The following is a 134,579-nucleotide window of genomic DNA, read 5'->3' on the forward strand; positions in this document are numbered from 1 at the left end:
CGTCGTCAATAAAATATGGTTATTCAAAGGTTGGGATTTTCAGAAATGTTCCTGAACACAATGCTTTTATCTGTGGCGAGCATTTTAGATTTTACACATACATTTTATTATTATTCAAGCCAGCATTTAAATTGTAACTTCCTATCCTTAAATTACGTTTTAATCCTTGATGAAATTGAATGCTAGGTATACTATAATTTTTAAAAAAATATTCAAATTAGTTCCAGCTTAACCAACGTGATTAAAAATTTTGCTTGATTCAAAAGGCAATTGGAATTGCTCACTGAAAACCATTTGAGAAAAAGAGATCTGTCCATAAGAAAATTCAAATGTTTGATCCGTTTGATTGCGCTACTTACCGCTACGCTATCGTTTGGCGCTGTAGTGCGTTTAGGTGTAGCCAAGACACATGACCACAATATTCTGAATTCGCATTTTACTAAATTGAAAAATAATAAGGAATGGTCATTGTTTTACGTTCAACGTTTTATTAAAAATTATAGATTTTGCGATTAGCCTAATCTCAATTGGTTTTAACGACCCACCAATACATTCCAGCTATACGTTCCACGCAGATGATTGCATTTTCGTCGATTCGGATCTCAATAGTTGTAATAAATCGGTTGTTGTTTAATGACAAATGAGTTTCTTCTAATGAATTACTTTTGGAAAAGAGAGTAATTTATGGATTTTACTATAAAGAAATGATGGTACCTCAGAACCAAAGAACGTACGAATCAGGAAAAACTTGCCCCGGTCACTGGCCGGGTATCGATTACCAACAGAACGTAGAAACAACTATCTACAGAGTAATGCAAGTAGTAGTAGTAGTGCATTTTCAACAGCAAAAATAAATAAGTACCTTTTGAGTACCTTACGTAACATCCTAGACTAAGTGATGCAAAGATTTTCGTCGATTCCATTAGCTTCAGCTGTTCAGCTTACTGGCCTATCTTATCAATAGCTGCATTGGAAACAAAATGCACTCCTTCGTTACATTAATCGGTCTGTCTGGGGCGGCGTTATCTCCGGGAGGACTTTCATTTTCTTCCTTTTCCGTAGTGCACTAAGTGGCATTGAGTACAATGATGCCCTTACGGTTACACTTGAATCTATTAGCGAGAAAAGGAAATCATAATAGTAAACAAAACACTTGTAAGTTGCTTCTTCGAGCTCGTTCTAATGAAGCTGGTCAAACCGCTCAAAACGTCTTCCATAAGGCCTAGACAACAGGTCAAAGGCTGCAAAACAATGTTGTTGCAGACTGCGCGTCGACTGGCCATCACCATCACCATTTTTAAGGTCCGCACAAGGACCAATTCGAGGAAAAGTCCGTCATGAACTGTACCTTCCGAGATTGCTGATAAGCTCTTGTCAGCCTCTGTGCCACGCGGTGATTCGAATCGTCTAGAATTCGGAACGGCTCAAGGAGAGCTAGTGCCAAAAAATAATCAGTCTCGTTCCAAACTCGGAACACCGATAGGCGGAGCGTTTTTCGTGGTCAACGCGGTGGCCTTGTCGTGCCGATAGAATGCGATCGCTCCTAGTACCATTGCTGCTGACCGTTTGCTGTTTGCTGGCGCACTGGGATTTTCTAATGGCGTAAACAACTAACCAGGACCAGAACGTGAACGTGAACGTCATCTTCAACTGTCGCAGAGGTAAGTCTTGGCCACAGCTTAGTGTGCAGCTTGTTTGCTAACGTGTGTACCTCTATTAGCGTTTCTATGTGACCTTCAAAATCCTGATTCCGCGGCCACCAATCCAACGAAAGATCTCGCCGCAGATGCAAGCCTCGCGTTCTACAAGTTTCCCAGTTCTACAATGCAAAAATGTCCTTCAAACAAAACTAAATTAAATTTGTTGATTATGTGCGCAGTTGAATAAAACCGCAACGTTCTACAAATTTGTGTCGCGAAATCCGTTGCCACCGAAATGCGTAACGCCATTCGCGGGAACTATCATCATTCCACGTAACGTTTACTGACGATTGGCTGCGAATCTTCCCAGCATATGCGCCGGTCCAGCCGGTCCGAAAAGCCCGTCGGCTCTACGAAGGGCTCAAAGGGCTCAAGGATACTTTTTTGCTCTCGTTTACTAACGCTGTCCGTCTTGCTCACTCATTCTCGTTATTGGCAAACGCACCAGGTATCCGCAGCGGCAGCAGGTCCTCCGGCTTTAAGCTGGGTAAGTGAATAAAACAAAAAATCCTTATCCCCGGGCGACGTCCAGACGTCGCCCGGCGATATGTGTGTTTATTCGCGCGGCCCCAGCGCGAAGCTCTACTTCGTAAGGGTTATTACTTCACGAGTGGCCACTTAGCTATTTAATTTTGTTTCCATTTATTCAATTCGCATTCTGTAACCCCACGCCGGGCTGGGCGGCCCTTCGACGTGCCTCCCGCCGAGCCCAAGTGCGCGGCCCGGCGAACGCAAGGATTATCGGGCAGGGCTCGTTTTAAGGGCCACCCTGTGGAGATTTCTTTCGCTGACGCGGCCGCGGCCATCGTTATTATGTTTATTATTGTGATGACGATCGGTGAACTTTTCGCCACTTCGGAAACTATGGCGAAACCCAAGACGCATCCCGGAGCCACTTCTGGCAGATTATTGCGGCCCGCGGGCCGTTCGACGACAGATGTTTTGGCCGTGGAGTGGTTTGTGGAACCAGAAATCATAATGCAGCTGGCTGCAGCACGGCTCTGATAGACGCCTTGAATGGTCTATTACCAAGACATTAACTAAAGACCTTAACAAAAATGGACTTCTAGAAATCTCAAAGAACAGTTTATGATTTAGTTCTGAAAAGTCCAGACAAAATTAACCGAAACATACGGCGCCTTCTGAAACGATGGTTTCAATGTCGTTTCGAGCACGGGAAAATCTTCAATAATTAGCTCCAAAGTTTGGTTCCCACCCCAGAACCCGGCGAACCCGGCCGTTCCACAAATAAACTCATTTAACCCTTCGCCAAGGCACGTCATCACCTTGACAAACTTTGTTTACGTTCGATATTGAAGCGACGCCAAAAGAGTGGTGCGCGCTTCACAAATCCCATCTAATTACAGACCGCCCGAGATCCCGGGCGACCCACATTCTGGTGTCCCAATTCAGCTCGGAAGAGTCGAACTTAAAACGGTAATTATGTTTTCCCACTCCGGGCCGGCTTGGTCCTGGAAAAACGGGCCACACGTACCATCCTTCCACACGGTGTCCTCCAAGGCCCTGTGGCCCTGCGGCTATGTTTGGTTTCTAATGCAATGTTTACCCACACATTGCTCCTGCCACAACGCGCCGGGCCGACCTCACGAAGGATCACTCCGGAGCGCTGAAGCGCTTTCGCTCAGATCCTTACAATGCCGATGCCGAAACGGTGAAGAAGTAGACCCCCTGCCGGCATAGAACTCATAGATGGCAGCCAGCGGTCTTCAAGCCCCCTGAGCCATCACCACCCGAGACCGACCTCCCGCCGGCAACTGGAACCCGGCCCGGTTTCCCTCGGCCACACCCGGCCCGTTCCTTGCACACTAAACCTAAATTAATTGTAGCAACATCGACGGCTACAACGGCAGGATGTGAAGTGTTTCTGATCCGATCGGCGAAACATTAAAAATCCCACTTCGGTGTGTATGTGTGTCTGTGTGTGATAAACAATATTCATAATGTCCGTTACTTTATTGTGCCATTCTTGTTGCTGGAACGTGGTCCAAGTAAAACTTAAGAGCGTTTGGCAACCTTTTTTTGCAGTTATTTGTCCTTATTTTATTCCATGTCATATGTTGCGCTATCGCTTAAAAGTTCCTCTTACTCCAACAAATTTTAACGTTATTTTAAAACCGTTAAAAAACGTTTAAAACCACCTTTTTTAATCTTAATTTAATTAATCCAAATTTAATCAATTTACCAAATTTGGTTAATCAAAGTGAAACGTATGTCTATTTACTAATTCGTACTTTTTCTTTATATCGTTTGAGCTATTAGTTGTGAGTGAAAACATTTTTAAGGACCTATGAGCCTTGTGATAAACGTGTCCAATAGATCTGCACAGGAAGCCGTAGAGGCAACGGTCGCAAAATAATCCATCCCGGCAAAGACGGAAATGAATCAAATGTCTTCGTTAGCCGTGGACCGGGTGTCTGCGGAGGTCAAACATTGTCAACCACGATGCCGAAAGGAGCTTGCTTGTCCACGGGGGGCACACCCAGGATTCATCCTGTTCGGCGGCGGAAGGATCCTTTCAGCTTCGGATTCGGTACGGGGGCACCGATTACGGATGATTAATTTCAATCCCAAAGCATCGGGATTAATAAACCGGTGGTTATGATTTCCGCCCTTAAAGTGACGTGATACTTAATGTTGGTTTTCGCTACATGCCGCATCCAGCTGCGATCAGTCCCCTGGTATTACCGCCAGGACGTTGGTCGATTCGCTCGAGTGGAATGCTCGAGTCCCGGAAGATTCACGGAAGCCCCCGGAGTTCTTGTTCGCCAAAAACTCGCAGCTTCGGAAAGAATGTTAGCTACGCCACCTCCCAATAACCTGAAGGTCCCGAAAGTGATAGATTGGCAATTCAATGTTCACTTTTTCCCGGTGGGGTCTTAGGCAAATTCCAAGGCACCGCCTGTCGCCACGACCCTCAACAGTATCGATTTCGCATCGGACAATTGTCGGCGGCGGCGGAAAGGAAGCGTGGCCTATCCCGAATTATTGCCAGGATGCAGTTTCGGAGGCGGCGTCCCGGTGCCTGGGGAAGTAGATTGAATCGCCCAACCGATAATTGGCTGAGGTTGCAAGCCGATACTTTACGCCCAATCGGCGAAGGGCGATCGCAAATACAAAACTGGAACAAAGTTCAAGTGTCACACGATCGTGGAAAACGGGAACAGATCTCGCCAGCTGCTGCTGTCGCTGTGGCCCACTGTGGAAACCGAACTCGGTCGATCGAAATCCGATGCTAATTCAAACAAATCGTAAATCATGCCGACAACGCGCGTTGCCCTCGATGAACCACAAATCACATCAACATAACCGACCAGCGCCCAGGAAGCTGACTAATGAAATTAATATTCCTCTAGCAATATTTGATAAGGCTCCGGGCGCACCGATAGCCGAATGAACCGAGCCGAACGGTGTGGTCCAGGTGTGACAGTTCGCAGGATAAATTACAATAAATATCCATATTAATAAAAACCAAATTAAACCGACCACCATGAGGGCGATTCTCGGGCGATGATAGAGTGCCTTATCATGGGCGACAGCTCACGATAAAGATCTCTTTGTCGGAACACGGTGGTTCTGAGCCCCGTCGTTTATGAGCGGTGCTTGCGGCCAATTGATAATGAATTATTGAATGTTGTCATTCGGAAAGGCACTGCGATCGGGATTTAATTAAAACAGTGCACGATTTATGACGACAGTAGTTTTTGATTCACCCGTTGACGATTGTTCTTCGATCGACGTCACAACGGGGGTAATAATTTTGCGCAGATATCGCAATAGCACTTTGTTAACATCGAACAAGAGGTAGAAGTTTAAATAAAATACAAAATCAAGTGCGAACTACTCGCAAAACTTATTTTTTTAAACAATTGTATTTCAAACATTCTTGATAAAACTTTTAAAATAAACTACTGATCTTTGAATGTTCGCAAAACTGCCGCTTAAATCGATATCCAATAACGTTCGCGTCGAGAAGTATTAACAGCCTCCATTCTATATCACTTGGTCCACGTTTCGACGTAACTCGCAAAGAATTATCTTTAGTGTGAAACCTTGATCAATAAGACTACCTACCTTCCTACCTTCCCGAACGACTTATTTTTCGAGCCAACACAACCCTGAAAGGTCACTGCCAGTAGATGAAAATTGCAACAGATGAAAGTTGAGTCTATAAGGCTGAAGTTCATTCTTATTAATCGCTCATCAGTTCAGAGCATCTATTACGCAAAATGAAACAGGTTCCATAACGTGCGGATGGTTAAATGCGAATCACTTTTCCATATTAGCCTCAGACCGGGGCCGAAATTTTTGGCAGCATGGCTAGATTTGCCTGTATCATGTTGCCTAAGACGAATGACACGCACAGAAGGGGTCAATTGCCCTTCTATTCCCTTCTTTTAGCTGAGGTTTTTGAAGCATAGACCAACATTTGTTGTTGAGATGTTTATTACACGTTTTTTAAATTGTTTTGGTGTTTATTTCTTATGCCCAGCTAACTGCATTCTTTACCTTCATATATTTTGATAATTTTCTGAATTGCTGTTGCAATTCTTTCCTTGTTTAATATAATATATTGTAAATTATTCATCTGGAGCTTTCACGCTAAATTACTCTGCACGTTGAATATTGAACTTATGAACAACCGAGTTATTTATATTCATAAAGAACTCCTAACATTGATAAGTCCAAGAAATCTTAAAATAAACTTTGTTTCGTGGCGCTCAAACTCAAATTCGCATTCACAATGCAACGTTCTATCAAAATGTATCAAAATGTAGTTCTTAGCACCTAAGCAACACATTGAACATAATCAGATGATACTGGGGTGCCACACGGAACGTAAACACTCGATCTGACATTTAAGATAAATGCCAAATTGTTTGCGCTTCTGTCAAAACAATTATGCCTCAGCGGACATGCAAAATCCGCTAGCAAACGCTTTGTTTACAAACAGAGTATAATTTCACTATTCAACAAAATCTGAAAAAACAGAAAAATATTTTCAGAAATCAACTTACCTCTTCGATTTCTGTTTTCTCGGACCAAAAACACGAATACGTTTCCCATTTCGGTCTTATATTTTAAACCTGCCACACGAAGCGTAAACGATTTGACGGTTTTACGCTCTGATTTACGCTCCGTGTGGCATCCCATGGCAGCGGCCCACTGTAAATCTTTTCTTGGTCCTTACGTCGCCTACTAGAAAGACGAGTAATCGATCAAAGTGAGGTCAACATTATTTAGTATCAACGGAACCTTGATGAACAGTCAGCGATTTGACAACAGTCTGACACTTCCAAACCAAAAAGAAGACCCGCATATGAAGTGTGGCAAACAATGGATTTTTTGAAACAAAGTCTTTGAGCTGAAACAAAGATACATTAAAAGTATTACAAAATCCATTTGTAATAATGTGAATAAACAAAAAGACAGTAATTCCGGCCCTCAACACCCAATAGATGCGCTACGTGCTTGAACGCCTCAGGGTTAAGGGCAGTCGCCACACAAGAGCTCCCAGAAATCTCTCTACATCTCGCCCGCCGCCACCACCCTAGGCACTCGAGCCCATTAGCGGCTAATTATCCGGTGAAAGGCGGCAAATGTGCTCTTCATCTCTCATCTCAAACGCGGCGCGACTAAGCCCCAGACGAGCTTCCAGCTCCGCAGCGTGGCGTGGGTTCCCTTTGAGGTGTCCGGTCCGGTACTTCAAGTCCGGCACACGGTAATAATAACAACGTTAATGCCACAGAGACCACCGAAGGCCGGATGATGGGACAGCCGAAAAAAAGGGAACCCTGGCTAATTCCTGTTTTGTTTTTGCGCGACCAAACACACACAGGAGGACCCCAAGGACCCTCTTCAGGCGCGCGAGAGAAACAAACGAAAAATCGCACGCTCCCCGACAACGGCCTGCTGGGCTTTGCGACACTGTCTTGGGCTGTCGGGGACTTCTCAGGATTTCCGCAAGTGTAACCTTTTTAGGGTTTCCCTTTTTTTTTGCACACCACAAAGAAGGTGCCGAAGATCACACTTCCCGCGCACACTTGAGAGGCACCGTGCGATGATCCTTCCCCCGGGGGATGAACACAGGTAGGTCGCTGAAGGATTGCGCCCGATCACACATATCCATAGCCGCATTGTCCACCGCACAGAACACGGCTCCGGGGTCGAGTGGTTTTTGTGGGTGAGCTCTGAAAGCGTGCCCACCGGACCGTGAAATGATCCTCCGAACAACTCCGTACAAAAAAACCAGACCGGGGCGATGTTTTCGCACCTTTGCGTGCTAATTGGCCGGAGCCCACCAACGGCCGGATTAGGACCCCCGGTTAGGGTGTATTCTCGCATTTTTTGTGGGAAAATTGACACATTATTGCAATGGAAATCGACAAACGATGACAGTGCGCGGCGGATGGATGACGATATTGACAGCCGATTGATGATGATGAGCGTGAGAAGGTGGGTTGTGGTTGGCCTCTGATTACTTCCACCTAGATTTATTGTCAATTAATATACGGTACCGGCTGGGTATATGCATCGTCCTTTACAGACCATAATGGCAAATGCTGACTCACGGTCGACCCCTTCACATATGGTCCATAAATGGGACGGCTTCGAGGCCGCTCTTTAAATGAACATTCACCAGCACCGCGATGTGTAGATTTTTATTAATTCGTTCAAACGGTCCAAACAATGCCACAGCGAAGTGCGGCCGCCGTCCTTCGAGTGGGCCCACTTTGACAGCTGTTCCCAGTTTTTGCCGAACGTCAGAAAAAGGGGTGCACCAAGCGCAACGTTCTGGCACTTCAATTAGAATGCGCCTTTCTTAGAGAGCGTGTGGCGCCCCCCTATCGGCGATCGTCCGCGGTGCCCGCCGCCGATGTAGCCACTTGACGCCACATTCAGCCCGGGCCCCTCCGGGTTGTCAGGGCTTTAAAATCCACCCCGATTCCGGTGCTAATCCGATCGCTGTTCTACTCCATTACGTACGTCAAGTGGCTGGGTGGGGCGGCGCGGAAGGTACTTGACCGCGTGCCCACGGGACACTATATAGGCTGACCGGTGGCCATCAGTCAGTCAGTCCAAGTGAACCAAGCGAGCCAGACAAACTCGTGAGCAACATGAAACACTTCCTCGCTGTGTGCTGGGCGGCCCTGATGGTCAGCCTCGGTGATGCCAGTCCGCTGGACACCCGTGTCGTGGACGGGGAGACAGCCGGGAGGGCACAGTTCCCGTACCAGGTGACACTAACCCTCAAGCGTCACCCGCTCTGTGGTGGTGTCCTGGTCCACGAGCGCTTCTTCCTGACGGCTGCCCACTGCTTCTTCAAGGGCGACACCCCGTACGACCCTGTGACGTCACCGGTACTAATACCACGATTCTAATACCTATCCCCCCTTAACAGTGTTCCCGTGGACGACCTGAACGTGTTCTACGGCTCCGAGAAGCTGTTCTCGAAAGGGAAGTACAATCGCGTCAAGACCGTCCACGTCCATGACCAGTACGACCAGCAGAGCTTCCGGTACGACCTGGCTCTGGTCGAGACGCGCCGTAGCTTCGAGTTCTCGTTCACCGCCCAACCGGTAGCGCTGGCCACGGAACCGCTGGCCGAACCGAGCTCCGTGACGGTGTCCGGTTTCGGACGTACGGCCGAAGCTGGCAACACGGCCTTCAAGCTAAAGTACGCCCAGCTGACGACGCTCCCGGCCGACCAGTGCCAGGATGCGACCGGTGAAGGGTTCTACGAGGGAGCTCTCTGCCTGGACACCACCAACGGTGGTGGGTTCTGTGCGGTAAGTGGCCCGCTAGTGATCGAGATCCGGCCGGAGTCTGACACAGTTTCTTTCGATCCGACAGGGTGACTACGGTGGACCGGCCGTCTTCAACGAGACACTGGTCGGTGTTGGCAGCTACACCGTTGGAGGGCGCTGTGAAGCCGGCACACCGGACGTGTTCGTCGAGGTGGCCCACTTCAGCGATTGGGTCCAGGCAACGCTGGACGGAGACAGCGAGACAGATTCGCGTCACTTGTAATCAACCATTTATTTTGTTCGGGATTTCGAGTTCGGGAGCTGGATATTCGGGGTCTCTAACATGTGGGGCCACTCGTCGGCCACTTAAAAGTATTCTATATATACAGTCTTGCTCCGGGTGGGGTAACTGAACTTTAAAATAAAGCAAACACGCGAATCCTCTTTAACTAAAATCACGAAGACCTTCCTCAAGGCGCGGGCGCAGGTCCTATTTACAGTGGCTCCCTGCTTTTTGGCTTATGACGTGGGCCTGACGTGGGGTTCTACTTCTCCACCGTCGGGCACTCGTTGCTGGTGTTGGTGCTGCCCCCCACGCTGATGCTGGAGGTGTTACTGGCCGTGCTCGAGTTGCTCGTGTTCTGGGTCGGGCTCTCCTTCGGGCTGTGCTGGGGGCTGATGCGCGTGTTGACGCTCAGGTTCTGCGGGTAGCCCCCGGTAGCCCCGAACAGACTGTTGAGGCCCATGTACTGCGACAGGATGGCGTGGAAGTTCGGGATCTTGTAGTTGGGCAGCACGCTCGGGTGCAGCAGCGTGTGGGTGGCGGCGGTGGGCATCAGCGACGGGTGGAGCCCAAAGTTCGGTGGCCAAAACTCGGCCGGCAGCGCCGGGTGGTGGGGCAGGTTGTGAGCCAACGGCAGGGCCAGTGGAAACTCCGGCATACCTGGGAAGGACCGACAGACCGGAGCGGTAGACGATTAGGATCCGGGAATCGGGGACGTCTCCATCGTAATCGCGTTATAATTGCGGTGACCTCTAATGGGCCGGACACCTCCCGCACGGGCCGCGCCCGGATTATAATTACCTTGTTCGTGATGCAGGAAGGCAGATGTGTCCCGGCCCATGGCTTTCTCCCGTTTGCGCCACTTTGCGCGACGATTCTGGAACCAGACCTGCCCGGGAAGGACCAAAGAAAGAGAGACAATGAGACACAACGCAACGACGCAGAGGTGTCAACACGGTTCCACGGCCACCGCAACGGGGTTTTATCACTTCTCCGGGATCTCCGGTCGACCGGCGGACCGGCGTTTAATTGGTTTCGCGCGTCGACACGCCACCACTGACAGTGATCCAATTGTTAACGGCTCTCCGGAGCGGAACCGGACCCAGACCCAGAGGAGCGGTGCCTAATTGACAACAATATCAGCAATTATTGTTGGATCAATTATCATCACTCGCTGGGCCGCTGGGCTGGGCCGGAAACCGGATACTGGAGGGCCACGGGCCACCCCGGAAATGATGTCGGGACCCGTGCCCGACTCATCATTACGCTAATGTGTGCGCGTCCGGAGAAAGCCCACTGGGCCTCTTGAGTGGCCAAACAAACCCCTGGATCCGAGAAAGGACCTCTTCGGAGTGAGCGAATAGCTACTTCGGGGAAGCGCACCGGAAGCCGTGCAAATTGGAGCAATTTTAAGCATTCTACTCTCGCTCCCTCTCTCTCTCTCTATTAGCCCGGAAGATAGAATCAATCAAATTCGTCCAGCCGGCTGACAGGCGTTGCCAATTGATTGGGATCTTCCGTCGGCCGTCGGTCGGCCGCTCCGAAAAGGCTTTACTGGCCGGCGACACACACGCAAGAATCGGAGAGGGTTGCAGAAGCATTTCCCTACAAGACGTGGCCCCCGGCCAGACCGCCAGAGCTAACAAGTTGTCGTCGCCGTCGTTCGGGCGTCCCAAGAGCTTCCGATTGGCCGGCATTGTGTCCTGTCCTGTGAAATCCTGCCACAATTGCCATCAATTGTGGGCGCTTGACGTGTGCCTCGGAAGCTGCTCGGCTCTCGAAGTGAGGTTAGGGATCGGTTAGGGCTCGGAGGCACGTGCTCTCCGAATTGCGTTAATTGGAACCACAATGGACCGATTAATGAGCGGCACTCGGTGAAATATGAAATTATACATTTCAATCGCCCACGGACCACGAACGGACCGGGGTGTCGATTATGTAATCGAATTATTTGCTGCCGAAACGGTCTTCGGTCTGAATGCGGAATGCGGAGAGTGCGGGTGACCTTCCACTCTGACGGCCACGGACATGCAAATGACTTCCATTAAACGTCTCCAGACACACCGATTCCTATCGCTACCGATCCGACGCCCGAGTAATACGATTAGCCATTTGCGCGCGGTCCCTAATGCCCGAGTGGCCCACGCTGAAACCGGTGGCTCACTTGGCCGGCGGCCAAAAGTGCACTTAATGGCGGCGTCAGTCCCCATATCTCCCGATCCGATCCCCCGGAGCCTCGGCCGAGTGTGGTAAATAGTGTGGTAAGAAAATTAATTAAAACGAACTTTGCGCATAATTCCTGGCCGGTCGGGTCGGGTCGGCTCGTTTGTTGTCGGGTCGAAGATGTGGGGCTGGGCCGTGGCGGCCGAAACCTGCTCCTGGCGGCGGCCAACTCGGAGATGGTTCGGAAGCAAAAATTAACCACCGCCACCGACGTAACAAAAGGAAGAGTCCTTTCCGGCGTTCCGCTGATTGGATATCGATTAAGGGCTGTTTGGTTGGGATGATAGGAAAACAAACAGAACCCGGGGCCCGGTTTTAATATCGGAGCTCAACGGGGCCGGGTCCTGGCAACCCCCGTGACACGTGATGTGTGTGCCAAATGGATATGATTATATTAAAAGCAGATTATTGCACTGTTTTTTGGGGGTAATACCCTACCCTGGGGGTCACTTCCCCGGGGCTCGATGACGAAACTTTTGTTGGGCCCCCTTCAGGTCACGGGGCGGTCCTTGAGCACCCGCCTCGGATCCGTGAAAAGGTGCGGCATAAAAAATCGTCTACACTTCAAACGCCCTCTCGGGCAGTCTCGCAAACAACAATGAACTCACAATGGAATGAAAGTGCCTCTCGGTGCCTCGTGAATCAAACCCTACCGACAAACGACTAAATTCTGTCTTAATTCACCTGAAAATAGGATTGAGGATTAAATCAATTTCATTAATTGAGCGGCTCACCCTTTCGGCGTAGAGGGCGCCCGGGTCCCGATTTTCCGGATGGCGTTACCATGGTGAGCCCCTTATCGTGCCACTCTAATCGCTCGCCGATCAGCGATCAGCTGCAGGGAGTCCTTTGGCCAGGGCCGTTCACACGCCTTGACACGCCCGTCAGTAGGTTATCATCGATCATGCTCCGTCGGGATTCTTCATCCTGCCACATGTAACAGTCGCCGGCCCGATGTAAAACATAAGCATAGCGCACCCCTCGCATAGAGCCTCTCCGCAGTCACCCCTAACCGGACGCCGTCGCAGTTTAAAGCTCATTAAATCCGATGTAATTGACATCGTTTGATTTTTCTGAGCTTCACCGCACCCCGGCAGCCGGGCAGTGCCGAGAGAGAGTGGCCGACTCCGGTCGCCCTGTAACTGTGTGTTGTGTTACATTTCAATTAAATGTATTTTACCACTCTCTCGGCGCCCGGCACGTGCTTCCATCGGACAGACGGACCGATTATCTATTGTTACGCCCGTCCGCGCAACGATATCGGTGCGCAGCAGGACTCGCAGGACTCGCAGGACTCGAGTGGGCTAATGCATTCTCTTCAGCGCTTCAGTGGCCGCCGCCGACGGCTCGTGGAGAGCATAAGCGGCGGATATCCGAACAGGAGGCAAATTAGCTCCAATCGTGTAATGCAGCGACGACGACAATGACAGACTGGCCGATTGGTGTGGTGGCCACCAGACAAAGAGAGAGAGAGAGCGAGCGAGAGAAATCTAAACTTTAATGGTTCATAATTGCAATTAATGTTCCACTGGGCCGATGGGACCTGATTCAATTAGCGCCGCCATTACGCGCGCCGGCGCCATTTGGGACGGAAAAAGGATCCAGAAGCGCCAGCCTTTCTCCGACCGGCTGGCGGTCGATTTGGCGTGGATGATTTAATTGAATGCAATTTTCGCCGCAATTAGGCTCCGGCAGGCAGGGAGAGAGAGAGAACGTGGCCGATAGAGAGTCGACCCATTGTCAACATCAACTGTAAGTTGAAAATTGTTGCCAATTACACCACCAGGCCTCTGAGGGCGCCCATCAGCAAGGCGTGGCGCTTTGTGTTTCGTTCTACAACAGCAACCAGGGCTGCTGGGCATTCGTTCGATTGGCAGAGAACTCCGGCGGCCAACTGGGCCAACGCGGCCAATCTTGTTTCCTTGTGGCCTTTTTTTTCTTAGTTTCACATAAAATCTTAATTTGATGTAGCGGACCACCATCAGAATCAGCCCCCTAAGCAGCGTGACCGCAACGCGTGACACGGCACAGTGCGACGAATAAGTTCCCTGACTGGAACCTCACCAGAAAGCTACGTCGGCTATCGCTACACACGAAGCGACATTTATTCTCACTACTCGTGATACTATTTTGTGTGGCAAAGTCGTCAACTACCATTTCCAGGTGGATCACACGGCAATCCTATATTTTTGACCCTAGTTGTGAGATTGACTAAAGTCGTAACGCTCTGGAAGAGTTATTTTGGAAGAGTTCAATTGTCCTCATGTCGAACGAAGCTCGCTTTTCATTAAATGGAGGCATGAATAAACAAAATTGTCGAGAGACCGAAAACTCTCAATGAAGAACAGCAGCAGCCTCTTTACGACAAAACAAATTTCATGTTTGTGAAAATGATCGTGAAAATGGCAGAGATGATTACTGGTTTCAACAGAAGGGCGCCACAGATCGCCACACCGAGAACAACAGATCCTTTTAATGGTGGAGTTATTTGAAATCAAAGACATAAGCTAACAAACCAAAGACTCGAGCTTTTCTTAAGAACAGTATTTGCCAAAAAATTGCAGGCGAAACATTGGCCTCAGTGATGGCAAACGTACGAAAAAGGGTACATTTGGTAACTCATCGGGCCATGAGGTCATTTTGAAAAAGAGATTACAACAAACCTTATTGGATCAAAATAAAATATTTTTCAAATTATTTACATGTTTTAAAGAAACAAATGCTTCCCCTTTAAATGACCCACCAAAATGACACTCCGCATCTTACGGCAATGAAATAATATCATGTTCCGTATTTCTATCAACTTCTTTTTGCTGCTTAACCCAACAGAATGGAAGCCGGAATTAAATGCTCGCACCGTCGGCTCCCAGCTCATATGTTTCCAGCACACACAATCCATCTTCAAGAAGGCATACATAATGGAATTTGTGTGCGGTCGAGTAGCGACAACAATGACAACTTTGTTCCGCTACCGCTACACCCCAGATCGCCGGGAAAGGGTGAAAGAGACACCTGGCCCCGGGGCCAAAAAAAGAGTTTTCCGACTAATTAGTGAACAAAATTTATGCTAATCGCAGTCAGCGTACGGCGCGAAACCAATCGCCCAGCACGCACCCCGTCGCCCGGCCCGCCCGGCTCTCCCCTCACCGAGGAACTGAGGGCCAGAAGGGACGTTCGACAAACGTCAAACACGCACACAAACGCACACGGTGCGCGAGGATGTGTGATTGTGAAAAATGTTTATTATAAGTTTATTAAAAGCGATTAATGCCATCGTGACAATGGTGCGCGGCCCCGGCTTCCTCATTACGCGCGATGATCTCGGGCCCCTCGCGAAATCCCTATCGACGTCGGGGCTATGGCCGTGCCAGGAGGGTTGACAAGCTGTGCCCTCGTCGGTTTCAATTACACAACAAAACCATCCAGAAACGACGCACTCTACACGATGATGATTATTGTGCCACGGCAGCCGGATTATTCTGCGCCGAGGGGAACCGGAAAGCGACACTGGGAACACCGCCGTCCCGGTGTCCTTTCGGTGCACGCGTTCTCAGGACCCGCATGCCCCGAACGACAGTAGCGGATTTGTGCGCAATCCCCTCGCTGCGCGTCACGCTAGGCCCGGCGCCTGGCTTGGTCCTTGCTGCTGGACCCTCGGTGGTGGAAAAAAATCGAAACGGACACAAAACGCTGTTTCGAGTTGTCGAATTCACCGCACCAAATTGCAGCAAAAATGAGCACCCGATTTGTTTGCCAACTGGTTCGTGCTAGCTCAGGACACCGGTTCGGAAGGACATCGACCGATCGTGCTGTCTGTAATTGAGGTTACATGGGCAATTATCGTATTACAACCGGCTTAGGGGACTGTGCGCGTTCCGATTTCGCAGAGTGGATCTGTTCATCATCAAGCCAACGGCAAGGATCCGGTGGCCATCATCGTCAATTGACCAGTTTGTTTGGTCATCAACAACGCTAATGATACGCAAAGTATTGGCATAAAATTAATGAAAACTTGCAAACGCTGGCAAACCTAATTAAAACGTATTGGGCTTGGGTCGTGTACTCATTTACGATTTCTAATTGGAACATTAAGTCATTGCTTCGCCAGTCACATAATCGTCACAACCTTAGCCTTCATTCAGCCCCCTTTTAAAGAGCGGCCACAGTTCGGGTTCGGGATGAAGCTCATTTAGGGTGAGCCACGCTAGGGTCCAGACTTATTTGCCAATGAAAATAGCAAATAGCAATGCTCTCTCTCTCGCTCTCTCTCTTTCGCTGAGACGTGGCCCACCACGGGACCTTACACAACGAGCGTTGTCAATTGTCTTGCAATCAATTAGTGGCCGATAATGGGACACGCACTTTTCGCCAATGGCCAAATGCACGCACACACTCATCCGACGGTCGGTTTCGTGTGGCCGATTGAAACTGACCTCCCGCGACTGATGGCAGGCTGCGAGCGTTAGGTTGGGAATTCCCAACAGGGGCCCAGAGTCACTCCCAAATCCACTCCCTGAACCCACATAACGCCCGAGCCCGAATTCGAATCCGGTTGTGGCCGGCAAGGCAAGGGACCGCAACCGTTACGGAATGGAGGGACTCCCCGCCGCGGACCTACCTGCACTCTCGCCTCGCTCAGGTCCAACCGCATGGCCAACTCCTCGCGGGTGAACACGTCCGGATATTGCGTTTTCTCGAAGGCCCGCTCGAGCTGGTGCAACTGGTAGGTGGTGAAGGTGGTCCGAGATCTGCCAAAAACCCAATCAAAATGAAAAAAAAACATGATTTATTTTCCGCCCTTCTCGACGAAGAACTAGTTTTCCCGCGAAGGATGCGTACCTGCGAATTTTTCTCGGCCGTCCCAGATCGTTCGGATCGTTGTCCAGCGGATCGATATCACCGATGATCGGTAGCTCATCGTCGTCCACACCATGCTCGAGCACGTCCACCGGGGAGCCTTCGCGTTTCAGCGGGTTATCCTGGTCTGTGAAAATGGAGAGAGAAACGTTTAGAAATAACGGCGAATTATTGCGCCACATTCGCGATTCCGCCGATCTGTCTGTCCGAAATATGCCCCATTTAGTGGCCCAATCGAACCACCACCCTCCATTTGGTTCCGATTCGCGGGGCGAACGACGGCGACAGGCAAGAATAATAAAATATAATCCCCAAAAAAGTGGGATTCGTTTTGTTCAGACCACTCGGCTAGGTACGGGACCGGGACTTTTCGCAATCGGAAAATTCGGGAAAAATCTGATACACGAGCGCCAGTGTGTCCGATGATGAATGCACCAATTAAATAATCATCATCTTTCGCTAGCGCACACGATGCGGACGTTCGTCGGAAAAGCCGTTCCAATGTCGTCCTTTCATCCCTTAATCCTTTTGATGCTATTTTGCCCGCTGCCCCAAGAGCAGCACGGCCAGCAGAATTGGGTTTGCTCGGAATGCTCGGGATGGCCATTTGGAGCTTGCCACGCTCCCCTCGGATGTTGGAAAACGGACGGACCTAGCTGTCGGACGGTTTCCGGCGTTCTTTGTCGTTTTAATTTCCTTTTTTTGGGGCCAATTGACCAATCAAGCAGACACACTCTGGCGCGGGGCGGTTCAGGCGATTTATTATTTTCTTCACTTTTTGGCGAAGTTCGCTCTGGTCGCGTCTGGTGCGTCGAATTTGAATTCCTGTGCGAGTTGTGACGCTATTTTCCTGTCGACTTTGCGGTTGCTAAGCAACGGTGACATATGGGTTTGCTGCGTTGCCTTCTGGATATGGCGTGGAAAGACACCAACACTTTGCATTCGACATTTTAAAAATCGATTGTTCAGTTCCCGGCACACAGATTTGATTCCAATTTTCACCCATATTAGGTGACAGGAATCGAGCACTCAATAGATGAAACTGCCACTCCAGCTCAATGAAAGAAACGTCTAACGCGCATCATAATTAAGTCAATTTGTGTGAAAATTCAGCTTTGATGTCGGGGCCTCAAACACTCAGCAGTCCTTGGGGCAGCATTCACCGAGATACGGAACCGTCCCGAATGTAGCACACGGATACTTCACAGCCATCGCCACCTACAAAAGCCAGCGCCATCATTTGCGTTCGATTGCATTGTACCGCCAAGCCACCAAGGGACGTCTCCCTTCGGCACAGTAAACATCCCAATCCCACTCGAAGCCCCCAAAAAGGACGAGGCAGGACGCGAGGGCGCACAAGTACGGCAAATAATGCACAAATAATGCGCACATGCGGAGGGGCCAGTTTTTATTAACAATAAACCGCTTAACAACTCGTGCAAACATTGTCGATGGCTGATACACCGTACTCTTGAGCTCGCGGTGAGCTGTGTCACAACCCCCGCGGCAAAAGCACACCATAAAAAAGGTACCACACGACAGCCCTTCGACAGCTTCATCATCATCATCATCATCGTCATCATCATCGGCCGTCGTCGACAGGGACATAATTTGCTGGCCGGTTCCGGGCGAACGGAGCCGCATTGTCACCCGCTGTGTTGTGTGGCCTTAATTGTGAGTATATTAAAATCCACACACGCCTCATCCTGAGGCTGAGAAAATGGCCGCCAACCACGCGGCGGTCGGTTTGACACCAACGCATCCGCGTTTAAAGTCCACATCTTTCGTTCACGTCAAACTGCCCGCGGGAGTCAGGACTTCAGAACGGGGTCTTTGTCAGAACAGTGAAATCATCTCGGGACACACCTTGTCCTTTCGGCGCGCGGTTCGATTGTGGTTAGCTACGGACACTACCCTGTGTTCGTCCTGTGCGATGTGTCCTGAAATTGAATTTTACCGAGAGATCAAACGAAACGGGCTCTCCATTCAGCGGAGTGGCGAATAATGTTTTTTTTCCCCCAAGCAGCTATTTCTGGATTCATTCGCCCGCCCCCCCGGGGGGGGGGGGGGGCCACTGGCACTTGTCGGTGCCGTGTGCGTCAATCGAAAATAAAAATCCTTAAACCGGGAATCAATTAAAAAGGCAACATTTTTACCGGCGACCATGGCGACCCCAATTACGTGGCACGGAAAGCACCCCAATCGGCTTAGGATTCGGAACCCCGGCACACAACACCTCGCCGTGACGTCAGAGCATCGGGACGAGGAACAGGAGCATTCACGCGCCATGAGAAACATGGAAATGAGCATTCGCAAAGCTTGAAACTTTATGATTTGTTTGGGTAGCTAGCGACGAGATTACAAGTCCAGTGCGGAGCGCTCCGGAGATACCACAATATCGTAATTAATCCCACACTCTAACCCATTGACCTGCGGCTCACACCCAAAAAAGCTAGACAGCGGATTGGTAGGATCTGTCCCGGGAACACTTGGCAGGTACTCGGCCGGAAAGCGTCCCTTTCGGTGTGCTCCTGAATTCTACACGCGAGATCTACGTCTGTGGCTTGGATCCCGAAAGTGATCCTTTCTTGGTGGACAAAACCGAAGCAAAGGATTATGCGTGCCGCCTGGACTGAAGGTGTTCTTCAGGTACCAGGATTGGTGCTCAATTGCCGTTTTATTGCCCTCTTGTTCTGGACGGCTGAATGAACTCTCGGAGGCGCGGGTAATGTTGCCCGGTTTTTTTTTTGGGGTGCTAATTAGGAATGTAAAACTTTAGAGCACCCAACACCGGCGTCACACACGACAGGAAGCGTTCATAAAGTTGGGCTCGGAAGGCACGTAACACGAGACTGGAGAGCTCGGGAAATGGCCACAAGTGTAAACAGGAAGCACCACCGCTGACGCCGGATCTGGCATTCTAGAAAATCCCAACAACCAATCTTCGATCCCGTGGTCCCCAAAGGACGATAACGAGTGACGTTTACCGCGTACCGTATACCAACGCGTTTCCGGACTTCCTGTTGTCCTTAAATGATTACGCACCCATTTGATTCAATCGACTAGCGCCGAACGCATTCGAACCAGTAATAGGCTTCCACCACCACCTTTTTTTGATTGGCCATCCTAATTTGTTGACAAGGATTGATTCGGCCACTGTTTCCAGCGTGGTCCTCCGCTCATTTGAAGGTACAGCACACACGGTCTCGGAAAGGGCCCAACAGAAAAACATCTGTGTTTGGGCCGCCGTAGTTGCTGGCTATTTATCATCGAAACCCACCCGGGGTCCCCGGCAAGGGGTGCAGTGGCTCGTCCTTAATGGGCCTGAAGGTGCACACACAGGTGTGTGTACGGCATCGAATCAACCACCCACAAAGCGGCCCGAGCGGAAACCCTGCATGTAAATGTCTCATTTACCTTCGCTCGGCGGAGCGACCCTCGCGGCATTTCCGCCCAAAATCGTCGTGAATTGCGCCCCTCTGTCTAGGGGTTAGGGGGCCCCTTCTAAAGGGGACGAGCGCGCGCGGCTCTATTAATATTCGCCCGGGCGCGATTCTTCGGCTGGCATTAATTGATTTATTAGATTATCGATACTCAATTACTATGGGACACCTGGTCCAGTTCCCAGCACTCCGCGCGACCCCGCTGCGACCATCCGTGCCCGCAGGACCACACAACGCTGGACCCACCAAACGTACCTGCGTTGTTGTTATTGTTAACGCTGATGCTATTGTTGTTGTTGTTGTTATTGGTAGTGGTCGCGGTGCTAGTACTCCTTCGCGTGTGATGATGATTGCCCAGGATCTGATCTATGCTGTAGACAGCCCTCGGTTTCGATATCGTGCTGTTCTGAGGCGGTGGGCGAATAACGCGTTCGGCATGCACGGCTCCTGACATCATCTTCAACATTGGGTCCAGTGGGAAGTGTCGGGTTGCCGTTGCACTAAACACTTTACACTACCTTAACGGGCCTAGCCAGCTATCAATTCGGTTCGTCAATCACCAATTTTCACTGCACCGGGAAGCACCGTACGATCACGAGTTCGTCCTTCGGTTCGCGCACCCGAAATCAACACCAAAAACCTTTGCCCCTAAACGGTTTCAATATACCGAACGCTGTGAGGAAACTTATCGCCGCATCGAAACGGGTCACAGGGAACACACTCGCTTGCCTGCGTATTTCGAACGACTCCCAAAGACTGAACCTCGCAGGACCGTGGGTCGTCAAATAAATATTAAAAACATTGAAAACATACCCTGTTCCTTCCTGTGCCAGTAACCAGCACACATACACGCGTACAGCGAGACGGAGAAAAGTCCTATGCGCACGCAGAGGAAAATCAAACGGAAAAACGAGATGTAGTTTCCAACTTCATTCCTGCGAGCCTACTGTGATCCTGCTCTGGCCCACCGTTGACGGCCATCTTCGAACGAGCGTCTCATTCTTTCGTTTAGCAGCTTACCTTCCACGCCAGAGCGAGACACAAGACCCGAGGGGCTTCGATGCGAGCGAGCGAGATGGCGATTGGCTGCCGTGACTGGTGACACCACTACTTCCACACCGACGAATAGAATGAACAGACAGAGAGAACCAGTTGAAGCGTTTGATTGGAAGGAATGTGCGGCACACCAACACCACCAACCACCCCCCGTCCACCCAAGGCGTGTGTGCATGTGTGCGCTGGGTGGACACAACAAGTGTGTTAGATCGGGCCCGAAAACTAGCGCTGAATTGATTTGCATCGGTTTCAAATTGTTGCAAATGAGCAACAACAAATAAATAAACATCCTTGACGTGCCAGGACGAGCCAGGACGTGCCAGGAGCTCGTGATCGGTTCCATTCGCAGCGTTTCTCGCACATTCGTGGCGACCTTTTGGCCATCGTGTCGCATGATGGCTGTTTGTTCTCCCATTTCCCATTTATGTCCTTAATTGTGCTGCTCAAATCTGTTCGAACGGCAGCAAATGTCAATTTCTGTTAACATTATTTCCTACAAATTAGGACGCGTGTGATGCTCATTCCGTCCACCAAACGGAAAGACACTAACATCTCGTATCAATTGGTCAGAGGTCCATCAACTAAGAAAACCCAATATTTGCCAACGGTGGCAACATCAACAAGTAATACGAGTTTTAATCTGCTTTGTAGATTTGTTATATTTATTATTATTATTGTTTCTCACAAACGAATAATGTGAGAAACATGCTTCACTTCACTTCTTTCGTTATAGTCACTTCATGCTCGTCGCTGAAACCTCTCAAATCATCCATTCTCATTATACGTTTCATAATTTTTTATGGCTCAACTAGTTTGGCACTTTTCATGATAAATTACGCATACTTTTATTAAACAAACCGATTGTAACTACTTACAAATAAGCGTTTCATTCATGCATGTAGCAGAAATTTCGAAATGAACGATAATTACAAAAGCCGTAATGTAACCCAATCTTCGGATCGGCCAAAGTACGTTTGTTGAAACGGTCAATTAAGGGTTGATAATTATTTGACAAAAATTAGAGTCATAGTTATTTGGCCTTCGGTTAAATTTTTACTCAGAACAAGAGCAAAAACACGAGCCGTGTTGTTCGATCATGGCCACGTTCCGAAACCATATTACCGTGTGAGCCAAACATTACCCTGTGTGTACCCGAACTGCACTAAAACTTCATTCATTAAAAAATTAATATAGATTCCCGTACCCCTGGATCAAAACTGAAATCCTTAGAAAACCCCACTCAATTCTGGACCCGGACACCCGGACAGGTCATACTGGCGAGAGTCTACCTTCCCATTCAAAAGGATAATAATTACTCGATCGGTACCCAGCCGCGGTCAGCCGTAATGAGCGGAAATGCTGGGTACAGACACTCGCATAAGCGGGCCCAGCCAGAGTCCTGCCAAAAACTGGCGTGTAGGTGAAAGTAGAGGGTTGAACATATCAAAACAGGCGAGATTGCAACTATCTAGACCAGAGGCCAGCGGCAGCGTAATCCAAATAAAGTTGCTGGTCCACCGGCAGCAGCAGCAGCAGACAATGGGCATGGCCCGTACTTTAGACTCTAATAAGGAGGCTCCAAACTTTTATGACCCTTCTTATCCTCGCTGGTTCTGTTATTCTTAGCACCGATCCTCGAGGTGGCCGCGACGGATACTTCTTACCCGCCGTCGTGGAAGGATTCTGCGGCGTCGTTCATTCACAAAGTATTCGGAGTTTCGAACGCTGCTCGGGAATGGTGTCGTCGGCGATCGCTGGCCACTGCGGAGGTCCCTTGCCCGACTCGGATGGTTTCCCTTCCGTAATCCTTTGTTTTCATTGGCATGAAAACGATTTACGATCTACCCGACCGCGCACACCTAGAGCAGGGCGATCGCAGCTAAGCGAGCGCCCACTTCCTGCTTAACGTCATCTCGGCATCGGCATTGTCCATTGAACGGCGAACGGCAAGCTGGCCACGGTCCCAGCGGACTAATGATAAGACTAATAATGATCTGCTCCGACAGCGAGCCTGCAATCGGATTAATTTGCATTGTTTTGCCAAAGCAGCGTCGACTTGCGGTTAGAGCAGCCAAACAGCTAGCCATCCTGCCGAGGGTGTCGCGCCCCTTTGCCCTAGAGAGAAAAGTGATTAACTTTAACTTTTCCTCAACACTCCCCCCAGCGAGGGGGTGGGTGGGTGAGCCAGGAATTTGTTGGGCGACATGCGCACTCCGCTGCTGCCTTTTGATTGGATGGCCGCGTCGGAGAAGCTTCGCCTTCGCAGCCAGCTTGGGGTAATTGCGGTTCCACCACACCCAACAGGAAATCGGCTGATCAGCTGGTGTTAATTTAATAGATGACTTTGTGGCACGGCTCCGACTCCGCAGTTAACATAGGGCACTTTCTCTGGCGTTTCAGTCGCGCTACATTCGTTTTTATCAGCCTTCGAACGGGTCATTTCGGAAGGATTTCTTGAGTTGGCCCTGATTTGTCAAAACGGTCAAAACAATTAATTCAACGTTCAACTTCGTCTTCGTTGTTGGTAGATGAGTTTTACTATAAAAAGTATGCACTTTTTGTAGTCGATGTCGTCCTTTCTGAATCGCTTCTTAGCATCCGTATCTCCTCAGTTCGTTTGTGCAACGAAAACAATTTTAATCAAAACTCGTTTCACCAACTTCTGTCTCGATTTAGTAGACTTTCATTATCACCTACTCAACATCGGCCATGTTTCTGCCCTTCTGTGGCACAGACTGGCACCACCACTAATGCATGCAGCGCCTGAGTGCCCCCCGTAAAACCTCTGTTGCCGCGAACAATCTTAAAAGGCAATCAACTTTTCAATCACAATCATCGCGAAAATCGCTAACAAATCTTCAATTTCCTTTGCCACGGCCGCTGCGGAGCTTGTTGTTTTTCACCTCTCGGCGTAAGCCTTCTCTTCGCTGTTGGCCATTGTTAAAATCGATCCACCAGAGTGGGCGTGTGGCGTCTATTGCTTTTTCGCTTCCATGGCTAAGCTGCTAAAGAATAATCGGTAAAAGCGGGTATAAAGAGACAGAGGGAGACAATATGTGTGAGGAAAGCAGTGCAAAAACCGACTAAACGACCCCGTTTGGCAGTACCTCATCGGTGCCAAAGGACCTCTCGCAAACTGGCCTCGTATCGGCATGAAACATTTCTTTTTCCCCGTTTTGCACACTGCATCGAGTACAGTTTGGTCGAATTGCAGTAAGGACACATCAGGACGGCCCCGCCACCCCACTCCGGAGGTCTTCGAGGACGATTACGCGACCGGAAGAGTGCCGTCAATCGATGGTAATGTCTCGGGATTTTTGTCTCTCTGTCGCTTTCAGCCTCGCTCCGGCTGCCGGTTTTTCCATTCATCGCACTCATCCGGGGGCCGAAAAGCAGGAGATGAGCAATAATCGGTCCACTTATGTTGGCAAATGCCGGATAAATCGGAAACGGTGTGCGTTGAGCGATTGAGAGACACCAGGATTGCCTCCGATGGCCACCCGGAGCCCGGGAATGGCCCGCCGAGCAACAGTGAGGCCGGGGCACAATGCAATAAAGAATAATCTCTTAAACCCCAATTCAGCGTAATGTCTACAATCGAATCAAAATAAATGTCCAAATGGAAAGTATTATAAACGATGCGATCTTATAGCCGTGCGCTATGATTTGGCCCACGCCCGCGGGTCTTATGTTGGAAATAATGAAAAAAATTTGACATTTTTAACCGGAATTTATCGACTAACAGCATACGCGAACAGCTTGCAATTATGATGGGCAGTTGGTGGGATTTTGCCTATATTTGGGTTTTTTTCGCTTAGTTTCAATTTAATTTTTAGAAACGCTTGCATGTAGTTCTACACCTTGAACGATTTCAAAAGATTTCCTTTCATGAGTAAATTATTATTTCTGTAAAGAAGAAGAAAGAATTTTCTTGTGGATCAATAGAAGAACTTCGGATGTACATTTGTCTATTCACTTTAACAAATGATTAACCCACGAAGCAGCTCATAAAATCGTCGGTTTTCATAGAATCTAAAAATAATTATAAAAACAAGACAATTAAATAAATACACAGACCGCGACAAATTTGTTGCCAGGCTGGCGCAGGCTCTAATCATTGTACAAATGTTAGAGTTTGTAAAGGATAAGGATTCGCTTTTTTCACGAACTTCTTTGAACGAAGGTGCGATGTAAATGTCGTGTTCAGAAAATTTTAAATAGGTTTACCTTCTTCAATAAGTTGAAGAAATTAACCGTTCTTACTAAAAAAAAAGGGAATAAGCCACACAGCGATTAAGTTTATTTCACAAACTATTAGATGCGCGAATCCAAAAATTAACATATGAATGATACAATAAAAAACAATGTTAAGTAATCATCTTTTGTTCACTAAATGTGTTGCAAACAGTGTGCGTTATCCTTATATCGTTTCATTACTCACTATTTTATTTAACTATTTTATTACGACCATATATTTAGCTCCTCACAATCACTAAGCGATGTAGCTTCAGTCTATACACGATGTGACGACACATTTGAAAAAAAATGCTTGCGAAATTCTTCGACACAGACGAGAAACAAGTGTAAATAAAATCAAATTTGAACACACCGAAACCAATAATTCCCGAGAGGTATCCAAGGATCCCCACCACAAGATCGCAGCTATAGACCGGCATTTCGTCCCTCCAGCGGCGGCCTTCCGGAACGATAAACTTCCAATCGTATACCGCAGAGAGAAAATTCCCAGTCTTGTTTGGTCCTTTATTGCCGTCCATCCCCGTTCCAAGCCAACCCAGCCCAAGCCCGGGGGATAAAGGAAAAGTTTTCTGACCAACGTCTCTAGCGGACCTCTCTCATCGGCAAAGTAGCGGCCACCGACCGTCATTGGGTCGGCGACCAAATTCCTATGAAAGCGGAGAGCAAATGGAAACTACCAACAGCCAACCTAATGGCAAACATATACAGAAAATAATTTTCTAATAAACTTTATTACGAACGTCGTTCGGAAAAGCGCAACTATCGTTGGACTCCGGTTTGTGGTCAGTGGTGGAATGACTCGGAGCGTTCATCGCCCTGAAATTGGCTGAGCGATTCCCTGGAAAGTCCTTTTCGCGTCTCTTTCAGTTTACTGATCAAACGATGGAACGCAAGCAGTTGACCTCTCCAGTCGGGCTAACCAAGTGAAGATGCACAACTCATTTTTGAATCATCTACTTTATAGTATTATTCGAATAGTTTTGGAACCACTTCTGGAAATATGTTTCATTAAACTATAGAACTTATCAAACGTTGAGGCGCGTATGATAAACCGAAGTGAGTAACTAAAATACGATTACAAGACTTATTTGACTTTTATCGATTTGGCTTTTTTTGAATGTTATCGATAAAAAACGGGCCGCATCGTCAGCAGCTGCAGAAGCACTTGGCCACCTAATTTCGGCTGCTCGCTCGCTTCATAAGCGATCGTCAGCTCTTGTGTCAGGCCAACTTTTCCCAGCCAATAGCAAAACGGTTATTATGCCCCCGGGCTAGGATATCGATAAAGTTTTATTTATTCTACGCTGTTAATATCATTTATGTGTGTTCCACGGCCGACCACGGCACCGGCTGCAGTTGGAACGGAACGAAACCCGATTCCGGGACGCGTTCGGCACGAACCCCTTTCGGAAGGATCGAGCGCGCGTCCTGAAGGACGACATAACTCAATCTGGAACTGGAGCTGGTTTTCGGTTTCGGTGATTTGTTTACCATTTAGATTTCTACCGTTCCCCGGCAAAAGGACAATCTCAATTCAGTCGGAACTGTGGTGGCGTGCGTGGCACGCGCTTGCCGCCGGAGTATTGCTCTATTTTTCTTACGACGAGACCCAATTACGAATGGCATGCCGGGGGCGATCGGGGCCACGATGACCGCTGCACACCGTTCGGCCGGCCGGGCAGTCGTGAGTAAATTAAATTCAATAAACTTTCCTTTGGTGGTCCGATTTTCCCAGCAGCCCCCGTAAGAAGGCGGCAGAACTCTCTTGCCGTGCCCCGGAGCACGGGCACGGAACCGGAATGTCCTTTCCAACAGTGCGTTAATCGGAGCGCGTGTGCTCGTGTGTGCGTTGGTGTTGCAGGCCGCGCACCGGAGCGTATGTCTCGTGCCGGTCCGTCGGTTGGGTAAACAAACAAAAATCAACAACGTAGCGAATGTCTATTGACATTTTTCCCCTCTTTTTTTTGTTAGTTGTCGCCCCGATCCGTCGAGGGAAAGTGCAATTTGCGAAGATCGCTTGCAGCGGATATGTCAAGCGCTACGAAGTGGAGTCGGCGTGGCCGTGCCGGGCGGCGGGTGACTGCCGGATTGCCCTAGGTTGTGGGTGAAAATAAAATAAATCAGTTTCGTATTAAATTGATTTTTGTAAAGTTATTTGTGGCTTTTCGGTCACACGCATCCGCCGCTGGGGGAGCGCTGTTTGGACAGTCAATATTATCCTTGCGATTTCGGAAGCTAATCTCGAAAGAGCCGTCACCGTTCACTGTGCGGAGGCTCGACTTGGACCCGGCGTTCAGTTCGATGATCGAAAGGACGGATGTGCAGCAGGGTGCACTCTCTGCACTACGAACGGGGCATTGCATTGTTATTTAACAAGATTTGATGATTTTATATTGTTTTTCGAAAGGGTAGCGAAAACATAATAAAATCCACCGTCAACTGTAGCCGGTGACTAACTGTCCAAAAAAATGCCTATCGCAAACCATTTTCAACGGACATCCCTGTTTTTATTATAAAACTGTGAGTGCGGCGAGCTTCGATGTGCCAAAAAGGATATTTAAAAACGAAGCGCCTAGGCCGTTAGTATATAGATCGTTTGATTGAAATGGGTCGGATTATAACATTTTCGGCCCATAAAATCAGTCTCAACCTAATGCTCCGAAACAAGTTAGATTTTGTTCATTTCACGTCACTTTCACCCAACCAGCACCCGCTAGGCGAATTCGTAGCCCAGCCACGCAGCACAAAACGGCGCACAACTACGCCAAACGTAATAAATAACTGCCAAATGGCTGCATTGGATTGCGCCGCGATAGCAACCAGTTTCATAATAAATGCTTAAAATGTGCTTCAGAAAACATATCCCACAGTCGAGATTATCCGGTCGCCGGCGCGCACCGGGCCATCATGCACGGCTCAAGGCTCGCGGCAGCGAGATGCATGTGAGCATGTGCTGGGTGATATTAAAAGTCATATCCTCGCACTGCAGAGATCCCGGCTAATAACATTTCCATCCTCTATGCACATTCTTCTATATAATTACTTTTTTATTTCAATTCTTGGGCTTCGGTGGGCTGCGCGGTGGCGAACGGAGGAACGTGAAAGTTGGGAACGCGCCGAGCGCCCCGTAAGTCAGTAGCTCACTTCAATAAAGCGTGTATTACGGTTCCGAGGAAGAGCACTCCAAAATTCAATTACGAGGATTTAATTAAAGCTCCGCGCACGAGATATGGTTCACATTTCCAGCCTGCTCCATGCTGCGGTGCCGTGTGCTGTAATTTGCACAAACAATATCCAGCAGAGAAAAAAACCTGTGTGACGCCATTGATCACTGTTGTTGCATAGCCTCGTTCATACGCGGGTCCGTAAAACTATTTGTAAATATGCTAATGTTGCTCGAAAAAAAATGCTGAGGACATCGCTTCTCATACACAGAAATGATGATGATATGTTGAATGGCATAGCATTTAAAGTGGCCCGGGATTCGAGAAGTTTCGATCAATCGTTGGGTTGAACTCCGAATACGCGTGACATGAAATCACGTTAGACCAATAAATTCCGAACACATGCATGATGGGCTTCCATTGAATTCTGATTCTTACTGCAGGGGACCCAACATATTTGCAAAGATAGGAATTTGTCTTCTCAATAGCCAGAATATCTCGGTCAGTCTCAGGCATGGAATAGGATAATGATGACCGGTGTTGGAAGTTGTTCTCACTGTTAGTGAAAACCGCGAGAAAGATGTGTCGACTGCTATCGAGAATTGTAAACCTGTAAACTATCCTTCATTGTCCTTCAATACATCAATAAGAAGCGACTTTATAAATGATTCCTCGGTTATTATCTGTTGGGCGACTTTCAAAAGTCTCCTTAATCCACCACTTGGTTTTTAACACAACCTGTGAGCTAATACCTAATACCTAATACCTGTGAGCTATTCGATTAAAATTTGCTGGCTTAACTTAAGCTGCATTAATTACGAAGCATAATGAAGCGCAAATAAAGTATGCCGAATTCACACAGAATAATCATCATTTTCTCATAACGGTATTGACCGTTAAATTGGCCGTTGATTCGGTGCCAATAAACCATCCCCTTTGGTTCGCTCAGCAACAACGATTGGCCACTTCGTTCGCCTGGCCTGGGATTCCTGGCCTACAAAAAGGGGTTGGCAGAAGATTCGTAGTGTCCCCCGACCGTTTTCCCACAGCAAAAGGGATGCCACGCCACGAACTGCTTTCTTCCTGTGCCAGCTCTTCGTGCACTCTGCCACGCGGGATTAAAGCCAATTTGTCACCCCCCGGATTCCGAGTAAACACACCAGTGCGCAGTGTCCTAATTGTGTTAAGGCAGCGGCCACGGCAAACAATCAATAACTCCGGTAGCTGTCCACTCTGCTGCCCATCGAAAGAGAGCTAATCTGCGAAAGGTGCGACAATGCACAATGGCTTCGGGACGCGAGGATGCACCGACGAGATGCATCTGCGGCCACCAGACTGCGGCTCAAATGCACTGAGCTGATCATTGTTTGAGGTGTGGCCATATGTGGCCACTGGTCAAGTTTATCGCAACATCGCCCGCGTGTTGTCTGTGAATGTCCACAACAGGGCCGATTCAATTCAGGCGGCATTCTGTAAGAATTTCCTAGGAACCGAAACGTTTCTTTGCTGGTTCGCATAAAAGACGCACAGGCTGAAGTGGTTGCTTTCGGTTTCTTGTACATCACGCCTCACGCCGTGATCGGCATCACATTACAAAAGGTTTCAAGTACTACAACGGCGTGTAGAGAGCGTTGTAAAGTAAATTGAGCGGAGAATGGTCACGGCAAGGCAAGCGGTCATGTGTGATCCTCGGCCAACGCCGACCTGCAAATCCACGGCGACTTAGCGTGCATATGGCCAGTCCGCAAATCACACAAAAAACCCTACATTCGATGCGTATCTATTACGAGAACGGTGCCAAAATCATGTGGAAGACGCTTTTCTGTTGTTGCCATCTTTCGGTGAACCCAAGCACATGCACCCGCCACCGGAGGCAAACAACAGGCAGGCAGGGGTACGCTGCTCGATCGAGTCCTTGCCCTTGGCACAAAGCATAAGAAAAATAGATCATAATCTAGAGCGGTTTCTCGGGACGGATTAAGCAAATCCTTTAACATAACAATATAAACATTACGTTGCGGTCAACGACGAAGGGAAGAGGGAGAAGTCCGGCATTGGGGCGGGAGAAATGGACCAACGAGTGTCGTTTCATGGAGCCCTTTCGGTGGGTTGTGAGATTGAACTGCTTGCGCCACAAGCCAGTAAAATTTGCTCCACTCTTTAGTCATCGATCTATCGAGCTGGAAGCTCCTTTGGAAGCTCCTTGGAACGTGCTGCGAAACGGTGCGTCGAGCTACGGCCAGCAACCGAGTGAGAAAAGCCTCAGTCGGATCAGCAGAAAATGAGTATTCAAAACAAAGTGCCCACCACCACCAATCGAGCTAATCCAAGGCGAGGTGGCCGGAGAGCTTAAGCGTGGGCGACAATGCTCTTATTTGCAAACATAATGCTTTGTTTTCATTGTGCAGACGGTCTGCCGGCCAGGAGTCCCTCCGACGAAACCGGAGACCCGTATGAGCATACATGTACAGCGTACCGGGCCCACAAGGTGCCGTCTTTTTCTTTGCAGTAAAAGGATATGTTTTCTTAGGACTCTGGTCAAACTGATCGATGTGAATCTGGCCGACAAGTCTTCTGTGGTCTGTTGGTTTTTTTGTGTTTGTGGCGAGCGCAAGCCTGGCAAATGTAGCTCAAGGACACCGGCGTCCAACTCGCCAGCCGTTTGACCTCGAATGCGTCAATCTAGGTGAATCTTTAAAAATAGTTTATAAAATCAATGTTATATAATTCACACCGATTGATTGGTAGTTTACTAACTATTTGCTAATCACTTATTGGCAAAATAACTGTTTGATAGATGCTAAATAGATAAACGATAAGTTATTAAATATTTTAACATTCACAGCACAACTGTAGACGATAAAATAAAAAAACTTCTGCCCTTCACTTAGCTAACATCAACCCTAACCCGTACCCTTTAATGCGCCCCACCATAAAGGGTGTCGGGCCAAATTGCGCCCATAACGATGGAATTGCACGACGCGACGGGCCGAAGGGCAAATAATCGGTCCGCTTTTTTCCAAATCACCGAACAATAGAGTCCCTTTATAGCATCAAACAGTTGCGATTGGCGAGCTTGCGCCCTGCCTTGAAGCAAGGCACTTGAAACGAGAATCAGATTTTCATTCCAATGAATTGCAGCCGGAACGGAACCGGGCTGCCCCGCGACACCGGGCCACCGGGTGTTGGGAAAAGCGTTCGATGAATGGAAAATTAACAGACAAAATTTTCAATTGTCTCCCAGCAGCTTTCCAGCAGCACCGGTCTGCTTCAGGTGACTTCAGGCTCTTGTGCGATTTTCTATTGCTTTTAAATTCCGTTTCCCACCTTTTACTCTCCCCCCTTCGCTCCCTCTCTCTCTCTCTCTCGCTCTCTCTGTCCGCGGGTATGTAATGCGAAGTTCCAAAACATTCCAGCCAACCAAATCCTGCCACTCCATCAAACTCTTCGCGGGCCTCGAAGGATGCCTCTGATCTCTGCCGGGCCACCGCCACCGACACGGTCACCTTCGCTGGCGGCCAGAGTGGGGTGACAATCAAATGGCGTCAAGGATATCAGCCGGCTCAGAGCAGCGGCTCTCACTGCGCCTTCGTTGCACAGTCAAGGACCTGGCGCCAGGGCCACGACAAAGTAACGAAATAAAGAGCCTGTAAATGGTAAATCCACTTGAACTTTTCTACCTTTTCACTCGATTTTCCCTCGCCTCGTCGCCCCCGGGACCCCCTCGCTCCAGTGCCACTCCGCCGGGGAAACTTTTTGCGAAGAATTGTGCATCGTACTGGGGGACGCGGATCGAAATGTGTGCCGGAGACGCTGGAAAATGGTCGGAAGCGGATGTAGGGCGGTTCCGATTCTCTGATGAACTGCACAAGAAAAACAACTCTCCATCGCCCGGGCACGGCGGGCGATAATGCGCCTGACTAGTGATGCCAATATAAAGCGTGAAATTTCAAGGACCCAGGACTGTGCCGTGAAATGAGCAAAGTGCCGTGAATTAAAACTGGCATTCAAACCGATCTCGGTCCTCCGCGGCACACACACTACATTATTGACCGTCGGCAGTGCCATTACCACCCCGCGTTCCAGAGCCCCGTGCGCCGGTTTTGATACCATTTTATTTTATGCCATTTCTGTGTGCCATTTCATGCTCAAGGTGAGAAGTGAAGTCGGAAGCTTATCGTGTTTTGCCGGTGCCGGTTTATGGCCAGCTGGTCAAGTGGATTTTCGAACACAAATGAATCCTAATGGGCCCTAGCGCTTCCAGCGCCTAACGCCGACAAACTGTTGACCTCAAACCGGGCCACGGTTCCAGTTTGTAGCGCCATATGCAGATGAAAATATGAAAAAAATTATGTGTCTGAGGATTTTTAGAGTTTTGCATAAATCGAAATGAGAAGAATAAGACTGGGCAATATTCGTGCCTCTATAGTAATGAAATATCGCACTTTTTAGTTTATCTTAGAATTTTAAATTGGTTCAATTCTGTAATATGGTCTAGGACTCTAAGAGTATACTAACTTATACCGATTTATGCCTCTAGGAGTCTACTGGCTTTATCAGTAAAATTTAAATGGGCAGAACAGAGCGAAACGCCTACCAAATAATCTCCTACATCAATGAGAGAAATAAACAAATTGTCTGTGAATTTATAAAAGCATTCATAAGCATAAGATTACGAGAGGTTATTTGATAAAAAGATTAATTAACTTGTGAAGATAGTCGTAAGAATTTGGATGTGTTTTATCTTCAAACCCACATTCAACTTTGAGTGCAAGGTTTGGTTACAAACTGCTGAAAATGTTTAAAAAGATTTGATAGTCAAAAGGATTGATTTGCGGACAACTAAAAGTCTGACGAGCAACTGTAATCACTGGATCACTGGCTAAGGCATGCCGCGGTTATCAAGAACCTCAAGAGACCGTTTGTGACTGGCGGTGGTAAATTATTTAAATATTATGTTAAATCATTCGTGAATTATGCAAATCTATTTTTAAAGTACTTTCCAATTCCGTCTGCTAGTCACGCTCAAAATGATATGATTAAAGATGCCAGCTAATGCAGTATCGGCTGCTGACCGTTATTATCAGCACCACTAAGAGTAGAGCTTCGACAACTTCATTCGAATCTACTGAATTTAAGTTAATTCAATTTTGGTTTAGTGGTAATAGTTTTTGTAACGTTGGTGAACAAATCGAGTCCATACATACATTTTAGACACAGTTTTACCCGTCCTTCACGCTGTTGTCCTTCGAGAACCTAGAAAGGCAAAATGTCAATGTTTCCATAACGAAACAAAAAGCGCATCCATTGCAGCGTTTCTTTGTGATTATTTTGCTGCTCCCTGTGGTTATGCACTACGAATGAGAAGACTTTCAACGATCATCGATAGTGTGTACACCGATAAGAAACGTACAGCTTAGTGCTGGAACTGTCCACTCGGGTTTAAACATCACGTCCCGGTGGTATGTGTACGGCAAGATTGAAATCAATTCACTCAACACGGTTGTACATTATTGGAAATTTAATAATGTTTTTCTACACAAGAGAAAAATCTAATATACTGAAGGGAATTGAGTTTTCTTTTCAGTGGCATCCTCTGCCAACACCGTCATATGCCAGCCCGAACAGCGGACAACGATGGTTGGTACAGTGCCGGACAAGTTGCGTAAAATTCGGAAAATCAACCGGATTTCACTGTAGTTCAAACAGTTTAAAATAATTCACCCAATTCGTGATGTGATGGCTCGAACTCAAAGAAGATTCCATTTCCTCCATGTCATTATCGGCACGGTCGTATCGAACGTCACAGCGTTTATATTACAGAACTCCGTATTGCCGCATTCTAGCACACACTGTAACATCCGGAGAGAGATCAATCTGCCCTGAAGGATTGTGCTGCATACTTTCCGTTGCCGGTGCACAGAACTCGCTCCATTCAGCCATCGATAGGCGAAATGGCAATCGAAAGGAAACATATTGGGTAAAGTCAAATAAAAATTCAAAATTGAGTGAAATGAACCAAAAGCGCTTTGGCTCACCTCAAGGTGGAGATGCAGGTTTGACAGTAAGCCCTTTCGACTTTTCTTCCCTTTTTCGCCATCATTCGCGTAGCGCCAGGAAAATCCCAGAATCCCACCGAAGTGACGATTATTGACGCAACGGGTGAATAAACGAACCCGCCGAGAAGAAGTTTCCAAGAAGCTGTCTGTAAAGGTGGAAATATTTAATAAAATAAAGATTTCCTCTGCCCGCTGCAGATAATCACGGTAAGATGGAGCTCCGGGGCCAGCAATAAAATCGGCATTTCAAGCTTCCGATTCGTCCAACTGCGTGCCGAATCGGTGACACTGCTTCCGTGCGATCTGAGGGCAGGTTCTTTCGAATTCGATTATTTTCCCTTAATCTCCATCGCAAAGCCGCAAGTGACTGTTTATGCCCCGGATCATATCAATTTTGTCGTCGTGTCGTCGGATTTTAGGAGGGGACATTTATTCAAAAGATTTCATTTGCTACTTTTCGCACAAATGAGTCGAAAATGACATTCCGCTTTTCGGTTTCGGTGCCCTTGTGATTCGTCTAAAAACGGGGCCCTTGAACTGCGCTGCTTGCCAGGGATTGAACAGGGACGGAGAAAGGACTATTTACCGACAGGATCAGAAAACCATTCGCATGATACACACTAATTTATTACTAATTCGAAATATTGCAGATATGCTTCAGCTAAATATTTTACAATCAATGTCTATGAAATAGGTTTCATAAGTGTTTAGTTGTTTTCATTACTTTTTAGTTGTTCAATTACTTTTTAACTTCAACACAAGTATTGACCAGAGTAACTGGCTTCTAGTTAGTATGTCGTACAACTTTTATGATGAAACCTACTGAACTAAACTTAGTTGAAACAGTTCCGTAATTTAGTCAGTGTCCCGGATGCTCAGACTAATTGGTTTTTTCTTTTCCCTTCCAAAATGAAATCGAATCTATTTCTCTTACAATTTAAGCATCCAGACGCTTTATCTCATTTTCTCCACAACATAAAACCCACATACAATGGGACCCCCCTTTCTCAAGACGGCCGGCAGGAGGACATAATGAACATGTTTTTGACATTTGCCTCTCGTCGGGAAAAACGATTCACTTTAACCACCCGCAACTATCTGCCGCCTCTTCGTCGGGTCGGGACTTACGAAACGGAAAATACCGCTCCGGCGGTGCTTCGATATCCTGCTGATTTTTCCATTACTCATTATTATCATCATCAGTTGTTAATTGGAAAACTTTGGTTTTCAAATGTTTTTGAGCCTCAACGGTGCAGAGGCTCAACGCTGGGTGTCTGAGTGGTACTGTCCCAATGCTGCTGCAGCGCCACGAAACCAAGAGTTAGTTTTACAAAACGGTTTTACGGTGTAATTATCCATTGCCCGGTAGGTATCCACTGCTGGGTTCAGTGCAAATTGTTCTTTGACTGTCGGGTCGCTTCATGGCGAACTCCCCACCGTCCAACATTTGGCTGGTATCTAAATTAAGCCACATCATCAACATGATCGTTATTATTCACGATCCCGGCACAAGATTGCTGCTAAATGTCAACCGTTTCCCGTTCAGCCAGCCTTTCCTTTTCAAGCCAAGGGGCAGGTCCTCTTGCCCCTCCCGGCTGCTCGGAGGGCATCGATTACAGCATTAATCCTCGCCTTCGTGACCATCTTTGTCGTCGTTGTCATCCTTCGCGTCATTCGCATAATAACTTAAGCAATTTAATTTCTTTTGTTCTCTCTTCCAGCATCCTCCAGCATGATGCTGAATTCATGCTGTCCCCGGCAGTCCCCACTACCGGCTGCCTGGCCGGATTGGGCTGGGGTCGTGGAGAATGAATGGTCAATACTAACCACCCACATCCCGTCGCATGGAAAGTGTATGATAAAAAAAAAACACGCAGCAAGGGACCGGTGCTGCTGTCGAGAGACAATTTTTCACATTTTCTTTTCATGTTGCCACATCCGCCCAAGAGGGGCGGGCTGGCTCCCGGAGACGTCTTCTGCTCTGTCACGGGATCGGGATCTGACTGTTCCTGGAGGTCTTTGTTTTTCGCACCGGGCACACCGGCGGGGCCAACAAGGCCAATTGAGAGTGCAGCCGAGCGCGAACAAGTCGACCGTCGGAACGGAACCACTTGCGATGCCACGATGCGATGGGGTCCGCGGGGTTTGGGAAATGTCTCATTTTCATTTATTGGCCCTCAAACACACCGAGTTTTCGGGGTGGCACGCACGCGGTTCGCGGCCGGGACGAGCGGCGGAAGGAATTACGCTAACCGGTCGGTTCGGTCGACTTTACCCGATAACGTTATTTATGAGTTTCGCCGTGCTTCGGTTCATTCTTCGGTGCGCTGCGTTACAGAGCGTTACCCCTAAGCGAGCTTCTGAAATGTGCCCTTATTTTACACTCAATTTTCCTTCAAAAGTTATTAATTTCTACTCCACCTTCTACCCCTGTTGGTCGCGGGGTGAAGGTGAGGGTGACACGCCCGTTCAAGGGGTCCATTCGTCGCCGGAACGGAAACGCTTTGTTGCTTGAGATTGCCATTTGCGGAACACTTACATACCTGATGGGATGCTGTTGCTTCCTGGGCTTCAGAATGTTTCAAATTTAACCGCTCAGATACGGAAATGTTCCACATGAACTGCGGACACATGAACGCATAGTTTCTCCAGATTTGGTGAAAAGTCTTTTGTGCTGGATTTCAATTAGCCTGCTTACAAGAACATGAAATGAATGGCTTTATAGTCAATCGAAGGATAGCAGCAACTCCACCGTATTGATATACGTAAACAGTTTTCATTTAAACTACCTTCCACGTAAACGGTCTCAGTGAATGTTATCACCACCTACGTTTGGCTTTAGGCTACTAATATTTAACGAATATTTTAAATTTTAATAGTGATTTAAAATTGTAAAACTTTAAGAAACAAAAATGCGTTAACGGAGGTATACTTCGGCAAACGCCTTTGGGTATGCAATATTATTACACCAAACATCTATTCGTACAAGAAATTTCATCGAAACATTTCAAGATTCAATTTTTGCTAACGACGTGACATGATTAAAAATGATTTTGAAATTTTGAAATTTTTTAAGTTAAGTTGAAAGTAGATAAATAGTAGTAATTTAGTTGAAATTTTCTATGATCAGCACCAAACGAAATGTGAAAAAACACCTAAGCGAGTTTTACGATTTAATAACACCAAAGGTCAAAGGATATCAAACTGCCGCCATCCCCTCTGGGTTTAAGTCTTGTGGAACACTTTTACCGACTGCCTGTTCTTCAGCATCCCGTTCCGTTATATTCTCTCCTTATTGTACCTCGGTCTCGGTTTAACGGGACAAGCAAACAGAAAATGCAATTAATTATTCTATAAAATAAAACTGTTCGAAATGTTTTTACAACCAAGACCAGCGCTTTGATCATTGGCCTCTGTCTATCGTTTGCCTATCCCCCAGCGGGTCCCATCCCAATTCCGCCTGCGCTGCACGGAAGGATAATGGCGCATTTGTTTAGTCTCATGATGAATTTTGGGAATTATCGTTTCAACGGTTACGGTCCAGCGTCCCTCGCTTCCGCTAAACCAACTTCCGCACGCAACCGACATCGGATCCTTCACACCTTCCTCCCGAGAGTCACGTGTCGACGTTTCGCGCGCCTTTGATGGGCGGGCTGGGCGAACCCGAACGCCAACAGGAAAACCGCTGCCCTACCCTACACCTCACCACGATTGGAGAAAATTAACTTCCAGTTTCGGTAATTTTTTAAACTTTCGCTCATCAGCGTCATTCTGCGGTCTTTTCACGAGGCTGACTACGAGTTCATCATCCGCTCCGTGTTCTACGGAAAAACGTCAGAAGATGGTAAGCTGGGATTTAATTAAAAATTGTTAAAGCTCTCTGCCGATGGTCGGTGTTCTCTTTTCGGGGCTGCAGTGGGAACTTCCCAAATTCCTTCGTTGAAGCACGATCAATGGCAATTCGTTGAATTCGACCAATAAAACTAAGAATAGTTTTTCTTCTTCCAACACTACCAGTTTTTCTAATGGCTCAAGCAGTTTATTCGTTCCCGAGACTTGGATCAAATACTTGCACTGAAACTGGTGAATGTCGCTCCACGGGCCAGAAACTGCACTCGTCGTGCGACCGCAGAATAATGTTAATGAGCAACAGTAAAAAGCAATTTACCTTGAACAATCCAATGAAGAAAATACTAAATCCTAAATCCAAGTGTTTCGCTTCTATGTGTATATTCAACAAACGAATGCAACATCGAACACATTATCATTTATTTTAAAATTAATCCTAGTTTTAGATCAATTTATCTTTTTGGCACTGCCTTTAATTCACCACACAGTCTTACATTTTAAACAGTTCTACCGTACGGAGCCTTACAAACAACATACGACTACTTAACCTATAGTGACGACCTCCAAACAGGGGCCCAACAATGGTTTTTTTTCCTATGGTTGCAGATAGTTAAGACCTTGTAAATGTCCATCATCACGCTGGCGCTGGTATGCCGATCGCTCATGGTGCTTGCCATCGATTCCAAGACCCAATCGTTCGATTATCTTCTCCCCTCGGTAGCCATGTAACTGAAATGAGTTGAAACACAGCATGTATTCCTTACGATTACGAGGGAAACGAAAGTAAAAGGCACGCCTAGGCAGCAGCGCACTGCACTTTGAAACAATACCAAATACTCCGACAACTACCGACGCTAGTGTTTGTTTCAATTTAAAATAACAAAATACTCCATTCAGCAATTAAAACCGATAATAAACAATACTTTTAATTGTTTACAATACCACAAAAACACAAAATCTAATGACGCCTTACAGATACCAACATTACGAAAGCTCAACCGGTTGAAATCGCAATGCTGCCCATCTATCTTAGCCATCTTAATGCCTTAGCCATATCTCTCGAACAATATATAGTATTGCTGTTAGCATAGACAGAATTAACCGGTCCTGCAACGCATTAGAACCAGTTAGAAACTTAATACCATCCATGTTACAAAGACTCACATAGACAACATTTTAAGTTTTTCCGGCTAAGCCTCGCCAGTGCCACTCTGAAACAATACGAACCTCGTAGTAAAGCTCCCGCCGCTTCTTGCTAATCTCTGGATCGAAGTCATATTCTTCCGTTTTATGAATCAACGGGATTCCGGCAACATTGTTTTGGATAAAATCTGTCAACAACCTCACAACGGTGGCTTCAACACGCCGCTCAACGCCCGACATCAGCACAACCGCACATATCTAAAATCGAGAATGTACCAGACAATGCACTTAAACGGTTTCTTCTGCAATCACGCCAGTAACACGCAACACGCAATCTCACTTACAATAACCGCCAGCTTTGCCATGACTCCACCAAAGCCACCACGAAAAGCACGAACACGGTGCGGACCGTTCGCAAAGAACTTACAGCGCAGACTGCACCATCAAATTTTCTGGTATGTTTCGCGGTGGCTGCCAGTGATCCCCAACCAACGATTACGCCATACACTAGTCAGTGGTCGACGAAGGAAAACCAACCAGTAAAAAAAACAAACACCAATTCGAGGCACTGTGCCTAGCCATTCTCAAGTGCCTGCCCCTCAAGCGCTGTGCCCAAGTGGCGAGTCAGGGTGTCGTTTAGTAACCATCTGATCGACTTGCAAACCGGTCGGTGCACCGGCAACTTGTTGATGTGCAGGAAAATCATTCACGAATAGTGCGTGGAAGGGAAGCCATTTCTGGGGCTACTAGCTTAAGACAGCACACGAAACAAAGAAATAGGAAAGAAGGTGAAAATACCCAAATTCACTTCCCGGCGAGGCGCCAAGCGGAACGCACAACGCGGAACCGTAATGGGCGCGCAAGCTGAACGGGTAGCACCACGCTACCGTCGGAGTTTCGGTGGGGGGAGACGAGAGGCGATTAAATCATCTTCGGAAAAAAAAGATGATCGAGTCCATGTATTGTGGCAGTGTGTGCAGAAAAAACGGAGCCAAATTATCGCAGAAGTCTGAGACGGACCGCTGGCCCACAGCCAACAGCGATCGCCCTGAACCGTTTGACCCAATTTCACCTGTCGGGTCGTTATTATGAAGGCAGCCTCAACCAAATTGGGAGAGCGATGAGTTTTTTGCTGCGCCACTCTGCAAACGTAAGCTGGAATCTAAAATCTAAGTATTCCTCAAGCCCGAGGTGTGCATGATTCCAATTTAAAAAGCAACCAAACCCACAAAGTGCTAAGGGCGTCATTCGAATGTTTTTAGTCCATTCTCGTTTCGAATTTCGTAATCACGACCACCACCAGCCTCTGTCCTCGACCCTGGCTTCCAGCAAAAAGAACACTTAAAATTCGTTGAAAGCAAGCCGAAGGAGCTCGGCAGGGACCTCAGGGTCGTTTACACCTTCAGTGCTCTCTGCATGCGGAACCAAATATTTGAATATGGACCATATGCAATGGAACCCCAAACGTTTATTGTATCATCTTCATTTACCTATCAACCTAGAAAACCTGTTAACCTTTGTACAGCTAAAGGTTTCCGTGACGAAGGAACCGGCTATGAGGGAACAAAGTTCCGCCGTCCTACCTTCCGAATCTTTTCGTTGAGGCAATGAGGATGCGATTCATCATTCATCAAAGTAGTCCGCGAAACCAAAGTTCGTCGCGTCATCGCGCGTTCAGCTCTCTGCAGGAATGGCTCCGCCATAGAGAAGATCGCGGAGCCTACTACCACTAACACCAAAGTGGTTTTGTGTTACTGCCCCACATGTCGCGCTCAATCTCTTTGTCATTGTGGGTCGTAGCCTAACACTCTCCCGAGCGCCCGCTGTAAAATTGCAGCTGCAACTCTCGACAGTGATCGATAAAAGATACCGCCTTTAAAAGGAAATGCTCTCGAACCTGCGTCACACCCGGGGTTGCCAGGGCATACTGAAACCCACACAGGTGTAATTTAGTCCAAAGTTCCATAAATTCCTACTTTCACTTTTCTCCTCCGAAACGCTTCCCTGTCCGATCACGATCACGCTGTCACGGAGACGGATTGTCTTAAAAGTCGTCCGAAGGGAAGTTTATTTGATGAAAACAATTTCTGTACAAACATCGTAAAGTAATGCCAATAAGTTTCAATTTCGATTCGATTTCTTTATTGTCGATTATGAGAAAATTGCATTCCAATTGACGGGTTGCATTCTTCACAAACAAAACTCTGTCGATCTCTTGGTGGATTGTTTTCTCCGCTTTTCCCCCACACACGCAATACGAAGCGATCGGAGGTAAAAACCGAAAGTTTACACTGGACGAGGCCACCAACCGAACCAAAGGGGGGGATCTTCGGCCGCCCAAATACCGAAGATCGGCTCAGATCGTGGTGGGAAGTCTTGCGAGCTGGAGGTACGGAGCCGCACGTAGTTTTCGAAAGCGCCCAAACGGTGACCTTTCTGTTGGTGAACACTGTTCGTGATTGTGTGTAGACTAGAGCTAGTGTTCATGTGAAGGTTGTTGCTACTTGTGTTGTACTACCAGATCCGTCCCGTGCGCAGCGCTTCACGCAATCTGGTGACCTAATATGAGACTGAATCTTTGGTTTATAGAAAACTTCAATCCAGCAGCTAACCGCCGACTAACAGTTTTCGTGCACACGCTTTGAGTGCGTTAGAAATACACAATAGGAAACAACAAATACACAACAGGAAAATGCACCGTTGTATAGCGTGGTGCTTTACGGTATGTAGCGGAAAGATTGGTGAAAATTAACGAACCGTACGAAGCACGTTCTGCGGGCTGGCCTGGCCGGGATTTGAGTGGAGCCCGGGAAAGTGTTACACTCGCCGGGAATCGCACCCATGTTTTGGGTGTAGAAAGTGTTCGAATCGGATCGAGGACAGTCGTGAAACACAAATCGTCCTCGAAAGAAACTTGGAAACGGTTCCGAAGGCAAGGGGCCGAAGACGAGGCGGGGGGAACGCCGTGCTCTGCACGTAAGCAGCTTTCCTTGAACACGATGGCTCACCACAGTTGCATAATCATGTGCGCCAATTCGCTCGCGCATTGAACGGTGGCGTTCAATGTTAGTTAATCGTGATTGTGATACGCATTTTGCTACAAAAAGGTGGGCTGTGTAGTTTCGTTCGAAGGCCTCACAATTCAAAAACTTATCTGGCGATAGTGATTGTAAATGGAAATGGTACTTGCCTACTAGCATTTGATTTTTTGACTGCTTTCTGCTTTCTGTAACAATGCTGCGTATGCTTCAAACAATAAGCATCGTTTGTGAACATAAAACAGACAAACCAATCATCGATTAGGCAAACGTCTTGTGCTACTAAAGCGTTTCATTAATTAAGTTTTACTTTTTGTCATTCCAACTTGCAGATTGTTGCCATGCTGGCCATTGCTCTGATACCAGCTGCAGAATCGACGCTACAACCGAAAGCACCAAATTTCCAATATTTTGAAAGGTATGTGAATCGATGTTACAAAAAAACTGGATGCAAATTAGTTATTGTACCTTCCTACAGACCAAAGTACCGGTATCCTTATTACGATGAGAACGGCAAAGGAAAGCTCTTGTACGGTTACGGAGGGCCGGAGTTGTACCAATACAAAAGCTTCTCACCGCTGGATGGAATACACTAGAAAATAGGAGCCTACTGAAGGAACCGTTGATCCAAAAATCCACCTCGTGTTATCCAGTTTACTAAATCCTATTGCCTGTTTCCCAATGTCGTTTAGTTCACGCTATTTGTAAGAGTCCTGAATAGGTCATTCGGCGGTTCAAACTAGGATACATGGCCGGATAGCAGCAATTTTCAAAGACTTCATAGTAACTATTAGTGTGCAAGGAAAAGCTACAGTGCCCCTCTTTTATTCCTGCATCTTTAGCGAAAAACTGTTGCCTGTTACCAAATAAATAAAGCCATTTTTAAGAAAATGCGTGTTTTATTTAATTACTTTTTTCATTACACTCTTCTCTTTTGCGTGGAAATGTACAGGACGTTGTTGCCTCTAATGAAAGCGTCACCGTATTTGTTTTTCAACTGCCCATTTACGTATTCCTCCGTTTGGTCCAGAGCTATGTTCATGTAACCATCCAAGCAAGCAAGAACACCTATTGGAGGAAAAATATGATGAAAAGGTTATGCAAAAGGCAAACACGAAACTCCAATCCTTACCTCTATAATCGACCCCGCTGTTAAGTTTCACCACGACAGGACGCCCGTGGATTTGATTAATGAATTGAGATAAAGCTTCCTTGCGAGACATATTTCTCCTGTGGACAAAACGAATGCTTGAAATAAAAAAGGAGCCAATAATCTGTGGCAGCACTGTAGCGTTAACAAGAACAAATCCGCCGCTAAACGATTCCGTTGCAAACAGAGCATTCATATCGAATCTCTACTAAATCGCATGACTTTACCATTAAACAGTGCTGCTATTAAACAGGGGATTATTTAATATATTCACCTATTTCAATATTCTCCGGAACAAAATATCAGCTTCTTCGAGCGTCGCGAAAAACGAAAACAATATTATGTTGCTAAATGTCAAACACAAATGTCATTTGGTGCCGCTGTAAACAAAGCCATGTTCAACTATGGAACTGTAACTTCAACTGAAAAACACATTTGGAGGTTTTTTGATAAATTAATTTATTTTGATATGACACGAAAATTGAAACATTCTAGTGTTTTCCGAAATCTTTTCCAATCGCCCCGTAGTATCGCAAAGCCTGTAGTGAGTATCCTTTGCCTATAAGTGCAATGAGATTTTCACCTCTATAACCAAACTGGCGCTGAAACTGGTCACGCATTGCAATTCCGCCGTACGGCTCAAACGGAATGTAGTACGCATTGTCCTGCACCGGATGTCCTGCCAGCAGATTGTGGAAGTACGCCACCACTAGTAGTGCTTTCTGCGCCATGCTTACATCGTTCGTCGGTCGTCGTTTGGCTGGGTATTTGAAAAATTCAAACTTTTGCAAATTTAAATTGTAGTCATGGGGGTTGTAAAAACTTTCCACTTTGAAAAATACTGTAAACAGTACGATACAAACATAAAACTGCAAAGTGCAAAATAAACTGGTAAAAAAATTGGCCACCGAAGTATCCCAAAAAACGGCTTACACGTCCTACCGCAAGCTCCATTTCGGAAACACAACTCTTAACGCGAGCGAACCAAAGGTTTGAATGATCCGCAGTTATCCAAACCGGAGGTAATACTGACTGGCGACATATTTCCAATGCATCGATTGCCAACGGTAGTAGGAGGATGTGCATTATAAAACTAACCTAATTTGTATGCTCTGCGGGTTCAAGTGAGTAGTGTCCACCCTTCCATTTTATGCGCTGCCGTTACGTCACACCAATTGAAGCAATAGTACGATTCAAACTTACCGGCACGCTGAATTTGTGTTTGGGCGGCTATAATCCGTGTTTCCGAATTCCAAGGTTAAAGAAAGTTGAACGTGACATGATTTCACAATCCGCCTTGGACTTATTCCTGTAGGGTCTTTTACCAGAACACCACAACTTGTGGATTCGTTCACTAAGTTTAGTTAGTTAAATGTTATAATCTAGTGTTTTTTGTTCTTAAAGGAACGGACTTGGATGTTTTCATAACAATTCAAGATGTTGTATTGAATTTTTATTGAGAACGCTCCACTGTCAATCGATCCTACGTCTTTCGCCGGCACCCACTACGTGTCCTTTCAATCAACACACTGGAGTAATCTATGTTGCACTGTTTAAGCGATGTAATAAAAGTAAATTATCAACATAAGTTTTCAACCACACACTACGGAACGGCCAAGGTGAGGACGATAGCTGGGCTATTAGGGATATCGTACGGTATTTAGCAACGAACAGTGCGAATCATGTACCAAGCCCGTCACATTTAGTTAGCCCAGGACATTAGCTCCTTCATGTCCGGATCATCTTCCTCAGCAACGGCTAAGGGTAAGAAAAACAATACGCGGTTAACCAACTGAACACTTTCATGTGTATGCCTCAATAATTACCCTTCTTTTTCTCCTTTTCCTTTGCCTTAGTGGGCAAGTTAGTGGAAGGAACTTCGGGCAGTTCGTCGGTCTCTGGTTGCACTCCCAACAGCTCTTTGTCAAGCTCTTCTTGCTCCAGCTCTTCGAGCTCTTTTTCTAGCTCGTCGTCGTCTATGTCCTGTCCGAATCCAACCGCGGTCGACACAGCGTTAGAGATTTCATTCGCAATATCGTTTTGCTCGGCGATATCATCCATCAGGTCGTGTACATCATCGATATTCCTATGGTAGACAGGAAGGAGAGCGTTAAAGTTTACGAATGACCGAACGGAAGTGAACGGAATGTCGGCACTTACATATCCTTATGAGTAACCTTAAGCGCATCGGAAGCCTTCTTCATAGTCTTGAGCACTTCCGCATTTGTGTTTGCATTCTCCAGGGCCTCTCGTTGCATTTCGATCGTCGATAGTGTGCCATCTATTTGTTGTAGCTGCTTTTCGTATCGCTTCTTTCGTTTCAGCGCCTGTAGAGCCGCTGCAAATGGAACCAAACTCAATGACTCATCGATGCAAAACGCCACCCCGCGGTCCACTTACCCCGTTTGTTTTTGCTACCATTTTTCCTTGCCGTATCGAGCTCCACATCAATTTTTTTCTCCAAAAACTCCTGCTTTTTCGTGAGCATATTTTCGATGTCGCGTAGCTTCTGAATGGCTTCACTGGGCGTTGGGGCTGGTTCGCCCTTTTTGCCAGAAAACAACTTTCCAAAGAAACTCATCTTTGTAGCCCGACGCTACAGCCTAGCAAGACAAGAAGAACGAACGGATCATAAACAAACGCTCACGACACAACCACAACCGTGCTTTAGAAGAGCAGCTTTACAATTCGCACGAATCCCACATATTCTCAATTGCTTCCCACTTACTTGCTCAGCTGGCTAAAATGTTTTAGGGACACAACGTCGCGCAGGAGCTTGTATAAATAAGAAAATATTTCTAAAACTCGGGAGATTATTGTGTTTTCCTTTTATTCCTGAACAAATGAGCAGATGCGTCATTCATCGAGCTACGACTCTTGGTCGATTCACGAGCACTCGATGTTTGGTTTCACAGCTTGACAACTTGACAGTTGGCTACGTCGATTTCGATCTACAATGGCCGCCGCAAAAATGCTTGAAAGCGTCTGTTAAAATCTTCGGTTTCTGACTCCCTTGTAAAATTGAATATGAACTTGTTACAAGAAAATTTTGATATATAACAATCTCTAAAATGATATGCAAAAAAACTAAACACAAATTAATTTAATACGATTTCAAAATTGATTATGATTTAAAATTTTCGTACCTTTTATAATGTTCTTTTATGCTTTCCAACCCTCATTCTCCTAAATGCCAGTGTTTTCCGAAAATAATCCGAGACAAACCAAAGGAAAGGCATGGCAAAAATCTATAATCATCTTCGAGATTCCTTCCTGGGCCGAAACAGAAAACCAAAAAGGTTGCAGCGGCCCAGTGAAGAGTGATTTGCGTACGGTTCCCGTACGTGATGGCAACAGGAGGAAACATACATTGGCCGGCACTTGGCCGTTAATGAAAATGATGGGATCTCTTCCGTTCAAGTACTTCACATACGATGAGCTCAATAAATGTCTTCTTATCAATCAGCAGATCGGACACTTGAAGCTGGCAATTTCTGGTGCAAAATGAGAAAGAATGTTACTACGGTAAATTGTTGGCCAATTAGTATCAATACATACTTCTCCAGATCTAACAGTATAGTTTATTCCTTCACTTTTCAATAATATCAACTACGAAACTACTGTTATTTTCTATAATTTTTCCCTGTGCATGGAAGCATGTCGTACAAATCTTCCTATTTTGTAACGATTAAAATCTCGTGAATGACCTAATGAATCGACGTGTAGGTTGTTGACTGGTGCATACTCTGGAAAATTCTTACGAATCTGCGGAGAAAGAAAATTAATTTAATGCTACCGAAGCAACGATCTAATAGGTGTTACTTACATCATTATGCAAAAACAACTGAAGTAGAAGACAGCCGAGATCAGATTAAATGCTCCAGGGTACCAGGATAAGGTACTCTTATAGACATAGTTGTACAACGGTGCCGATGCGAGCGGTGTAAGAGATTCGATCGAAGTTGTTAATGAAAAGATCTTGCCAATATCATGCGGCGGTGCCGTATTCGATATAACAGTCCGACTCATGGGACCAGCGATTCCTTTCATGAAGGATAGCCCTATGGCTAGGTAAAGTTGCCATGATACCGTAGCGATGCCATGAATTGCACTGCTGATCGCATAAGAACAGAAACCGATCGCCGCGAGTACAGTTTCTGACGGGCGGAATACCCTCCGTATGATGTACAGTCCTGCTGTGTTACCAAAAATGATACAAGCGATGCTGGTGGCATCGTAGAAGGAGTACTCCTTAACCGTCCACCCAAATTGTTCACGTAGAAACAGAAGATAAACGGTTTGCGTGCCATCTGAAAGAACGTTTATTGTTTAAATAAACAACAAAACATATGCAGTGTACCGACTTACCCATCGCAAGAATATTGATTGCTAGCGCAGATATCACGAACCAAATGATGAGACGGTCATAGTTTGGCCGTCGTTTTAAGCAAGTTTGCGCGAGTTCCGACACCAAATCCCATCGAAACAGTTCACGCAGCTTATTATCCGCTGTACCCAGCTCGTCCGGTTTGATGCTTTCCTCGACGTAAAATATTACATAAACTAATCCCAAAAATACTGCGGTGGCTGCTATCGTAAATACAGTACAGGCATTCGTCCAGCTCAGTATGTAGCTACTGCTCAATGTTCCCCCCAGCAGACCAGTGAATACTGCAGCCTCCAAGAACGACATTCTAAAACACAGTCGTAAAATATGGTAACCACCGACAGAAGCGTTAAGTGAATATAATAAGATTCTTACTTCATTGCACGATTACTTTCGGTGGTGATGTCAGTCATGTAGCAGTACGAAATTGTTATAAGAGCACAAGTGCCACCGGACAGAGCGGTCGTGATCGAGGCTAAAACGTAGTACCACGGGTTGACGGAAAATCGCATAGAAAGAAAACTGATTAACGCAACAGAGCCATACGACAAGGATATTCCAGTGAAACACGAAACGAGCACCGGTTTGCGACCATATCGATCAGACCACGGACCAATCAGCATACTACACAGTGCTGGTATAATCGATTCGACTAGAGATTTTGCCATTAGAATGTTGGACGAGTACGGTTGGACCTCCTTTTCCAGTTGTTGGATTGCTTCCGTTTCATTTTCCGTGCCGAGCATCGCGCATAAAGATTCGTTCTTCCCAAAGGCGACGGTGCACGTCTGATATACGATCTGATTAGCGAACACGGCGGCTAAAATTTAAATAAACAGATGCATTAGCTTGATAAATCTTTTATCGTACAGTTGCAAACCGTACCTGAAACATTCCAGGCGAAAAATATTAAAAGAATAGCTGGTTCTATGGTTAAGGCTCGTTTCGGAATAAACGACTCGCTGCTCGTCTCCGCACCTTCTAGCCGGGAACCTTCCTCACGGGAGTCTATCTCGTTTTCGTCCATTTTAACACTTGGAACTCGGAACAACACAAAACTCGGAACAACAAAAATATCAAGAACGCAAACCAACCAGCTTATTCTACTCGTATTTCCGCATTTCTTCAAGGTTTCGCTTCCAGGCACTATCGCATTTCCGCGCACAATTCAACTCGTTCGACCCTCGGCGATGACTAAAACACTGCGTAAACAAAGAGCCTAGATCTGCGACATTGTCGTCTCTTTTGCTCAGCTTCCGCTACGGTTCTTGCTAACAAGCGAAAAAGATCCACGATCGTTGCTATCGCGGACTCTCGTCCAGCTCGCACAACAATCGCCACTGACGACGGTAACTAGGTTTGAGCATTTCGCGCATGCTCTTCAAAACAGTGACTAGGGAAATTCGCGTATTAAAGATACATTGACATCGGCTCTTATCACTGATAATTTGCAACACACGAAACAACGAGCGGAACAGGGCGCTGCACAATCAAAACAAACGTGGTCGTGTGACATTTAACAGCTGATCTTTGTCTCTTTCGAACGGTTTCGTTTTCTACGATGAATTACTTGTGTGAGTGATGTGTATGTACACAATAGAACTGGTGTTGGCCGCTATTGTCTATTCGTTAGGTCGGACGCTTTTAGCTGAGGTGCTTAAACAATATAACTGCTACGTACGTGCTAATGCATTTGCTAAATTATTGCTTTTATGCGTCATCTTTGGTGCCAAGCAAATAGCCGATTGTTTTCTGCAGGAAACTCGTTTTGACGGCATTCAGCTTTTGCAAACTGAAAAATTGATACTGTGATACATGACAATAGAAGATCAATTACTTTACACAGTGTTATTGAATTGGAACTTTATTGAATCTATTCCACATCGTCGTCTTCAAAACAAAACGGTTTTCGCTTCACCGCAACAACTCAGGCTGGGAAAATCGGCGCACAAGAAAAGTGATGCCCCTGAAATAAGAGAAATGAACGAATGATATCGCGAAAAACACGAAATTGGAGTGGTCAAAGATGCTCACATCATCAGCACTAGTGCCGCAACGAAAAAGCCTCCAGCCACGAAATTAAACACCTGCGGTGCAGTTTGCAGTGTACTTTCATAGACGAACGTGAATACGGGAGCAGACACTAACGGAACAAGAGCGGTGAGGGATAATGCTAGTGTGAAAAACTTTGCCATATCGCCGGAAGGAAGAATCGAGGAGCAAATCGTCAGCAGCGCAGCACCGTCCGTGCCTTTCAGGACCGTTAAGGAGGTTGCCAGGTATAAAATCCAACCTTTGGTCGCGAAGCCCACCATTAAAGAGTTTGCTGCGTAGCTGGTTATTGAAACGAGAGCCACCGTTGTGTCGGAATAGTGTAGTACCTGCACGAATAGTAATTCTTATCACGTTAGTCTGAGAGAATTCATCCTCTAACTCGAAAAGTCTTGCCTACCTTCTTTAAAATTGGTATTCCAACCACGTTTCCCACAATTATGATAAGAATGTCGGTAAATTGAAAATAGGAGTATTGTTTCAAATCCCACCCGAACATTCGTCTTGTGTACATATAGAAAATGCCTCCAGTTCCGCCTGCAAATTCTATAAGAGAAGTTAGAACCACGATGGCCCACAGCATTTCACGCACGTGTCGTGAGCGCTGCGAAAAGAGTGTGCTAAATATTTCGCGCACACGATCGCAAGAAAACATATCGCACAGTTTTTCAACCGTGCTCCGGCTGCTGCTCAGTATTATGCTGTCCTCTGTGAAGAAGATGATGTATGCCAGCGCCAATCCGATCGCACCGGTAGCAATACCGAAGGTGACGGCAACGTTAAACCACTCCAGGATATAGCTACTCGAGATAAATCCAAGCAGTGCACCGACCATCATTGCCGCCTCCATGAGTCCCATGCGCACCGTGCGGTTCTGTTCGTTCGCCACAACATCGGACAGGTAGCTAAAGGCGGCCCCGGTTATCACGGTCATGCCGCCCAAGATAGCCAGCGGAAGATAAGCGGCGGTGTAATACCACGGGCTAACAGTGACCCGCATTGATAGGAAGGCGAGCAGAGTCAAAAGAACGTACGAGACAAGCAATCCTAGAACGACAATACATTCAAACATTCAAATCAGGATGCCAGTGGGTTGGCCAGTCAGTTTACAACGCTACACACCCGCACTACCGATCAGCATCGCCGGTTTTCTTCCGTATCGATCCGACCAAGCACCGATCAGAACCGCACTCAGCACGGGAACGACAGATTTTATGATAACGATAGTCAGAGTTACGTTGGCCGCGAGCGGTTGCACTTTCGTCTCGATCATTGCTCGCTCGGTTGCGTTTGTATCGTTGCTGAGATGCTGGCAGACTTCCTTGCCAAGCCCTTCGCCGATGCATGCCTCTAGGATGATGTGATTCGCAAGGACGACCTCTGCAAAATTCAGATTATCACAGATCTTCCTTATGATGGCCCGTTTTGATCTCCTATTTTCTGTTTTACACAACCTGACAAGCTCACAGCGAAGCACAATAGCAGAAGGGCCGGCTCGAAACTAACGTATTGACTTTGCTCTCGCCAACGGGCGGCATTTCGCAGGCGCAACAGGCTCTGCTTGGCGAAAGTGTCTTCCTCGCCGCTAGAGTACACACTATCGGAGCGACCTTCTTCCATGTTGACCACCGAAACACTGATTGTTGCATCTGTTGCATTTCTGCGGAATGCAGCCTCTTGGTTTAAGCATAGGTTATCAAAATAATGCCAAATATGAATGATGAATGCATTTATTTGTCTTTTTCTGCCCATTTCTGGCTGCAATGTAAATAACTGTGAATTCGTTTTGAATTACTTACATATAACGTTTTGTGAATTACTTACAGCGTTCAATACTGGTCGGATAACGTGGCCGTAAATGCACTTCATCTACTTGAGCGCGGGACAAAGCATCTTTCGGTGTGGGTGTGTTATTCGGGCCACTTAAGGACGTTCCGATGGACAGCGGTGGCAACGAAGACGCGAAAATAGTCAAAACCATTCTGCACGCCGGAACGCGGATTGTACCGTTTCGCGATGGTACCAAGGTAAGGTTCCATTGTCAGACCAGAAAATGTGACCCAGCCGGTACTCTGATCGACGACAGCCGCGTCCGCCAGAAGCCAATGGAGCTGGTGCTGGGGAAGAAGTTCAAGCTCGAGGTGTGGGAATCGATAGTGCAGCAGATGGCACTGAACGAGGTGTCCAAATTTCGCTGCCATCGGTCCCTGGTGCTGCAGTATCCGTTCGTGGCGAAGATCATGCGCGATGCGGAGAAGACACGCGAAGAGCGGAAACACTGTTGCGGTATGACGATGCAGAACGAGGGCCTCGGCTACAGAGACCTAGATGAGCTGTTTACGAACCCGCAGGATCTCGAGTTCACCATCCAGATACTGTCGATTGAAAACCCGGGCGAGTACGACCAGGAATCGTGGCAGCTGAGCGACGACGAGAAGCTGCAGCTGGTTAAGAAGCTCCGCGAACAAGGCAACCAAGCCTACGGCCAGAAGCGATACGCGGCCGCCCTCGACGCATACTCCCGCGGAACCGGCATCATCGAGCAGTTGATGTTGAAGGAAAAGCCCGACGATCCGGAATGGTGCGAGCTAGCACAGCTGAAGGTTCCATTGCTGTTAAACTACTCACAGTGCAAGCTGTTGGAGAAGGACTACTACGCAGTCATCGAGCACTGTACCGAGGTGCTGAAGTACGACAAGGAGTGCGTGAAAGCGCTGTTCCGGCGCGCCAGGGCCTACGCCGGGACTTGGCATCTTGACCGAGCACGAGCCGATTTTGAGCGATGCGCTCAACTCGACGCCGGCTTGCGGAACGCAATCAACAGCGAACTTTCCAAATTGCAGAACCAGGCTCGTTTACGGGACGCCGAAGAAAAGCTGAACTACCAAAAACTTTTTAATCGCTAACATTTTACAAGTTTCTTCCCTGCGCTTCTTGAGCATTGGGCCAAGTTCTTCTTTCTCTTACACTTAACCAAACACGTGAAATCCCCGAAAGTACTGACGGGCCCCGTGTAACATCTCCCGATGCATGTGCGAAAACAAAGAAGGATTTACCAGAACGTGCGAGTGTGTGGCCCAAACATCAGACCGGACTGGAGGAGTTCCTGGTACCAACCAGATGTAGTTGAGAACAGGGTGGAGTTGCGCCAACAATGGTCACTGATCCTAGTGCGCCAAGGATGTAAAACAAATTGAACAAATAAACAAACATTACAACCCGAGCGAACGGTACGTGTTGATATTGTTTGAGGTTGTTTTATTAGTTTCTTACCTGACTTATTGACTTCCCTGAACCGTTATTTATTAATTGATCATGATTATCTTTTTAGAGAACGTTTGTTTTATAGCCGTTTAATGCTGTACTTTAATTGCTTGAACGCGGCGACTACCCAACTTGCGTGAGTCCCAACGCAACCGATTAAGGTTTGGACACTGAATGCGCGTCGATGATAAGAAGCCCACCTTCATCATTAGCTGCAACATCGAACAACAATGAAGTCCCAGATGACGCTGGCCAGAACCAACACTTAAAGGCACAATCATTGGCGTTCCCAGGGGCACTCGATGGCCGTTAGCGCATAAACAAAGAGCGCTGGAGCGACTGGCGGATGGAAGCTGAACGTTTCAATCTCGCCGCTATCGAAAGGCCCATCGGAACAACCAGTCACCCATGGTGTTGCTAATTTGCTCAAATTGGTCTCCCCACTTTCCGCCCAGGCTGCCAATGCTCGCCGGACCAATGAGTCATGGAGTTCGTTCGTTTTCGAAATGCGATAGTCCCACGACAGGTGTCAGGCCACAACCGTTAATATTGATGGCAACGGCGACTTTACGTTTTATTTGCCAGTGCGACTCGCGGCCGTTACATTCAACAGTTGCGCACAGTGCTGACTGGTCATTGCGCAGGCCATAGGAACGATCGCACGCTTCACTCTTCCGGCAACATTGAGAGACACATTGTGCAAGTTTAGTAAACAAGTAATCGAAGATTAATTTCCGATATCGATAGTGCACCGATAGACGCACTCACAGCGCTCGCAGTTGGTGTAGGAATTACAGTGCGCACTGTAGTACTGACGAGCGGGATCATTTTCCCGCCCTTAGAACCACGTTGTACCAGACAGCAATTCGGGTAAGAAAACGCAGAAATGCAGGTTTGTCAGTTTTGGAGTTGGTCAAAACTCCCAAAAGCCGCCGTATTGTAAGCGTGATTCATGGAATTATAATCTAACCGCCAATCAATTGAAAATACGCCTCAAATAATGCCTGTGATTCATGTGCCGTCCATCAGGTGCGACGAGTAATGTGGAGCGCTGTCGCGGGCAGATAACGCACAGCTGATAGCTACAGATAAAGCTGCGTTCAGCCATCGCGACACCGATCCCTGGCCAAGTCCGGCAAGCACACACAATAGTTGGTAACGGTGTGAGATCTTAGTCCGTGTTGAAATTAAGCCAGCACGATGAGTGGCGCCACGCGAAGAATCCGCACAAACAACGACGCATGTGACAGTGATGAAGATACGCCACTATTGGCCACAACACCTATCTTCTCGATGCCGCCGCCAACGACAACTGCGCCTTCCGCAGCTTCAACGATGGGAGGCCAACCCAAGAGTGCAGAACGTGTTTGTACCTTTGAACCGATTCTCGTTCTATTGTGTTTCGGTCTCAGTGTATCAGGTAAGTCGCATAAAACCACGGCGGCCATCATTTATCGGGTGGCCTCATGGTACTTTCTCGCTGTGTAACAAATCGTACATGACTTGCAAATTTTTGCTCATAACGTTTTACGTTCTGTTTCGAAAGGTGTCGTACTGGCCGATCAAATAATCTACCAATCGTGTGTCGTGACGCTGGGCTATGATCCGAAACTGTGTGGCCAGCTAGGCACTAAAAGCAACTCGTCCGAAGTGGCGCAGCTAGAAACAATCGTTCAGCCCTACGCTGCCCGGATCGGAATGGTGAACACTATCCTAACCTCGGTTCTGCCAGCGCTTTGTGCCTTGCTCATGGGGCCCTGGTCAGATAAGTATGGCCGAAAGCCGGCAATGATAGTACCGGCCGTCGGGTTCATTACCACCTACGTCATGATCGGCATCCTTTCGCTACTGTCGAAGCACTACCTGGTCGATCCGTGGTGCTACGTCGTAGCACACATACCGGCCGCCGTCCTGGGCGGAACTACCGTTCTGATGGCTGCCATCTTTAGCTACCTCACGGATATTACGACGGAGAAGAATCGCACTGTGCGGATCGGCATTTTGCAGGCCTGCACAATGCTCGGAGCCTTCATTGGGTTGCTGTCCAGTAGCTTCATCCTGCGCTTGACCAACGTGCCGACCATATTCTTCCTGGCTGCCGGTTCCGTGGCTGCCAGCTGTTCTTTTCTACACTTCTACCTCGAAGACAGCATCCATCCGGACCCGGACATGGTCCATCGGCAGGTGCGCGAAATCTTCCGCCTCAACCACTTGAGCGAACTGCTGAAAACGTTCTTCAAGAAACGATCCACTTTCGATCGGGGCATCGTGTGGCTAACGATCGCCATCGGGGTAGTGACCGTGCTGGGTTCCGGTGGCAGTACCGTGTTTTTCCTGTACACCCGCCGTGTCTTTGGGTGGACCATACAGGATTTTACCATCTGGCAAGCGATCGAGCTGCTTTCGATAATCGCTGGCAACGTGATCGGTATATCGGTGCTGAAGACGATGCTTAAACTACCGGACGTTTGGCTCGCGTTGCTATCGGTGGTGAACTATTCCGTCGACGCGCTCATCAAAGGATTGGCGCAGCAGGGATGGCAACTGTTCCTGGCCACCGGTGTCACCCCACTTAAAGCAACGGAAGGACCCGCCCTGATGGCCATCTGCTCGGCCATCATTCCCTCCGGTGAGATCGCCAAGTTCTACTCGATCGCAATGGCTCTGACCAATACGGTTTCGTTGGCGTCGGCACCGCTCTTTACGTACATCTACAACGCAACCGTGGCGACAGCGCCGGAAGTGTTCAACTTTGTCGCTTCGGGGATATTTAGCATCAACGTGATTTTCGTGGGGTAAGCATTTGTGGCGTTCTTTTGCCCATAACCCAACGCACCAACTCTGTGATTTATGTGTTTTTTTAGAATCATTGCCGTGCTACTAAGCAAGCGAAAACCTACTCCGGCCGAGTCGCTTCTACGACAAGATAGTGAAATTCTAACGTGAGCGCGGTGGATTAAGAAGTCCTCTTCCGGCTGGAAACAACAATGGTACTACTAGTCATATTTTTATGAAATTTGTAGATTCGTAGTAGTTTTTAAGTAGAGTTTGAACTCTAGAATTTAGTTGTAAGTAGTGGTAATTATGTATGAAAACAGACGTGCTATCAGTCCGACGCAAGTCGCACATACTGGCAAAACGTAGGTTCGTTTCTAATAAAAGAATTTAAGTAGATGCATAAACGTTTTCGCAAAATGTTTTATGTTATACGATTGCGACCTCTCCCATGACCAAAACGTTATTTCTCTGCGTAAACCGTAAATTGTTTCTGAATGTTCAACAACCGCACGGCAGTGTAACTTTCCCGCCAAACGAAATATCAAAATCAGCTGTTTCGGTTTCGGTGTTAACTCGCAGTTTTGCCTATGAAAGAAAGATGGTGAAGATTCAGTTTAAAATTGAATATACTCACAATGCCTTCTTTAAAAAGCACGTTAAAAACATGTAGGTGCTGTAGTAACCACCTTTATTATCTTCAAAATCTTCCCAAAATCGTCGACACAATATTTCTTATGAAGAAAACAACCGGCCGTGCCAAAAAATATTCCAAACATAATTTACGTACCCAATAGTTTATTCCGATGTGAAGAATTTAAGGTCTCACGGAGGACTGTGGTAGCGAACTGTAATAAACTACCCCGAAATTCCCAGGAAGCATCAATCAACAGCATATTTTTCTTTCATGTAACTTTAAAATGATTTCTTTCAGTCCTAAAATATAAATCTTATCAACGAATAGGACCGCCACCAGACACAAAAACGGACAACAGACAACAGAACCTTTGCGAAGCAGCAAGCAAACGACAATTACACCATGAACAATTAAGCAACACAATAACGACACAATATAGCGACAAAAAGTGGTTGCCCGGTACATATATTTCTATAACTGTAGCTTCGCATCGTCAACATCGACAAAATTCAACAACTTTACGCACCGTTACGCACCACATGGACACACTGGGTGTGTGCGAGCGGGTGCTAAGGATCTTCTTCTCCGGTTGCGGGAAGTGTGTGGTTGTTCTACATTTCTGAAGCTTCACTTTAGCTTCTTTAATCCATTTTCTTTATCAATAAATATTCAAACGTTTGGGTAGATAGTGCAACTGCAACACCATACTGATGAAAGCAAACACGCAATTTAAAGTAAATCTTCGTACGCGAAAGAAGCTTGAGAATCGTGACCATCCTTACTAAACATTCGTGCAACAGTGCAAAATCGATGGCCCTTTTTAATTCATGCTCTTAAGTGCTACTTGAATAGTGTGGAAAAACGATTAAATTTAGCCGATGCGCTTACTTTCTCTCGTTTTGTGTTTGTCCCTATCGGCACACAGGAATATTCGAAGATCGGAACGAATCGAACCGGGTGTGGCCCCGACGGACGAAACCGCGGCTCGGGGGGATAAGCTTCTTACACCGATGCGAATGAAAATAGAACTGAACTGGCGAGAATGCAAACAGGGGAACGACAATATGACACAGTGATCATTTTCTGCTCATCATGCGAGAACTGGACTGGTCTTCTGTCGGATCGCGCAGAGGATGTTGCCGCTGGACTGCTACTTCCTTTGTCCGTGTCTTCTCTACAGATGCACTTTCTGTAGCTTCCGCTTCCTGCAACAAATCCAACGACACCGTTCTGCCTGCCTTCCGCTGTTGTTCTGGAGTTCCCGATGGCGGACCGCCACTGCTGTTGCTGGATGAGCAGCTCCTTTCGAGTGTTTGTGTGTGAATTTTCGTCTTCAGCATGTCTAGTATCTGGTTCTGCTGAATGTGTCTCCCCTAAGAATCTGCGGGTCGCGCGTCCCGAATTTGATGGATGGATTTGAGTGTAATGTGCACAAGAGTGTGGTACGGTACACAAACGATACGCTTTTTGCCATGTGTCCCCCGGTGCCCTAGCGGCCCTCCTCCTATGCCCCGCACTCGCTTAACATATATTGTACGATTATAAAGCACGATTATAATGTTTCATAGACGCTCCGAAACACACCGTGGCACACACCACACCTCTAGCGGGACATACAAGCGCGATCGTGGCTCCACACCACAGGCTTAACTGTATCTGTTGGGAGACACGGAAAGGGGACAGAGGACAAACGGATAGACAGAAAAAGACACATTGTTTCATTAGAATTAATAAGATCGATTGTACGCGGTCACCGCGCGTTTCCTCCTTTCGTGGGCGCCACACATCTGTGTGGTGAGAAGATCACGTCCGGATCATTGGCGGGTTTAATTCGGTGAGAGACATGAGAGTTAGTTTGTATTTGTTATCAACGATCAATACGGGGTTGGTGTGGTGCGCACCATGAAAGGATTGTTGAAATGTGGAATGAGGCAACTGTGCGACTGTTCGTCCGACAAGATCGGCGATCGGCCGCGGAATTGGGAAGCTTCCTTTTCGGGCTTTGGTTTGACCGTTCTCTGCGTGTGCGGCGCGCGTTCGTCGCGTTGTGTTAGTTGTGTTATCGTTGCACAACCGAGAACTGGCGTCGGGATGATGGGGGTGGTGTGTGGTTGTTATTGGGAGAGTGGATATGAATGAAATGCACCACCTTTTCCCCGCTCCCTTCACTCTGTTTTTTGTCAGCCTTAGTATCCCGACCTTCTCTGTCCGTTGCGGATGGCGTTGGCCAGGCAGCAGGCCGAGATGAGTCCCAGCAGCTCGACGGCTGCAACTCCCAGCGAAACCCAGGCCACAACGTTTCCGGCACTGTCGAGGAATTCGCCCAGACGGCTAACGCAGCCGCTCGTGAACGGAACGCACAGAGGAGCGGTACCGCCGCTGCTGCAGCACGACTGCGGGAAGTTGAGGCCCCAGTCGGCAAAGCTCCGCATGCCGCAGCATTCCAGCTAGAATCAGCAATACGATCATCAGTAAACAGACATCAGTGAATGCGCGCGACCGACACTTACATTGGCCTGGATCGTATTGACCAGATCGGCGTTGATTGCGTTTTGTTCGCGGGCGTTGAAGACACGCTCGAAGCCCTTCTGGATGGCTTCGGTTACGTCACCGATGAAGACAAACACCAGCACGGCAATCACGATTTGGGCAATCACGAGCAGAATCAAGCAGAAGCTGTACTGTTGGGAGCGATGGAACGGCAACGGAAATTAAAACACTGTTTGGTGAGGAACACCATCGAGGACGGTACTTACGGTCGATGTCATACAGTACGACTCGCGGATAGCACCGCAGCAGCCGAAGAACGCGATGAAGAACACGATGGAACCGAACACGATCAGCAGGACGGACGGGGCAATGATGTTGTACTCATCGCTGATGTCACGGATGTCGTCCAATTTCACCAACGAAATGGCACCAATCACGATCAGTGCAATGCCGCAGAGCTGCAATCGGAAGAGATGAGAGTGTCAATTAGCAAACCCCACAGACCAGAGTGGGTTCCTCAGTTTAAGGTACACAGATCGGCTGTTGATTTTAATTGTTTTTGCAACCTCGATCCCGGTCGTTCACGCCACGACACGCGTCTCGCTAACGTTCGAAAACCACACCCAAACCAACCATAAAACCTCCGTCGTGTCGCTTCTTTTATGGTTTCATTTTTCTGTGACTGAACAGCACACGCCCCAAGTGTAGCCCCTTTCACCAAGATGGTGGGTTTTGTGGCCAACCCTACAACGTATACAAAGGGCGAACATTCGTAAGATCGTCGTAAAAAAGTGCTGCGTAAATTTTAAATATTCAAACACACGTTCCCGCGTGAAACATTGCGAAACGGCGAGACGAGAGACCACCCGCAACGAGATGCGTGTCATTGAAGACGTCGGAGGTTTAGTGCCAAAAACCGTTTCCCGGAATCGGGAGCGTCTTTCTTGGAAACTCGAACCCGCTCGAGAACATCCGGGAGTTGCGTACCCCAACAATCGGTGGTGATAGTTTGTGTCGTTTAAAATATAGATACATCCATCATCATCGCCATCAGGCATCTTATCACCAACGCCACACCACCGCGTAGTCAGCAAACTGTGGAAATCACTGATTCGAACCTTTCATCGATCGATCAACGGATATGGGCGGCATAGCGGAACGCGCCCGAGAGAGAGAGTGTTGCCCCGGGCGAATAATAAAATGTTTCGCCGATTAGATCACGGGTTCGTTCCGCGCGTCCGTCGTAGCTGCGGACGGAAGCGACAACAACCGGTTGTTGGTGTGCCCAACACCATCATTGGATTCCTGTGCGCGTTCCCAACTAGCCCCATGTTTCAACACTGTCGTCCGTCGGCAAGACACTTCCTCTAGGGGACATCGATGGACACATACACGCATCGGGTTAAGATATCCGGAGAAACGCAGCAGGGTTTCCCCTTGGGGCAACACTTAAAAGCGGGATATTGCAATGCTCAGTTCACCGCCGCTTATGGTCTCTTCTGCTCCCCCGGACCCGGCTACGGTCGTAGCGTGCTGGTGCCACCATTCTTGAATGGAAAGAGGAGCATGGCACCAGCATGGCGGGCGAAGTAAGTAAATAATTGCGCGGCGGTGAAGCCTAACTTTTACCGCCCCAAACAAATCCGTTGCGAGCCGTTGGCAAAAAAGGGACCACGACGCCACAGGACGGCAACAAAACATACCGCCTTCGGTCGCTCTCTCTCTCCTCGTCGGGGACGGAAGCCGTCTCGTAAAAAGGAACGGAAGAGACACACAACCCCCAGTGTTTGCCGAAAGACGACCACGAACCAAAATCATAACAACAGAAATGCAGTGAGTCTGCGCGCGGCTCATCTTTGGCAGAAGGACACAGGTCCGTTTCGGGAGCTTCCGTGTTTTCTTGCCTTCGGAAAAAGCTTGCCCACAGGACGCTCTCTGCTCGTCGCCCTCCTTTGGCACCACAGTTAAGACGCCATTCGCTGCCGATAGTTTGTTGTCGTAGGAATTTCGGCCAACAAAATACCGACTCACGGTAATAAATATAGCCTCTGCTGCTACGCGTAAGGTGTCCCGCGGGCTCCATTATCGTCTGTGGACAGTACCGCGCGCGCTGGTGACAAATGATTGTTCATCTATTTTGCATAGCACCATTCCCACCCACCCATCATCATACACCATCATTAACGTGCGCTCCCCGAGATGATGTCACCATCGGTGGCCGTGGCGAGCAACAATCGCCCATTAATACATGGCGCGAACGGGGAACTTTTGGTCGCCTACATACGCCACCGTTTTGTGCACCATATGGGAAGTGGTGGCCGCGCGAGCACGCGAACGGCCTTAGCGGAGTCGCCGCCATCATCGGCCCCGAGGCTGACCTTGGCCGTGGCGGGCGAGCGAGTGATGATTATGATTTTAACAACTTACAATTTGAAGCACGCCCGCCAAGGGATACTGGAATGTGGAACTGTGTGCAAGGATGCTCGCGCGCGCACGCACGACATGCACTGACTTTGGCCGCCCTTCTGTGGCCGTGGTGTGACGTCACGTGTTGAATCGTCATGCTCATTGTTTCCCTGTGCCAAATTGAGTCGAAGGTCCCCGACGAATCCATTTCCTTTAGCAAGCAGCAACCGCGAACGAAATATCAATCAACGGACGCCTGGGATGGGCGGCCGAAGAGCAGCTGCCCTAGCCCCAAAACCAACCACCACCACCTGCTGCTGCGCCGATAAGGGGACAGAGCGGTACGCAAATCGAAAAGAATTAGGTTGTCGTCGGAAGGGGAAATCGAGCCCAACCGGCAGCGTGTGACCTGTTTGCGATGACCACGGCGGCCACAACCCCCGAATCCAATAGGTTCAACAGATTTCACCTTTCTCGGGTGTCCCAAAAAATGTAGGTCACAGAGTGTTATCCGCGGCGCGGGAATGAAACTTAGCGCCATGTCATGATCACCATCGTCCTTCGGTTCGGTGGTGTCTATGTTGTGAGCGCCGTCTCTGCCGAAAGAACGTTACCGAGAAAAGGCGCTCGATCATCCCCTTTCGGGGTAAACAGAGCCATTAATAAAATGGTACAGCTTTGACTCATCGATAAAGCTGCTATTCTGATAGAGAGCTGCGGCGAAAGAATTCAACCTTCACGCGCACCTCTGCCGGTTTGTGCTTGGCAAATCGAAAAATTAGTCGGACTAGTTTACGGTGTCACGGAACGCAGCACCAGCGAACCAGTCTCCCCGAAGTCCAATTTACTCAGGTGGTATTCCCCGGCACGGTGACGAAAAACATGGCGCGAGTTTTTGTGTGGTTCTGACGACGACGACGATGGGGCCGCGTTGTTTGGAGGGTTTGCGAACCCCGTCGTGTAGGCGGTTTGGGGCCCAAACTGGCGGGTGGACCTCTTGTTTATTGATTTGTGTAGAGCGTATCAGCGATAAAACCCTGGAATTGAGCTTATTTTCGCCGTAGAGAATTTGCTTTCAATCCACGAGACGCTCAACTAAAACGAAATTAAAATGGAATCATCAGTAGGTTAAAACGGGTTTAAGAAGGTAAGGTGGATTGCACATGTTGCACACGGTTTGCGCAACCCCTCGATCGGTACGCAGGCAGCGACCGCATTACAGCACGTGTCCACCGTGTGCGCGCGCATTTTCTAGCGGCCTATGAGAACGTATTTGCCCACGTTCTAGAAAAGTACACGAGAGAGTTCCACCATTTGCGTGATTCTAGTGGTTACCCCGCTGTGTGGTGGGTAATTGCCCCTCGTGCGATAAGCTGCCCCACCAACCTGTACCCGCCGTCGCAGCGACCAGAGCGAGTGTGAGTGAAACTTCACACACCATTGCCTGTCTCTTGGAAAAGTGAAACACTAATAAACGCAAGACTAACCCCAAGCTAAGCCAAGCCGCCGGCGTAGTTTCTGTTGCCCGAGAAGTTGACCTTGGGCAGCAGTCGGCGTTGTTCTGTAGAGGCTTTGCATATTGCGGTCTCGCGCAGTTTTTGCACTATCGAGCCCGCGCACACACATAACGCATCCCCCTCTCAATCTGCTCTCCGAGCTTCGCTGACTTTCCATAACCTCTCCACTAACCCAAGCCAACCCAAGCCAACCCGGCGCTTACAGTGTTCGTGATCTGTGCGCGATCGACGGACCACGGTCGCCATTTGCAATTCACGTAGCACGCGCGCAGCGCAAGAGGATCGACTAGTAGGGGATGGTGGCGAGGGCGACGGCTCGCGGGTGACGCGATGGCAGGCAGCACAGGGCCGCCCGGACTGCTGTGAATCAACCACAAACAGCAAGCGCTCCGCCGTTCTGTGTCATGTGAGCCACATTTTTGCGTCCCACCGAAGCGCTTCCGGTTACTAGTTGCTTGATGAGATCAACCGACGGCGTTGATCGTCGTTTTCGATTTTTCAGAATTGTTAGTGCGCGCGTACCGCTGAATCACCACAAAAAAGGTTCGGTTTTCTAAACGGCTTCACGATCGTACACGAGAGCTACCAACCAACAGGGCGCCTCATTTGGTGTGGAATTGAAGCAACAAAATGGAAACCACGAGCTAAACAGCCTTGCGTGGGGATGGACAAGGATTTAGAGCCTTGCCCATGTTCAACAGCATGTTCGCGCACCATGCGTGCTCGCGGTAGCCGTCCCGATATGTCACCGCTCAAGGACACCGACGGATCGCCGTTGCAAAAAGCAGGTACGATCAAACTCTGCCAGTGATCGTTGCACGCGTTGTGTTCCGTGCGCGATTGCGCTTGAAATAGCGATACAGCTTAGAGGCAATAAAACATTCGAGCATCTCACTGACCCGCCGCGAAGGTGGCAGAGCGTGCACCCATGGCGCACATAATTCATCTTCGGGTTTTGATGGTTTCCCAAGAAATACGCAAAGCAGATAACCATCTTAAAGGTCATCGTTTCAATAACCACCAGACGTCGTCCGGGTGTCGAGTGTGTTTTCCCAATCAGTCGCGCCCGGGTTAGACTGAGTGTTCCACAATAATCTTATCAACCGCGGAACAACCGAGATTCGCGACCGAGGCTTGCAATACGTCTGGAACACGTCACGGCACCCGTAGGACCTTATGCATCAAAACGTAAGTATTATTATTCAACCGTCTGCTGTTTGAAAAACGTGAATCGATTCACGACCCTGACCAAATTACTTTTCCACGAATAGCATAACAAACGGAGTGCGTGGACCAATCCAGATAATTATTGACACTGGTTGGTGACACAGCGTCCGGTCGACAATGGACGATACGTTACTTAATTTCAATATTTCATAGAACGACGGGGTAAGAAAACTCGCCCAGTAGCACACGCCCATATCCCCCGAACCGACAAGCATGGTAGTAGCTAGGCCAGAGCGTATCTAATCGTAATGTTTCGTCGAGGTATTTCGCCGATAAGATAGCCCCGATCGCATTGACAGCAACACATCATGATGGAACGGCTGCCACACGAGACCAGTCGGTTGTAATCTTAAACGTTGCCCCACCGGGCTCGGGCTAAGACGCTCCTCCAAAAGACAGTTTTTCCATGACTGGAGCCTGGCTGAAACGCTACCGAGTTGAGTTATTACTGTTGCAAATCGATGTCTGCGAACTAAACCCGATCGAGTGCGCCCTGTTTGGCTGCTTCCTACATTCCACCGCCAATCGTTTGCATGAATGTTTCAAATAAACAAACTATCGCGCGCAAACGCTACGTAACCTTAAGCACCCATTTTTTGTTTTGTTCAGAAACTCCTCCATCGGCGAAGCACTGAAGCTGGGAATACGGGGCACGTTTGATGGGCAAAAGAACACGGAGCGTTTGTTTATTTGCTTCTTCGCGCTCCGTTGCTTAGTGTGTTTATAAATCGGGTCGTATGAGGCGCAGATGAAAACGGCACTTATGGACGGCACTTTTTCGAAAACCAATCCGTGAGATCGATCGTGGCGCGCGCATGATTTAGTAAACAAAGCCTTAAAAGCCATAATCATAATTGTTAAAAACTCCACAAACCAATTATGTTGCAACGCTGGGCATGAGCTGGGCTGCAGAGAACGTTATCGAGAAACACCCGCGATGGCTGATAATGAGGCCGAGGACGGAGCGCTTTTTGGATGATGGCGGCTGAAAGAGGTGGGTGATTCATGTTGCACTTGGCGTGCTGCAGAGACGCGTTATCTTTATCGAGCGATAGAAACGTACCCCAGCGCTTATAAACGCGAGCGGGACACACCAGAATTTAGCCGGTAAAATGAGGCGGAAACCCACATTGTTATCAACCTTTCAAACGCTGCCGATTGCAGGGAAGTGGGAATTGTTTCGCAACCCGGCTACAACCGCGTACAACCTGGAGGACACCACTAAGTGTGTGTGCGTGCTTCCGGTATGCAAAATTTATCTTTACGATAAGGCTGCTGCTGGGTCGTTTACCGTCCACCGCCAAATGCGAATAGCGTTCACAGTCGATAGTCGAACCATGTGTTCCGGTTAAAATCTATCGATTTTCTCTCGACCCGCCGCGCTAAATGCTTGGATAAAAACAACCTGTTGCGCCCGGTGGTGCCACTGCTTCGCTCGCTGCGAATAGCAATGGACATAAAAAGAAATATGAAAATGGAATTGCCGATGAGATCATTCCACTTCAGCGTGTGCCACAGCCGCTTTGAAACGCTTTCCTGTGCGTTTGATCAGTTTAATTGAAAAGGACGAAAGGTTGAATTGCGACTAACACACTGTGGTTTCTTTTTATTACGCGAAGAACGGTCTGTACCTAAAGATGTGAAACGATCGACGGAAGAGCGTTCAGATCGTGGCTCCAGACGTTTGCATTTAAGGTACGTATATTTACGTAAGTCCCCTCTTTTTAACACGTTGCTCCCACCTACTAACCACACACAAAATTCCATTGCTTCATGCGAGCCCACGCACGCACACGTTCGCCAGACCGCCTGCGGGCGTGGCACACACACCCTTAATTGCCCCCGGGGTCCGGGTGACGATCGACAGGAGGATCGATGGATGACACATTCGTCGCGGTGCGTATGTGTGCGTGTTCCAACGGGGCGGTATGAATAAACATGAAAACTTCACCAAGCAAACATTGGCCTACCGTTACTAAGGAGAAACCACAGAGAAGAGGCGCAGGGGCGCAAAAATGGGATGCCGGAAACACCGTTTCCAAACACATCGGTCTCGAAGTGGTTCATAAATACCCGCTTAACAAGGCCCAAGACGGACGACAAAGTCCGCGGGCTCCACCAAATTAATGGCTCGGTGAGGAAAGTCGCACCTTCGTGTGTGGCTCGTTATGGCAACAGGTAAGCACTCACACACTCGAACGCATGGTACGCCGGCCGCCGTTGTCATAGGGACCTACCGCCGACAGGAAGCCTTTTGTTTCGTTTTGCGAATCCTGTGTGGTGTGCAAAACTTCGCCGACTCACATGGTGTGTATGTGTTGGTATCGCTGGGTCGAACGAAGTTACGCTTCCGACCGGAAATCTGATTCCCACCGAGCACCGCGCCAGAGAAACCAGATTCACGTAAAGATTGTGGCGCACATGTGTGTGTGCGTGTGCTTAAGCTGTGGATTCGCGAGAATCGTCCCGAGAGAAAGAGGGGCCAATGTTGCCATTGGCAGGGCAGCATATTTTGATTTTATTTACGCAGCAGGATTTTACGGTCATCGGCGCCGTCTTCGTCGAGAACAACGATCTGCTCCCCGGCACAGCGGAGGAGCGCCACAAAAAACACAGTGCCGATGATTCATCTTCGAAACTGTTGGAAACTGTACCGTCCTTGGAAAGGTCGGAAGCGAATGGAGTGCGAACGAAGTGCGCCCGATTCTCGGCAGCGAGGACGTGCTGTAACCTGAGCGTTACGTGGTTCTAAATATACCCTTGGAAAAGCAACAAGAAATGGTTTAAACATTCAACCAGACGGTGGGGACTCATGGATACAACGACCCCGACGCCGCCGTCGCATGCAACGTCTCGAAATCCGACGGCCAGGCAGATTGTTTTGTTCCGTGCCCCTGTGCCTCTCACGCGGCACTTCTCAGTTTATAATTCCGAAGGGACCGCCCGTTGCCTGCTACAACAATACGATGCGATCATCGCAGACAAGGCTTACTACGCATCGGTACTTTCCCTTTTGTTGTCTGTTTTGTCTCTTGTTTCGACCGCAGCCGGGATTGTCGAAAATGTTATCTTCTATAGCCCGAAAATAATTGCACATACCGAGCACAGGAGATTGAAGATGAAGAGCAGATACTTTATCGTAGAATGACCACAGTTGAGAGCCATTTTGTAGCGATGATCGTTAACGTTTCCGGCGGATGGTGCTGTCGATGAGAGGGGAAGAAAAGGCACACACTCTAAAATTTCGTCACTGCTTGTAACGCGCGAACAATGGGAACACTTTGTTTCGCTGGCGAACCGCACTCGCATCGGCCGGTAGCTACCGCGGAAACCACAATTTTATTCGTTCACAAAATAACCGACCGAACAATTCGACCGGTCCAACTTCTTGAGTCTGAATCTGCCTTTCGTCTTACCTGTCTAAATTTCTGCCTCTGAACCGACTTTTCGAACTGACTCTGATTCTTTTAAAACTCGAGCGACTTGTTTGAAAAAACGCTTTCCCGCGAAACGGCTCCGGTTGGTTGGTTGGTTTGAGACGGGAGATTTCTTTTTACGTTTCTACCAGTTTTGCTAACAGAGACTGGGAACGCAGCGAGAGAGAGAAAAGTTTCTCCCTCTCTCTCGTTTCGTGTTCGGGATTTTCGTAGTTTGAATCGGGTTCGCTCTCAAAACCACTCTCTTGCTCGCTCCCGCTCTCCCGCCACGGAAAAACACGATTACGATGGACGCGGTTTGATGGTGTTCGTGAGATTTGCTCTCACTCCCAAAATGTTTGTTTCGGAAGATAAATTAATCGTTCAAAAAGTACTGGTCAAAACTGTGAGAACAATTTATTCGTTTATACATCCTTTTTGTCCAGTGCCTACTTGGCCGTATTTCGGTTTAATTCAAAATAATTCGCAGCCGTTGCATGTAATAAGTAGATGCACAAATGGGTTATTTGCTACCATTATTTAGTCGAGTGTAAAAGTACTTGATAATGCTAGTTTCCTTAACAAATGCAGATCTCCTAGTTTTGATTTTTCAAACGCTCCCACAAGGATAAATAGTTTCTTCCAGAATTCAGAGTAGTGGCGGGAATAGTTCATCCTCTCCTATGGCCCTAAGCGTGCTTCATTCCAATTCGGACACCAAAGGATGTTATCTCGTACCGCACAACAGCAGTTGCCTTATGATTCATAGGTTACTCACGTTGTAAACCTTTGCAGATAGCATTGTTTGAAAATCGTTTCGCAGCTATTCTCACTGGCGAAGCGTGTACATGGTGTTTGTGCGACATGGACGTGTAGCGTAGGTGCCAGAGACTCAAACGGTTCTGCAATACAACCTACCGGGGCTTAGCAAATTATTTGCCTAGCGCCAGTGCTGATTGTAGCGTTGTTTTTCGGATCTGCGGCGTGTCACCCTGCTAGCTTGTCTTACTCATTCGTTCTTTTTAACGTCTATTTTACAAATATTTATTTCATTCGCTCGTCGGTTCAGGGACTTCCAACTAAAGCCACACCGACTGTGGTAGAATGGGGAAGAACCGGAAACTTAAGTACAAGAGTTACCGCGGAATTATCAACTAAAGCCTATGGACGAAAAAATGCCGGCTGATACTTGCGTACGTTTATAAAACTCTAACCGCTAAAAGATCGTACGGTTTAAGAAGGCTTGAGTAAAACTTAAATTATGGGCACATCGTCCCGCTACGATCGCATCGCTGGCAGGTTGGATGAGGGTTTGAACTCAGTGCGGCTTGATGACCGGTGGGTCCACTCGTGTCAGCACCGGCTTCGGTGCAATCGCCGGCTTTGGCTTTGTACTACTGCTGCTACTGCTCTGGGACGCCGGATTGGAGTGGTGGTGTGTAGGCAATTGCAGTGGCGCCTGCTCGTATGACGGCTTGACACGCGTCGAGTGGTTATCACCGTTGGGCAGCATCAAGATGGGCCGGCGCAGCAGCATCGTCAGCTGGATGACGCAAAATATGCCCAGACTCTGTAAATAAAAGCGAGAAACGCGTGTATCGTCAATAAGAAAATTCACACATTTGCATTCCAAGCGAACCCGATGAAATGTTTCACCCGGACGCAATGTTTCATCTTTCCGCCGCGTTGTACGGCATGCAAGCACGCATAAAAGTCGCATGCAAGCCAATCAGTTGAGTGGTATGTGGTGTGCTAAATCCCGAGAAGTGTGATATTTATTGTTTTTCCTTTTCAATTCTCAACGCATTTTCCATGTTATCGTTGCGATAAAAAGTGAACAAACGTAATGCTGTACCTAGTTGAAACTTTATGCCGAGTTGCGTAAACTTTTCTACTGGACCAAACAAAGTAATTCTGAAAATTTTCTATCCATTTTAAGAAGCTCAATTCATCTTAAATAATTGTTTGCCACAGAACAAAAGAGGTAAGAAGTCAACAGCTGAGGAAACAAATTTAAATTAAATGGCGCATTACTTTTAACCAAAGCATAACTTCATATGAAGTCCATCATCATTCGCTCGAAAAATACCATCGTACTGAAGTCATCGAATTACCGATCGTGATTCAATACACAATCGCAGAAGTTAATCTTCTCTTAACAGTGAATTTATCTTTTTGGTGAAGGCCACGGTATTGAAAAAACATCATCAAAGATAGTGGTCAAGGCAGCACAGCACAGACAAAATGTAGAGCCCCGCGAATAGCCGCGAACCAACACAACGGATTTGTTTATTATTGTTTTCGCTCACCCCCAACAAACCGATCAACGCAAAAATTGTTTGCTCCATGCCACGGCGGTGTTTATAAATTGGTCGCAAACATCGCGGGAAAGCATAGATACTGCAAACGACCGCCGAGTGTGAGGGCGCGCGCGAGATGTTCTGCAGTGTTTATGCTGCTGCCGCTTGCCGGGAAATAAACGATTGTGCATTTTTGTGCCGACCGCACACATGGAACAAAGAATGGAAAAGCAACTTCTTCTACCGTAGGAGCAGTAAAAAGCCGCCGAGAAGCGGCCTTTCTCTGCCCTGTTTGGTTTCGTCTCGGGAAACACTTCCGCCATTATAAACTTCCACAACAAAAGGGCTGAGCGCGCAGGTGGAACGTTCGGTGAGGTCTTGTTTTCAACGAAACGTACCGACGTTACGAGGAGAAATAGCAACAAATTGCATATTAATTAGTTGACCCGAAATGCATGGTGCAGCTGCGTTTGTACGGCTAATATGGCAAGCTGAGTACCGTGTAACACCAAATGACGTCAGCACCGTGGTGAGCGTACGTCTGCGAGAGTTGAAAAATTGAGAAATTTGTTACCCATTGGTTTGTGTGCGGTGGCTGGCAAGGTTCCATTAAACACCGACCAAGTCAAGGACCCTGAGCTATATCTTCACGACGAGGTGGTGATCCTCCTTTGCCCCACACCACGACCAACGGTATCAGAACAGAAATGAGACAGACGATAGAAAAAATGACCCCATCTTGCAAGTAGACAGAGGCACAACAATGGTCGTATTGTGAGCGGCCGCGAAAAACGCACGTGCGTGCATGTGGGGGATGGCGGTCACATCCTTACGACTCTGTTCCGTCGACCCGTCTTCATATCAGTCAGAGTCGTGTGGCCACTAAATCAGTGGGCATCTGCGTAGGAATGAAAACTATTTACACCACACATTTTCTTGCCACATTCTGGGATGACCGTCGCGGTAGTCGTGGTAGTGCAGCACCCTCACGCATCTGCGATGATGGACAACGGAACGTGACGTCGTCGTTGTCGCGCGGGAGGGGATGCCATTTTATTTTAGACCACGGCCACAACGTTCACACCAGATGCTGCAACCGCCGTTCGCAGCAGCAGCACACCGTTTGGTTGAGAATATAAATAATCTATTCATTATTTTGAAATCTGCCCTCCGAGTGAATGAAGGGCCAGAAATGCTGTCTGTGCGTTTGTATGCGCTCGCGAGAGTTCCGAATCTTATGCTCGGCTTGCTGCCTGGTTTTCCCGCTCTGGACGGGTTGAGTGACTAATTTTCTTAATTAGTTCCTCCATTTATCACGGGAAGATTTATCGATTCCTCCGGGGTCGGGTGGGGGTTGCGTGCTTCGTGCTCGATAAATGGATAAGATTTAAGAGGACAGCATTCTTACGCCCAGCAGTGCACCTACCTGTATTAGCGCCGAACAAACAGCCACGACGGCGACACGGACCATGTTCATCTCTATGCTGCGTACGAACACGTGCATACAGTCGGCGCTGTATACTTTCGCGTTAATCGGATCGTAGCAGGACCAGGGAACTCCCACTTTTTTATAGTCATGGATGCCATTGAAACCGCAGCAGTGAAACTAAAATGGACCCGAGAGACGGTGATAACGAACGCTTGTTTTGATAATTCTGCCATTTCTTTCCTCGCCTTCACTTACGTCTCGCTGCAAGCGGTTCCACAGGTGCGTCTGGTCTGTGGAGAGACTTTTGGACAGAAACTCCGTAAAACTGGCCTCGATGGCCAGCTCGGCCGGCACGATCAAGTTTGCCTTGGTAGCGACGGCCCAGCCACTAACTATGAATAAGATCACAATGAAGAGCACTAGAACTGCGCAGAACTGTAAAGGAGGAGGAGCAAAAGAGTTTAGCGCGTAAGATGGACGATGGTCAATTAACCCTGCACCAAAAAACGTTTGCTCACCGTTCCTAGATAACAACGATGCTTCCGGCTCGTCGATATCCACCCGAGATAGCAAAGCAATTGCGAGATCAGCCCTAGTACGATCAGCGCGGCAAACTGTTCCCAGAACTGATTCTTCACGATCGGTGAGTACTGCCGGTGGGTCCACAGTAGGAATGCTCCGATCACCAGTTGCGCGCTGCCACATACCTAGATGTTGGGGAGAACATAAAATTTGGAAATAAAATTACAATCTGCACAATGCGATCCGTGATTCCGCCAAACGCTTAAGGGATGTTCCACTGCAGCATGATCGCCGCGGAATCCTTTGCACAGTGTTGTTACTTTCCCAAGACAGACCATCAGTGAAACCCGACGCGCGATGAAGAGAATAGATAATTAGTGAGAGTTCATAAATTCGTCGTGCGATAGACTGCGCTAGCATAAACAACGCATCAACGGACACGTTTTCACCAGGCGTTGTGGGACTTAGTTGGAAAAGCAGTATAAACAATCCATCAGTGGGGGCTAGCATAGTGTGTATGGTGTGATCTTCGTCCCTTCGGGTGGCACGAAAATCTCCCGATCCATAAGGAGTGGCCGGTGGTGCTGCTGATGGTCCAAAGACTGTGCTGTGTTTCACAAGCCAAGCGGTGACGGATGCACGCGAGTGTATTTGCGAAACGGAAACCCTCGGCCTGTGATTGACGTTCTAATGCTGGTGCTGACTGGCCCTCCTCCGTTGGTCGCAAAGATCCGACCAACCCGGTGAGTGATCGCTGGTGGTAGGGTTGTGCAAAGTTGGTGAAAACTCATGTGCGTGAAGCTCTTCGATCGACAACGACACGGCATCAGCAGTAAAACCAGAAATGTTATCTTCTTTAATTGGTGTGCATTGCCGGTGATCCGTTCTTTCTATTGCCCTTCGCCTATTGCAGTCTTAAAATTAGTCTTCTAGATTTCATAAGCTAGCTATCTCATAAGTTTGTAATTAAAATCTTCTACATTTGAAAGAAACTCAAAATTTCATCAACTGGCCAATAAAAAAGTCATCCTGCCACCTGTACTTTCCAACTTTCCCACTTGCCACCGGCTGGCTTATCAAACACAAATATGGGTGATTAAGTGTCAGAATTACAACCATGGACCGGTGTAAGTTTCCATGAAGCGATACTTTCAAACAATCATACCCCAATTAGCTCAAAAGATGTATTAATGTACCACCACCGTTTAGCCCATCTCCACTCTGGGTTGTTTCGGTGGAAAACGGAAACGACGGGGTCATCCATTGGGTAACCAAATACACACCAACAACCCGAGCTCGGATATGCACAATTTTCAGTCACATCACGTTCAGCTCGCGCCCAACGGCGAAAAAGTTGACACTTTTTCGCTCCGCCAGCACACCACTCTCATGCAAACAACGTAGAAGCAGAAATTTGTAACATAATCCGGAGATGCTGTCTAACATTGTGAGAGGACGGAATAATAAAGCAAAACCGCAGACCGCCGTGCCGGATACCGCGCCAGCATGCACCGCCCCGGCCCGTCCGCCGTGCATGTCCGTGCCACAAGCGTCGTGTGGCATTTGTTTGCTTTTGGTGCTGAACGAAGCCAATCCGGCGCGAAAATTGAACGATCTCCCTTCCCGAAAGCCAGCCACAGTTGGAGTAACGTCAAACTTTACAACGTACTTTGCGCGGTGTAGCAACAACACACTTTTTAGCACACTCTTTCATGTGCTCGCCGCGGATGATGGCGCGGTCCTACTATTGTGAATCGCGCGACCTATCGCATGATACGGCACTGGGCGGGCGAGGCAGGCAGCGCAATGTTGTGCAAATTTAGTACTGAACTCTATAAACACTGCCACCATTTTAGCCCGCATTTCATCTACTAATGGGCGTCGTCGTGGCCGGTCTTTGGCGGAATGTGGGTGTTTTAAAATTCCACACATAATCCTAAACATTTGCCTCGATCGATACCCACCACCGTTGCTCCTCGATCGATGCGGGATATAATTTCGCCGGCAAAGGCCCGTTGGATACAAATTAAGATTTTATGCACATTAAGAGGTATGTGTTTTTGGAAAGAGTCATTCACCGCAGCTCTCGTTCCAAGCGCATAACTCTGAGCGCATATTTTTCCTTTACTGTAGGCAAGACTCTCCCGGAGCAACATAAGCAAAATGGCGGCTGACCGACCGTCCGCTCAAGTGGTAGATCATTTCATTGGCACAAACCGTGTTTTTATTCTCTTCACGTGCAAATCATTAACCAAAAAGATGAAAAACGAAGCTATTGAGGGAAGCCCCACCGGGGAGTGTGAAGAAAACCATCCCCGACGAGGCACCCACCGGGATCGGTCTCGGTTAGTTTGGCGGATCAGAACGCGATCGCGCAGCGAGGAGTTTTGTTTGAAAATTTATTAAAGCAACACACAAACGCACATCCCCAGCGCGGCTCGAGACATCTCTTCTAATCTTAGAAGAAGAAAACCGTCTCTCGTCGCGAGAGTGATCAAATTAAAATACAAAGAAAAAATGGAAACGGAATCCACTGAAATCCGTCCTAAACATCGTCCCAGCTGACCCAGTGGTGTACGGCGCGCAGATGTGTGCCACGGCGGATGAGAAGAAAACCCATTTTTCACGGACCGTGAGCTCATCAACCGCCGGCCGGGGAGCTAATTTTCAGCAAATGAAGTGTGGTGGGTAATAAATCATATTTTTTCGCTCCAACAGAATCCGGTACACAACATAAACCCGGTAGCGGGAGACGCGAACGAAGCGATGTGGAATTCGTTCGTCTCCACGAGATTTTGTAGTAATTAAATTGAGGCTTTATCCGTGATACACAAATCGGTGGAACACATTTACTACACACAGGCTACAAGCGATTATGTTGCATTATGGCAATGGCAATAAAAAATTCGAACCCTTTTTTGTGTCCACACAAAAGCGTTGTGTTATGCGCGTATTAATGCTGAACCCGTGAAATGTTTATGTGATAAACACAGGGTCGCGAAGGGTTTCTGGTCCGGAGACCAGAAATGGGTTTGGCAACAGTTCTTTGGCCACGATCACACTTGATCGCTTGTGTCGACTTCCGGGATGTGCCCTGAGAAACATAGGAGCACTACAAACACAATTTCTCAGAAAGTAATAAAAATCCCGTTATATCCACGTTGCATAAACACTGGTCGTCCTATTCAACCATAGCTGTGCAATAAAATCGACCGGAAAGCTCTATTGAGCCCCTAAGAGCGGGCCCGATCGGCTGTTGTTTGACACGAATTATGAGTTTTCAACTGAGGGGACGCTTAAGGCATGCCGAAACCCCTGATTCATACAGCAAAGATCAAGCGTTTTATCTCTTGATAGTAAAAGAAAATGATTTCCAAGTGAACCGATCAAAACTCCTCGGGCCGATGATCGCGTTCTTATGGATGATCGTTGTTGGGCCCCGCGGTGCCAGTCTAGTACCGGGCCGCTTCATCCATTAGCTATTAGTGTTCGCCTTCGACTGGTATCGACTCTCGAGGGCAGCTGATCTGTTTTCTGCCAACTTGTCTCCGGTGGTCCGTTACTTCCTTCTTCCCCGGGTTAGGCGGGCTTTAAAAACGTTTCAGCTTGAAACGGGTAAATGCCCTTCCATATATACGCTGCTCTCTCGAGACGCGTCACTGTTTTTCGGGCTAAACATAGACCCCCCGGCCGAACGTCAAGCGCTGAGAGGAGTACCGTTTCCACTCCGTATCTTACGCCGAACGCCGATTTTTCGGAGTACTCGGTGTAAAAAGTGACTGCACGGCGATCCAATCGGCAGGAGTTTTTGCGGCTCAATTCACTGAACCGGAGAATAAGTCTCGGCGGCTGGCAAGCCACGCTAGAACGAGCACCACTGGGCCCTGAGAAGACGTTGTTGGCGGCGGGCGCTGCTGCTGCCTGCCCGGTCTTCTGGCTTGAGGTGGAACCGACCGAGACTGTTTATTTATACTGGCACTAGTCGAAGATGTGTATTTGCTAGGAAAAGTCATCAACTATCGGAGACGGGCACGATCTTCTGCCGGTGGTGACGATTGCAAACGAGCAACCATCACACATCCGTAACAAACTGTTTCCAAGAGACAAACAAAAATTCACGATACAAACAAAAGCTACATGTTTTTTAGAATAGAAAAAAGGACACTATGTATTTCCTATCATCGCTATCCTTTCCTATCCTATCGCTTCTAATCCGGCCAGAAACTGCTGTGTGCAGCAGCAACAGAAACCCGTAAAAATCGTCCATTTTTCACCACGAAACACGCAAACCTCGGCAGAAGCGCGCGAGGCGAACATAAATCTCGCAAATACCGGAAGCAGCGGTACCATCGTTTGAACTTCAGATCCAAACGAAAGATGCTGACACTCGGCGACGACGACGGCGGGGAAGGACAAAATATCAATAATGGCCCATTCATAATCTGATCATCGCCGGCGGGGGGCCGTGGCCGCAAAGGAGGCTCACCGTTTTCGGGATCGTTAAAAAAGCTGTTAGCATCAATTCTCGCGTTCGTGGTACAAAAGGAATCATCACGATAAAGATGATACCAAAAGTAGGGCGCGTCTTCGCGTTCCTTGTTCAAAAGCCCGTTGTGTTTATTTTTGTAATTTAGCTGACAAATTGTGTGCCAAATAAATTATGGAAACTCTAAGCGATGTTAAGACCTTCAATAAACTTCACCCTACAGACAACTGCATACTCTTCACCACAAGGGCTAATCTTCCGAGACTGACAATACAGTTTCGATAAAAAAGTTTTATTCGCTTGCACTTTCAATGCATCTTCATCCTGTTCTTAGTGTAGCGGCCGGCACTCTGTGGGAGTTCCATTTCGTAATTGAGAAAAGTATCATTTGAATCAGAGGAAACTTTCGGCCCGGGAGTAACCGATAATTCGCTCGTAGCTACCGATGCAGTCAAGTGGCTGCAATGCTACCACCCAACTTCCCCCAGGTTCCTCATTGTTATCCTTTTCATTTACTACGCATCAACGCCAAAGCCACGCCACTGAGGCACGTTCCGGGCCAGCTGAAGTAGGGGAGACAACTCCAGAAGAGAGCAGCATAAAACGGACCACCGTGGAACTGGGGCTGGAAAGCAGACGGCCCACACCCCGAATCGAAGGGAAGTGCGAGATTTATTAAATGCTGCGCAAATGGCTGCACTCGCGTGTGGTCCACGTTATTGCGTATTTTACAGCCGGAAACCTAGGGCACGCGGCGTCGCAGGTTTTGATTTGGCGCCCCTCAACGATGTTTTCTCCTCTGTGTACGCTGGTTGATGAAAAAGGGGGAAACTCAAAATCGGTAATTCGGTTCGGTCCACTCGCGGGAAGTGCGTGGCAAAAGTTAATCGCAATAAATTTAGATTGCAGCATCCTCCGGGCGCGAACTGTAAGAAGAACTGAAGAACCTACGGATCCATTATGCAAAATGAAACCATCTGTACTGCACGCGCTAAAAACCGTGGCCGATTTCACTTACTGTGGTGGTACATGTGGCCAGGCTAGAGAACAGCAAAAGAACGGCGATGGCAGTCAATTCGTTGCATATGTTAAACAACTGAGCCAGTGATCAGTATAATGGGTGGCGTCGTGCCTTCGTTTGTCGTTTGCAAAATCGTCAACTTTTGACCCGAGGGCACAAAGAAGCTTTACATATGCTCGCAGCAGAAGCGGTCAAGGAGCGTCGTGTTGTGGTGCAAAAGAAAAGTAAAATCCTCCGATGCGAGAAATCCTGCGGAGCGAGAGCACATGCCGTGCCGGGCAAAGGACAACCGCGTTTTGTCCTTCCCTCGGGTGCTTTGGGCTGTAAACTGACCAACCAACTGACTGGAACTATCTCCATTCGGTTAAGAAATGTGCGGAAGACGGGCGCGCGCTGTGCTGTGGAATATAGAAAAGATCATAATTTGGACCGCGGCCAAAAGGCAAAAGAAGTCCGCAAGACAGCACACTAGGGCCATGTTTTACGAGAATAATGTTTTGAGTAATCCCCGCCAACCAGTAGCAGTGCCCCCCGCTTGGCCATCGTAGCGGCTACCCCAACGAAGGGCGCGAAGATTCGCAGAGGACGATGATGTTGTGGAATTATTTTTTATCTCTAATACATGCTAAGAATTATGACGGTGTCGCCGGTCCGAGTCCGGGTCCCGGGCATGCTTAACTGAATTAAATGAGGCCACATTGAAGCTTATTACTCCTGTGGAGCCATAGCCAACCAACCACGGACGAGAGAGGCCATTAGATGGAGGATATCAGCTCGCACTTGGCAAATGACCTATCTTATCCTTCCCGAAAACAAACCAAGGATTAACTCTTGGGCACGTTAATCCTTGGACGTGTGTCCTCGCGTTCGGTCAGCGTCCGCATAATCAACACTATCGGGGCGAACATTCGCTTTGTGTAAGCTCAATTGTTGTTGGCAAAACGGCCAAACGCTCGTAGAATGTTAACTGAAGCTTCAAAAACTACAGTTTCCTGTTGTCATTCTCCAAACGCATGGCATGGCAAGAAGGTGAATCAGATAATTAGAAGGGGAAAACGCAATTCCGCAGAGAATTGGTCTGGCCAACAAGTCAGATAATGATGTGTTTTCTTCCGCCGTTGTTCCGCCGTTTTTGCGCCACCACCACACGGGACAGACAGTCGCACGATAAGAGAACCGTCTTCGGTGGCGTCAAATGTACATTTTGTGGAATATTTTTGGTGGTTCTGTCTGTGGCGCACCGGTGTACAATTATGGGACCGCTGAACGTAGATAAAACGGGCGTCTGTGTACTTTTCCTCTAAAATGAGGCCCGTCGTAGCCATTCTTAGCCCGCTCATGTGTTGCCCGTCCTCTTGGGTAGGGTCCTTTGTTTGCCGCAAACCTACCCCAAAAGTTTGCTCGGTGGGCACACAAATGCTTCTTTCAGGCGACAAACGTTGAAGTTGTGTCGGGTAATGTCGGCGAAGGTAACCTGGGCTACAGAACCTTCTCCAAGCACAGCCGTGTTCGCGACTATCCACAGTCCATATTTTAAACATTTTCGAAGCTATTCGAACAGCATAAAATTTTAACTATTTCCCTAAATGGCGCATTCGGTGGGCCTCTACGTCCTCCACATTACTCATGCGCTCCACTGTTTTATTTGCTGTTGGGCCTGAAAAGTTTACCAAACGAATCGGAACCTCATTAACGGAAACGTAACTATTTCGGCGCTCCCCAACGGGGAACGGTGACGACCGCGAATGTGTTGATTCACGCAGAGTACGAACCGTGATAAGTTTTGTTTACATTGTGTGTGGGGCGTTTTCAAAGGTAATTCAAATTTGGTTCTCATCTCTCTTTTGGATGCTTTGGCTCGAAGCATTGGCCCCAAACGGCACCGGTTTGGGTTTCAATAAAACGCTGAAGATTCATAATAATGTGTGGGCAAGCAGACCCAGTCAAGTTAGTACGTTCGTTTCAAACTGCTCCATGGACAATGGTAGTTCAGCAAACAAGAATATCCGTTGGCTAAATAAAGCAACTTAATCCTGGGCAGTGGGCATTCCAGATCCCAAGAGGATGATGGAAATGTGTTAAAATTAGACCCCAGCTCAGTCATGTGGTTCAACATACCTCGCCCAACAGAATGGCGGGAATCGATTTGAATGGCGGGAAAGATATCCCGGTTTCCAGCGAAAAACACGCAACGTGTATGACAAGTGTTTTTCTATTTTCAGCATGTTTTCCCGCCGCGGCCACAGTTTAGTTACACGCCATTTAACAACAACGTTCATGAAAAAACGGTCATTTACATAGCGGGTCAACGGAAAAGTCGAAAAATCCGGTTTTAAAACAATCAACCTAACGGGAGGCGCTGATCGTGCAGTTCCCGCTAAGTGCGCTCACTGAAGCATAACCACAGTGACGGGCCACACAACGCCATTGTTGAAACATTGTTCAACGCTGGGCCCCGTTCTGGGTTGGTTCCAGGAGATCATGCTTATGTTTCGTTTATTTGTTTTACAGTTGACAGCAGTATTCGTGCGGTCTCGGGAATTTGGAACAACAATGAGAGGAATGCATAAGTACTTCTAGAAATTACCGGACCTTTGGACACAAACACACAGCTGCGATCGCCTTTACCAACACGCGAGGGTTAACGGTAGGGCCTGGGAAGGGTTTTCTTGCGTTCCCCTTCTCACGCTTCGATCTCACCTGGCGGTGCGGCGTTCGCTTTTTTTACCTGGCCGATGGAAAGGTCTTAACTCGTCAATTAACTAGCACCACTACACAGAAAACACGTGCGCACCTTTGCACACGTGTGTGGGTACCATGGCGCGTGCAGACGAAGGCGCTGACGACGCAAATTGCTGCATTTTTGCTGTTGATCGCTTGCAACCGAGATTTCGAACCCAGGTGGACCGGCCGCCGGTGACACTGCCAAATCCGAGGAACCACTTTTTCTTGCTCCACCAGCTCCCTTCCACTGGACAAGGTGCAACTATAAGAAGGCATCGAGGTCGAAGGTACGCCCTTCTTGGTACAACCCGTTTGCCCCGACGATGATTTGCGCGATCACTTGCGTGAGAATTCCACCTATTACGAATCACACGGCGCGGCGAGGCACTTCAGATTTTCAAACCTTTTTAGCTCACTAACAACCCAAACACCTGAACTCACCGATATTAGGATCATATACGCGTAAACCAAGTACTTGAAGCACTTGATGCGAGCAGATAGACGCATGTTGCTTAGATGGCTTTTTCACTCTTCAAACATTTAACCCGCTCGAACTCAACAGCAGCAGCAGCAATTCACCATTTTTGAAAACCACTGCGACACGTTTGCGAATACTTGTTATCAGGATTCAAATTCCCGAGAAACTCCGTTATTCCGAAACTGGGAACGCGTCAAACCGCGGCAACATTCGCACCCAACAAAAAGTCCCGAATAAAAAAACCACTTTTCTCTCTCTCTGCGTTCCTAGTCTCTGTTGGCAAAACTGGTGGCGCCATCTCCTTTTCAAACCAACAAACCATCAAACCAACCCTGCCCTCTACTGTACTTTTTGACAGCTCGGAATGTAAACAAAGCAGCGTGAGCACAACAAAACCTAGCCGGCGTAAAATCGGTCCCCAGAAATTGGAAATGTTGCGTACGTTGTCGCTAGCTGCGAGACTGCTTACAAAGGCCCCCGTCGCGGGCATCATCAGGATTCCAACGTCTCGTTCTGGGCAGCCTGTCGGAGTGCTGTGGAAAGGTTACGCAAATCTTCCATCCAGCAAAGCGGAACCTGCAAACGATGCTACCACCGTCGACGGACCACCACAGCCCCCCAAACCGATCGATGAGGTGAAACGAAGGAAAGTGATAGAACTGGAGCTCGAGGTGATGCGCCAAGAGGGCAGAAAGGTGCCGTCACTGTCCACTATCAAGCCGCAGCAGTGGGATCATCTTCTGACCCTTTCGTCAAGGTAGTGTTCTCGACGATCGAAGGCAATCGATTGGAACCGTGTTAACCAGTTGACCGTGACGAGGTTTTCCCCTTCAGAAATCAACGACGCCAGTACTATCTGTATCTCTGGAACATCGAGATCGTACGATTGAATGCCAAGGTGAAAAAGGAACGCAAGCAGCTCGAAATTGCGAAGCGTCGCGAGGAGCTACAGAAGGCGACCGCGGAGAACGATCACATCGTTTACGGTCTGTTTCACAATACCATGTTCCTGCGGATATATGACTCCAAAGTGGACCACTTTCACAACAACCGGTGCGTAGCCGATGGTAATGTAATATGCCGCCAAAAATAACTCGTGATCTTTTGCTTCTCGCTTCCAGGCTCGTTCAAGCGATGCAGTTCGGTATCAATCTGGTGATCGACTGTTCGTACGATGATTACATGAACGACAAGGAAATGCGCAATACGGCCAAACAGCTGATGCTGTCCTTCGCCGTGAACCGTGCCCATCCAGAACCGTTCAACGTGCACCATTGCAATGCAAACTTTAGGAAAACGACGATGCACGCACTCGAGAAGCACCTGGGGCAGATGCATCAACCGGAGTTTCCGTTCAACGTAACCGAGCAGAGCTACATGGAGATGTTTCCCAAAGAGCGGCTAGTGTATTTGACGCCACACTGCAAAACCGATCTCGAAGAGTTCAACCCGGACGATATCTATATCGTTGGGGCGATGGTGGACAAAACGTCACAGGAAGCAGTTTCGTTGGGGAAAGCCAAAAAGCTCGGCCTTCGGATGGCACGTCTTCCGCTTGACCGGTACTTTCAGTTCAAGAGCGGCAAATCGCTTACGATCGATCAGATGATGCAGATCATGCTCGAGCTAAAGATGAGCAATAATTTTGAGCGTGCATTGCGACACGTCCCACGGCGGAAGGTGATTGAACTGGACGAGGAGAAGGCTCTGCAAGAGCAGAAACAGAAACAAAGACATCAGGCCAGCAAGTTCAAGTTCAACATGAAACGTCCCACAAATGAGCACTGGAACAGTGGCAAACGGAAGATTAGATAAACCTTTTGTATGTGTGTTCTAGCACACTACGGCAGTCGGATTGTATTTGTAGTTCTTTTGTTTTGCCCGTAAGATAGTGTACAATCTCTGGAAAAGGAATAGCTCTTTCGATTGTTGAAAGAGTTTAGTTGCGTCTTCTTCGCGTTCGACTGATACGCCAAGCGTGCGGTTCTTCATACTTGTTGTACAGCGGCTCCAGCCGTTGGTTCTTCTTGAACTTGCTTAGTTTCGTGGGATCGGAGAACCGGAAGAAGGCCGGTGCAAACTCGACCAGCCACTTCGGATCAATTGTCGTTACCTCGCGCATATATTCCTTTGTCGTTTGGACGAGTTCATGGTAAACCACCCTACGGAAGAAGAGGAGAAAATAACAAAATCAAAAGACGTTCAAGTTTATCGTTCGAGTATTTGATAGAATTAGAACACTTACCATTCCGGCTGTCGATTGAATAACGCACTCGATGGGTGAATGTAAACGACCTGCGAATCGACCAACGTACGGTAGCCCTCCTGTGGATCCTTTTTCGCTGCATTGCGGAAGAATCCGGAACAGACTGCCTTCTGTACGCGCACCGTGTTCTTTCCAGCCGATACCACATCCAGCTTGTGTCGATCCATGATGCCAAGCAACTGTTTACGTACATCTTGGGCCCGTTTCAGTGTGCGGATTTGCACAAAGTTTTCGTAGCACCAAGCATTAGAAAACTTGTTATTCTTCCAGCTATTGTAAACCGCTAGCAGCGTCAGATGGTCACCCTCGATCTGATTAAACTTGGCCTTCTTTTGATCGGCCAGCGCTTGTTTGTCTTTCGGTCGATAGAACACGTTCTGAACCGAAAGCATCGACACGATCGTTAGCACTTCGTCCGAGCATTGCAGAGCCACGGACATGATGAGTAACTTTGAGAGGTTAGGTTCGAGCGGAAATTCAGCCATCCGCCGGCCAAGGCGCGTGAGCAATCCTTCATTATCCAGCGCCGACAGTGAGTGGAGCTGTTCCAGTGCCATCACAAGAGACTCAACGGGCGGAGCGTCCATGAAATCAAAGTGAAGCAAATCGTTAATGCCCATCGTCTTCAACTGCAGCACGGTTGTGGCCAGATTGGTACGCTGTATCTCGGGCACGGGTGTTGGTAACATTTCGTCACGGTATGCACGCTCCGTGTACAAGCGGTAGGCTTTTCCTGGTCCAGTACGCCCAGCACGTCCCGCTCGTTGTTTGGCGGCGGCTTGTGAAATCGGTGTCACGACGAGCGAATCCATGCCAGTCTTTGAGTTGTACACCTTTTGCTTCACAAAACCGGGATCGACGACGTAGTAAATACCATCGATCGTGAGTGATGTTTCGGCGATGTTGGTTGCGATCACAACCTTCCGACTGCCGGGTGGAGCCGGGTCAAAGATTCGCGTTTGCATCTCGGAGGGAAGCGCCGAATAGACGGGCAAAATGATCAATTCCGGAACGTCAGGTCCGAGTGATTTCATACGCTCGTAAAGTATCTCACACGCCGTATCGATCTCCTCTTGGCCAGTGAGAAAGAGCAGCACGTCGCCAGGTGGTTCGCGCAAGTGAATCTGCATTACGGTGATGAGCGAAGCGTCCAGATAGTCGGTTTCCGGTTCCTTCGTGTACAGTATCTCCACCGGGAACGTTCGACCCGGAATAGTGAAGATTGGCGCTTCGAAGAAGTACTGCGAAAATTTGACCGCGTCCAGTGTGGCTGATGTTACGATTAGCTTCAACTCAGGGCGCTTCTGCACGGCTTGCTTGAGCAACCCAAATAACACATCGGTGTGGATGGTCCGTTCATGCGCTTCGTCTAACATGATCACGGAGTACGATTTGAGATCAAAGTCGACCAAACACTCGCGCAACAGCATACCGTCCGTCATGTACTTGATCACCGTTTCTTGGCTGGTGCAATCCTCGAATCGGATAGTGTAGCCTACCTCTTGTCCCAAGCGACAACCGTACTCTTCCGCCACACGTTTAGCAACAGACATGGCCGCCACACGTCTCGGTTGCGTACAGCCAATTTTTCCACGTGCAATGAATCCGCTTTCGGCCAGATATTGGGTAATTTGTGTCGTTTTCCCGGAACCCGTTTCACCGATCACGATCAGCATTTGATTGTCCGTTACGGCCTTGATGAGATCGTCGCGAAGTTTATAGATGGGTAGCGACTGGCGTTGTTCCACGAGGCTCATGTCCGTTTTGCGTCCGAATGAACTTTTCTTACCCCCGATAATGGCCTTTTTCCATTCCGGTACGTCCTGTGTGGACATACCGACACCACGCGTGTTTGAAGCCATTGTACGCTCATCGTCCTCATCCGGCAGCGGATCGATCCAGTTTTTATTCATCGTTGTAGGCACCGCGTCCATCTCTTGTTCACGCTGTAGCATTTTTTGCTCTCGCCGTTCCTTAGCCAGTGCCGTTTGCATCATGGCAGCTTGGGCCAGTGAACCATCCGGATTCTTAACAATGCGCACCGGGGACAGATCATGCAAAGCCCGACCGTGCCCCTGCAGGAACGGTGGTTCATCTTCGACGATTTCGATCTCAATGTCCGCCTCACTGTCCTCGTCTTTCGGCAACAGTCCCGTTTCTTCATCAAAGTCGGGCATTTCGGAGCGATCGATCACACCGGACGAGATCATCTGCTTAATTTCCCACCGTTCGGGGCTACTGATGCGTGTTACCTTCTTGCGTGATGTGTCCTCCAGCGGCTCGAGTGCTCCCTCCTGCAGGCTAAGCATAGACGGCACGGACATTGGCCGATCCGGATTACGACTCTGCAAGTCGGCCGCCTCTTGAAGGTGAGCATGCGAAAGCGGATTCAAATCGCGGCCCGTAGCCTGGTCTACCTCCTTCATACTGAGGGAGATCTTATTGCCTGCCAGCGACATTACCTTCACCTTTACGTCGTCTCCGCGATTGACGACATCGGTTACAAGATTGACGCGCCCCTCCGTAGACAGCTGGGAGATATGCACGAGACCTTCCTTTTTGCGACGAAAACCAACGAGCTGCACAAAGCACCCGAACGCCACGATATTTACGACGCGCCCTTCATAGATTTTGCCAGCTTCGGGTTCCTCTGGCATTGGTGGCGTACGTTTACGGCGTTCGACCATCGCCGGTGGTGGTTCCCGGGAAGCACTCCTGTTTCGAGCGTGACCACGATCCTTTGAACGACTTCCCGAACGACTGCGGCGTGAGCGGCGATCGTAATCGCGATCCCGACGTTCACGATTACCGCGATCGCGACCCCTGTCCCGGCTCTTCGAACGACTTCGTCGTTTGTGGTCCCTCGATCGTGATCTTCGTCTTCGTCGGTCACGCGATCGACTTCGATCTCGACGCCGCTCCCGTGACCGGCTTCGCTCCTTCCTGTGCCGCTCCTTGGAAGAACTGCGTCGTTCGGTACGCCGCTTGCTTTCCTTCGTACCACTGTCCGTTTCCTTGGAAGGAGCTAAACTTTCGAGCTCAGCCAACATATTATTCACTTCCTGTTGCTCCCGGGACACCTTACTGTTACCGGCTTTCGAGGGCGCCATTTGCTCTAGCTCTGCCAACATATCATCAACTGCATCATCAGGACGCAGTTTTTTGTCCTCCTTTTTCTCTTCCTCCTCATCCGAAGAGTACGCTTTCCGGTTGTTCGGTATCGCGAGACCAGGGAATTTGTTCGCCAGAGCTTTCCCATGGTCGCCATCGTCGTCGAAACCGGTTTCTGTGGCCTTGCCGCTGGCCGAGCGCATGAGTTGGATGATGCGCAGCAAGTTGGCCGTAAAAGATTCGGAAAATTCGGCACCATTTTCCAGTAGTACCCGTTTGAAAGCGTCGAGGGTTGGGTTTTTCCGGGCCAAATCAATGATGAATTCAGCTGTAGAGAACATGAGAAGAAAAAAATGCAATGGAACTACCTAGCCAAGTTGTGTCCACAAAAGTTTAGCCGGTCGTCTATCGTTTACCTACCTAAATCCTTATCATTCAACCCGAGATGATTCTCCAACTCCGTGCAGATTTTGGACACCAGAGACAGATGTTCCAACTGTTCTAACTCTTCCATTTTGGAAGGTTTTTATTAGAGAGACGCGTTCACAATTTCACTTTGCTGCGTTTGTTGTTTTGGAACGAAATTTTCCACCTGAAACAGCATTTGTGTATTGACAACAGAATGACATTAGGTAACGGTTAACCCTTAAAGTGAAAATGTCAGTTTGAATGGGGTATTATTCGTTCAACTAAACACTTGTTCCAATGCTGCTAATGCTTGTTCACAGGTGCTAATGCTGATTTCCACGTGTTTGAAAGCCTTTTACAAACTATTGGAAGTCATTGAACAATCAGTGAATGCTTTTGATATTGACCATGGTGGTTCCAATATTAAATGGCACTATTATTACTGAATGGAACACAATACGAAAATTTTGTGCAGAACTGTGCTACTCTGACAGCTACTGAAATCTTCATAATAAACAAAAACATTCGCTTTAGTTCGAAAGCGAGTTGTAGATTGTGACAAAAATTTTCCAAAATTTCCAGCCTTGAGTAGTGATAAGTCCTGTTTAACTGTGTTCACAGAGCAAAATGCTTCAACCAAAAGTGCTCACATCGGTGCTAAGCCAAGCGAATACGGGTGGAGTGGAAAACACAATGTAAATACATGCATTAGTCTTTTTATTGAAGTATCGTCTCAAGCGAAAATTGTGTCTTTTGCAGACTTTTAACGCACGAGGGAGCACTGTTGGCGTTTTCTGGCTTTGGAGATCGTGATGCTACCGTAACGACGGCGATCGCCAGCAACATCTGGTCGGTGTATGAGAAGAATGGCCGTAATGCGTTTCGTGAAGACCGGCTGCAGTATGTGTTCCTTCAGTGCGAAAATGGCAACGTAGTGATCACCCAGGTCGCTAATCTGCTATTGTGCCTCTACGCACGGGATAATGTTGGCCTGGGAATACTGAAGCAAAAAGCCGAAGCTCTTGCGAACTACCTCGAAGGCCCGCTGAAAGAGATTGCCACATCGTAGAAGAGGTCCGAGAGCCATTCCTATTTTCTGTTTCTAATGTTTATTAGCTTTAAATACAACCCACTGTCCCTATCCGAGGTGCTTGTACATTAGCACGGAGTAATTTTTGTTGATCGAAAAGTTTGTTACCGGCTGGAGAGAGTTTCGTTTTGCCCACACCTTTATCGCCTCATTATGAGTGTTGATTTCTTCCTTACTGAATGTGGTCAATTGACGAGTTTCGCAGCACACCAAACACCTATCCTTCCACGAGCGTGCGAAATCATCCTTCAGAAGCGAAAAGTAGTTCGATGCCACAAAAACAGCATCGAATCGATTCGAAAATTTATCGCCCTCTTGCACCCGTAGAACGTCTTCGACGGAAAGAAAGTGCACCTTTAGATTGTTGCATTCCAGCAATGGGCTCGCTTCGTAGCTGACGGCCTGTAACGGATCTGTGCGTGATTCATATTTGTTGAGGCTCTTTCCCATGTCTAGCTGATGTGCTCCGAACTGATGAATGTCGCGCGGATCGAACCGATACGGTTGCTTCTCCTGTATTTCGTACACTATCTGCAGCACGTTCCGCTCGGTGATGTCTGTCGAACGGAAATCATTTACACCGTGTTTTGAATGTATCAGCCGCTCTTCGGGAGCGTGTTGGCCAAATGATATGTACGGGCCTGTTGCATTATCGCCCACCGATCCACGGTGGTGGTAAGCCATTCCGTTGCGCACTAACCCAACGGCAAACGTTTTGTTCGGGTCAGTCTGTTCGTACTCGGGAAACGTAAACGCTATACCCGTTTCACGCCAGTGCTTATACTCTTGTGGACAAATTTGTTTGGCACCGTTCTCACGCAACCGCATCTGAAGGTCCCAATCGAATGCCCCATTCCGGTTATCGTACCTTTCGCCCATCTGCACTCGTACACGATCGTCCCAGTATCGCGCAATATTGAACACATGCTGCGGGCCGTTTGTCCAGAATCGAAACACATTTTCCAGCTGATCGCGCTCCTTGTATTTAAGTGCGTCCAGGACGAATATCGGAGCATACCGTTGAGCGTATTCGTGATCGGTGACGATGTTGGTTAAAACGGATGCTTTGCCATTCAAGTACGCAGTGCTAAACGGACGAATGAGCGTATTGCCGAACAGGTCCATGAAAAGGTGCGTTTTTCCCTTCACGGACAGTAGCGCCGGATTCTCGAAAGCGATCGATACCAGGAGCATTTGACGGGCGATCAGTTCTATACATCCTTCGACGCAGTAAAAGTTCACAGTTAGTTTAGGGGTTTCGAAGAGTTTGGCTGCCGCCGCCAACACATGCCGAGGATCTCCGCCTCCAAAAAGTAAAATATTCAACGATTCTGGAGGTGCTGCGTCCTCAGGAAGCAGTTTATTGTACTCGTGCACGAAATCTAGAGCTTCTGAAAACCCCCAGAACATTTTGGAGCGTGTATTCAATCGGAACCACTTGCACTTAATCGATGAAATTCGTCACTGTGACTGTTCTCCGATAAACGGTTACAAACGTTGCTATGGTAACTTTGAATTAACGAATCGAGCATAAATATCAAAGAAACGAACAGCGACGGGAATAAATGAGAGAACGCTAATGCGATACCATTCCAATTTTAAATATTTTATCTTAGCTTTTCTATATTTTCTGTTTTGAAACAATTTAAATTAAAACAAGTCTTTCCAAACGGTAAACACAACTAATTTCTCAGTTTTAACTGACAGTATAAACATAAATGATCTCTAGCCTAGCCATGTGCCTTAAATGTTGCCGTAAATCATAATCTCTAAATTCTCTAGCACCGTCTACGATTGCCCGCGATAGCGATCAATTGTGAATAATTTCAATTGTTTGGCAGTTACAGTAGCACACGATGAAGCCTAGATTTCTCCCTCGATGTCTTTGTGCGACTAATATATTAGATTGCCATTTTTTGCGGACGGCTACCGATACCGCCAGCACGGTCGAATACAAGGTTAGCCACCTCATGGGCCAATTGCACGGCATTTGCCCGTGTGTCTGCCTCTGCGTACACCCGCACGATATCTTCGGTTCCCGAGGGTCGCACAAAAGATCGGCCCTTCGGAAACTTGTTCACAATCTCGTCGATCGCTTCCTGCAGTCCAGCAGGGGTTACAACGATCCGATCGGCGTCGGTAACTGTGATCACGTTCCTATCGGTTAGGTACACCTTCTCCAGAACGTTCGGCAGGTCGGTGTAGCTTCCGAGCCAATTTTCAAGACTCCATCCCTTGGTGTGAAGCACCGTTTCCACCAGCAGCATATCCGAAATGGCATCACCAACCGTTTCGTTGGTCAGATCCATAAATTGTAACAATCGATCGGCAGTTTGACGCTGCTCTTCAGTCAGCTGCTGGTCGTTGCTCGCTGCACGAATCAAGTCCTTGGCCCGTTCACTGTAGATGATCGTTCCGTGTCCGTTCGCCTCGAAGTATACACCAATATCGTACTCGAGCGCCTTATGGTGCAAGTGCTTCACACCCGTCCTTGTACAGCTCACAGGTATTTTCATCCGGTTAACGATGTAATCCGTCGATGCACCATTGGCGTAGGCTGTCTGCACCAAACCCATCTTCATCTGAACGCCGCACTGTTCGATCTGCTCTTTCAGGTATCCAGCCAACAGTGTCGCTATCCGATCACCGTCGAGTAGGTGGAACGTTCCCTCACTGTCTGTGAAGTAATAAACAATCCGATCGGCGTCGCCATCCACCGACACGCAACGTCCGCCCGGAACGGCGGCTTCTGGTAATCCGTCCGGAACGCAATGGTTTGTTTTGACGAAATCGGCCCCACATCGGAAATTGATATTCCCCTCGCTGTTGAACACCTTCACCTGCAGAGTGTCCTGGAGTTTTTTGCTGAATCCGAGCATTTTCAGGGATCCCACACCGTTCGCTCCGTCGTAGAACAGCTGACTGCGGTAGTTTCCGTGCTGGCCAGCCGCATCTCCACGCAGCGCCCGGAAGGCACCCATCAGCTTGCCCATATAGCCCTCCTCCGTTGGCAATCCGTAGGCGTGCTGTGTGTTCGCGCACGTCACAAAGTAGTGCAGCATCGGTGTCGTAACGATACCAAATTCTTGGACCATTCCCTTTACCGCCATTACTCCGTTCATTACCGAACGCGATAACTGCGGGCTGTGGTAGCGCGTGTCCATGCCCACGAAAACGCGGGCGGCCGCATTATTGTCGATCGCTTCTTGTTCGCAGATTTTGGCCACCTGGGCCACTAGGTCGCTATCGCTTACGTTCACCAGGTCGGTAGCTAACCGCTCCCAGCTTTGCTCGAGCATTTCCCCGTGTGGATCGATTAGTTTTACCCCGTTATCGGGGGCCGGGTTATGCGAGGCCGTTATCATCACGCCAATCGCTTGGCTTGCCTTTGCACGCGACCGCAATGCCGCCAGCACTCCCATGCGGAACATAACGTAGTCCAGATTATCGGCGCTAATGGAGAAAGCAAATGAGCCGAAAAGAGCCAATGTGGGAAGCACAAAGAGATAAGAACGGTTTGGTTAGTTAGTGGAGTGAAATTTGATGCCTTGTTCAAGTTTTCTGCCGTAGCAGGCGATCGCCCGAGTACAGGAAGTAAATGTAAATGGCACCATTCACTTTCAGATCGAGCGCATTCCTTTCACCATGTTTTGTGTACGAATATACTCACTGCGATCTGAAGCCAGCCGTTCCGTACTGAATGTCCTTTTGGTTCTCCTTTTTCGGATGATACTCCCTAGCAAACGCGTAAACTGACCGCAGATTAACCGACATTTTCGACTGAAATCCCGTTTGCTAAATTGGAAAATTGGAAATCTCGCTACTACCGCGGGTTAACACGAACACTGGCCACGAAGCGAAGTTGAACCGAAGCGCCCGAATGGTGGGTGGCAAGGTCACTCTAATATACAGGTTGCACCAAGAGCCGGAGGTTCGAAATTCCAGGAACTGTTTTCGTCCTCTCCAAAATAACTGTGTGGTGCGTCGGACACGCGCTGTCATTTTTGCATGCGTTTGCTAGTGACGATGGAACCAATTGTTTACATCTCAATGCAAGTAACTAACAATTGCTTTTTTAATGAAGCTGGCTCAAGCCAGCTGACTTTTCGTACAACCTGTATTGTAGAGTGATCTTAAGGTAAAATTGTTCGACCTACCCAATTCAATTCAACGTCAGCATATATGAAAGAAAGTACCCGAATGGGAAAATCGTTTGAAAGTTTCAACGAAAAAACTTATACCGGCTAACACTACTATGAGAACTATGCTGTAATCTCACTTTTGGTATTAGGAGTATGCGTAGAAATTTATCGTTTTTTTACCAAATTGAATCGTTTATTGTTCAAAACTCTTAACAAACTAGTCAATCGAAGAAGTGTCAGTCGCTAGCCACTACTTTTTGCTACTTTTTTTCCCCAACGCTTTCAAACGTCTGGAAATTGTTCCTGGGTCCACTCCACATGCATCTGCAAGCTGTTTTTGTGTTTGGCACGGGTCATCTTCCAGCAATGCTTCCAACTCTCCATCTGCGAACGTCTTCGCTGGTCCCGGGTGCTCCTTGTCCTCAGTGCAAAAATCACCACTTTTGAAGCGCCGAAACCAATTACGACAAGTGGCTTCGCATATAACAGCATCGCCATAAGCCTCCTGAAGCAACCGGCATGCTTCGGCTGCAGTTTTCTTCAGATGGAAGTGATACAACAACACTTCCCGCAAATGACGCTTTGTTGGCTCGAATTCGCACATGGTTTCGTGTTAATAACAATCTCACAATGGAAAAATTGACAAATGTGATGATCCAGATTTGTTGACAGATGCCTAAGCTTGACATTTGACAGTTATTTAATGACATTTGTGCCTTCTATCCAACAGTAGCGCCCCCTATATGTAAACGATAAATTTCAACGTATACACCTAATAGTTTCTAGAACCTCTAGAATCGATTTCGGAATACCACCAGTTTTTGAGGCCTATGTGGGGCCGATCAATGGGTTGAATTGTCTAGTCTAGTGTCCAACAAATTTCTTGCACGGGTAGTTCCCGCAGCGCGAAAGTATTCGATTTAGAAATAAAGAGGGGAATCAAGACAGAAAACAGAGATAACTACGAAGAAACGATAGTGAGCGCATAGTTGGAACATTAAGTAATTTTTTTGGGAAGTTAGATTTTGAGCTGTTTTCACGAATCTAGTGATGTGATTCGTTTATGGTTTGTGCTCAGTGTGCTCAAAAATTGAGCACAATCACGAGCTGTCAAATGCCAGAGTGACAGATGCGACTGGGACTCGAAGAGCGAAAGGCTCGAAGCGTCTGCAAATTTCGGCAAAAATTTGTTCCAACCGAAAAGTTTTGTGTTGCGTTTGGTGAGACGAAAAGAAGCGCTTTTATTGGTCATCATGTCGCTAGTTTGCAGCAGTATGTATCGCGCACAACTGCACCTATTTCTTTGTGTAGTCGTTTGTATTCAACTAACGCGAAGAGTGAGGTTATACCGCTTATAAACATTTTCCCTTTCTGTGCAGTATCGAATGAGGTACCGGAACACCCGTGCATATCACCGAAATCCGGTGCCATCTTCGAGCGACGACTCATCGAGAAGTACATTGTGGAGAATGAATGTGACCCTATTAACGGGCAGCCAATGACGGCCGACGAATTGATTGATGTCAAAAGTAAGTAAAAATATCATTGAATTACCACTTCTTACCGGTAATCTTTCGTTTCTCGTATTTTGTTATTCTACCACCAAAGCGCCACCAATCGTTCGGCCGAAGCCACCGAGTGCTACTAGCATTCCGGCGACACTGAAAACGATGCAGGATGAATGGGATGCACTGATGCTGCATGCGTTCACCCAGCGGCAGCAGCTGCAAACTGCCAGACAGGAACTGTCCCACGCACTCTATCAGCACGATGCCGCTTGTCGCGTAATTGCTAGGCTCAACAAGGAAGTGGCTGCGGCTCGGGAAGCATTGGCCACACTGAAACCTCAAACTGGCATTTCAGCCATTCAGGCCGCTCCGCAACCATCCATTGCGGCGGAAGCGGGCGGCGTTGCAACACAGCCGGTCGAGCAGGCTGGCATGAGTGTGGAAGTTATTCAGAAGCTGCAGGATAAGGCCACAGTGTTGACGCAGGAGCGTAAAAAGAAGGGACGAACCGTACCAGAGGAACTGGTGAGCCAGGAAAAGATCCGAGGTTTCTTAATGCTCGCATCACATCCGGGTCTGCATTCGGCCAGTGTTCCTGGTATTTTGGCCCTCGATATCAATCATTCCGATCAGAGCAAAATTCTCACCGGTGGCAATGACAAAAATGCGACGGTATTCAACAAGGACACCGAACAGATCGTTGCTATACTGAAGGGTCACACGAAAAAGGTGACCAAGGTTATTTTCCACCCGGAGGAAGATACCGTAATCACGACGTCGCCGGATGCAAGCATCCGTGTGTGGCATGTACCCACCTCACAGACGCAGCTGCTGCTTCGCTGCCATGAAGGTCCGGTCACGGGACTTTCATTACACCCGACCGGAGATTACGTGCTGTCTACGTCTTCTGATAAGCATTGGGCTTTCTCGGATATCCGCTCGGGGCGCTTGCTCACGAAGGTGGCGGACACGGCCGATCATGGACTGACCACTGCGCAGTTCCATCCGGACGGTCTGATCTTCGGTACTGGAACGGAAGATTCTCAAGTAAAGATCTGGGATCTGAAGGAGCAAAGCAATGTGGCAAACTTTGCCGGTCATACCGGTCCCATAACGGCGATTTCGTTTTCGGAAAACGGTTACTATCTTGCTACTGCCGCCGATGATGCGTGCGTGAAGTTGTGGGATTTGCGAAAGTTGAAAAACTTCAAAACCATTCAGCTTGACGATGGATACGAGGTGAAGGATTTGTGCTTCGACCAAAGCGGAACCTATCTTTCCATAGCGGGTACCGACATCCGGTAAGTGTCTCATGAATTTGGTACGTATGTCAGAGATACTCACAATAATGATTTCTTCGTTTTCAGCGTTTACCTCTGCAAGCAATGGCAAGAGTTGAAGGTATTTAACGATCACACGGCACTTGCGACGGGCGTTCGGTTCGGAAAACACGCACAGTATATCGCATCGACCAGTATGGACCGCACACTGAAGCTGTACGGAATTGAGTAGATTAACGAGGGGAGTTTGTGTGTTGTGTGTAGTTTATAATTTTGACCCTTCATTACGTGGCTTACGAGAATAAATTCCCACTACATGAAACTCAAATATAGGTTGTAGTAAAAATAAATCCATTTTTTGTCTATTGAATAGACGGTTTGACCATACTTTAAGCATCACGAATGAGAGTGAAAATCCACTGTTTTGTTCCATGAATACCTGCCATGGGCAGGTGATAATCGATTGATGCCGACTGCAGACTATTAATTCATATTTTTCCTTCATGGAAAAATTGTGAATTGTGAAATTTTTTGTGTCCAAACGCTCGCCAACTGAAACTGCCCAAACGAGTGTTCCTAACGGCGTTACTCCGTTACAGGCGTTACCTCCTGACAAAGCAAACACAGCGAAGGAACAGAACTGTCAGGCGCATTCGTGCTTCTTCTCTGTCATTTCGAGACTCATGAAAAGCTGATGCAATATCGCCAGATTTATTTCTCCCAAAAGGCTGTTTAATCGCAATTTTTTCAGTTAGCAAATTACATCCGTGTGTTACCGAGTGCCAGAGCTAGCCATGGCGGAAGAAGATGCGGTAAGTTCATGTTCAGAAGCTGAGAAATGGAAATAGGCGAGGAATATGTGTGCCTCGTTGGTCAGAAACCAGCCACATCGCTGGCGCAGAGTAACAGCACAGCCTGCTATGCTACGGTCTGCGATTTAGGTTATGGTTTCGTACATTTCATGATTAAATTGTGTTGATAGTATACCGGTTAATGTATACAATTTGGACACTTTCTAATCTTTTGTCTTTGCTCACGCAGATCTTTGACCCTTCTTTGATGAAGAAAAAGAAAAAGAAGAAGACCCCGTTCGACCTGGATGCCGCGATGGCAGCGACAGAAGGTGCGGCCGAAACCGAGCCCGTGGCCACTGAAGCCAAACCTGCCGGCGATGAAGAAGATGATCTCGACCTGGAGAACTTCAACAAAAAGAAAAAGAAGAAGAAGAAGCCGTTCAATCTGGACGATTTGGAAGGTTCGCTACCAACGGGATCGGCTGATGGCGATGCTGAGGGAAAGGAGAACCGTGAAGATGGTGAAGGCGCCGGCGCCGACGATGGATTAGATGAAGATTTTAAGATGGACTTTAGCATGAAGAAAAAGAAAAAGAAGAAGAAGGATCTTACGGAACTCATGGAGGCAGAATTGGCGGACGGTCAGGAAGGACAGGACGATGATAAGGATAATGGTAAGTTCTTTTGTGTGAAAGCCACTTTGGGAATATTCACCCAGGCCAGTGATTGAAATCGCCCACGGGTTGAGGAATGTTTCAAATCTGACGATATTTTGCCATTGCGTTGATTTTACATGCCTTACCGACAATGATGGAGCCGTCATCGAACATGGTATTCTAATCGATTGTGTTTGGTTTTAGTTTAAGTTTTAAGTTTAGTTTTATCCGACTTGCATACTTTTATTAACTCACCTATTTTTCATTCCGTTTTTTGCAATGAAATCTGATCAACAGTGGATGAAAATGCTTCTACATGGGCCGGTTCCGATCGCGATTACACCTATGACGAACTGCTGAACCGTGTGTTTGAGATCATTCTCGACAAGAACCCGGAAATGGCCGGTGGTCGCAAACCGAAGTTTGTGATGCGACCACCGCAAGTTCTGCGGGTTGGCACCAAGAAAACATCGTTTGCCAACTTTACGGAAATCTGCAAAACGCTGCATCGACTCCAGAAGCATTTGTTGGACTTTCTGCTTGCTGAACTGGGAACCAGCGGGTCTGTCGACGGAAACAATCAGCTAATCATCAAGGGTCGCTTCCAGCCGAAACAGATTGAAAACGTGCTTCGAAGATACATCAAGGAGTACGTCACCTGCCACACCTGCCGCTCGCCCGACACCATTCTGCAGAAGGATACGCGACTGTTCTTCCTACAGTGCGAATCGTGCGGTTCGCGTTGCTCGGTCGCTAGTATTAAATCCGGTTTCCAGGCCGTCACCAGCAAACGTGCCGCTATGCGTGCCAAGACCGCCTAACGTGGCACTCCAGAAAACGGCAGACGCACTGGATGAGCGGTGGTGTTCATGTGTTGCAAATGACTGTGTGGTGGCTGTTTCATTCTGTTTGTTTTTAGCTACGTATTTGTTTTTCTCGTCCAACCCTCAAGCGACGGAATTGAAACAAAGCGCCTTGCGTGCCTCACTCTGTCCAAACTTACCATCGTTACCATCGGCTTGTCGATGGCGGATCACTGATGTATTTTTCGGTTGATTTAGTAATCAAAGTTCGATTAAGTTTAGGGAGCAGTTTATATCGCTTGGTTTAAGAATGGCGCAATCAATACACGATAGTAACAAGAATAAATATTCCCTACGATCAGGCTCTTATATTCGGATAAACAGATAATAAACAGTAATCAACATTTGAGATGAATTAGAGACTCAAATCACTTCATTAGGTTCCGTGGCATCGCTAACTTCCACCGCATTGCCAGCCGCCGCTTCGCTAACCTCCACCATTTCGGAAACCCTCTCCGCTTCGCCAACCTCTGTCGATTCGCTAACTACCGCATGGCTAAGATTCTCCGTTTCGCTGACCTCCACCGCTTCGCTAACCGCCTCCCCTTCGTTAACCTCCTCCGCTTCGGTAGCAGACTCGTCGGAGCATGTTTCGTTCTCTTCGTCCGTAAAGTACGGTTCGTAGAAGGATATCAGGTAACTTTTCCAAAACAATTCACTAGATTTACCTCTCTCGAGTTCAGGTAACAAACTGAAGGCGTAAATTGCAACGGTATCGTCGTGCCGTATAAACGGGACTCCCAGGACGAAGCATCGCGTTTCGAGTGCTGGGTGATTCATACGTCTTAAGCAGTTAGCCTTGGTCATTTCAATTATCGTTTTCAAATGGTTCCTCAATTCGACCGACTCCGGCACACCCTCATCGTTCAGCGGTTGGTTTGCGTCGCGTAGAACATGCTCTAGGTAGTCCAGTTTACTGAGAATGCCTGCAAAGCGGATTGTGAGATAGCCACGGACACAAACGATCGAAAAACGTACCTTTCTCTTTCTCATGTGTATGTTTGTAATATACCGCTACCCGACCAGTTCCATCATCGAGGCTGTAGATAGTCATATCTTCTTTTTGAATTTGCTCTACCAAACGTCCATACATGAGCAGATTTTTAAACTGCAAATCGAACAGCTCGCATATTGAAGAATCCTGGTGGAAGCAGATCTCTTCCAAATACTCCACTGCCACACCCAGCACGTAGCGGACTTTTTTGGATTTAAGTTTGGTAGTGGCCGAACGTGCTTCGATGTCACTGCGCCGCTCGGCAAGTGTGCTGAGGAAGGTTTGAAATTCCTTCAGATAATCGTCCTCCGTCAGATCGATAACCTCCACTTCGCGGTCCAAAAGTTGTCGCAACGAACCGATTTCGAGTGTGGGTAGTACGCTTTCGGCGTCGTTTTCACTTTCCCCCGGTTCCGTTTTAATTTCTATCGGCTGTTCGGGATCCGGGTCGCCCATGTTGACGTAAGGAAATGCCGGTTTGTTTTGTACCGGTCCGCGGGACGCCAGCAGCTAGCGTTACGGGGGTTGACAACTGGTAACGCTTGAAGCAGGTAGTGTTACGGCCCAGTGCTACCAACATTGCCCCGAAGCAAGCAGCGCGTGACAGTAGGCACAAAAAGCTAGGAACGCTTTGCTCGCTGCTTTTTCGTTGGCCGAGCAGAGGAAATTTAATATTTCTATCTCACTGTAGCGCAAGATCGGCGCTGAAAATATACTGAACAAGTACTGTAGTGCGTGGAATATAAGTTTTCGAAGTGTTTAGGTAAGTTTCAGTGCGAGCGAAAGATAGAAAACCTTCATCCTTTTGCTGTTCGCGTAACCCGACCTTCTGCGTGAAAAAACCATGTGTGTGTGTATGCGCCTAGAGTATGTATTTCCTAGTTACGGAAACGACACCCTTTCCAAAGTATTCATTGCAACGGCGTAATTTTGTAAGCTGAACGCCGTAACGAGTCCCTTTACGTTGCCCATAATCTTGTAAAGAAAACAGTGAAATAGTATTAAAAATTGAATAAAAAACTTGATTATTGATTCCCATAGTACCCGTGAGGGCTCGGTTAGCTTCAATGTGCGCAGCTGTGTTCCGACGTAGAACGCGGGTTCGGACAGGTGGGGGGAAATCAGTAAGATTGGCTAAGAAGGCGAATGACACTGACACTGAGAATTTCTAAGTGGCCCCTGCGAATTTCACTGCGTTTAATGCTGATTACTGATTTTAACATGACCACCGAGTGCGTCTAATGATTCACATTGTCTTTCACAAAGAAGTCAAATAAAACACCGTCGTCAATCTGCACAAGAGTTTAGTAAACTATATCGTAAACCTCAGTTTCTAGGAAACAGTTACAAAAATCCTTCAGCTTTTTTACATATTATGCACCGCCTTTGATCTTTGTTTGGTGCTAACCTCCACGCTTTAATAAGATTTATTATTTTTATTTCCTGAGTTCAGAGAGTTACGAATACATTTCACATCAAAGTGGCAAGAATTCATAGGCTAGTGTAAATGTTCTCCTGTTTGCGATATGTTGAATATATTTGGGCTCAAAATATTCAAGCTTTAAAAATAACACAATGCCAGTAAGGAAACTTCCATCAATCTCGTGCTTTCTTTTATATCTCAACACGGATTTTCTTTTTGTTCGTCGACTAATTTAAATCTGTTCACTGTTTACGCAGTTTGCTTAATCCAGAAAGTCGACGGTTATGTTGACGGTGGCCGGAAGAAATGCTCTTTATGTGGTGCCAACCTATGACCCTTTCGGTTCCATTTTGACTCTTTATCAAGCCCCAGTTACCCAAGACCTTCAATCACAGCGCTTTCAAGGCGTAAAACGTTTCAACTAACATCCATATCACACGGTTGTGATATTAAGTAATTGTTATTGATGGATATTTATTGTATTTAATGGAGTTGAAAAACAGAATGTTCTAGGTAAGAATCAACAAATGAACTTGTGGAGTTGCAAAAAGTTGATCGGAAGTTACTGCTCCGTAACGCTGGTTCCGCGTTTGGTTCTTATTTTTTTTGTAGCTTTTTAGGTGCTTCATACCATGTGATACCGAAATCCGAAAGAATACTATTAACCGATTACGGAATTGCTCGATTGATTCTCAATTTCACAAGGCTTGATCACTACCAATAATCACGTTTAGTTACATTTGATGAAAAGACATGCATTTACGTTTATTTCGGTTGCTTGAGCAGTACAATAAGAACGCCAAAATGAGGAACGATCCTCTTCTTAGCATGGACAACAAACTGAGATTCTCTTCCGGACTACGTGTTATTTTGGTTTCTTAATAAACGTCCAGCATCACACGTGTCCGTCCGGTGGAAAATAAATAAAATACCCGCGGAGTCACCTGTTGTTCGTATTTTTAGCGAATAGTGGCCTGGTTTTGCAGGTGGCTTCTGCTTGAGTTAAATCTAGTGTAACAAAGGATTAGCTAGAGATGCACGCATCGTCTTTCGTTTGTCACCGTCAGTTGTTCTGTTTCTTCGAGGAAAATCGCTTAAAGCCTCTCAGTCGTGGTGCAATGTAGCGCACCGGCCGTTTAGTAGTTGTGGTCGTCGGTGGCAGGGTCGTCATTGCCATGATAAGCGCCTCGGTAACTGGTTCCTCCTGATATTCGGTAGTGGTTTCCATGTTAGCAAAGCCGAAGTCGATCATTGACCGCCCCGTGGTCGTTTCTGCTGGAGCTTCCGCTGGCCGCCGGCTAAAATCTTCCGTTTTCAGTGACTCAAAGTTGATCTTTCCGAGGTTGATCGTTTCCTCCAGCTGTCCAGCCAACGACTTGATCATGGTAACGTTGCGCGAAGACACGGCATTCTGCAGCTCGGCAAACAGCAGTTCCTTGGGCGTGTTGTACGTGTTCGTGTTGAGCGTAAAGTCAATCGTTTTCTCTTCGCCCACAGAAACTGGTCGCTCCCGGTACCCATACGGACTGGCACGCAAGTACTCCTGCACCTCCTTCGGTGCCTTCGATGCGGACCGAAACTCGAACGATCCAGTTTTGTGGTTGAAAACGTACTCCGACTGCTCAAAGTCCTTCAGTGGAATCTCTTCACTAGACCCGCTGGATGCGGGATACTCCTTAAACGATACCTTCATCGGTGGATCCACTTTCGTTTTCAACTTGCTAACGATTGTTTGGCGCTCGAGTGGATCAGTTGTCAGTACGCTGGTGTACTCCTTGGCCACGCTGACGATTCCGTTCATCTTCTTCTTCATCGTCGACTTTCCGCCATCAAGCGGGAAGGTTACCGGGCCAGTATTCTCTCCCGACGCAACGTTCGCCTTCTGGCTGAGCGTTAGGGCGGCTGACTTTGCCAACTCTAGCAAATCGATCGGATGCTTAGCTTCCTCCTGGAACACTTCCTTGATCGCCGCTGGTTCGGGCGTATTCAGCGTTTTCGCACCAAAGTCTTGCTGTCTGTGTCGGTAGGGACGGTGCGTGCTCGTGATCTGCTGCTTCGGGGCCGATTGCTCCTTTTTCTGTTGCAAATGATTGTCCTCCCTCGGTGGCCAGTACTCCACCTGGGTGTGCTTCTTGGTACCGGCGATACCCTTTTCGAGCGTCTCGTAAAAGTGTTCGGTGCGATCGTTAAACATTGTGCTTGTCGGTTTGGGCATCGCAATGTTCTTGATCACCGTAACCGTTTTGTAGCGACCGCTCTCCGGCGACCCCATATCGGTCGCCGAATAACTGTAGGACACATCGCCCAACATGACGCCTCGTTTAAACACGGAAAAGCTGTGTGGATGTTCAATTTCCAGCGCTTTGCCATCGATCACGATTGCTCGGAGGGCGAAAACTGCCTGCCACACTAGGAGGGCCTAAAGGAATAGGGAAGGAAAAGCCGTAAGATTTTGTTTTTAGCAAAAAAAGATGGATATAAGATTGATTAATTTATCTGGTTAGAGTCGGTTAGAGAGTTTAACATGTCTTTAACGCGCAAACATCAATTTCCTTCACACCGCGACCACTCGTTTAGACGATCCCCGTTTTCAATCCGTGACGTTGTAATCCTTCACCGACAGCACTCACACTTTCGATTGCGGGATCTCGGATAGCGCTAGCCTTAGTATGGAGATAGTTAATCCTAACGCGGCTATCCTCACGAATTATGAGGTGATGGCGGCGCTTAAAAACATGAAGAGCAACAAAACAAAGTACGGACTTCGCAATCTGGCCACCATCACGTACGAGACGGTGCAGTATCTGGAGGACACTGCGTGCAAGGAGCAAACGCAGGTCGGCATCGTCGAGTTCCTGCAAGCGATGAAGCAGTTCAACCTGACCAAGAACGAGTGCCTGATGATGGTGAACGATCCACCATCTTCACCGCTGCACATTCAGCTCATGATCGAGGACTCGGATGAGCGGCTAACGGAGGAGCAGGTTACACGCATCCTAGAACTGGCGGCCAAACTTCGCCTCCCACCGGAGACGGCAGGGTCAGTGTCCGCTGATGACGGGCGGTGATTCAAAGGCTGCGGGAGGGTCCAATATCGTGTGAGACACATTGACTGCATTTTACTTTTGTAAATATATTTGTTCTACTAAAACCGAACGCCTGAAAGTCTCATCGATTGGTTATCGCGGAACGTTTGCGCGGATTCGGATCCATGGCGTTTTCCACAGAATCGCGGAATTTCCTGCCTGAAACGTTTAACCCGTGCGACAATCGGCTGAACGTTTATCGATAACTTAAGGTGCCATTAGTTTACAGCACAATTTATCTTTTCCAGCAATGTCACATAATCCGAACGTAGTTCAACGTGCACTGTGGGCATCCTTTTAAGGAGGGAGTAATGAATATTCACAAGCGACCGATACGCGGTTGCAACTCACTTTCACTAACTGCTGCATGGTCGTCACAAGGGAAGTCCGGGTTTGCCACACGTTGCCTTTACTAATGGTGTGCCACCAGGAGTACGCAAGAAGAAAATGATGGTATACGGCGTTTCGGAAGGTCGATCTGACGGAGACTGTGCGATTTTCCGTCCGATCACAGTCACTTTATAGTTTCGACGCACTTTTTCCGTTCCTCGCTCGTGTGCCTCCCGAACTGGAAGTGAAAATGGGGAAAGGGATTTTCCAACTTCTTCTCCCTGTCGAGAGAAGCCTAGTCCTTATACTAGTCGTGAGAGATCATTCACGATCGCTGGATTAGGCTTATTTTTTCAAAGCACAACGACGATCGGCCCCGTGGGGGGTCTCTTTCGCGGGTCTTGCTCTCTACGTCTCTTTCTTTACGTCTCTTCGCATCTAATAAAAGTATGAGGGTCGACTGGAAAGAAACTATAACGGCCGTCGCGAGTGTGATCGAATGCGTCCCCATCAGTTGATCTTGTATCTCATTTTACACTATTCTCGGTCGTAACGGTGGTTTTCAGGAAAATCAGGAACACCGCGGATGCGATTTTAGTGTCGGAAAATGCAATCTTCATTTCAAATTTTTGCGAAAGAAAACATATGAGTGCATTAAACGGAACACATCTGCGTATTCAAAATGGATAGTTAAGACATGTGTTCCACTTCATTTTGAGCTTAACTTTGCGGTGCACCCTCTGCAGCTGCTTCACTTTTTTGCATTTACTACGGGACCGAATGCGATTATGAGCCTTTACAACTAAATACGGGTATGCTTATGGACGGGCACAAAACAGGTTCTTCTTCTCCGTCAGCGAGCGAGAGAGGCAACCAGGTTGTTGTGCTCTGATAGGTTGATGGAGTGATGTGATATCAGCGAGCCGTTGATCACCGACGATCGTAGAGGGTGAAGAATCAGTAAACAACGGGCAGTGTCACACCGTTAGCCAGGGCCGGTAATGCTTCTTCCGTTACAATGTATCCGAGATTTGAAATTTATTTTAATGCGACAGTTTTGGTAGCGCACACGTTTTTCCAGTTCTCACTTCCCGTATCGCTACTTTGAGTTATCTATAGTTCATTTGTTTTTTTTTATTTTCTTTACCTAAACTCGATTTTAGAAACGACACGACATCGGTGCAATCGAACGGGTGTCCCCTCAAATAGGAAACAGCGGAAGAACGGAGCTTCTTTGCCACTACACCCGCATCATCGCTTCGAGGACACCGGCTGTGTAGCGTCTTGACCGCAGTGACCACAGGACTAACGCTTCGTAGTACACGGCAGATCGTTACTAGTTTTGTTCAATTATCCGCATACTGAAGACAAGAAGACAAGTGTGTACTAGCGCCCGACGAGCGCTCTCGCAAACCCTGCACCGATTTATTTGAAACGAAAAGAAAACGAAACTTGTGCATTCGGCCAGGTTCGGTTTTGGTGAGTGTGTGTCACGGCGGGAGCACGGGAGATAGGTCGAAAGAAAAAAGGAAATCGAGCGCAGCTTTCGCAGCTTCCCAATTCTTCTCCTATACTCCGGCGGACGGTCGCTACACGAACGCGTAAGCTTTTAAGGGCAGCATGAGTGTGATCATTCGCCTGCAGAACCTGCCCTTGACGGCGAATGCGTCCGATGTGCGCAACTTTTTCCAAGGGCTCGCGATTCCAGATGGTGGCGTGCATATTGTCGGCGGTGAGCTGGGCGACGCGTTCATTGCGTTCAGGTTTGTATTGCATTTAAGCTACTTTGCTCGCACAGTGGACCCTCCGGTGGTGGCCGGTTTTGGTGGAAGATATTTTCGTGGAGGCCCCACGATAACGTACCGCGCGATGATCGTGGGTAGAGTAACTTCTTCAGGAAGGTTCGGCCGGTAAAGTTTCTCATGAGTGGCGGGAACTGCCGGACATACTGAAGACGTTACCATCAACTGTCATCGATCTCCCGTAGTATTCCCCGCACCACCGGAAACGGTTGCCTTTCAGCTTCGATAGTGAATGATAGAAAACAATGTCAATTGCAAGCCGGACGACCGGTCCAGTTCGAGGTTGTCGTCAGATTTTATTTCCTGGTGTCCAGGGCCTGGGGAGAAGATACACACGCGCCACTCTGGACGCTGTGCACCGCGCGTAACCTGCTGGTGAGTAGGAAATGTTTGTTATACAACAAATTCAGCCGCAGCAATTCCGGCAGATCGCATGCAGTTGTGCAACAGTTTTGCATGCCCCGCCATATTGCCTGCCATGTGCCACAGTGCAGTTTTTTGCACAGGCTCCTCATTTGAGCGAAAGTCGTTCTTAATGAGAACCCGGTTCCCCCCGGTGAACCGTATTTTTGTGGTCGGTTAATTTTTTAACAAACCTTACCGGTCCCCGGAATCTGAATCATCGGGGTCCTTGTACCGCAGTCGTACAGGTCCGCACCACTCGATCGCCGGGTGCGGGACCTAATAACTTGAACCAACTAGTTATTAGTTGAAACTCGGATCCCAAGTCCGACGTGTTATGTCACGTGCTGCGTTCGGAGCGGGGACGGTAAGCGAATCTAGCGGCGAAACCCACTCGGAAGCGCTCGCGCAATAGTGTCGCCTAGTCGGAAGTGCAATTGCATGATAAGTTAATATTATAACACGTACTGCAGTATCCTCAAGACACGCTATCCCTTGGGGGTCGCCACCAGCGACCGATTACGTTAAAACTGCGCGAACACGTGCTTGCCGTGCGACCGCGCACATCAAAAAGCTGATTGTGACCAGTATGGTGCCGTCTGTGGGAAGCCGTCCGGAGGCAGTGAGTAGACGATCCGATCATGATCTCGAACAGTCGCTGGTGAGTACTTTCTTTCACGATCAAGTTCGTTCATTCGGGTGCGCGTCGGGATCTGGTAATGGTCGCAGTAGAAAGAAGCAAAACGACACCGACAACGACAGCACCGAGCCAGTTTGTCGTGGAAAAAATGGATGGGATCGCAAAACTGGATCTTCGAGTTGAGAGATCATCTCCGGACGGCTGCTCCCGTCTGCCTGGTCGGCGGCGTTCGGTGGTTGGTTTGTATTTCTCCTTCCTTCGGATTTTACTCCGCCGATACGTAAACTGGATTATTTCTTCTCGGGGAGGGCTCACCGTGCGTTTAACCCCCTCTGTTATCAACGGCACGGTCGTATCGGGAGTTTTCTCCGTACTGTAAAAGAGTGACAGTGATTCACGATGCGCGGTAGAACTGCAGTCAGAGCAATAGTATGGCGTGCAATCAAGCAAAGCCAATATCAGCTCAATATGGACAAATAATTAACGATGAAACGTAAGCCTTATGAGTGGCATTCCATAATGTCGAAGAGAAGTATTTTGCGCCAACAGCCAGTCCTTCAGTGAGTCCATAATAATGTGGCGAGCATGCATTCCACGAGATTGTGCGATGCTTGATTTACGGCGCAATTCGTTTCTCAACGTTTTCTTGCGACGATTTCCAATCCATCTTTACATACCGTTCAATTCATCAATTCTTCTCCAAATGTTGATAAGTGTTCATGTGTGCACTTTTAATTTAAAATCAGACTGTGTTCAGATTTATCGACGAAAAGTACAACTTCAGTTCACATTTGATGGAAAGGAACGTTTTATTCAACGGCCATTATAAGGCTCTAGTGTAGAATTACACAAAAAATTTTCTCATGTGACCCAAATCATTGCTCCGCAAACCATTGTTGGTTAGTTTTCAAAGAGTCAAAGATGAAAAGGTGGAAGTCCGATAGACTCAAACCTGTTTTTCCTTGCAATAGTTATTGTTATGATTCTATTTGGTCAATTGTTATCAAAAGTGCCTCCCACTGATAACTATTGATTATTTTCGCGAGGTTTCAATAGACTTTGAACCAGCCCACCAAGTGTTAATCAGAGGCAACAAAGTAATAGTTGTCTTGTGCTCAAATGGCGGTCCAATATTAAAATGAATGGCGAGGTGATTTGCAGTCTGAAAAATCAATATTTCGAGAAAGAAAATTCAAATCCATATCAAACTAAAGCTCTCGGTGGTTGATATTCATTTTTCGTTGCAAGAATCCGTAAGTAAATGTAAAACGACTTCTCTCGGTTAGAAAAATGGCGATTAGACAATCGTTTGATAAACAGTTGAAGAGTTGAAGATTCGAATGTAGCTTGGTGTACCGGGTAAGTTTGAATCTCGTGAAGGATACCTTCTTTGTGGTATCCGAATGTACGATGAAAATAAAGTCAAAAGTTTTGTAAGATCCAGCACCAGATCTTGTTAAGCGTGAGTTACAAACCGCGTGGACAGTGAAGAATGGCCGGCTTGCGATTGATCGTCATTTCTATCATCCTCGGGGTGGATCTACTTTCTGTGTTTCTATGTGTTCTTGTCTTAAATGAGTGCGTTTTTTATGTTACCTTTTCTTTTTATAATATTTCTTTCCACACACGAACGATAACAGTACCGACGAGGATGCCCGCCAGGCGATGTCGCTTAATGGGCGCCAGATGAAAGGCGTCACAATATCGCTGCTGCTGTCTTCGCGCGCAGAGATGCAGAAAGTGATTGAGCAGGCCCGGAAAGCTGCACTGGCCTACATGCAGCTGAGTCGTGTGGCTCCTACACCCGTCGCCACCCCGAAGGCGGTGGTTTCGCAGCTAACGACGCCAACGACGGGTCAGTCCAACTTTAACGCGATGGCGGCCCCCATCAGTGCTGTCGCTGCTGCGGCACTGTCGTCGTTGTCGGCGTCGCTGGCCCACGGCGTACCGTCGGCGGCAGCACAGCACCAGCAGTCAAAGCCTCAACCACCGGTCATCAGTTTGGCCGGTTTTTTGGGACAAAGTGCACCACGGACCTTGGCGCAAACTAACGAACTCATCGCACCGTCGGCCGTTGCGAGTCCACTGCTAACGCAAGACTCGTCGTATCAGGAGATCCCGGGTCTATCGTTTCTATCGGGCACGGTCAGCACTTCCGGCCCCGTCCCCGTTGCTAACAGTGCCGCCAACAGTTCCGGCATTGCTGGGTGGCTCTCGGCGATAAATGAATACAGAGGCCACCAGCAGCAACCGACACTGGCGCCTGATGTAGCCAAAAATGAGTTACCATGGAACACTGCGGGTGCGTTTGGGTCCGGGCTTCTTGCCACCGGCATCAACACGACGCCACTGCTGAGCAGCGATCGTAATGGGTACGCCACGGGCACGGGCGAAAGCCAGTGGAAAATGCTGAACAAGCCGCGCCGTAGCCGTTCGCCATCAGGTCCACGGCGCGATCAGCATCGGAGCCGTTCGTCGTCTCGCGACCGCAATCGCCGCCACAGTCGATCGTCCTCCCGTGATCGGGCGTTCAAACGGGACGGTCACAGTCGCTCCTCTTCGCGCGATCGCCGTTCACGAAGTTCGAGTCGCGAGTATAGCCGACGGTTTCGCAACAGTCGCAGCCGTAGTTCGAGCCGCGATCGGTTTGGTCGTGGCCGGCACCAGCGAAGCCATTCGCGGTCACGGGATCGCACTGACAGCCGGGAACAGACGAATGCTTACGGTGATCGCACCGAACCCGGGCGCTCCACCCGTATCCGTGCGTCCCGGTTCAGTGACCGTTACGGGGACTCACGCTCGCCGAACCAGTGGAGTTCTATGGAGCAGGGCTTTACCGGAAATGCGGCGACACAGCCAATGTACGGTGTTGGGGTACCGAACCAACAGAGTGAACCGATCTTTGGCCTGCACACTTCAACGGCCATGGACCAGCAGCGCTCACGTTTTCAGGCTCAACAGGGTAGCAGCGTGTTTCCGGCACGCAGTGGCAAAATATCGCCACCGGTGCCATTGTACAATGGTGCTGCGTTCCGCAGCACTTCTCCGCTTCCGGACAGCGTTTATCAGAGCATCAAGAGTCCGACCAGCGATTATGCGGTGCGCATCACGAACCTCGAAACGAGCATCGGCTACGGTGACATACGGCGCTTCTTCAAACAGCAGCCAATCTCGACGCAGGGCATCAAGATGATAAACGATCTGCACGGTCGGCGGACGGGCATGGCGTACTTGCAGTTCATACGCAAGGAGGGCAAACTGGCGGCCCTGCAGCGCGACAAGGCGATTCTGCGGCGGGCACCCCTGCATATAGAATCGATCACAGATCAGGAGTTTGAGCAAGCGATCGACTCGTACCGCCCGTCCGGGAATGATAAACCCTCGCAAAAGTGGGATGACCAGCGTGGTGGCGGTGGCGAATCATTCCGCCGAGGCCGGTTCAGTGGACGGTCCAACGATAATAGTGACGTGATCGAAATCGATGATGATCACGACGATCAGCGCATGCAGCAGCTACAATCGGGTCAGCGGCAGCGACAACAGCAGCACGGTGGCCGCAAAGCGGGCGAAGGTCACCCACCGACGAGTACGCTGTTGGTATGGAACCTGCCGACCTTCACCACCGAGCAGGACATCATGAAGATGTTCTCCGACTTCACCGTCGTCGAGGTGCTGATCGTGAAGAATCATCACCTCCCGAAGCAGCTCGACGGGTACGTGCGATTCCACCGGCAGGAGGACGCCAGGGAAGCCTGGCAGCAGGAGAACCGGCACTACATCATCAATAAGCGAGTGACGGTGCGGCTCTGCCCTGAAATTGACTACGAGGTGGCGAAGAACGAGTACGAAAATCCGGTCGCAGATAACAACGAGCGTGACACGGATGCACGGTGCGACAGTCAAGTTCAGGATGCTTCCCAAAGGGAAGCCGCTGGTCGGAGTGCAAGGATGGGCCTGTTTGGGTCAAACTTCCGCCAGGATAGCGGGGACAGTCGCGTTGATCGGGATGGTGGATCCCGTGTCGGTAACCCCCCACCGTTCAGCACCGGCCAAGATGCCGCCAACTCTGCTTCGAACGACAACAATAGCGACCAGGACAATAAGTTTTTCAACGAACCATATCTAGAGAGCACCGCTCCTTGGCTGTTGGATAGGAGCAGGAGCTGGGCCGAAGACGATGATCAGCAGCAACGCGGATTGAGGAGTGGCTCGCAGGATCACATGGCATCACCTGGCGATGGTATGGTGGCACCGTGGAACGACCCTGAGCTGCGGGCGAACCTAGGAGACTTCCGAGAGGAATCGCGAATGAGTGATGCGAGCGAAACCAGACACAATTTCCGGGACAATGATAATGATAACGGTGGCGGCTTCCAGAGCCCCAGCCAGCGCGATCCACGGCGCCGGGGATCGGGCGGAAAGAACAGCAGTTCCTCAGCTGGTGGTGCCGGTGTTGGCGGCCCCTGTAATAATAGCAACGACAGTAGCGAGCTGTTCCATCGCACCACCTGTCTGCTGCTGCGGAATGTCGACTTCAGTGTGACCGAGGAGGACGTGTACGAGTTCTTCGTGCAGGATGGGTTCCGGCCGAGGAACGTGCTGTTGGTGCGGGACGAAAATGAGCGCCGGACGGGCGAGTGTTTGGTCGAGTTTGAGTCGCCGAGTGAGGCCGCGCACGCCGAATCGAAGTCGTCGCACAATCTCGGCCGCCGGAAGGTGTTCGCCAGCCATCTCGACCGGGGCCAGGTGGCCGATCTGATGCAGAGGTTCGACGCGATTGCAAAGCACAACGAGGGGCGCACGAAAGGGTCCTCGTCGCGCTGGCAGGATGGCCCGAGAGGTGGTGGTGGTCGGCGCGACGCCCGGCACGATAGTCGTGAGAATAACGGGAGGACACCGGACGATGATCGCAGACCTTCGTCACCGTGCACGGTCGGTTTGCTTAATCTCGCCTACAAAACGACGGTGGAAGACTTGCAGCGGTTTTTCCGTGATTTTGACCTTCCGCTCGAAAACATTCGCCGCCGGTACCTGGACAACGGAAAGCCGACCGGTGAAGCGATGATTCGGTTTCTGAACCGTCACGACGCGGCACGGGCGGTCGATGAGTATCACAATCGAAGTCTGTTCGGGCGGAACGTGCGAATGCGGTTGATCAACGACGATTGAGAGGAAGTGCCAGCTGCCCAGTGCCGGGTTAGGCCTGAAGGCGCGATTGTAACGAAAGTTTACGACGTGCGTGGTGCCCGGGAATGATGCTAGAAGAATTGCAGGCTACAATGGTCATCGGTTGTTTTTAAATAGCTGCACAGCTCCTATGGAGGCGTGCTGGCGTACCGAACAGGTAACCAACTAGTAGAACTAATGCAATAAGTGCCAGTTTGTAAATATTGACTTTATATTTAACATAGGATTTAATAAATACCCGCCAAAAAAGTGAATCAAGTGAGTTTTGAATTGCCCCCTGTATTGAAGCTTTTTAGAAGTTAATATGAAGTCTCGCTTTGGGTCGCTACTTTACAATTTGATGAATTATTTGTCCGTTCCTGATTACGATTTGTCGGCTTTCACGTGTACGGGATTTAGCTTCCCGGCTTCCGGGGCCCTCCCTAAATGGATCCATCACATTCGAGCTGCTTCCGGTGCACGTATGTTCCGTTTCCGAAGGCGAGTTTGATCCACATAACCCAGGCACATCCGCGAGATACACACAACCCGGGATGCATATTAATATTAGATAGCGGTATGCAATTAAATTATCGCTGTTTGTGGAACACCGAACCGCATTGCCTGGTTCGCCTGGATTACCGGCTATTAATGAGTCGACTTGCAGTGCCCGGCTTTATGCGACCGTGCACCGACTGCGTGTATGGTCGATAGTAAATTATTAAGCTGGGTTCAAACGACGCCGGGTTGGGTCGTGTTTGCACGGTGCTCCCCTTGGAGGCTGCATGTTAATTAGACCACCCGGTCGAAGCCACTGCTCGTACTGGTCATCAAATCTCAATTTTTTCTCCTAATTTCGAAATGCATTTAATTTTTAATTTAACTCCACTACGCTCCACCGAGACATCCCGGGCAACATAACACAGGAGAAGGATTTATGCGTTGCCCCAAAATTGCAGTTTGTGGGGAACGAATGCATACTGTTTGCTCAGCTCACAGTCTGTGGCCAACCCGTGCAAATTGGTTCCCAAAATGTCTTGTGAAGCGCAAACATATGGTCCCTGAAGTGGTAGCACACGGCTCTGCACACGTGCCCCCTTCAGGGTCCGTATCTGCGCTGGTGAACGGAGTGTTTGCGAAATACATTCGGAAAACAGGCTGGCAGGAACGTTTATGAATATTTGGATTGTACGGTTAGGTGGGGGTCCGTTTGAGACGTGAATCGTAATTGGTCCGGTGAGGTGCACTGTGCCATCAGAGGTTCTTAGCAGGTTCATTTTTGTAGCTCGCATTTTTTCGAAAAGAAATTATTTCCCTTCGTTGATTAGGGAAAACTTGTTAGGCTAGGTTTAGGATTCTAATTTTGTTTGTATAATTTTCTTCTTAAAATCATGTTGTTGATTAGGAAATGTTTTTGACTGGATTAGGAATGTGTTTCAATTTAACCAAATCTCAGGCATGTTTGATAATAAAATTTCGAGCACATCACAAGAGCCAGAACCACTGCTTTGAAATGCACTGCTGTCAACGGCCAGGACATGATGCGAAAGCAAGCAGACAGCCAACCGCTTGGGGTCCTCGCTCTGCAATGTCGTCTCCACACCCTCCTCAGCCTCTTAAGATCGGTCCATTGCCGGGTTGAGCAATTATTGACATCAGGGTTTTGTGTTGATATTTATGGAACAGTTTAAACAACCGGTGCCCCGTTAGCAGGCTTGCAGGTTGAAGTTGGCGGGCATTCGGAGAGCTAACGCAAGCAGCGAGCGAGGATAAGAACCGTTTAGTGGGCTAACTTAGAATATCTGGTACAGTGCACTCGAAACGTTCCGGGAATGTCGTTCGCCTAGGTCTCGTGCAAACTCCCGCCCTTGTTGCCGTCCATGTACGGTGCTTCCGGTTTCCACGGTTCAAGGTTCCGCCAGGGAAGGGAGTGAACACATTTCTGGCAGCTCGTAACTTTCTGCTGACGAGGGTCAGCTGGCGTTTTCTTAGTCCGCAATGAGAACGAAAACCGCTAAAACTGAACCGAATCGAGGCCGAGCCGGCCAGACAATGACGTCGAGCGAGTGTCGAGTGTTTAAATATTTCATTTCGCATACATTATACGCTTTCTCCGTACGACGTCCTGACGATCGTGCTGGACTTTTCCATTGTTTTGGGTGAACCGAACAGCTGGGCTACGGTAGAGTTCTTGGAGGTTCGGAACTTTTTCAAGTGGAGTAAACAAGATTGCTTTGGGGCGGTTGCGAGAGTAGGAAATTTGGAGACAGCATTGCGTGTAAGGTTGTTTGGGTTGTTTTGTTGATAGGGGGGTTTGCCTGAACAAATTTTACGTGTGCGTGCTCCTGAACGTGCTCGTGTGCGTGCGTGCTCGATAAGCGTGGCAGTCGTGGCCGAGTGGTTAAGGCGTCTGACTCGAAATCAGATTCCCTCTGGGAGCGTAGGTTCGAATCCTACCGGCTGCGCACTTTTTTATTTTTATTCTGCTTCAACGTTTTTCTCTCCGACGAAGCAATTCACTTTCGTTACAAACTTTACATACATTACAGTGGCATTAATAGTAAAATGGCGAATTTGCAGTCGGGAAATGCAAACATCCATGCACTCATTTAAGATTTTGCATATCGCAATGGTTAAAATAATCTTCCGGCATCAAAAAATGAAATGCAATGATTCTACCGTTTGTTTTCAGCTGCGCTGTGTGCATTTGTCACAATTATTTGTCCCCCCAAAAACCGTGTAATAAGCGGATAAGGGTTGAGTGCAACAATCGATGGTGCATTCCGATTTCGATTTTCGCAGCAAAAGCTTCTACGGCCTCCTGTTGTGACCTGCATCTTTAACCTCTCTCGACGGAAACGGAGTTAATGGCTGCTCTGGGTCGATGCTGCGGTGTGGGCCACCTTTTGGGCCACTGGAGCACGAAAGCGCGGTTCGCACATAAAACTCTCTACGTGCGCCGGATTTCGCATTGCTGCATCGTGTGGCCGAAACATAAATTCTCCGGACTTCGGGGCAAAGAAAAAACAACAACGCGCAAGCAAGTGCGAAGGGATTGAAATGCAATTAATTTGCCCCAGCTGGTGGCCGCACTTCCGGCAGGGAATATTTATTTCCAGCGAATCAATATTTGTACTGCCCACGTAATCTGCACGGAGCCAAAGATTTTGCAGGCAAGCTGATCTGGCCACATTAATTCTTGGTACCGGGGTGTGGTTACATCCCTTTCCGGCAGCGAACTAGTGAACCTGATCGTGCTACTGGCCGCGATTGTTTCGTTAAACATGTTTCGCGAATTTGTTCTGGGTTCGACTTGTCGGATTGTAGTCGGACCTTTCCGACACATTTTCCTTTCATGCTCGCCAAGCTCCTTTTCGGGCAGGGTTCCGAAAACATGGGTTAACACATTTCTATGATCGAAACGAACGATCGTAAAAGCGTAAAAGCGTGACCCCAAAAAACAAACATGCGTTCCGATTGGCACCGTTGAGCTGTTTATTGTTTTAATTTCCGGTATCAACCGGTACGCTGGCCCCTCTTATCCTGCTGCGCGCTCCGAAGCCGGAAGTTCAGTCAGCAGTTTACGACCCAACGGTCCCACGAATGGCTCGGATTGCCCCTTGCGGGAACCTGCGGTGTGCGGTGCGGTCCAGACAGGACCTAGTGAGACAAGGGGAAAACATAAAAAAGGGAAAACAAATGATGTGAATGTTTCGTCGGTTTTTTTTGCTTCCCGTGAACCCGAAACTTTTGGGAACTTTTCCAAATTTCGAAAGCACAGCCTAGCGAAACGAGACGGGAAAAGTGTTCACAACATTCCTTCGAACGTTGGGCCGAGGCCTAGGGGCTCGAATGAATGGGTTTTTGCGGTTTCGGTTTCGGGAATGTTTTCAAGCTCATTAAATCCTTTTGATTTGAGATTGGTTTCGGTTCCGGAGAGGGACGGCCATGAAAAAACGAAACGGAATGAAGGCTAAGCCAAGTGTTTAGCGTCAGCGGTTAAAGCAATTCGAAGTAGCCTAATTGGGAACCCCGGAAAACCCAATGGAAAATAATTTAGCAACCGAAAGCTGCCGAAGCTGATTGATAAGCAGATATCCAGCTATCGCACGCCAGCTACCAAGCGGTCGGCTGTTTGTGTTTGTGGCACGTGTTCGTATGTCTATTTATTGGTGAGCTTAATTTTGTTTTGTGGCCCATGCCCGCCCATTGACTGTGGCCGGCCGGGTGTTTACATTGGTGGTGAAATTTGCATTTCCGTGCTCCGCATTCGGCGCCAATAAATTGCACACCGGAAGGAGATGGATTAGAGTGTGAAACGGCCGACGCACAAGGTGTGTTTGTGCGTGTTTGTGTGCATGGTTAGTTGTGGCCGCAGGCCGTACACTGGCCCGTGACAAGGCACTAATGCCTACGATAATTATGGCAATTGGTCGCTATCAATTGCGATTATAATTAATTGATGCGTTTACTGATGGCCCCGATAGAGTGGGTTGGGCTAAACCATGTTCGGAAATTATCGGTCGCTTGGTGCCTTTGAACCGCTTTGATGTTTACCAATGGTGCACGGAATGGATATTCGGATCGAGTTAGAGGACCCGCGCTTCGAGCTCCGTGCGCTCCGAGCTCCGTGCGCTCCACGGAACGGCTTTAAGTCCGCAAAGCGTCGGCCGGTGGATTCGGAACAAATCGTTAGTTTTTTACGTCACGTCCTCGCGACGCTGCAACAATTGCGATGCGACAATTGAAAAATGCGTTCCGCAGCAGGACCCTCATTAGTATGCATTGCGCCGGCTTCGTGTAAAATCCTGCCAACCATGTCCAACCGTAATGCGGCCACGAACAATGGGGAGAAAAGGGGTTAACAAAATGCGGTGCCCCTGCACTGAGCTTTTGAACGAATCACGAAAAAACGGGTGTCCAGTCGCGGATCCGCCGGAAACGATTTCGGCTCCAGTTTCGGCACCATTTCCGATACGAAGCTTCGTTGTGCGTTGTCGAATCGTGCCCTTATTGACCGATCGAATCGACCAATGTACAGGTATTTTTTGTGTTTTACAGGGATCGGTTCAGGAGCTTGTTTCGGGGATAAATTTGAATATTTATTTAAGACTTTCTACACACTGCAATTTTATAGTGATCATAAATTTATGCTTACCAAACTAATCCGGCAGTTGGTTCGATGTCGATCAGACGAAGCTCGTTTCGATTCGAGGCTCTCTATATTAACAATTTAACATAATTTTCCGATTTATTTACCATAGCTTAATGCAGAGCACTTTTTGTGTGCAAAAGCCCCCACCTTTTCCGATGCTTCATTTATGATCTTCTCCTATTGTAATTCTAACCATCGAGAAAAAAAAACGTAATCCTGCTTGCACTGACATGTCTCTACTCCCAAAGTGATAAATTTATATAGAGGCATCCTGTTTATTAATCCACATCATTCATTCGCATACGAAACAGTGACACACTGGCCGCCTTGCACATCCGCATGGCGATAATGTAGTCACATTAAACATTGTGTCGGATGCGCTCCAATAAACAATGTTATGCACATACTGCTGTAGCGTGAAGTAAAATGGTGTGAAATGTACACACGCGCGAGATACCGGCACATTTCGTCCGGATCCTCCCGAGACTTCTTTCATCCGGAGCGCCGTGTGCCGGACAAATGCGCGATCCGGAGCATAAACATTTTTCGCCCGCTTTACCACTGTCAGGCTCTCCGGCCCAGAGCCCCAGAGACCGGCGGCGGGTGGCACACCACATTTTACGTCCTATCGGAGCCAACACGGTCGTCCACGGCTAGTGGCCAGGTGACCAGCATCATGTGACCGTGGTGCATAACCATAAAACATGCTTTGGGTGCCGGACCGGGCCAAAGATAAATGGAAACTCTAGGAGCGCCGTCCCCGGGTGGACTTTGTGTGGAGCCTCCGTCCCGTCGTGTGGCCGTCAGGCTGCCAGATGGCTCTCGGATTCGCGTAAGGTGGAACCAGGTGAAGCCTTTTATGGAGTACGACAGGGATGGAGCCCCGGGTTCTCGGCATCACCGAATGGACCTCATTAAAGTGCACCGGCGCTCGGACGACCCGGACGATGTGCTTTATGTTTCGCAACCGAGCTTCGAGCGTTGATGGCGCAGGATTAGCTTTCCAAAGGGGGGCGCTTCCTTTTTATGCGGCGTATCCTTTTCGGTGTGCTGTTCGTTTGGCACCGGTTTGACCCTCCGGGGGAGTGAAAGTGACTTTAGCATTTGATTTAATTACCTAACCAACGGTGCTGTAACCGAACTTTCCGGTGGCCGGGTTCACGCCTGTTTTGTTTAATTTTCTTCGAGATTCGGGCACTCGGAAAGTTCGGACGGCACCGGCAAAGGTTCCCGCTCTGACGGAAAGCTTTTAACGCCTTTACGGGACTTTGTTCGTGGAGTGGTTGTTATCTACGGGAGTTTTGGAGCAGATATTATTCCGTAGTTCTATAACATCGCAAATGTCTGAATGACTGCAATAATGTGGAAATAACTTTTATTCCTGTTTTAATAATAATGCTTTAGATGTTTCCTGAAAGCTCTTGGAGGTAGTGTAGGTAGTCGAAGTACTACTCTCCCAGATGCACTTATTAGCGGTAGAAGAGTCCCTTTTTCTTGTGCACTTAACTCTTGCACAGATGCGCTTCGTAGTTGCACTTTATGGAGTAACTTTCCGTAGGTTTCCGTCGGAACGGGTGGCTCTCAGCAGTTTCCTTCATCGTTTTTTACAGTTGAGCTAAACGCCAGTTATGCACATAAAAATAAGTCATGCTGCTGCAATGAAATATATTCTTTCTTACAGTTTGCTGTTTGTTTAAAATTTTGTATTGTAAGGGAAAATTGTGTTTTGTTTTCAACCACACACATTTTGTTGAAGAAGTGTCTCACCTAAGTGCGAGCCTAAGTTAAGCAAATGTGATATACGATGTTTTCAGTTCGATTTTGGGTAGTTTTAGTGTCCCACCAACATGATTGATGGTCCCGTGCCAAATGCCGACAGTAAGAGTACATTTTGGTCTTCCGCGTAGACCTCCATCGGTTCATCAAAACCCACGATTGACTGGATTACTATTAATTGCTCGGAGCGAGCGGACCCGATGGGAGATTGTCAGTAGGTAAACGGGGCCCGCACCGGCCAGCAGGCCAGCAAATGCTGTCACTAATTAATCTTGTACCGTTGATTGGATTTCCCGGTACTGCGGTACTCGAAACGGAACCGATACGCTGTCCACAGTGCCATTGGCAAACGGAGAATGATTGGCCAGGGTTTTTATTTTCTCGCTCTTTCCGCTCCAATTCCTTGCCGAGCTCGAAGAAAAGCTCAAAGGTAATGAGAAGAAAAAGCTTGCCCTTTCCGGCGAGCTGGCTTAGAACGAGCAGCGGTCGCTTCGTTTTATTTTCTTCTCGGCCAACTAAGAGGCAATTAATTTCCTTAATCCCCTTTTTTCTTCGGCTGCTTCCGGGCCACCGGGTCGTGAATGAATTTTGGTCGAACGAAAATTGAAAGCTTAAACGGGCGAAAATAATTAAAAGATCTTACCGACATCCGTGTGAACTTTTAAAGCGGACCAAACAGAGATAACGATTGTTTTCGAGATTCTTTTCGCTCGCGACCGGGGTGGCTGGTGACAGGACACTTGAAAGCTTGCCAATACCACTGGGCCGTGCCGTGTGAAGTAGCGTTCCTTGTGTAAATGAAGTGTCTAATATATCAAAGGAACGACCGCTCCGGATCACCGGAGATGTAGTTTCATCATTCTCATTTTATAAATTAATTTAAGTTCAAAAGGATACGGCAAACGGTAAATTATTTTAAAAAATGGTATGATACTTCCAACACACGTACATAAAAATGCGATGCCAAATCTTTTAAAAGCTCTTCCCTGCTAGAAAGTCCGCTCAGCAGAATGTAGTAGGAAAAAGCTTTTACTGCTAAGATTTCCAACAAATACTTGGAAACATTTAGCAAGTCCGGATAGTGCTCTAAAACACTGCGCTGGTGCATTTGTGCCATTTTGTGTTTTTGGCAAATGAACGGAGCTTCAGACGCGCCCCAAACAATCCTGTTTTTGGGCCTGCGACTGCCTCATTCTGTGATGCTTCGCGTTCGAGCCACTGCATGAGGTTTACCGTTTGCTCTCGGGAAACCCGCAAAAAGCGAACACAAACGTCAGGCGTGTTTCGCGAATGCACTATGCACCGGGGAGATTGCAAGGTGCAGTTGCATTGTTCGGCAGCACACCGAACGCCTCCATCGAGGGCGCCGGTTTTGAATGATGCAAGATTTATGTGCACTTCACGCGGCCGCGCATACATGCTGCTGCCCCTGCACCGATGCTCCGTTTTTCCGGATCCATGCTGAGCTGCGCCGCGCTGCCGGAGAGTTGACTTGTGGTGCCTGGACCGGGACCCTTTCCCGTTCGGGCTCGGGCGTGCTGATGTCATCACAAATGCATTTGAAGAATAGTAGAAAAAAAATTGATATGCAAAACCATTTGCATAGTGATGCAGGTCGCCAAGAGCGAGCGGAGCGGGCGATCGCAAACAGTGGACCAGTGGCTTTCTCAATATATTTCGTGAGAAGCGAACCCACGGTGATCTAAATGTTACTCCGGCATCCGGCCCGGCAGAAGCCGGATCCCAAATTGCCGTGGCCCACAATCGTCTGTCATCAATCACTGCAAACTTGGTCCACACGGGCGCGGTCCCCATGTTGGCTCGGTCCTAGTGAGAATGGGGGCGACTTTCTAAGCGACGCGAAAATGTCCCGCGCTGCATCCGAGATGGTGGACGAGAATGTTTCCGCCAGTACAAACATGACAAATGTTTTGGGAGATTTTAATAATTCCGCGTGCCGCAGCGACAAATGCTCGCCGTGGTTTAGATTGGAACCGACCACAGGCGACAGTTGCGTTTTGTGCTCGTTCGCATGAAATGTTTTCTATTCCACGGATGCCTATTCAATAAAAATGTTAATTCAGCCGAATTTTTAACAATGGCCATAAGCCGCCGCAGGAGTCCATAGGGTGATCCGTGTTCGACTCACCGGCTTTAGACAACGAGCATCGCATGTTTACAGACCATTTACATCGAATGGCGATCGGGAGAAAAACAGTAAAGGCTTTTTTATATTTACTGTACATACTTTTGTATACTTTTGGAGCTTTTTAATTCGGAAAATACTTATCTTGACTGAAACTTAATAACAACTCCTGCTGAAAGCGAGGATGCTTTAAGATGGAACAGCAATAAAGCAATTTATTCGAGGTCGTGTAAATAATGCTGTTTGCTGTAAAATTGGTGTTTGTGATAATCAATGTATAGTATTTAAAAAATTCCCTTCGCTTACACGCCGAATGATCGTGTTGTCGGATGTCAAACCCACCATGCATCTACCTTCACAGGGCTCGGGCTGCAAATTATGCAGTAGCAGCAGGTTTAATCGTGTTTTCGGTTCAAGTCGCTGGCTCCATGAATACGGCTAATGCATTCAAAACAGCCGAGCAGTAAAAGCCAAGTAATGTCAGCGACGCGGCCACCACCGTTTGTCACTAGCAACCGTAGCCAGCAGCAGCTCAGCTCAGCTGTTAAGCTAATTTTTCGGTTTGTTGATAATTCGCTTTCATTTACATACGGATGTTGACGGTGGCCCTAAATTGCGAGCCTGTCACCAGACGGGCGCACGAGTGCAGAGTCTGAAGGGCCTGTCCGTAGGATTACTGGCAGGCCCGCCTTACTTTTGGGGAAGTAACAGCGGAACACCAAATGTGGCTCCCGAAAATGGAGCGCATTGTGCATTATCCGTTTCCACGCTCCACGCGCACAGATATCATCACCTTTCAGTCGGCCAGCCAGCGTGGCGTACCGCCCTCTCATTTTACATGGCCCGAATCCTTAGCTAGGATTCTTTTCGCGTACGGCATAAAATCATAAATTCCCGGGTAGCCCGGTGCGTACCACTTCACGGGTTTGCTGTTGCAACGACGGGTCCTGAGCAAAGACCCGAGCGGACCGTGCCTGGCGAGGTTGTTCCAGAAAACAGTAGCTCACGTACGCCCCGGGTCGGGCAGCAGCAGCTCATCAACGTGTGGTTTTGTAACGAGATTTATGCCTGTCTCGATGGCTACGAGCACGAGCGTTCCGATCTTTTGGTGTATTCTTTCCGCTCTGTAAGTTGTTTGGGCACGGACACGCGGATTGGGCCGGAGAACAAGAGCCTGGGAAAACCTCTTCTTTCGAGGAAGCTTTTTGCCCTTTTCTATCTCAATTAAGGGAAGGCCCCCGGCCAGCCTTGTGTTGCCTTCTACTTTGTATTAGGATGGAAATCAAAATAGTACCTTTCGGATGTCGGTCGAAACTAAGCTTAAAATGCTGATCGCGTGACGGGAAATGATAGCTAGTATTTCCGGCAAAAAGTTCCACATTTTCAACAAGTTTCCTCAGCCGAAAAATAAAACACAAGTAAGGAAGGATCACAAGATAAAAGAGGTCCTCGTAGTGCACATCGCTCAGCGAGGGGCGAACTTTTCCGATCGGCGACCGAGTTTTCGGTACACGCGATGCTCACCGGAAGTGGTGCAAAATATTAGCCATGTTTGCGAAACATATTTCACCACTCGACCGAGCCGGCCCGCGGGCGCCTGGTGTGGCGCAAACATGAATATTCCGTTTCGAAAACTTTTCCCCCAAAAGCCGGCCAGCCAGCCAACCCGTCCTTGCGGAAGGAGGAAAGTTGCGAAAAGCGATGAGTTACTGTGCGGCTGCAAAACGATGCTTTTGAAAAGTTAACGCTCACTAAAAGCGCCAAAAGTGATGTTTGGCCAAATTTTATTTGCCGATTTCATCTTGTTTCGCTATCTGCCGAGGGGGGGGATTCGTGATTTTACATAAATTTTTGCTGCGGAGCGAATATTTTCCGACGGCTCAACAGAAAGCGAGTCGGCCTTCTGCGATGTTTGTTCGTAATCGTCACAATTGTACACGTTGCTGCAATGTCATTATTTTAAAATCTAGTAGGCCGACAGTGCAGATAAATACGTGTCCGAAGGACATTTATACTGCAGCCACTCATTCGTTGGCTTCAAAGTGATGTTTCACCCATTTCCTGCAATCGTGTGATAACCGGAGTCCAACCGGAGCAGAAGAGCCAACACACCGTATCTTAGCCAGCCAAGGGTTTTAATTTGTAAAATGTCGCTCAAAGCGTCAAGATAAATCACCGTCAGCCACCGAAGCGAATCGAGCGTTGGTAAGCCTTAAAAAAACGATGCAAGTCATAAGGACGCGTGGCACGCGTTGCCAATCTAAGCCGCAACATAACAATCCTTTCCTCTTTCCAGTGCGGACCAGGAATCCTGAGCACCCGAGGCAGAATAAGTATTCACTCTCGGCGAGACACGGTCACCGGCTCTCGGATCGACCCAATGACGCAGTCAAAAAAGGATACCCAAAATTCATCATGGACACCGTGGGCCAAGAAAGCGAAAGGTTTTGTATGTTTGAGTTTTTTTTTGCTCTGAGCTCCCCGTTCTTCCTCGTAGCGGAACGCCGGAAATTGGACTGGTTCAGGATCTTAGGGTAAATTCACACCCATGCGGGAGACATTCCAAGACACCGATGAGCGGAGCGTGAGTGAGGCGATTCCGAAAACGGTGAGTTTACGTGGCTAACAGTAGTGGACGGGAAAAAAAAACCAACAACGAGCCGAGGGGTCGCTGGGTTAAACGGTCGCCGTGTGAGATTTTCGCCCTAGAAATACTGTCACGCTAGGGAGCTCGCTCGAACGAACGCTCCTTGTGCACTCGGGTCACGTACTCGGGCCACAGGATGCTCAAGGACGCTCCGATGGTATTATCGCAACAAAGCCAAAAAAAACGGCCAAAGTTTACGGAACCAGGACCACCAGCTGTGTGAGTGGATCCTTGATATCGGGGCGGGGTGGCACAAAATTAGAGCGTTGAAGTTGCAAACTGAAAATATGCTGTCGGCTAGGATGGTGCATACTCCGTCTAATGGAATTAACCTGATGCCGGCGCGCTCGACGCGCTTCCCAGCCGGCGGCTTTGGGGGCCCGCGGCAGCAATTCGCCGAAGGAGCCCGAAGAGCCAAGAATTGTCGACCGACTTTTTCTTTGGGATTTATTTTAAGTCGCATTCTAGAGCGGGCCAGCGCCAGCCATGTGTGGCCATGTTGACGAGCATTCCGATGTCCCGTTTTCGTTGGCACGTCGGCATGGCACATTTCGCCCTGAAGTGGCAGTAATTGAATTGAATCGTTCTCAAAATTAGAGCAAATTTAGTTGACATTTTGATATGCGCCGAAAGCAGCAGCAGCAGCGGGGAACCATTTCCGTTGGACCGTCTCCGTCTTGTTGCAATCAGCCGTGTTGGTGGGACCAAAACCGGACCAAATGTGTGCCGGAGAACGACGTCCAGCATACTTCACATGCCGAAGGGCAACTATCTTTAAATTGAATCATTTCTTTCTGCCATCAGCTGCCGGCGGCGGTCTCTGTTCCCCTTCTTCGTGGCACTCGGGAAAACTCGCCGGATCATTAGTTTTGGGCCGACCGGAGGATGGTTTTCAGTGGAATGTCGATATTTTTTTTCTGGCATAGTGTGCAGTGAACAGGAAATACCACTGGCCCATCGGACGGGCGGAACTGGTCGAATGGAAAACATTTTTCTCCGGGTGTGCTGGGTTTGCCAGTGTGACCAATGGGCTTTCGTGGCATTCGATAATTCTCTCCGGCAAATGAGCCTAATTATCCGTACCGTGGTGTCTCGCCCGAGGAGCTATGTTTTTGGGGTAACGAGCCTGCGGTAATGGTGCTGAGCGATAGAAGTGGGCATTTCGCTATCGGGATAGATTAATCTTTGCCGGCCAGATTGATTGTGGCCACTATGGGTGGTGGGCGAATTAATTACCGAGCGGCCCACCCCCCGGGGAAGGTTCATAAGATGTGTCGATTATTTATGCTGGGCCGTGAATGTGAAGAAGGCTCGCGAGAATGCGAGGATTCTTCAGATGCGAGCACCGTGAGGTGCGCCGTGTTGGAACTGGGGTTGTGTCCGCCTGAATTGGAATTCTTTTGGTCCCGTATCACGCACCCCAAAACGGGTGGGGAGTCTAAAATATATTCATTCAGCCAACAGCAATCCCCACGGTTCTAAGCCCCAAAATTATGTCCTTCGCCAACGCCAACACGCCGCGAAACATGTGTCATCCGAAGGGATTTCGATGGTATTTTTCCAACAATCCGACATACCCATTAATTAGGGCTTCCTATGTGCCGTGCCTCCGATTCGTTGCCAGCCGTGCCATCCTCTGCCATAAACACGGCACGGCGAGCGGCGATGGGGAAATAAAATACAAAGCATTAATTTTTCATGCTTTGCCGTGACCAGGGAAAAAAAAGGAAAAACAGGAAACCAGCCACTCGGTCGGTCGGTCGATCGATTTTTCACTCCCGGCACACCCGGGAACCTAAACCCGGCACAGCCGGCCGGAACGTGAGCCGAAATGGGCCAATTAAAAGCGAATACCGGAAGCGTTTTGTTTTTGGGGCCGAATCGGTAATTAAAATGTTTTGCTGGCTGCGGTGTTGGATGGCGCTCTTTTGGCCCTCCGTGGCACGTTATATCAGCCCCAGCCGGAGGCGCCCTGTCTGCCGGTGGTGCTAAATTTTATAGTTTGGAAATGAAGCTCGGACCCCTGGCGGGCTTACGGCGTGATATTTACGTTTACGAGCGCTCGGAAATAACCACGGAAATGGCGGCAAAGTGCATTTGGGACGGCTCGCTGTCTTTATCTGCCCGCACGATGCACTTTGATGCACTGCACTTTGATGTAACACGCTCGGGTGTAATCGTGCGGAAGTTATTTACTGCCAGCGTGTGCGATGGCGTGGAACGATCGTTGGATGATCATTGTACGTGAATAAATAAAAATGTATGCAAACGCGAAACGCGGTAGCGTTTGACGGCAGACGGGACCAGTAAATAATGATCAGGAAACGAACACAAACAATGGGAGGATTTAAAAGTTTTGGGAGTCTGCGTGAAATAGGACAATTTTTTGGTGCCTGCCATACTGGATTTGTTGTTCTATTGGCGAACCAAACCAATTGGTATCCGTTTTGTCTGGAGTGAATGAGTTTAGATTTTTCCCGAACCAGTGCAGAACTTTCCGGAAAAAAAGTTGAGACAAACACGCGATAGTGAATGGGACCGCCTCAATAACAGAGACCAACCGGCCACTGTTTGCTCCATTTGTTACTGTCACGTGTTGGGAACAGAACACGAGAGACAGAAAGAACAGAGACAGAGAGAGACAGAGACAGTTAATACTGGTGACTTCTATTGGCAACGGAAAAAGAAAAACTCTGGTCCGCCGTGTCGGATTTCGGTGGGAAAGCTGCCGGCACCGGCTGCAGGTGCCGGCGAAAAGTGTGTGGACTGCAGAAGATAAGCTATCCAGCGCCTTCCAGGTCAGCAGCAGCAGCAGTATCAGGGTGGCACCGTGCCAAGCTCAATGGGAAAGTTTTGTGGGCGAGCAAATTAAATTTTTCCTCATCGATACCATACGTGTGTGGTGGAGCCGGACTGCGGGCCGGGGGGCGCCGGATGTAAGCAGTGTTTTCGTTGGTGGCCAAACTTTCTCTACGCCACACAGCCCACTCGGGTAGGAGGTCCTTTTCCCGGAAAGCCGTAGCGAAAGCTGTGCTGCAAATGTGACCATTCGCCGGGATTACTTCAGTTTGAATCAGTTTCTCATATTTGCACAGAGTCCACTGTAATGCCCCGGGCCGTCAGCCACTGGTGGAGTGTGGTACGGTTGCTACAGGATCCTTAATCCTTTCCGTCAATAAACTAATGTGGGGCGTAATTTTTGCCGATGATCGTTGCCAATTCCCGTTCCCGTCTACGGCACACCCCAGGCCAAAGCTTTTTTACGCAGCGGCAAAGCCAAAGTTCGGTTCGCCGGCAAACGCTGGTCGCTAGTTAGTGAATTCGAAGTGTCTTTCGCCATTGCTCCCGGACCATCCCGTTGTTTAGCGAAAGTTGGCGAACAGAAAAATGACTTCTTTTCGGAGTTCGTTTTCCGTCTGTCCGGCTATGCTCGGAAGGATTCCCCGGCTCGATGAAGCAGAGAGTTCGTGTTGTTAAAAATTGATACTCACATTCTGCTCTCGCCGAAGTGCGACGAGGAACACCGAAACCGGTTGTGTGTCAAAGTTTATTTTTGCTCAATTTCTCCACTCGAAAGGAACCCGATACCAGGACGCCGTGGGGTGCTGGAAAACGGAAATACACAGACAGCAAAAACATCAAAGCGCGTTCGGATGAATCGATATTTTTTAAATCGCCTTCCAGGCTCGTCGGGTCCAGGCTGGTCGTCCCGACAAGATGGCCCGGAGAAAGGGAGAAAGTTCAAGGAGTCACATAAACCGGCCGTCCAGGAGCTTTGATCGGTGCTAAAACATACCTTCACACGGTGCCCGGGGCCACACTGATTGGCCAGCTGGCTTGCTCGCTTGCTGACGGCACTCGCAAGCCGAAGAATGTTTCCGGTTGGCTGGAAAACGGAACAATCGAGCGGAAATAAGCTGACGATTTCGATTGTGTCAACGGAATGCGCGTTGCGACCCGATCCGATCCAAAACCCCGGTAATCGGGCTGTTTTCTTCGACTTTGTCGAGAGCCGTCGCTGCTTCGGTGCAAGCGGTTGATGCAAACAAGACCAGACCATTTTCTGCGCATTTATTGTAACGGAAGCATCGCTCGCTCTTTCTCTCTCTCCGATCGATCACCCCGGATGTACAATCAAGTGGCACCGGCCAACACGGCTGGGGGGAGGAAAGTAATAAAGTGGGCTGAGAAGCGCTTGATGTGAAATACGGCGAAGAAAAGAGGTTCGTTTCTGGAAGGCATCAATCGATGGCGTATCGGGGGCCCCACAAACTCCACCGTTTGTTGCTGACTTGGAATGGGTTTGGAAAGATGTAAAAGAGCAATCGGTGATTTAAAATCGGTTACTCTGAATTTCAAAGACGCTCTGCTCGATGCCATAAACTGATGCCGTTATCCGAGGTTGTATTTTTGATTCGGGGCCATTCCTTCCGATTCGATTGTGGTGCATTTCTATCGACATCATAAAATGAGATGTGGCGTAAACTGCATTTGTATTTTATTCGTTTCTTTCGTTCGTTCAAATATGTACCATTTTTTAGGATTAGCCAGGAATCCTCTTTATTGACTGTCCTCACTAAAATACAAGCACTGTGCGAAGCTTAGTATTGTGAGTACTTCCAGAACTTGTTCTCGACTACTGTTTTGGAGCTGTCAGTGAGACAGAGTTTGTTTAATGTAGGTCGATTAATTACTGTCAGTGAAGAAGTGTCCTGTGACTGTAACTGGTGAGAAGCTTCTTTTGAGATGATTTTTTCTTCGATTTTAAATTACAATGCTTTGCGGCGCTCTTAGACCTACTAGTCATTGATGATCATTTTATGGCGGTTATTTTATTCAGATAGTAGCTCAAAAAATGGTTTCAAGCTAATTCCACCAGTCACTTAACCAAATCTTGATGAGCAATTTTTTTGGGTGTGTTTTTGTCCTCTGCTCACTCACAAAATCCGCTGTCAAAGAGGGACCGATAATACTATGAATGTTAACCAAATTGGGAATTGCCGAAACAAACTAATTCTGTTTTTTTTTTTAATATGTATGCCTAACTACCAACAATGACATTAGAGAATTCTCTTGGCCAATAGGAGCTCTTAAAAATAGCAAATCAATATTTCTACATACGAAAAGGGAATCTAGTAGGCGGTGACTTTCTTGTAGATCCAAGCGTTAGCAGACCACTGAAGCTATGTCGGGTTTTAACGCTTCAGCTGAGTGAATGAGAAGTTAGTTAGTTGGATTCCAAAGATTCCATTTATTCTACACAATTGTATTTTGTCAGCGATTTAAAATTACAGCATTTTTATCACCAGAATGAAGTGTCAGAACAGAGGCATAGCTTTGTTTGAGTTGAAGGACGAAAGCGAATCCGTAACGCTTGTTTGCTGTCCTTAAAAAGCGCATCATGGCGCCGCGCTGCAGGTGGCCATACACAAATTTGAAAACTATTTTCCATAACCTTTAAAAAAAACTGTAATCCAGTGACACTCGGCACGGGGTTTTACGCTTTCCAATTACGTGCCGGTGGCGCAAAAGCATTCGGTTCCATTCGGACGGAAGGGAAAAACAATTTCCTTCTTTCGGTGGCTTCGTTTTCGGTTTTGTTGGTCTGTTACACACCCACACTAAACCGAAGCAATGGGATTACGTGGTGATACTATTCTGGATTCATCCCGGTTCCCGGGACCACCGGAACTCCGGTGCCGCCGATTCGTGTAGCCCTCGTCTCGCCGCGTTCTCGGGCAGCAGATAAGAGAAATCCAATTTAGCATATCGCCACACGGAACATCGGAACCCATCAATACCGGGGGCCGCGGACGAAACCCGGGTTTTTACGGGTCTTTACGAGCGCGGTGGCCATTGCGACGAGCCCTGGCATCTTACTTACTTACGAGCGAGTGCACCAAGCGATCGAGGTGCACCAGAAAAATCGAGTCCTTGCAAAACCGGGATGACGTTGCTAACGGCAATTTATGGCCGGCCGACTCCCGCCGGGGGCACAGAAACCAAGTAAACAGCATTAAAGAAGGGAAGTGTTGTGGGGGGAACTTGTTGCAAAAGGACATATCGAAGTGCTCGAAAGGGTGGTGATATAATGGCTCCGAGCACACCATGGTGACGATTCCTTTGGACGATTTTATAGCAGCAGCAGGCGGCAGGGACTGCAGGTCGTAACACGTGCCAGTGTCCGGTTCCATTTTTCCCTCCCCGAGTCCACCCATTCCCGATGCGGGTGTCGACAGGTGCGTCGGGACTTTGAAATAGTACGAACCAAGCGCTATGGATTGGAAAAGTGCCCCAACGAGTTCCGTTTGCCCACTGTGTATGTGACGAGTCCTGTCCTGTTGGGCTCGCAGCAACAACATCAATTCCCCTCGTTCCCCCGCTGGACGGGTAATGGTCCTGGCAAATATGAAAATATTACACAATAAATAATCGTATAACATGACGCCCGGGGTTCGGTCCCGGGGTGGCACGGATGCTGTGCATACGTGTCCCGTTTCCTGTCGCAAGGTACACAGAGATAGAAAAACAAAATGCCATGTTCAAAAGACTTGCACTCCCGGCATTCGTTCGTGGACGGTCCGTGTGAGTGCATCCTGGTCCAGGTGCAGCCATTTCATTAACGTTCTGTTTTTTTCCCTCCCCGTGTGGTGAAACTGCTGAAGCTAAGTGAAATATGCTGGCTTATGTTTATCCCATTTCCCAGGTCCGGTCCGGTGGCAAGGCTATAAAAGAGCGCGCGGGCAGCATAAAAGAACCCGAACCACAAACCAAACATACCAGCAAACTCCCGGACTCTCGACGGGGTGGAGTTGTTCCGCTTGACCACATGAAAACACCACTTCCACCTCCGGACCTTGCTTCATGCTGGCCACCTGGCTGGCTGGCTGGCTGGCTGGCTGGCGAATGGCTGCTACTCCTTGTAATCCCTCCGACTCGACGCCCAAGATCCGTATCTGGGGCTTCGGTTGGCTTTGTGGCCGAGGCTCGGATCGGATTTGGGCCGTTTCGTGGCTGGCCAGGATCCCGGTGTCAGCGTGGAACGTGGAATGCGCTTACCGTCTATGTTGGATCTTCCATTTTTAAAACCTCAGACAGAGTGGTGTTTAAAGATTCAGCGCCCACAAACACTGATAGGCACTTGTCTCTGCATGTGTGAACCACACTTTGGCGCCTTTTTGCGTTATGCAACGTTTGTGTTGATAGGGGAATCGTGAGGCAAAAATGTGTTGTTTTTTAATTAACACAATTCATACACACGGGGGCAGGGACCTCCATTTTCGATTCCGGTTCCGGCAACAAAGTGTGATAATATAAATTCCAATTAACAATAATTGGACACACCGGGACACCGGGAATCGTGCGGCAGCTTTCTGCCGCTTTTTTTCTTCCCAATGGCGCGACAGATGGGTTCATGTTGGCTCCCAGCATAACTGTGCATAAAACACATTATCATAATTAGGTTTGCGTTAACAATTACCGTGTGCGCGGCGTACGCATCAAATTAACGTCGCGCACGGTTATCGAGCGGATTGATGGCGCGCACGGCTTTTTTGAGGACCTTTCCGTTCGGCGCCACAAATGCACTTCAATCAGCGCGTTGCCAGCGCAGCGGCCCAAAAGCATCGCGTCTCCCACGGGGTGGGGATGCGCTAATCAATTTGCACAACATATTCATTCGTGACGGAAAGGTGGGTTGCAAAATTTATCCCGCAATCCCGCCGGCTGGCTGGCTGATCCTGGGTGGAAAGTCGATCCGAGGCCGATTTGTCCCGACAATCCGCATCGAGTGGCCGCGTTTTCGCTAATGAATAAATATTTCATAAACGAAGCGATTGTGAGCAGGGCAAGCAGTGGGCGATTGGGGGGCAGGTCGGGACACAGGCAGTCGATAACGAATGCCGTGTGTACGTGTTCAACCCGGGGCCCCGGATTCAGGATCCAGGCTTCCTGGGAGCGGTGCACATTAATGTTGCAATGATTTGAATAATATTCGTTTCAGTTCTGTCGCCGGGCGTGGCCAGGCTCAGGCCAGGCTGGTGGCAAATAGTGTTATTATTGTGGCGATAAATTTCGTTCGGCTTGCGTGTAAGCGCTTACGCAGCGCTTGCGCAGCACAGCGGCGCTCCGGTTTTTTGCCGTTTCGTTTATAATTCATAAAATCGCATTGCAACAGGGTCCATGCAGTGGCGCATTTGGATGCGCCAGTCCCAGTCAATTATGGTGGCGTGAAATGTTAATGTCATTACGGTGGTGATAATGATATGTTTCCATCCGATGTTTAATACTTCAAGTATTCATTTTTATTGCTCAACTTGCTGATTACAAAACCGGTGCAATCAACTGCATGAATTTGTGCTCATAAATGGTGGGATGCTAATGTTCCCTACGGAACCGACAATATACGACGCAGGAGGAGCTCATCTAAAGGGCTCAGTTAAAGCATGGCACACTTAGAATCAGGAAAAGTTGTATGTTTTCTAGCAGCGCCTCTGGTGTTTGGATTTGAAATGTTTTGATAGTCATGTCTTAAGTAAATATTCGACTTTTAGTGCTGAAAGTTTCATCGTGGTACGCGAAGTTTATAGAAAGTTATGCTTAATGGAACTCAAAAGAAGAAAAATAATTCTGCACAATTACGTCGAGAACCCCACGTACCTTCAGAACGTCGAGAACCCCACCGAGATACCTTCATTTTGACACCTTGACATGTTTCCTAAGTCAAACCAATCCCGAGATAGAGCTAATTCAACTGTTCCCGATTCTAAGTGGACCATGCTTTAAAGGCCTCAAGGATTTGCTGGACTCGAATTATTTTAATGTAGAAATCCTCGACCCAAATTTATCTCACAAAATGCGCACACGCTCAACACGCTGTGTGTGCATCTTTGGTTTTTGTTTAGTCACCTTACGAGACCTTTAAAAAACAGACCTTTTTCTAATATCGAAAAAGGACCCACAAAGCCCGTCCGGCAAAGCTGCTTCGAGAAACTATTCATCATCGCTTTCAACCATCTCATGAACTGTATTAAAAAACGGATACTTTCCGGTTCGCTTCTTGCCACGCTACTCGTCCTTTGAGTTTTGTGTATCATTAAGGGTCCACCCCCGAGGGGGGCCGATTCCGCACCGATACTTGGTCTCCGACATGATGACGACAATGATCCATTTTTCACACCATAACTTATCGCCCATCGCCCGGGCTTGACACGTATGATATATTGGTAAAAAGACGCCTTTATCTCCCGGGTCCTGGTCCTGGTCCATGCCGGGCAGTGGTTGCCCAAGTAAACTCTGTCACCCTCGTGAGTGTCGAAAACTTTCGCACCAGGATCGTCGGTGACGGATGCACTTTCTTCCGGGTTTAACCACCATTTTTTTTTGGGGGTGCCTGCAGCGACCTGCGCTGCTTGGGAACACCTCTCAGACGTGAAACTCCGGGAGGTGAGCAGAAAGCGGTGGGAAGTTAACGGATAGCTTAAATGTTGTTTACCAAACTTTGCACAGAACCTGTCTGATGTGGTTGATGCACGTTACGTTGATGTTGGCAAGCGAAGAAGATAGCAAACATTATCTGGAGCATAAGTTTTGAGGCAAAAACCAAGACTCTAAGGTACGTTTACAGGGTTCTAGGGTAATGATTATGGATTGCTTTGAATGAAGCAGCCGAAAGTGGCTCTTAAAACGTGATGAATTATGAGTGCTCGAAGTATGCATAATCCAGTAGTGCTGTGATCTCGGAGCGAGATTCTGGCTGCTGCTGCTGCTGCTGAGCGGAATTAGACGCAGCAGGCAAGCAGCAGCATCAGCATTCCGTCTGCGCTCGCAAAAACCGTGGGCCACTCGAAACCCTTTCGCAAAAGTAAGATTTAATTAAATCCATCCACAAAATGTCACAAAAGAATATTCACCCGCGCAAATTTACTTCGTCGTCGTCGGCAAGAATGGCGTTGGTGGCATCAGGCTGTGCCGCACTTGGAGCCCGTCTCCTGGGCGTCTCTTGGGCTCACTCAACCTTAAACAGCCGGCAGCACAATAAAAATCATTGTCGCATGAAGCGTCGCATAAAACACTCGCGACGGCGAGTTGCGTGCGATCGTGAAAATCGGTGCGGATTTATGTGCGGAACCCCACGCGAAACCCCGTGGAGGGTAGCTTCTCTTTCACCGGCAGCCCTGCACTGGAATTATTTGAGTCATTCGTGAACACACAGAAAGTCCTTCTCAGAAAGTCCCGATGCGGCAGGCTTATGTTTCCGATAAGACGCGGATGATAAAGCATAAGCGAAGTCACACATAAAATTAATGCTACCTCACAGTGCGGCAGATAAGCAGCCGAACCGGAACCGGAAAGCGTGCCTGAGCAGGTTACATAACATTTTATGCCAGAACCGGATGGTGTGTAAAATTAAACCCTGGGACCCTGGGCTGGCTCACGTGGTTCGATTTGAAACGATTGGAAACGAAAATATGTTTCTAATAAACGACTTGGGGTCTACTCTGGGTCTAAAATATTTCCCATCGCAAAGCGAGCGAGCATTCGGTTGGCCTACGGGCGAAGAAAGCGTCCAGGAACGTCACCATAACGGATCAATATGCAATCTGCATTAAGATGGCATCGTACCACCTGAATGATGTATCCCTCGGTGCGTCGGGTGTATGTGTAGCTATGGTCTCCGGGAATGCTGCAGGACGATTTCACCGTTCCCACGGGACACACCCAATTATCGTCTGGCAGGTTCGCTTCGGTGTGGCTCAATCCACTCCAGCGCAAGGAGTTGACTGCACCGAGCGCCGGGTGAAGCTCAAAAAGGTGAACTGCAGAACGATGCACAGCATCTTACAGCAACCGGATGGGCCGTGGCGCACGAAGATGATAAATATTTTGCCGTTTCTGGTGCCCTGGTGCCGTAACCCCGGGGTTATTTGAGATTGGTCGGGATGCCATGACGGGTAACCACTTGCCCGGAAGACCCTGAGCGAGACCGGGCCCAGTTGCCATATATTTCAATTATAAGACCATCGTATAGGAGGCACACACCCATCACCCTGGTAGCTGGCCGCTAGCATGACGGAGCACAGATTGCCACCGTGCGCGGTTGACAGCCAGCGCCGTAGGTATCTTTTCATTAACTCGACGGCAACCGAGTGTCCGTTCGGGTCGTGGAGTGCCCGGACCGGCAGCCATAGACTACACCTTCGGCCACACGGAAGTGGCCGGTCGCGCGAAGCTCGCTGCTGTGATAATAAGTTCCAATCTAACCACGTGGTCCCGTCCTGACCACGCCGGGCCGTTTATGGACACATCAAGAAGGCCGCGCTGGCCCGCTACAAATTGGACACGATAAATTAATCATTTATGCAGGACTTAACGAACCGGGACTGCCGAGCCGGGCGAACGACGCCGTCACGCCCAAGGCAACGGTTCCTCTACGGTCCTCGAGGGCTGCCTCGAGAATGCAATGTAACACTGTTGCACTGCCTCGAGTTTGTTTATGATTCCGCATAACCAACAATTGTAGTTAGTGTTAACTGTTCTCAAAATGTATATTGAGCGCACCCATTCTGAAAACGCACCAGAAGCGCTGACGTTATCGAACGGATCGTCTACCGTTTTGATGTCCTTCGCCGTGCACAAACAAAACTGCAAACTTCTAGCGAATGATAAATTGCTGGCTGCACCCTCGGCGTGCTGCAATTACTCTAATTGAAGTCGCTACGTGCTCTGGGGTCGGATACACAGCGCCACGCGCAGTTCATCACACGAAGACGCGCA

At 48.2% G+C, this 134,579-nt stretch overlaps 24 protein-coding genes and 1 non-coding gene across 26 annotated transcripts in view; 12 read left to right on the forward strand and 13 right to left on the reverse strand.

The window, feature by feature from the left end:
* LOC131205213 (uncharacterized) overlaps positions 1-18 on the forward strand; it is a 1,375-nt gene extending 1,357 nt beyond the window's left edge. Inside the window, exon 4 of the mRNA XM_058197228.1 lies at positions 1-18. This exon is cut by the window's left edge and continues 574 nt beyond it. The gene's annotated coding sequence lies outside the window, so the exon portion shown is untranslated.
* Positions 19-8,836: 8,818 nt separating this feature from the next.
* Positions 8,837-9,749, forward strand: LOC131215626 (serine protease SP24D-like). Its single transcript, XM_058210017.1, has 3 exons — positions 8,837-9,057; positions 9,121-9,508; positions 9,573-9,749. The coding sequence occupies exons 1-3, from the start codon at positions 8,837-8,839 to the stop codon at positions 9,747-9,749; spliced, it is 786 nt and encodes a 261-aa protein (XP_058066000.1).
* A 221-nt stretch (positions 9,750-9,970) lies between these two features.
* Positions 9,971-20,738, reverse strand: LOC131216181 (aristaless-related homeobox protein). Its single transcript, XM_058210600.1, has 5 exons — positions 20,528-20,738; positions 16,812-16,956; positions 16,591-16,720; positions 10,551-10,638; positions 9,971-10,409 (listed from the first exon to the last, which is right to left on the reverse strand). The coding sequence occupies exons 1-5, from the start codon at positions 20,736-20,738 to the stop codon at positions 10,012-10,014; spliced, it is 972 nt and encodes a 323-aa protein (XP_058066583.1). The 3' UTR covers positions 9,971-10,011.
* Positions 20,739-39,251: 18,513 nt separating this feature from the next.
* Positions 39,252-40,165, reverse strand: LOC131205332 (uncharacterized). The gene is made up of 3 exons (XM_058197394.1): positions 40,145-40,165; positions 39,885-40,058; positions 39,252-39,386 (listed from the first exon to the last, which is right to left on the reverse strand). The coding sequence occupies exons 1-3, from the start codon at positions 40,163-40,165 to the stop codon at positions 39,252-39,254; spliced, it is 330 nt and encodes a 109-aa protein (XP_058053377.1).
* A 2,009-nt stretch (positions 40,166-42,174) lies between these two features.
* On the forward strand, positions 42,175-43,651 carry LOC131216748 (uncharacterized). The gene is made up of 3 exons (XM_058211317.1): positions 42,175-42,522; positions 43,171-43,256; positions 43,317-43,651. Exons 1-3 carry the CDS (start codon positions 42,493-42,495, stop codon positions 43,432-43,434), a joined length of 234 nt encoding a protein of 77 aa, XP_058067300.1. The 5' UTR covers positions 42,175-42,492; the 3' UTR covers positions 43,435-43,651.
* A 76-nt stretch (positions 43,652-43,727) lies between these two features.
* LOC131205236 (U6 snRNA-associated Sm-like protein LSm6) lies at positions 43,728-44,325 on the reverse strand. Its single transcript, XM_058197252.1, has 3 exons — positions 44,263-44,325; positions 43,971-44,068; positions 43,728-43,906 (listed from the first exon to the last, which is right to left on the reverse strand). Exons 2-3 carry the CDS (start codon positions 44,059-44,061, stop codon positions 43,758-43,760), a joined length of 240 nt encoding a protein of 79 aa, XP_058053235.1. The 5' UTR covers positions 44,062-44,068; positions 44,263-44,325; the 3' UTR covers positions 43,728-43,757.
* A 1,075-nt stretch (positions 44,326-45,400) lies between these two features.
* On the reverse strand, positions 45,401-46,858 carry LOC131215507 (charged multivesicular body protein 4b). The gene is made up of 5 exons (XM_058209898.1): positions 46,717-46,858; positions 46,389-46,591; positions 46,149-46,326; positions 45,815-46,074; positions 45,401-45,746 (listed from the first exon to the last, which is right to left on the reverse strand). The coding sequence occupies exons 2-5, from the start codon at positions 46,567-46,569 to the stop codon at positions 45,691-45,693; spliced, it is 675 nt and encodes a 224-aa protein (XP_058065881.1). The 5' UTR covers positions 46,570-46,591; positions 46,717-46,858; the 3' UTR covers positions 45,401-45,690.
* Positions 46,859-47,580: 722 nt separating this feature from the next.
* Positions 47,581-49,823, reverse strand: LOC131214928 (proton-coupled folate transporter-like). Its single transcript, XM_058209275.1, has 5 exons — positions 49,261-49,823; positions 48,751-49,195; positions 48,357-48,682; positions 47,815-48,298; positions 47,581-47,753 (listed from the first exon to the last, which is right to left on the reverse strand). Exons 1-5 carry the CDS (start codon positions 49,400-49,402, stop codon positions 47,696-47,698), a joined length of 1,455 nt encoding a protein of 484 aa, XP_058065258.1. The 5' UTR covers positions 49,403-49,823; the 3' UTR covers positions 47,581-47,695.
* Positions 49,824-50,307: 484 nt separating this feature from the next.
* LOC131214985 (AH receptor-interacting protein-like) lies at positions 50,308-53,571 on the forward strand. The gene is made up of 2 exons (XM_058209343.1): positions 50,308-50,654; positions 52,254-53,571. Exon 2 carries the CDS (start codon positions 52,365-52,367, stop codon positions 53,331-53,333), a length of 969 nt encoding a protein of 322 aa, XP_058065326.1. The 5' UTR covers positions 50,308-50,654; positions 52,254-52,364; the 3' UTR covers positions 53,334-53,571.
* On the reverse strand, positions 50,406-52,047 carry LOC131215627 (proton-coupled folate transporter-like). The gene is made up of 5 exons (XM_058210018.1): positions 51,882-52,047; positions 51,550-51,807; positions 51,067-51,474; positions 50,828-50,964; positions 50,406-50,756 (listed from the first exon to the last, which is right to left on the reverse strand). The coding sequence occupies exons 1-5, from the start codon at positions 52,045-52,047 to the stop codon at positions 50,406-50,408; spliced, it is 1,320 nt and encodes a 439-aa protein (XP_058066001.1).
* Positions 53,572-54,744: 1,173 nt separating the features above from the next.
* LOC131216317 (proton-coupled folate transporter-like) lies at positions 54,745-56,855 on the forward strand. Its single transcript, XM_058210770.1, has 3 exons — positions 54,745-55,111; positions 55,238-56,486; positions 56,556-56,855. The coding sequence occupies exons 1-3, from the start codon at positions 54,892-54,894 to the stop codon at positions 56,635-56,637; spliced, it is 1,551 nt and encodes a 516-aa protein (XP_058066753.1). The 5' UTR covers positions 54,745-54,891; the 3' UTR covers positions 56,638-56,855.
* Positions 56,856-57,539: 684 nt separating this feature from the next.
* Positions 57,540-68,273, reverse strand: LOC131205914 (CD63 antigen-like). Of its 2 annotated transcripts, XM_058198222.1 has the most exons (6): positions 68,160-68,273; positions 67,843-67,946; positions 59,860-60,051; positions 59,614-59,784; positions 59,303-59,550; positions 57,540-58,759 (listed from the first exon to the last, which is right to left on the reverse strand). In XM_058198222.1, exons 2-6 carry the CDS (start codon positions 67,906-67,908, stop codon positions 58,750-58,752), a joined length of 687 nt encoding a protein of 228 aa, XP_058054205.1. In that variant the 5' UTR covers positions 67,909-67,946; positions 68,160-68,273; the 3' UTR covers positions 57,540-58,749. The 2 variants fall into 2 exon arrangements, with proteins under 2 accessions (XP_058054205.1, XP_058054204.1); XM_058198221.1 differs by lacking the exon at positions 57,540-58,759 and having other exon boundaries at positions 58,772-59,550.
* Positions 68,274-68,598: 325 nt separating this feature from the next.
* LOC131215760 (tetraspanin-1) lies at positions 68,599-81,324 on the reverse strand. Its single transcript, XM_058210156.1, has 5 exons — positions 81,083-81,324; positions 72,407-72,595; positions 72,144-72,323; positions 71,886-72,065; positions 68,599-69,729 (listed from the first exon to the last, which is right to left on the reverse strand). Exons 1-5 carry the CDS (start codon positions 81,146-81,148, stop codon positions 69,478-69,480), a joined length of 867 nt encoding a protein of 288 aa, XP_058066139.1. The 5' UTR covers positions 81,149-81,324; the 3' UTR covers positions 68,599-69,477.
* Positions 81,325-81,532: 208 nt separating this feature from the next.
* On the forward strand, positions 81,533-83,257 carry LOC131205648 (mitochondrial ribonuclease P protein 1 homolog). The gene is made up of 3 exons (XM_058197836.1): positions 81,533-81,876; positions 81,954-82,172; positions 82,241-83,257. The coding sequence occupies exons 1-3, from the start codon at positions 81,551-81,553 to the stop codon at positions 82,932-82,934; spliced, it is 1,239 nt and encodes a 412-aa protein (XP_058053819.1). The 5' UTR covers positions 81,533-81,550; the 3' UTR covers positions 82,935-83,257.
* LOC131205644 (ATP-dependent RNA helicase DHX8) lies at positions 82,952-87,056 on the reverse strand. Its single transcript, XM_058197833.1, has 3 exons — positions 86,917-87,056; positions 83,365-86,824; positions 82,952-83,281 (listed from the first exon to the last, which is right to left on the reverse strand). Exons 1-3 carry the CDS (start codon positions 87,008-87,010, stop codon positions 83,059-83,061), a joined length of 3,777 nt encoding a protein of 1,258 aa, XP_058053816.1. The 5' UTR covers positions 87,011-87,056; the 3' UTR covers positions 82,952-83,058.
* Positions 87,057-87,419: 363 nt separating this feature from the next.
* Positions 87,420-88,086, forward strand: LOC131205649 (ragulator complex protein LAMTOR2 homolog). The gene is made up of 2 exons (XM_058197837.1): positions 87,420-87,599; positions 87,664-88,086. The coding sequence occupies exons 1-2, from the start codon at positions 87,532-87,534 to the stop codon at positions 87,971-87,973; spliced, it is 378 nt and encodes a 125-aa protein (XP_058053820.1). The 5' UTR covers positions 87,420-87,531; the 3' UTR covers positions 87,974-88,086.
* LOC131205647 (dynein axonemal assembly factor 3 homolog) lies at positions 87,939-89,478 on the reverse strand. Its single transcript, XM_058197835.1, has one exon. It carries the CDS (start codon positions 89,402-89,404, stop codon positions 88,043-88,045), a length of 1,362 nt encoding a protein of 453 aa, XP_058053818.1. The 5' UTR covers positions 89,405-89,478; the 3' UTR covers positions 87,939-88,042.
* A 22-nt stretch (positions 89,479-89,500) lies between these two features.
* LOC131205645 (phosphoacetylglucosamine mutase) lies at positions 89,501-91,809 on the reverse strand. Its single transcript, XM_058197834.1, has 2 exons — positions 91,665-91,809; positions 89,501-91,447 (listed from the first exon to the last, which is right to left on the reverse strand). Exons 1-2 carry the CDS (start codon positions 91,766-91,768, stop codon positions 89,896-89,898), a joined length of 1,656 nt encoding a protein of 551 aa, XP_058053817.1. The 5' UTR covers positions 91,769-91,809; the 3' UTR covers positions 89,501-89,895.
* Positions 91,810-93,278: 1,469 nt separating this feature from the next.
* Positions 93,279-95,246, forward strand: LOC131214882 (pre-mRNA-processing factor 19). Its single transcript, XM_058209219.1, has 4 exons — positions 93,279-93,408; positions 93,516-93,665; positions 93,745-94,945; positions 95,012-95,246. Exons 1-4 carry the CDS (start codon positions 93,390-93,392, stop codon positions 95,154-95,156), a joined length of 1,515 nt encoding a protein of 504 aa, XP_058065202.1. The 5' UTR covers positions 93,279-93,389; the 3' UTR covers positions 95,157-95,246.
* Positions 95,247-95,596: 350 nt separating this feature from the next.
* LOC131215684 (eukaryotic translation initiation factor 2 subunit 2) lies at positions 95,597-97,586 on the forward strand. The gene is made up of 3 exons (XM_058210079.1): positions 95,597-95,736; positions 95,966-96,392; positions 96,672-97,586. The coding sequence occupies exons 1-3, from the start codon at positions 95,719-95,721 to the stop codon at positions 97,193-97,195; spliced, it is 969 nt and encodes a 322-aa protein (XP_058066062.1). The 5' UTR covers positions 95,597-95,718; the 3' UTR covers positions 97,196-97,586.
* LOC131215628 (uncharacterized) lies at positions 97,536-98,687 on the reverse strand. The gene is made up of 2 exons (XM_058210019.1): positions 98,216-98,687; positions 97,536-98,163 (listed from the first exon to the last, which is right to left on the reverse strand). The coding sequence occupies exons 1-2, from the start codon at positions 98,685-98,687 to the stop codon at positions 97,601-97,603; spliced, it is 1,035 nt and encodes a 344-aa protein (XP_058066002.1). The 3' UTR covers positions 97,536-97,600.
* A 165-nt stretch (positions 98,688-98,852) lies between these two features.
* Positions 98,853-102,738, forward strand: LOC131216146 (DNA-directed RNA polymerase III subunit RPC9). The gene is made up of 2 exons (XM_058210559.1): positions 98,853-98,994; positions 102,278-102,738. Exon 2 carries the CDS (start codon positions 102,324-102,326, stop codon positions 102,720-102,722), a length of 399 nt encoding a protein of 132 aa, XP_058066542.1. The 5' UTR covers positions 98,853-98,994; positions 102,278-102,323; the 3' UTR covers positions 102,723-102,738.
* LOC131215630 (uncharacterized) lies at positions 100,718-102,199 on the reverse strand. Its single transcript, XM_058210020.1, has 2 exons — positions 102,194-102,199; positions 100,718-102,073 (listed from the first exon to the last, which is right to left on the reverse strand). The coding sequence occupies exons 1-2, from the start codon at positions 102,197-102,199 to the stop codon at positions 100,718-100,720; spliced, it is 1,362 nt and encodes a 453-aa protein (XP_058066003.1).
* A 1,952-nt stretch (positions 102,739-104,690) lies between the features above and the next one.
* LOC131215631 (uncharacterized) lies at positions 104,691-111,288 on the forward strand. Its single transcript, XM_058210021.1, has 3 exons — positions 104,691-104,833; positions 107,555-108,508; positions 108,551-111,288. Exons 1-3 carry the CDS (start codon positions 104,691-104,693, stop codon positions 111,081-111,083), a joined length of 3,630 nt encoding a protein of 1,209 aa, XP_058066004.1. The 3' UTR covers positions 111,084-111,288.
* A 2,175-nt stretch (positions 111,289-113,463) lies between these two features.
* Positions 113,464-113,545, forward strand: Trnas-cga (transfer RNA serine (anticodon CGA)). The gene has a single exon. It is a non-coding gene; the product is annotated as a tRNA-Ser (tRNA).
* Positions 113,546-134,579: the final 21,034 nt, after the last annotated feature.

This window comes from Anopheles bellator, chromosome 1, assembly GCF_943735745.2.
Source record: "Anopheles bellator chromosome 1, idAnoBellAS_SP24_06.2, whole genome shotgun sequence".
Classification (NCBI taxonomy): Eukaryota; Metazoa; Arthropoda; class Insecta; order Diptera; family Culicidae; genus Anopheles; species Anopheles bellator.

Excerpts from the sequence above, each read along its gene's own strand:
- LOC131215631 (XM_058210021.1), top strand. The coding sequence starts at position 104,691 with ATGAGTGTGATCATTCGCCTGCAGAACCTGCCCTTGACGGCGAATGCG. Across the intron at positions 104,834-107,554 it reads GACGCGTTCATTGCGTTCAG|TACCGACGAGGATGCCCGCC; the intron begins GTTTGTATTGCA and ends GAACGATAACAG. Across the intron at positions 108,509-108,550 it reads TCACGAAGTTCGAGTCGCGA|CCGCGATCGGTTTGGTCGTG; the intron begins GTATAGCCGACG and ends CCGTAGTTCGAG.
- LOC131205332 (XM_058197394.1), bottom strand. The coding sequence starts at position 40,165 with ATGGCAAAGCTGGCGGTTATT. Across the intron at positions 40,059-40,144 it reads TGGCAAAGCTGGCGGTTATT|ATATGTGCGGTTGTGCTGAT; the intron begins GTAAGTGAGATT and ends TCTCGATTTTAG. Across the intron at positions 39,387-39,884 it reads GGCGGGAGCTTTACTACGAG|TTACATGGCTACCGAGGGGA; the intron begins GTTCGTATTGTT and ends AACTCATTTCAG.
- LOC131216181 (XM_058210600.1), bottom strand. The coding sequence starts at position 20,738 with ATGTTGAAGATGATGTCAGGAGCCGTGCATGCCGAACGCGTTATTCGC. Across the intron at positions 16,721-16,811 it reads CGGCCGAGAAAAATTCGCAG|ATCTCGGACCACCTTCACCA; the intron begins GTACGCATCCTT and ends GGTTTTTGGCAG. Across the intron at positions 10,639-16,590 it reads TGAGCGAGGCGAGAGTGCAG|GTCTGGTTCCAGAATCGTCG; the intron begins GTAGGTCCGCGG and ends CTTCCCGGGCAG.
- LOC131216317 (XM_058210770.1), top strand. The coding sequence starts at position 54,892 with ATGAGTGGCGCCACGCGAAGAATCCGCACAAACAACGACGCATGTGAC. Across the intron at positions 55,112-55,237 it reads TTTCGGTCTCAGTGTATCAG|GTGTCGTACTGGCCGATCAA; the intron begins GTAAGTCGCATA and ends CTGTTTCGAAAG. Across the intron at positions 56,487-56,555 it reads ATCAACGTGATTTTCGTGGG|AATCATTGCCGTGCTACTAA; the intron begins GTAAGCATTTGT and ends GTGTTTTTTTAG.
- LOC131215626 (XM_058210017.1), top strand. The coding sequence starts at position 8,837 with ATGAAACACTTCCTCGCTGTGTGCTGGGCGGCCCTGATGGTCAGCCTC. Across the intron at positions 9,058-9,120 it reads TTCTTCAAGGGCGACACCCC|TGTTCCCGTGGACGACCTGA; the intron begins GTACGACCCTGT and ends CCCCCTTAACAG. Across the intron at positions 9,509-9,572 it reads ACGGTGGTGGGTTCTGTGCG|GGTGACTACGGTGGACCGGC; the intron begins GTAAGTGGCCCG and ends TCGATCCGACAG.
- LOC131215760 (XM_058210156.1), bottom strand. The coding sequence starts at position 81,148 with ATGCGTCTATCTGCTCGCATCAAGTGCTTCAAGTACTTGGTTTACGCG. Across the intron at positions 72,324-72,406 it reads ATCGTTGTTATCTAGGAACG|TTCTGCGCAGTTCTAGTGCT; the intron begins GTGAGCAAACGT and ends CCTCCTTTACAG. Across the intron at positions 69,730-71,885 it reads TTTGTTCGGCGCTAATACAG|AGTCTGGGCATATTTTGCGT; the intron begins GTAGGTGCACTG and ends TTTTATTTACAG.
- LOC131214882 (XM_058209219.1), top strand. Across the intron at positions 93,666-93,744 it reads CGAATTGATTGATGTCAAAA|CGCCACCAATCGTTCGGCCG; the intron begins GTAAGTAAAAAT and ends CTACCACCAAAG. Across the intron at positions 94,946-95,011 it reads ATAGCGGGTACCGACATCCG|CGTTTACCTCTGCAAGCAAT; the intron begins GTAAGTGTCTCA and ends CTTCGTTTTCAG.
- LOC131205648 (XM_058197836.1), top strand. The coding sequence starts at position 81,551 with ATGTTGCGTACGTTGTCGCTAGCTGCGAGACTGCTTACAAAGGCCCCC. Across the intron at positions 81,877-81,953 it reads CTTCTGACCCTTTCGTCAAG|AAATCAACGACGCCAGTACT; the intron begins GTAGTGTTCTCG and ends TTTCCCCTTCAG. Across the intron at positions 82,173-82,240 it reads GACCACTTTCACAACAACCG|GCTCGTTCAAGCGATGCAGT; the intron begins GTGCGTAGCCGA and ends TCTCGCTTCCAG.
- LOC131205645 (XM_058197834.1), bottom strand. The coding sequence starts at position 91,768 with ATGTCGGTTAATCTGCGGTCAGTTTACGCGTTTGCTAGGGAGTATCAT. Across the intron at positions 91,448-91,664 it reads ACGGCTGGCTTCAGATCGCA|CGCCGATAATCTGGACTACG; the intron begins GTGAGTATATTC and ends TTTCTCCATTAG.
- LOC131205914 (XM_058198221.1), bottom strand. The coding sequence starts at position 67,908 with ATGGCTCTCAACTGTGGTCATTCTACGATAAAGTATCTGCTCTTCATC. Across the intron at positions 59,785-59,859 it reads CGTACTGTATGACATCGACC|TACAGCTTCTGCTTGATTCT; the intron begins GTAAGTACCGTC and ends CGCTCCCAACAG. Across the intron at positions 59,551-59,613 it reads TCAATACGATCCAGGCCAAT|CTGGAATGCTGCGGCATGCG; the intron begins GTAAGTGTCGGT and ends TGCTGATTCTAG.
- LOC131215507 (XM_058209898.1), bottom strand. The coding sequence starts at position 46,569 with ATGAGTTTCTTTGGAAAGTTGTTTTCTGGCAAAAAGGGCGAACCAGCC. Across the intron at positions 46,327-46,388 it reads TGGTAGCAAAAACAAACGGG|CGGCTCTACAGGCGCTGAAA; the intron begins GTAAGTGGACCG and ends TTCCATTTGCAG. Across the intron at positions 46,075-46,148 it reads AAGGTTACTCATAAGGATAT|GAATATCGATGATGTACACG; the intron begins GTAAGTGCCGAC and ends TGTCTACCATAG.
- LOC131216748 (XM_058211317.1), top strand. The coding sequence starts at position 42,493 with ATGCACCGTTGTATAGCGTGGTGCTTTACG. Across the intron at positions 42,523-43,170 it reads GTATAGCGTGGTGCTTTACG|ATTGTTGCCATGCTGGCCAT; the intron begins GTATGTAGCGGA and ends TCCAACTTGCAG. Across the intron at positions 43,257-43,316 it reads AATTTCCAATATTTTGAAAG|ACCAAAGTACCGGTATCCTT; the intron begins GTATGTGAATCG and ends ACCTTCCTACAG.
- LOC131214928 (XM_058209275.1), bottom strand. The coding sequence starts at position 49,402 with ATGGACGAAAACGAGATAGACTCCCGTGAGGAAGGTTCCCGGCTAGAA. Across the intron at positions 48,299-48,356 it reads AATCAATATTCTTGCGATGG|ATGGCACGCAAACCGTTTAT; the intron begins GTAAGTCGGTAC and ends ACGTTCTTTCAG. Across the intron at positions 47,754-47,814 it reads AGTTGTTTTTGCATAATGAT|ATTCGTAAGAATTTTCCAGA; the intron begins GTAAGTAACACC and ends CTTTCTCCGCAG.
- LOC131215628 (XM_058210019.1), bottom strand. The coding sequence starts at position 98,687 with ATGGGCGACCCGGATCCCGAACAGCCGATAGAAATTAAAACGGAACCG. Across the intron at positions 98,164-98,215 it reads TACACATGAGAAAGAGAAAG|GCATTCTCAGTAAACTGGAC; the intron begins GTACGTTTTTCG and ends TCCGCTTTGCAG.
- LOC131205647 (XM_058197835.1), bottom strand. The coding sequence starts at position 89,404 with ATGTTCTGGGGGTTTTCAGAAGCTCTAGATTTCGTGCACGAGTACAAT.
- LOC131214985 (XM_058209343.1), top strand. The coding sequence starts at position 52,365 with ATGGACAGCGGTGGCAACGAAGACGCGAAAATAGTCAAAACCATTCTG.
- LOC131205236 (XM_058197252.1), bottom strand. The coding sequence starts at position 44,061 with ATGTCTCGCAAGGAAGCTTTATCTCAATTCATTAATCAAATCCACGGG. Across the intron at positions 43,907-43,970 it reads CAGCGGGGTCGATTATAGAG|GTGTTCTTGCTTGCTTGGAT; the intron begins GTAAGGATTGGA and ends TTCCTCCAATAG.
- LOC131205649 (XM_058197837.1), top strand. The coding sequence starts at position 87,532 with ATGCTTCAACCAAAAGTGCTCACATCGGTGCTAAGCCAAGCGAATACG. Across the intron at positions 87,600-87,663 it reads GGTGGAGTGGAAAACACAAT|ACTTTTAACGCACGAGGGAG; the intron begins GTAAATACATGC and ends TGTCTTTTGCAG.
- LOC131215684 (XM_058210079.1), top strand. Across the intron at positions 96,393-96,671 it reads GGACGATGATAAGGATAATG|TGGATGAAAATGCTTCTACA; the intron begins GTAAGTTCTTTT and ends TCTGATCAACAG.
- LOC131216146 (XM_058210559.1), top strand. The coding sequence starts at position 102,324 with ATGGAGATAGTTAATCCTAACGCGGCTATCCTCACGAATTATGAGGTG.
- LOC131215627 (XM_058210018.1), bottom strand. The coding sequence starts at position 52,047 with ATGGAAGAAGGTCGCTCCGATAGTGTGTACTCTAGCGGCGAGGAAGAC. Across the intron at positions 51,808-51,881 it reads CTTCGCTGTGAGCTTGTCAG|AGGTCGTCCTTGCGAATCAC; the intron begins GTTGTGTAAAAC and ends TGAATTTTGCAG. Across the intron at positions 50,757-50,827 it reads GAATACCAATTTTAAAGAAG|GTACTACACTATTCCGACAC; the intron begins GTAGGCAAGACT and ends CTATTCGTGCAG.
- LOC131205644 (XM_058197833.1), bottom strand. The coding sequence starts at position 87,010 with ATGGAAGAGTTAGAACAGTTGGAACATCTGTCTCTGGTGTCCAAAATC. Across the intron at positions 86,825-86,916 it reads GTTGAATGATAAGGATTTAG|CTGAATTCATCATTGATTTG; the intron begins GTAGGTAAACGA and ends TGTTCTCTACAG. Across the intron at positions 83,282-83,364 it reads TTCAATCGACAGCCGGAATG|GGTGGTTTACCATGAACTCG; the intron begins GTAAGTGTTCTA and ends CTTCTTCCGTAG.